General features: G+C 41.7%; 3 protein-coding genes across 3 annotated transcripts; all 3 read left to right on the top strand.

Annotated features, from left to right (window-relative positions):
* Positions 1-339: 339 nt before the first annotated feature.
* Positions 340-10,486, top strand: ska1 (spindle and kinetochore associated complex subunit 1). Its single transcript, XM_060908217.1, has 7 exons — positions 340-467; positions 2,062-2,153; positions 2,243-2,367; positions 2,608-2,708; positions 3,686-3,826; positions 8,964-9,133; positions 10,085-10,486. The coding sequence occupies exons 2-7, from the start codon at positions 2,066-2,068 to the stop codon at positions 10,231-10,233; spliced, it is 774 nt and encodes a 257-aa protein (XP_060764200.1). The 5' UTR covers positions 340-467; positions 2,062-2,065; the 3' UTR covers positions 10,234-10,486.
* Positions 10,487-18,064: 7,578 nt separating this feature from the next.
* slc2a11l (solute carrier family 2 member 11, like) lies at positions 18,065-75,336 on the top strand. Its single transcript, XM_060909502.1, has 12 exons — positions 18,065-18,312; positions 18,405-18,503; positions 31,389-31,549; positions 63,041-63,165; positions 64,825-64,954; positions 65,279-65,427; positions 65,587-65,777; positions 65,964-66,074; positions 68,691-68,792; positions 68,879-68,954; positions 69,128-69,255; positions 75,017-75,336. Exons 1-12 carry the CDS (start codon positions 18,292-18,294, stop codon positions 75,233-75,235), a joined length of 1,512 nt encoding a protein of 503 aa, XP_060765485.1. The 5' UTR covers positions 18,065-18,291; the 3' UTR covers positions 75,236-75,336.
* Positions 75,337-83,130: 7,794 nt separating this feature from the next.
* On the top strand, positions 83,131-114,432 carry nt5c2l1 (5'-nucleotidase, cytosolic II, like 1). The gene is given in 19 exon segments (XM_060908294.1): positions 83,131-83,293; positions 87,218-87,291; positions 87,863-87,980; positions 89,724-89,819; positions 91,767-91,858; positions 95,107-95,164; positions 96,982-97,075; positions 103,833-103,886; positions 104,304-104,387; positions 104,532-104,573; positions 107,517-107,618; positions 107,717-107,783; positions 109,439-109,609; positions 111,642-111,693; positions 111,831-111,885; positions 112,074-112,250; positions 113,838-113,924; positions 114,156-114,206; positions 114,209-114,432. Coding segments are annotated over 19 exon segments (1,569 nt in total). The 5' UTR covers positions 83,131-83,231; the 3' UTR covers positions 114,242-114,432.
* Positions 114,433-144,179: the final 29,747 nt, after the last annotated feature.

The raw sequence follows: 144,179 nt of genomic DNA on the forward strand, positions 1-144,179 counted from the left end.
TACAAAATGAAAAAGGGAGCTCTCATAGTATTGCCAAACCTCAATTCTATATCAGTACTGTATTTACTACTGAACTAATAAATAATAATTAAAAAAAAAATTCAAGTGCAAGACTGCATACACTGTGGCGAATGTGTCACACTCGATCGCAAGTGCAAACGTCTGTTTTAAACACTTTAAAAAAAAAAATAATTGTTTAACTACAACTGATTTGTAACAGTTATGATAGTTCTACATATGTCTTGATTATTATTGTTATTAAATACAACACAAAATTCTTATGAAAGGAGAAGGCGTACTCGGCGTGGCGAAACTGCTGCACCTGATCACAAAGTATTTCCAGGCCATTGTGACTGGTTTGAACTTTGGCGCGAGCTGAGTAAACAGATACAAGGATTATATCATAATAATAAAAAGATTTATTATAACTAACAGGTTTTGTGTCCAGGAGCAGTCATAATAAGAGCGTAAGTGATATATGCTGTTTTAATAGTAATGATATTACGTTGTTTTTCCGAGATAAAGATTCTCTGTAATCTTTAGTGTCACAATGTACAGTAATAGTGTGCTGGAATGTAGTCAGTGTTAGTTATAATAATAATAATAATAATGTCGTCTTAGTAAGTTAACATTAATTTGACTTTTTATTTACAAAAACAATAGACTAGTTGGTTATTGGTGAGGTGAGAAATAACAAACGGTTCACTGCGTGTGACGTGAATGTGTCGGTTCATTTTTTTAAAACCCGGAAGCCATTTTGATTCAAAATCTTTATTTTTTTCTTCAATCAGGGAAGCTTATAGAAGTAACTTTAACCCGGCATGTCTGTTTTAAAAGCCTAGTCTGTCTCAATATGATAAATATTTTATATATACTGAACGTTATCTTGGTTAGAAATCGGATTAGATTCACGAGTCGACTCTTTTGATTCGAATCTTTTATTTGAACACCGAGAGTCGACTCTCTTTTATGTGAACATTGCTGTTTTTTTTTGTTTGTTTGTTTGTAGGCTGAAAGAAGCACAGACACAGTAGGCAGGGGTGCTTAATGCAACTCTCAGTGCAGTTTTGCTGATTTTACAGTTATTTAATGTAAAATAATACTTTTATTGTTCATTAGAAGGCAGAGTAAGAGGAAATGAAACTCACTCACTCCTTCCAGCTTGTCCCACTTATGTGTATGGGGTCACTGCTATGTGGACCCTATTGATCCACATTTCATGTTAATTTAAGCATAGTTTTACACCAGATGCCCTTCCTGCTGCAACCCTCACATTTCCGAGCTTGGGGAAACAACTATTCACACCTATGGACAATTTTAGAGTAGTCAGTTAACCTAACCGCATGTCTTTGGACCGAGGAGGAAACCCACAGAGACACGGGAAGAACATGCCAAACCCTCACATTTCCGAGCTTGGGAAGCAACCATTCACACCTATGGACAATTTTAGAGTAGTCAGTTAACCTAACCGCATGTCTTTGGACCGAGGAGGAAACCCACAGAGACATGGGAAGAACATGCAAACTCCACACAGAAAGGCCCCCTTGGCCTCTGGGCTCAAACCCAGAACCTTTTTGCTGTGAGGTGACAGTGCTCACTATTACACCAGTGTGCCACGCCAGTAAGATGAAATGAAACTGTTTCAGCAAAGGGTATCATAGATATTTAAAAATCTGTCTGGATTTGAAATAAAAAGTGGAAGTTGAAGTAATCTTGCCTAGGTTAGAACATGAGCTGGTTTATGCAAATTTCTGGGCATGAATTCATCATAAATAAATCATGACTGTTTTGAAACACTCCAGGATTTTGGAATTGGCCTGTTTTACCAACATCCTTTTTTTTGGGCATATGTGGGATTTGCATTTGAGACAACAGTTGTTTGAGGTACTGAACTCTCCTTTATCAACTGTGCCAAGATAAATCCAGATTTCCCTTCAGCGTCCCCTTTAATGCGTGCAAAACTCCCAATCCACAGACACCCCTACACTCGGGGTAAGAGAGAAATCGCGTGCATGTCGCTGTGCTTTAATGAGTCACTCTTGTATGTATTTTGCTTTTCAGACAAATGAGTCACTGTGAGCTGGAAGAGGTCACGAAACACATCAATGACAAGATTTCATTTATCAAGAGACTCTTAGAGCTGCGAGCAGTAGGTATGGCTCACCATATCAACTTTTCACACTTCTAATTTATTTGATTTTTTTTTAATGGTTTACTAAATGGCTTTTGATCATTTTCTCAGCAAAAGATCCAGATAAGCGGGCGTATCTGCTCAAAATCGAGCAGGATGTCAATGCAATAAACGGGTTCCTGGACCGCTTTGAGAAATATGTCACTCAGCAGAGGGACCTGCTAAAGCATCTACAGGTTTAATATTGTCACCTGTTCCATTTTAATACTTTAAAATAAAATATTAACACCGCACATACAATATGCAAGACTTCAGTATAATTCTACGTTATCAAATGTCCACTTTTATCAGAAAGGACACTAAGAGACCGAACAAAACTGCACCCTGCATTTATATAATATCTATCCGTGACTCATGCTTTTGTTCATACTGTAAATGTGAGCTGCACATGTTCTTCGTGATCTTCTCCACTGCAGGACCTGGACATGTTCTTCCAGGAGGATGAGCAGAACGCACAGCACCTGTTAGAGAACATCCCACCACACATGCCTCGTAAAGGATGGCAGCCGACAGCTCCGTAAGCTCACACACTCTTTTTAATGGAACACTGTTTGGATCTATGTACACTAGGGTGGTCCCAAAAAATTTTTTTTAGGATTTTGTTACGACCACCTTGCCTTTTTTTTTTTACATTGCCTGAAAGAAGTTATTGTGCGAAATTTGGTTAAGATTGAACAATGTTTAGAGGTGCCACAAAGCCATTAAAGTTTTCACTCAAGACACAATATAAAATAATGTGGCTTATTAACTGTTTCATATTAATACAAACAATACAGTAATATAACTTCCTGTGTTCAAAGTAACAATAGCTATTACTTGTCTGTGATTTTCTAAACCCTTCGGTATTCTGGTATCTTGTGGAGATAAAAGAACACACTAAGGACTTCCCTAGCAGAAGGAAGCTTTCTCCCAGACAGTTCCTTGGAAGTTGGACCAATTAACCAAACATAATTGTCCTTTCTGGTTTTGTGCTTTGCACCACCGGTACTACTTGTATTACTGTTGCTCGCCGTCTGAAAAACATAGAAAGAAAAACATTCACAACTTCATCAGCATATTACGATCAGTGCTCATTGTTTAAGAACCCCTTAGTGCATGCAAGTTAACCTTCTATCAGTCTATAAACTCTTCCTGCCTCTTCTTTTTCATAGAAGTGGCATATTCCCTCTAGAACTGTGACTTTTTGGGGGTTTGAGATCTTCTCTGCAACAGTCTACGCTCCAACTAATGTTAATGGCTTAACCTCGTGTGGCACCTCTAAATATTAACCAATTTTTCTGAAATTTTGCTTGTTGCCTTCTTTTAGCCTATGTAAAAAAAAATGGTAGGGTGGTCGGAATGTTTTGGTAAAAAAAAAATTTTCCCATACATTTCGTGACCACCCTAATGTACACATGCATATATAATGTACAATATCGTGACTAGTATGATGATAGTAGATAGAAAAGTGGAATATCAATACAGGTCTGTCGAGTAACCTGGTTGTTTTCTCAGAGGAGCACAGACGGCGGCTCCCAGCATGCAGGCAAACGGGAATTCGGCCCCCCAGGAACAGGAACAGCCCAGGAAGCCCCAACGGAGAGAGATTAAAGAGATGGAGTTCATCACAGTGCAGGAGTTCGACAGCATCCCGCAGTGAGTCTCAGACGAGCATCTGAACCTACACTAATCTAATCTAATCTAATCAGCACTGCTTGGTAGTTAATTTAAATGCAAAGTATACATAAACACATCCTGGCTGAGTGCGTTTCCGTTACGAGAACTGTGCAGATGCACCCTGGAGTTTATCACATGGTCACTGGAAAGGTACAAGCAATAAATCAATACGAGAAAGTTTTAAAAAATTTGAAATGAAAATGATTTGACCTTAAAATGTCATGAGACGACGAGTTTGTTTTATTGGCAGTGCACAAATATAACCAGCAGTGTCAAAAAATACAGAGACGTGAGAAAGGAGTTCTCCAGAGCTATGGGACTGTGAAGAACCATCTGTCTGATTTCATTCATTTATTTATTTACAGTGATGGAAATTACAACCTCAATCAGGGATGAGAGTTTTCGGTGGATTTCCGCTTTTTCTGAGCGAAAATCGATATTATGCCAAATCCGTTGAGATTTTTTTTTCATTGGGGGGGGTTGGGGTATGTTCCTTCGTGATATTCAAGCGTATGCGATGTTACATGTTTACATTTTCGCCATCTTTAGTCTCACTAAGTCTCGCGGTAGAATACGTGTTATCTACAATGTAATTGGCCAAAACATCGCTGGCGAGAGCATGATAGCCAATCATAACAGTTCTTACAAGAGTGTGGGAGAGAACAAAAGCCAATCATAACAGTTCTTACAAAAGTACCCGCATCTGTTCTATTTTATCGAAACTTGCACATGTTCATCGTCGCTGCGCTTCAAAAATACGTTTCTCTTTCGTATCGGCTTTTTTACTCAAAATGCCGAATACAATTGACAAGCGAGACGAAGCGAAGGTACGTGAAATTGATGCTGGTATAAAAAACAGAGAGACAAGCTGACAAGCTTTTGTCTTTGGCCAAAAGGCTGAAGAAGTCGTCGAAATGATTAAATGAAAATGAGAAGTGACTGTGAACTATAAATAACTGTATAAAGTGTACATAGACATTATCCCATAAACTTAGCATTCGTTTGATTTAAGACATCGAACATGTATATGATGGTCAGTAAATCTGAATTAATGCTGACCGTTTTGAAAACTTAAATATTTCAAAAGACTTTGAAATCATATGCAACTAATGAGGACATAGGGTGACTGACCTTTTCTCCCTAAGAAATGTTATTTAATATATGAACATTTTGATAATTAATAAAACTTGCGTTTAATGTGAATTTAGTTTGTCATTTTTGTTGATCATAAATTATAACCATACCCTTGAATGTAGAATGTGATTTTATTTTGAATTCAAGCAATACTCCTATTGATTTGAATAGAGATGCACCGATACCACATTTGTGAAAACCGATACGAGTATGAGTACTATCATTTCAGTACTTGCCGATACCGAGTACTACCGATACCGATACTGTTGTTATTAAAATATAATTTTTCAAAAATTGCAGCATTTGAATATGTAATAGGCCTACTTTATCTATTTCCCGTGAATGTTGTTTTCTAACTGGAGTGATCATGCACACGGGTTCACATTGACAATCTCCGCTGCTCCAGAAGCGCAGAGTAGCCTTGAGTCCACGTCACACAGCCAGACAGCGCCTCTTCACGGTAGCGCTTATCTTTTGCAACATTGTTACAATAATGTTGCAAAACCTAAGCGCTGCTGCGCTAGGCTACTAGGCCTACATAACAATGTTGCAAAAGAAGCGCTACCGTGAAATGAAGAGGCGCTGTCTGCTGGCAGTGTAACGTGGACTACAAGGCTATCTGCGCTTCCGTGTGCAACCTCTCTCGATTGTCGCGCAACATTCACTCCCAGAAAACTACACTCATTGCAAATAGCCTACACAAAGAATTAAATATTTAGCTGCTGCAATTTCTGAAAAAGGCTGCTATTTATTTGGATTACCGTAAATCCTCTAATATAGGCCGGGGCCTTTATTTCACTCAAGTGCATCTTGGTCCAGGCCATTATTGGAAGGAGGCCAGAATTCGAGGCAGGCCTCTATTTCTATTTGAGCAAAACAGACTACCAGTGGAATGAATAAAAACGAGATTTTGTGTCTATTTGTCAAGTTGATGCTTGGTTGCCTGGTTACCACCAGACCTACCGGTAATCACAATCAGGGGCGCCTGCAGGGTTGAACTGTAAGGCTGCTGGGCCATAGAAGGTTCACGCTGCACGCTACACGCTACATGTTCACGTGAAGAACCGGACCCTGGGCCATTAAACTTCATGCTTGGATGTTCACGTGTTGCGTCTGTTCTACTTTGATCGAGTAACCAACAATATGGACTCTTCGGATGACGACGATTGCCTCATTCTGCTTTTACTGAGACAGAGGAAGAGAAAAAGGAACAGAATTTGGAGCCGAGAACACTTCCTTCTGAGAGAAACCCGTGGTGAATTTCACCGAACATTCTATAATCTGCTTGACAATCCCGATGAAGAACTATTTTTCAATTATACCATTCAATTATATTTTTTCTGAAGTTTTCCCCTGAAAGCATAGAGTTATCTCCCTAGACCCGTTCTGATTGGCTGGCGCGGCGGTGACCGCATGCATTGACTGGAATTTCCATCTTCACGCCTAGAAAAAAGTGTGCATGTTCATTTCTCGCTTCACGCGTGAAGTGTGCAGCGTGCAACGTGAACGCCGTTCTATGGCCCAGAGCAAGTCATGCTACGTTTGTCCACTTTTCTTTACACGCGTGTAGCGTGTAGTGTGCAGCATGCAGCGTGCAGCGTGAACCTTCTATGGCCCAGCAGCCTAAGGTACGCACTAGCGGTGTAATCTCCCCCCCCCCCCCCCCCCAAAAAAAAAACCGCTTGCGTGCTGCAGTTTCTATGAAGAGTCGATCTATAGGCTTATACACAAAACAACGATAGAACTTTAACTTGAAATTGAACAATAGCCTTCCATGAACACAGGCTGATATTTGAACAACATATGTGAACTACACACGACAATAAACAATAAACTCTTTATAGCCTCGATTAGAATCTAGTGAACTTGCTCAGCACTACCGCACGCACGACTCTGACACACACTGTAGCGCAACGTGGGGTACATAGACTCGCTGAAAAACTCCTCGGGTATTTTTCTGAGTTTACCGAAAATCAGAGTAGAAGGAGCCACCCACCCTCTGTCTGGTTTGAAGCGGTTCTGTAGGACATTGAGCTTTACAGAGTCCGGTGCACATTTTAAGGCATCTGGTTGAAGTTTACCTATGTCTGATAAATCTGATGTCAGTGATAGCGGGCTGACTCGTGGCTCATTAGTAAAGCTATCTGATGGCTCATTTGTCAGCAAGGTGGAGCAACCATCTACTTCTGATCGTAAGGGACATGGGGAGATGTAGGTGTTCTTATATGAAATTCACTGGATGTATGGCTAGTTTCAAACTCAGAGGTAGATGAAGGCAATTCCCTCAAAGGAACTGAGCTAGCATCCAGCTGCAGCGTACTGCTGCTCGGTTGCGGAGGAGTGGAAGCTGCCGGTGCCGTGTTACTAGCTGATACTGGAGAGGACTGGCAAGCAGATGACACCCCTGGATCACTGCTTTTGGACTTTTTCGTAAAAGTCTGAAACAAGCTCGTTTGTTTCAGGGTTCGTTTACTCATTTTTGACTCGCTTCTCAATAAATTCTCGCACAAGCTCTGACTACTGACGATTGTCTGTCTACGTTTCTCAAAACTGGAGAGAATCTCAGTGGTGCAAGAAAAGTATATCTGCATTGACCAATGAGCTTTCTTGGTCACGCACACCCCGCCCACTCCTGAAGCACACAAATGCGCCGGCACACACACGTCTCTCTCTCTCTCTTTCTCAAATTATGTTGCATTGCCAAAGCATTCAGGTAACAATTATAATTAAAAAAAAATATCTCTCTCCCCAAGGTACGCCTAGTGCGTACGGCCATACGCCTGGCGGCGCCACTGATCACAATTGTCTTTCAGATCGGAACGATTGTGTAAGGCCACTATGATCTCAGAAACATCGTTGGTTATAGCCCCGGCCTGTATTAGAGTCCGGCCATTATTTACCTCCTCCGACAGCGAGACCGGCCAATATTAGAGTCCCGGCCAGTAATGGAATACAGGCCAGTATTAGAGGATTTACTGTATATTAGTGGAGTATCGGGGCCGATGCCGATGCCAGTATCGGTATCGGTGCATGCTTAGATTTGAAACGTGAATGACACAGTTTTGTTAACGTATGTTGCCGCCGTATACCTCTTCTTCCATTCAAAAGGTTGAAAATGGATACGAGTTCCCCTGCAAGTGACGTAATGTGAAAAAGGCGAATTGTTCAAGGTGGTTATGGCCTGTGGGAAAAAACTGTTTTTGAGTCTGTTGGTCGTTGCTTTGATGCACCTGTAACGCCTGCCTGAGGGCAGCAAGTCAAAGAACTCAGAGACAGGGTGGGAGCTGTCCTTGATGATGTTGTTAGCTCTGCTGAGCTCTGCTCTCTGTTTAGCTACTGTTTGTTCATTCATTCAGTTGTTCATTATTCATTTGTTCATTCATTTGTTCATTCATTCTGAATTGAATTTTGCATTTTTATGTGTTGGTGTGTCTAAGGTTTGCGCTGCGATAAACCTTTAAAATGAAAACCTACTTGTGCTTGTGCCCCCATTTTTTCCCCTGTGCTCCTAAAATTTTTAACTTAGGAGCACATGTGCTCCTGAAAAAAAAAGTTAGTGTAGAGCCCTGGTCCTGGGGCGTCGTGGCTCAAGTGGATAAGGCGCCAGACCATAAATCCGGGGATCCGGGTTCGATTCCGACCCGAGGTAATTTCCTGATCCCTCCCCGTCTCTCTCTCTCCTGCTCATTTCCTGTCTCTACACTGTCCTATCCAATAAAGGTGAAAAAAGCCCAAAAAAAATCTTAAAAAGAAAAAAGCGTCCTGTATGTATAATAATCACTGATATTCACATCACCTTCGGCGAGCAATTGTTAATTAGCATCTACCCATAACCTGTTCGTCACCTCTGCTGCTTCCTCTTGTATCTTGTACTTGTAAAGCAAAATAAGCATGTTGGTAATTTTCTCTAAACAGACCGAACAGAGAGTATTTGTGTCTTAGTTTTAAGTGATGCTTTTCTGATAACTTCACACCATGACAGGTACATGAAGGGACGAGTGACGTATGAGCAGCTGAACTCTGCTGTAAAAAGCATCAACACAGCCGTCATTGCAAAATATAAAATCCTTCATCAGCCCGTCAAGAACCTGAATAACACAGCCCGGAAGCTTCATCAGTGCTTTAAAGACCAGGAGACCAAGGACACTAAAGGTACTGTTAATGATCACGTACACCGACTCCTCTGAAGTCTGATGAGTGTTATTAGTGTAAATGCTGTAAACCTAATACAGATTGTGCCGTATCACTGTGGGCTCAGGAGTCAGATCGGCCTGTTTGACCACCATACATTTTCATTTCCTGTGAAAGAAAAACCATAGATGTGTGAAAGGGTGTAATTGATCTCGTAAAGGTCGTTAATCCCAATTCATGCCTTAACAAGCTCTAAAGGTGATGATACACGGGGCAACTTTTTAGGCAATGTTGCCGAGCAATGTTGCTGGCAACGGGCAACTAGGTGAGACACAGGGCAACTTTTCAGGGCAACTAACAATGGGCAACAACACTTAGCAACGGCAGTTTACAGTTAGCTAAAAAAAATCGATGTCTTAATTTTTGCTGTGACCATTTAATCAAGCTGTCTGTTGTTTTTTAGAGCTTTGGTGAGGTAAATTCCTCCATATAGAATATTAAAATAACTTACTGGCGTAAAAACAGATGAGGAGTCTCTCCATCTCTTCACTCCACTGACACTGAGCGGCCGCCATATTTGTTTGAAATTTCTGATCCGAACCTCACCAGAGGTCACATGACTCGATACTCGCGTTCTGATTGGCTTATCTCAAAAAGTTGCCAGAGATTATCAAAACCATTCAGAAAGAAACAATGTTGCCCAATCTCAATAGAAAAGAGTCAAAACGCAATTGCCCAGCAACATTGCTCGGCAACATTGCCCAAAAAGTTGCCCCGTGTATCATCACCATAAGTGGTGATCCGTCATGCCTTGTTTTGTTTTCTTATAAAAAAAAAATGGCACTGCAATTACACTTTGCAATTTTACATTTTGCAAAATTACATTTTGCAATTACTGCAAAATACACTGTTTTGTAATGACAAAGCTCCATAAGATGCGACATTCTCCATCCTTTGCCTCTCCTCCGTCAGGTCAGTTCTTCGTTGTGGAGGAGGACCTGCGTGAACTGGCTCAGCTGAAGGTGGATAAGCGTTTTGTGGGTATGTTGAACATGCTGAGACACTGCCAGAGACTAAAGGAGCTGCGTGGAGGTGGTCTGACACGCTACATGCTGCTGTGATCCTCTAAAAGGGTGTCGGGACACCAGTGAATGTCCATGTGCAGAAAGAACTGCTGCTCAAACACATGCTGGTGTTCTTGAGTTCTCCTAAAGCTCATCAGCTGTACCTCCTGAGCATCTCATGAGATGCACTTCTTCTTCTGAACGTCCTTCCAAAGTCGTTCATATCCCAACTGCTGTCAGAGTGCATCATTTTTTCATGTTTTGTCACATTTTAATGTTGTCATTTTGTAAATAAATTTATAAACACAAATTTGTCTTCTATTGTTTTCTCCCAGTTTCTTTCTTACTAATTACCATTTCATCTTGGTGCTCATGCTGCACCACAGGCCAGGGTGTAACACACTCAGCAGAAAGGGCTACCTGCCCTCGTCCTCATCCATGAGGTTACAGATGCCCATGTTTGGCTAGTGTTGCTATGACAGCATAACTAAAAGGGCACCATGGGATATATGAGCATGGCATTAGGGCACCTGATCAGAGACCAGTAGCGAGCCATTTACCACTTTAACCAGCGCTGTCTCTGTGCCCTAATCCTAACTTTCTGAGTGTTTTCTACATTTTTCTTCAGCTCTGGGAACAGACACAGTCTCAACAGAGTGGAACCAGAGTGGCAACTCAAGGCAGCTAGCAGACGGACAGTTTAGCCTGCTTGTCTGCTCTCTGGCCTTGGCTTTGTATTGTCACAGGTTAACTAGGCCTGTTCTGAGACTATGACCTATGCTGCAAGAAATGAGCACAGCACCTTCCCGAGTGGGATGAATACAGTCCCACCCTAACAGGCCAGCCTTGCCCTCAAACTACTCCAATTATCAGTGAAGCCCATACTGTTTTCCGAGCACCACCTGGACATCCAGCAGTTCAGCGACCATAAACTGCTCTATGCTACAACACCAGTATTTATAATGATTATCTAGGTGTAACACACAAACCTGGTTATAAATTTAATACATTTGAAGTTCTTCATACTAATATAATGTATGTAGCCTCGAAAACTAAGTCTACCCAGTTAATTCCGTTACTTATTATTTACAGGCCCCCGGGGCCATATTCTGAGTTTCTTTCTGAATTTGCAGATTTTATCTCAGACCTGGTTATTTCCTTAGACAAAGCTTTAGTTGTCGGAGATTTTAATATTCCCTTCGATCACCCAGAAGACCCTTTGAAAACAGCGTTTGTGTCCATTTTAGATTCAGTACGGGTTAATCAGAATGTCATAGGACCAAGTAGTGTTCGGGAATCAGACACAGTCTCAGCGTTTAAGTCTCGGCTGAAAACATATCTGTTTAGTCAAGCCTTTTGTTAAGGGGGTTTATGAGGTAAAGGTGTAGATCTGGAGGATCCTCAGACATAATGTGTTTTGGTAAACTGGGATGTATGGATGCTGTCAGTCCCCACTCGCTTGCTCACTCGAGTTTGTTGACGGTGTAGTGGCTGGTTGCTTTATGTCCCGGGGCTCCCTCATGCCTGTGTTACCTTCTGGCTCTCCCCTCTTAGTTAAGCTGTCATAGTTAGTTTTGCCGGAGTCCTTGCTTGTACTCAGTGCGATATGTATACTGTTCCTACTCATCAGGTGACACTGGGCATACCTAACAACTTGTCCCCCCCCCAAAAAAAAAAAAAAAATCTGTCCCTCTGAGTTACATGTCAATCCTGAGATCGAGATGCTGACCTCTTTTGCTCCTCAGACCTGCCTGATCCATCCTGGTGCCCTGTGTCTGGTTGGAGTCTCATCACATCGCTCCTGTGGAGGACGGCCCCATGTGGACAGTTGAAAGTCACACTTGGAAGACGCTCTGGACTCTTACAGTAATGCTTTTATGGCTGAGGACTACAGTTGACTTGCTAACTTTAGGACTGCGGTTGTCATGAACAGTTTTTGCACTCAAGTTTCCATTAATGAAGAGTTTATAACATCAACAAAACTTACCACTGTCCATAAAGAACTATCTTTGAAAACCTATACTTACCTCAGACCGTAAGATTACCTGATATAACCGGTGTCCTGACTCCCGGTATACACCTAATTAAAGCTGCTAGGGCCCCTGAAGGCTCTAATACTGGAGCTGGGGAATTGCTAACTCTGCCTAAGGCATTCAGAGTACTTTCCCTGACAGAAATAACGCTGCTATCCTCCTCAATTATTTGTATGTTTGTTTGGGACATACCAGCGCTCTGTGTGGCGGTGCTTCTGTGTTCGCTTTGTGGATCCATGGCATGGTGTTTACATTTACATTACAGGCATTTAGCAGACGCGATTATCCAGAGCTACGTACAACATACCCAGAGCAGTTGGGGCTTACTGTAGGTGCCTTGCTCAGGGGCACTTTGTCCCTTTCTGTTGGTCCAGAGAATTGAACCGGTGACCTTTTGGTCCTAAAGGTGGCGTCGTGGCGGTTGTGCAGGCAGTGTGGGATTTAACTGGTGCTTAACTGTTTAAGCACGAATCACCAAAGCAAATTCCTTGAATGTGAGAACGTACTTGGCTATAAACTTGATTCTGATTCTGACTTCCCTTCATGCACCTTTTGGAGGGATTGTGGGCAACTATGCCACTGAAATTATGCCCTGACCCTCTTTCGGTGGACTTTTTTGTAATCATAAAGCAACCTTGGGTGTGAGAAAGGTGCTTGTTATTATTTATTATTCTGTGCATTTATGATTTTTTTTTATTTATAATTAATTCTATAATTGTAAATAATTTATTTATAATTATTGGTTTTTATTATTATGTATTAATAATAATTATTATTAGAAATTATTATTTTTTATGTGCATCTCTAATGCAATGCTGCAATTAATACAGAATAGTACAACCCCGATTCCAAAAAAGTTGGGACAAAGTACAAATTGTAAATAAAAACGGAATGCAATAATTTACAAATCTCAAAAACTGATATTGTATTCACAATAGAACATAGACAACATATCAAATGTCGAAAGTGAGACATTTTGAAATTTCATGCCAAATATTGGCTCATTTGAAATTTCATGACAGCAACGCATCTCAAAAAAGTTGGGACAGGGGCAATAATAGGCTGGAAAAGTTAAAGGTACAAAAAAGGAACAGCTGGAGGACCAAATTGCAACTCATTAGGTCAATTGGCAATAGGTCATTAACATGACTGGGTATAAAAAGAGCATCTTGGAGTGGCAGCGGCTCTCAGAAGTAAAGATGGGAAGAGGATCACCAATCCCCCTAATTCTGCACCGACAAATAGTGGAGCAATATCAGAAAGGAGTTCGACAGTGTAAAATTGCAAAGAGTTTGAACATATCATCATCTACAGTGCATAATATCATCAAAAGATTCAGAGAATCTGGAAGAATCTCTGTGCGTAAGGGTCAAGGCCGGAAAACCATACTGGGTGCCCGTGATGTTCGGGCCCTTAGACGGCACTGCATCACATACAGGCATGCTTCTGTATTGGAAATCACAAAATGGGCTCAGGAATATTTCCAGAGAACATTATCTGTAAACACAATTCACCATGCCATCTGCCATTGCCAGCTAAAACTCTATAGTTCAAAGAAGAAGCCGTATCTAAACATGATCCAGAAGTGCAGACGTCTTCTCTGGGCCAAGGCTCATTTAAAATGGACTGTGGCAAAGTGGAAAACTGTTCTGTGGTCAGACGAATCAAAATTTGAAGTTCTTTATGGAAATCAGGGACGCCGTGTCATTCGGACTAAAGAGGAGAAGGACGACCCAAGTTGTTATCAGCGCTCAGTTCAGAAGCCTGCATCTCTGATGGTATGGGGTTGCATTAGTGCATGTGGCATGGGCAGCTTACACATCTGGAAAGACACCATCAATGCTGAAAGGTATATCCAGGTTCTAGAGCAACATATGCTCCCATCCAGACGGCGTCTCTTTCAGGGAAGACCTTGCATTTTCCAACATGACAATGCCAAACCACATACTGCATCAATTACAGCATCATGGCTGTGTAGAAGAAGGGTCCGGGTACTGAACTGGCCAGTCTGCAGTCCAGATCTTTCACCCATAGAAAACATTTGGCGCATCATAAAACGGAAGATACGACAAAAAAGACCTAAGACAGTTGAGCAACTAGAATCCTACATTAGACAAGAATGGGTTAGCATTCCTATCCCTAAACTTGAGCAACTTGTCTCCTTAGTCCTCAGACGTTTACAGACTGTTGTAAAGAGAAAAGGGGATGTTTCACAGTGGTAAACATGGGTGTCACTGCTATGCAGATGATACCCAAATTTATTTTGCTCTATCACCTAATGATTATGCCCCCCTTGAATGTCTCTACCAGTGTATCGACCAAATCAACAACTGGATGTCACAAAATTTTCTCCAGCTGAACACAGATAAAACAGAAGTAATTCATTCATTCATTCATTCATTATCTCTAGCCGCTTTATCCTTCTACAGGGTCGCAGGCAAGCTGGAGCCTATCCCAGCTGACTATGGGCGAAAGGCGGGGTACACCCTGGACAAGTCGCCAGGTCATCACAGGGCTGACACATAGACACAGACAACCATTCACACTCACATTCACACCTACGGTCAATTTAGAGTCACCAGTTAACCTAACCTGCATGTCTTTGGACTGTGGGGGAAACCGGAGCACCCGGAGGAAACCCACGCGGACACGGGGAGAACATGCAAACTCCACACAGAAAGGCCCTCGCCGGCCCCGGGGCTCGAACCCAGGACCTTCTTGCTGTGAGGCGACAGCGCTAACCACTACACCACCGTGCCGCCCAGAAGTAATTCTATTTGGGAAAAAAGATGAAAGACTCAGGATTACCACTATTCTTGACACAAAGGGGATTAAAACAAAAGATATGGTTAAAAATCTTGGTGTTTTCATTGACAGCGAGCTAAACTTTGACAGTCACATGAAAGCAATCACTAAATCAGCATTTTATCACCTAAAAAACATTTCCAAACTAAGAGGACTTATGTCAAAAAATGATCTGGAAAAACTAATACATGCCTTCATCTCTAGTAGGGTTGATTACTGCAATGGCCTTTTCACAGGCCTGCCAAAAAAGACCATCAAACGACTTCAGCTGGTTCAAAATGCAGCGGCTAGGGTTCTCACACGGACAAAAAGAACAGAGCACATTACTCCAATTCTAAGGTCCCTTCACTGGCTTCCAGTAAGCTACAGAATTGACTTTAAAGTATTGCTGCTGGTGTACAAATCTCTAAATGGTACAGGGCCCAATTACCTCTCTGATATGTTGCAGCGGCCTAACCCAATCAGATCTACCAGATCAAAACAGAAAAATTTACTGGTAAAACCAGTTGTTAAAACAAAGTGTGGTGAAGCAGCTTTTAGCTACTATGCAGTACAGCTATGGAACCAACTGCCAGAGGACATCAAAAATGCTCCTGCTGTTGGCAGCAGGGGCGTAGCACCAAATTCTGGGCCCTATGCACAAGCAGTGGCCATGCCCCCCCCCCCAAAAAAAAAAAAAAAAGCTCAGCAGTTAACAATGCTGAAAGTATCTAACAACAAGGGCGTACTACCAGTCCAGTCAGTTATGTAGCCACACATTAATCTAACAACTCTTAAATGAATAAAAAACCCTAATCACACAATAGGGGAGAGCGGGGTAAGATGAGCCAGAGGGTAAGATGAGCCACCCCCTGTTTCTAAGAAACAGTAAACAAATGTGACCATGTGACCACATTCAAAGGGGGGCGGGACCATTTACTTACACTTGTGGAGAGGAGCACCACATGTCAAACTAGGTGAGGGAGATATTTATAAAAATGTGTTTTTGTGCTTTCTAAGTCAATTCCATGTTTGTCCACAGTGAAGATGATTTAGAGAAGACAAAAGTAGAATAATATTTAGACACATTAGGGTTAAGTTAGTGGCTTTCTAAGCTATGATATGAATGCTAATAAAAATAATTTTGATTAGCCTAATCCCCTTTATTAGCATTTTTCTACAAAATGGTGGCCACGGGGTAAGACGAGCCATTAGATGTGGGGCAAGTTGAGCCACTGGCTCAACTTACCCCATTGGTGGCTGAGCTTACCCAATATGGATGACACTTAAGTTTTCACATTTACTGGTCATATATGACAACAACATATATATATGACATCAGATGAGGAAGACCAGTTGTTAGATGTGGGGGATTATGTTGTGGCAAAATTCACGGGGAAGAAGAAAGTGCATTTCTTCATTGGCCAGATAATCAAATTGGATGTCTTCGAAATAGAGGCAAGATTTGTCAAAAGAAGCCGGTCATGCCATGGCTCTGCAAGAAAGCCGACCTTTGTCTTCAAAGAGAAAGATAAGGCTGTCCTGTCAAGACAGGATATTGTGAAAAAATTGCCCCACCCCTTTACTGTTGGGGGTGACAGCACGGAGGGAGAGGCAAATGGTGTTCCCTTGCAATTTGAACGCTTGGAACATTGAATAATGATGAAATGATTGATGGAATGATTGCTGCATGTTTTAGCAATGTTTTAACCTACTGAAAGAAATAAGATTTTTTGGCACTGCTCTACTGTTTTAGTAATTTCTATAATATAGTATATCTCTCATTCTCTCTCTAACCATCCCTCTTTCTATCTATCTATGCATATCTCTCTCTCTATCCATCTATCTATCCCTCCCTATCTATCCCTATCTATCCCTCGTTCTATCACCTCTCTCTTCATCTCCCTTTCTCTATGCAACGGCCCTATCCCCCACTTGATTGACTTGACTTGATTCACTGATTGCATTTCTAATAATAAAAGTTGTTTACTTTGTTAACCTAACATGTTTTGTGTTGGCTCAATTTACCCCACACAGTGGCTCATCTTACCCCGTGCATGGGGTAAGTTGAGCCACTTGACATTTTTTTTTCAAGAGGTAATATCACTCTAACCATAAGAGCTTATCAATTATTTTTGCTCAGATAGTAACAGTACACTTTGAAATTTGGTATGGTGTGTAGACTGGAAGCAAAAATGGCTTTAACATGTAGTTATGATGAAAAATGTAAAAAGTGGCTCATCTTACCCCACTCTCCCCTACTATATGCAGGACAGACACTATATGTAGGCTAGGACACACAATTCAATCCATTAATCGAACGATTTATTTACCCAAAACATTACATTTACATTAGTTAGCAACATATATTGTGATCTTTAAATGGTATTGATATTTAAAGGAAAATAAAATTACAGACTCCTCAAGGGCCCTCCCCCCTCTTGGGGCCCTGGTAACTCAGTCCCCCTTTTCTCCCCACTATGACGCCCCTGGTTGGCAGCTTCAAATCTAGACTAAAGACCAGGCTGTTTTCAGATGCTTTCTGATAACTGATAAATATCATCATCTTTACACGTTTTAAACTTTACCTTATAGTCTTTGCATGTCTTAAACTTTACTTAACTTTTATTCCATTTTATTCTGCTGTTTTTACTGAACTTTCTCTCTTCTTCCCCCTTTATTTTATGTAATTTTTTCTATTGTTTACTGTTTTGCTTTTTTGCTGTAAAGCACATTGAACTGCCACTGTGTATGAAATGCGCTATATAAATAAACTTGCCTTGCCTTGCCTAAGCATGGCCTTGTCCCAACTTTTTTGAGATGTGTTGTCATGAAATTTAAAAATCACCTAATTTTTCTCTTTAATATTATACAATTTCTCAGTTTAAACATTTGATGTGTCATCTATGTTCTATTCTGAATAAAATTTGGACTTTTGAAACTTCCACATCATTGCATTCCGTTTTTATTTACAATTTGTACTTTGTCCCAACTTTTTTGGAATCGGGGTTGTACAAAATTACTGTTGACAAAATGGTCCAGTTTAACTGGTCAAATCTGTTTGCATTGATGTTTTCTTGGTCTCTATATAAGTGGATGAACATTTCACTGTATCTTAGCATGTTCAAGTGTTTCATCAGCCTTGCCTAATTTTTCACCAAATGTCCATGAGGAGTTACATTTCAACAAGGTCAGTTAGAAATTCACAGATTTGCTGTGTCAGAATTGTCTTGCTGTTCATCGAGGAGCCCAAAACAGAGGAGTTTGGAGATTTGTGGGAGAACTCCACAGTGCCAGGATGCACGCTTTATCATTACTGGTAAGTTTTTTGGTATTGTTTTCATACTGCCATACTTTGTTCCCTAAGCTTGAATCCTGTGGCTTCAGGTGTGTTTTCTTGTTTGTGCTCAGCTGAAGAGTCCTGTGCTTGTTGCAGTCGTTTTGGTCGCCGGTATTGGGGGAATGTTCCTGTACGGCTTCAGCGTTTCTGTCCTCACTGCACCATCAGTCGTGAGTTGCAGTGTGTTCTTGTTTTGGAGCCAAGAACAAATGCACTGTTTGTGCTCATCAGTTAGTTATAAGGGAAAAGCTCCAGGATCTGTTCTAGGTCAATCAAGCATTCTTAAAATCTACTGCTGCTTTGAGCGTTTTCTTTTCATTAGCATTCTTTTCTTAAAATGAAATTTAGTGTATTTATTTAATGATTGTACTTATTTATACTTATTTTATAGTTATTTTTCCTGTTCAGTGCTTTTCTCAGTACTCAACAACTACAGGCTCATATCCAATTTGCCATTCGTTGGTAAAATAATTGAAAAAATTGTTTTTAATCAATTAACTGCCTTCCTGACATTAAACGGATGTTTTGATAAGTTTCAGTCAGGTTTTCGTGCCAATCATAGCACTGAAACAGCTCTTACTAAAGTCATGAATGACCTACGTCTTAATTCTGATGCTGGTAAAACATCAGTCTTGGTGTTTTAGACTTAAGTGCTGCATTTGACACGGTAGATCATTCCATACTGTTACATCGACTGGAGCATTGGGTTGGATTTACTGGTATAGTAATCAACTGGTTAAAATCTTACCTACAACAAAGATTTTTTTTTATGTGGCCATTGGAGGCCACAGTTCATCACCCGTGTCCTTGAACTGTGGGGTTCCCCAGGGCTCAATCCTGGGACCATTACTATTCAACCTTTATATGCTCCCACTTGGACAAATTATTAAGAATAACTCAATAAACTTCCATAGCTATGCAGATGACACTCAGCTTTACTTAGCTATGTCACCTAATGACTATGCCCCTCTTGAGTCTCTTCATAGATGCATTGACCAAATTAACAAATGGATGTCTCTCAATTTTCTTCAGCTGAACGCAGATAAAACTGAAGCAATTATATTTGGCAAAAAGGAGGAAATGCTTAGGATTGCCACTGTTCTTGAAACTAAGGGGCTTAAAGCAAAGGATACTGTCAAAAACCTTGGTGTCCTTATTGACAGCGAACTTAACTTCAACAGTCATATGAAAGTGGTAAAAAACTCTGCATTCTATCACCTAAAAAACATTTCTAAACTCAGGGGTCTCATGTCAAAGCATGATCTAGAAAAACTTATTCATGCTTTCATCTCCAGTAGGGTTGATTACTGCAATAGCCTTTTTACAGGTCTTCCAAAAAAGACCATCAAAGAGCTTCAACTAATCCAAAATGCAGCAGCAAGGGTTCTTACAAGAACAAAAAGGGTAGTTCATATCACTCCAATCCTAAGGTCTCTGCACTGGCTCCCAGTGAGCTATAGAATTGACTTTAAAGCACTACTTCTTCTATTTAAAACATTAAATGGGATGGGACCCAGCTACCTACTGGATATGTTTCAATTATATGCACCAACTAGGTCTCTAAGATCACAGGAGAAAAACTTGCTAGTAATACCAGCTGTCAAAACGAAGTGTGGTGAAGCAGCCTTTAGTTGCTATGCTGCTAAGCTTTGGAACCAACTTCCAGATGATATCAAAAATGCTCCTACTGTTGTTAGTTTTAAATCCAGGCTCAAGACAAAGCTGTTTTCAGATGCTTTCACTTGATTAATTTTTACCTAAGTAATTAATTTCCTTTAACATAATTTCTTTTAATTTTGATTTTAATGATTTTACTTTATTTTAATTTCTTTTTAATCTTGGATTTTAATGATTTTACTTTAATTCTTTGTTACTGTGATCCTCGTAGATTTTGTCTGCGGGATGATTTTTGGTGATCCTCGTAGATTTTGTCTGCGGGACGATTTTATTTGGTGATCCTCGTAGATTGTGTCTGCGGGACGATTTTTGGTGATCCTCGTGGAAGAGCCACGGGAAGAGCGCGCTTTATGAGTTAAACCCATAATAATAATTAATCTCGAGGCTGATTAACTTTTTCATTTTATTAATTTAATTTCTACTATTGTTTAATTCTTATTATTTTTCTTCCCCAATTATTTTATGTAATTTTATTTTCTATTGTTTACTGTTCTGCTTTTACTTCTGTAAAGCACATTGAACTGCCACTGTGTATGAAATGTGCTATATAAATAAACTTGCCTTGCCTTCTGTTCTCTTATATAAAGTATTTTTGGATGTATTTTTTTTAATGTGCTTTTTATTATAAAATGGTTTAAAATTTTAAAATGACCTGATCAAGTCTCCGAGTCCACATAAGTTAACATTAAAGGTGCAATTTGTTATGTTAAAACGCATTTAGAGACGATTACTAAAACACGGGACGGGACGTATTCTCACTCACGGTCCCTTCATGGACCGGAATAATTGTCACGGATATATTATCGCTCACAGACATTGAACTCTTGTCCCGTCCCAGGGGATCTTATAGGGGCGCAGATAGGATTTTTGAACTGGGGGGGACTGAGCTGTCAGCAAATGATTCCATTTTGTGTGTATGTGTATATATATATATAATCAGCTGGATAGTACAGTGGTAACGCTCACTGACTACGACGCAGGAGATCGGGGTTCGAATCCCGGTCGGGGCAAAACATCATCCAGTAAGGGTTCTTAGGCAAGACCCCTCATGATATATCAGCCTACCTCAGGAATGAGTGAAGACATAACTGATAGAGTCATACCGGCTCAGACGTCGCCCGGGTCAACAAGGTCTGCGTCAGTTGCTAGGGAACCAGGGCAAACTGATGAGAAATGGGCTACTGGAACAAGACATCGATGGACGAGGACAGAAAATATGGATTTGCTACTATACAAGCAATCCCAGAGAGAGGGGATACATGCAGCGAATGTGGGACCATTGGATACTTCGAAACCCACAATCAAGGCTAACAAAGAAACAGCTATTAGCCCAGTGTTCCAACATCCGTAATCGAAATCTACTATCACAACTAGAGATTAATGAAATACAACAACGATGCTAGGTCAACGATGCTAGGTCAGCGGGGAGATGTCATCATCCCCACAACCAGAGATTGGGTACCAAGCCCCAACAACTAACAGCCTCAACACAAGAGCTGCTGACCTGAGAAGGAAGATCGTGACCCAACTGGAAACCTGGAGCCCCTGACGAATACCGAAGCTGAGTTGCCAAGTACCTTCAGAAGATCTACTAGTAGATGTGAATGCTGCTCTGAAGACAATCTCCACAAGAACCATCACTGAGACCAACAAGCTGATACACAGTACAGCAACAGTAATCATGGAGATGCTTGGACACAAGGTGGGCTCAGGACATAACAAACAGTATCCACCATGGAAGAGACGATTAGAGGCCAAGATAAAGGCAGCACGGAGAGAAGTTAGCCAGCTAGCTGAACTACAGAAAGGGAACATGGTGAATAAAGGGGCACCCAGGAAGTACAACTCACTCTCCATACCAGAGGCACTCGAAACTGCCAAACAGCGACTAACAGCTCTGGCCACCCGGTTGAAGAGATACACCAAGGAGGGAGAGGCCAGGAGAATAAACAAGCTGTTCTCTACTGAACCAGCCAAAAATACTGGAAAGACATATGGGAAAGAAAGGCATCACACAACACCGATGCCCAATGGTTAGTGGACCTAAGAGCTGACCACAGCAACCTCCCAGAACAAGAACCAGTAACCATCTCAATGGCAGACGTCCAAGAAAGAGTGTCAAAGATGAAGAGGACAGCACCAGGCCCCGATATGATCCATACGTACTGGCTGAAGAAGCTAACTGCACTCCATGAACGCCTAGCAGCACAGATGAACCAGCTGCTGAGGGATGGAACCCACCCAGAATGGCTAACCCAAGGCAGGACAGTCCTAATCATGAAGGACCCCCAGAAGGGACCCATCCCATCCAACTACCGGCCAATTACCTGTCTCTGCACAACATGGAAAGCCCTGTCAGGCATCATTGTGGCAAAAATGAGTAAGCATGTGGCTCAGTACATGAGCGAGGCACAGAAAGGAATTGGCAGTAACACCAGAGGAGCCAAGCACCAGCTACTGGTCGATAGAACAGTCGCCCGAGACTGTAAGAAGAGACAGACCAACCTGTGCACTGCCTGGATTGACTACAAGAAAGCCTACGACTCAATGCCACACACATGGATACTGGAATGTCTGGAACTGTATAAGATCAACAGGAACCTAAGGACCTTCATCCAGAACTCAATGGAAATGTGGAAGACAACCCTAGAGGCCAACTCAAAACCCATTGCCCAAGTCAACATCAAGTGCGGCATATACCAAGGAGATGCGCTATCACCACTGCTGTTCTGCATAGGCCTGAACCCCCTCAGTCAGATCATCACGAAGAGCGGCTACGGGTACCGATTCTGTAGTGGGGCAACAATCAGCCACCTGCTCTACATGGATGACATCAAGCTGTATGCCAGGAACGAGCGAGAAATAGACTCGCTGATCCACACCACCCGGATCTACAGCGATGACATAGGGATGTCATTCGGATTGGACAAGTGTGGCCGGATGGTCTTAAAGAGAGGCAAGATCATCCGGACTGAGGGGATTGACCTACCAGAGGGCAACATAGGTGATATCCAAGACAGCTACAAGTACCTTGGCATTCCACAGGCTAATGGAAACCATGAAGAGGCCACAAGGAAGTCAACCACAGCCAAATACCTCCAGAGAGTAAGGCAGGTCCTGAAAAGTCAGCTGAATGGTAAGAACAAGGTCCGAGCCATCAACATGTATGCACTACCAGTCATCAGATACCCCGCTGGTATCATAAACTGGCCAAAGGAGGAGATAGAAGCCACAGATATCAAGACTAGAAAGCTCCTCACCATGCATGGAGGGTTCCACCCCAAGTCCAACACCCTGAGACTATACACTAAGCGGAAAGAGGGAGGCCGAGGGCTAGTGAGCGTCAAGACCACAGTCCAGGATGAAACATCGAAAATCCGAGAATACATCAGAAAGATGGCCCCAAAGGATGAACTGCTAAGTGAATGTCTCAGGCAGCAGAACCCTGATGAGAGTGCAGAGGAGGAGGAGGAACAGACAACCTGGAGAGACAAACCCCTACATGGCATGTACCACCGTCAGATAGAGGAAGTGGCTGATATCAAGAAATCCTACCAGTGGCTGGATAATGCAGGACTGACAGACAGCACAGAGGCACTAATCATGGCAGCACAAGAACAGGCCATAAGCACAAGAGCCATAGAGGCCAGGATCTACCAGAGTAGATCAGACCCAAGATGCAGACTGTGCAAAGAAGCCCCTGAAACAGTCCAGCACATAGTAGCAGGATGCAAGATGCTAGCTGGATCAGCGTACATGGAGAGGCACAACCAAGTGGCTGGGATAGTATACAGGAACATCTGCAACCAGTATGGAATAGAAGTACCCAAGTCCCAATGGGCCATACCACAGAAGGTGGCTGAGAACAACAGGGCCAAGGTTCTGTGGGACTTCAGCTTCCAGACTGACAAACAGATCCTGGCTAACCAACCGGACATAGTGGTGGTGGACAAAGAGCAGAAGAGGGTGGTGGTGATAGATGTGGCGATCCCAGCTGACGCCAACATCAAGAAGAAGGAACATGAGAAACTTGAGAAGTATCAAGGGTTGAAAGAGCAGCTGGAACAGATGTGGAAGGTCAAGGGTTGCGTGGTCCCCGTGGTAGTGGGGGCACTTGGGGCAGTAACCCCCAAACTGGGAGAGTGGCTCCAGCAAATCCCAGGAACAACATCTGAAGCCTCAGTCCAGAAGAGTGCAGTACTAGGAACGTCGAAGATACTGCGCAGAACCCTCAAACTCCCAGGCCTCTGGTAGAGGACCCGAGCTTGAAGATGACATGGATACCACCCCCCCCCGGGGGTGAGAAGGAGATTTTTTTTAGTGTGTGTGTGTGTATATATATATATATATATATATATATATATATATATATATATATATATATATATACATACATATACACACACTACCGTTCAAAAGTTTGGGGTCACTTTGAAATGTCCTTATTTTTGAAAGAAAAGCACTGTTCTTTTCAATGAAGATCACTTTAAACTAATCAGAAATCCACTCTATACATTGCTAATGTGGTAAATGACTATTCTAGCTGCAAATGTCTGGTTTTTGGTGCAATATCTCCATAGGTGTATAGAGGCCCATTTCCAGCAACTCTCACTCCAGTGTTCTAATGGTACAATGTGTTTGCTCATTGCCTCAGAAGGCTAATGGATGATTAGAAAACCCTTGTACAATCATGTTAGCACAGCTGAAAACAGTTTAGCTCTTTAGAGAAGCTATAAAACTGACCTTCCTTTGAGCAGATTGAGTTTCTGGAGCATCACATTTGTGGGGTCAATTAAATGCTCAAAATGGCCAGAAAAATGTCTTGACTATATTTTCTATTCATTTTACAACTTCTGGTGGTAAATAAAAGTGTGACTTTTCATGGAAAACACAAAATTGTCTGGGTGACCCCAAACTTTTGAACGGTAGTGTGTATACATGTTATTTTCACCTCCCTCACTGCCATCACCAGGAACTACCTGCAGGCCAGGACAATGATAACCTTTTAACATAGCCTATGGAAATCCAAAGTTTACACATTATCATCACGCACAGAAATTGCAAAACTGCAAAACTAGTTTTAAAACCGCTAAGTTCCAACTGTTAAACATAGCGAGAGGCTGGGCTACGCGTGTGTGTGTAAAGTGTAAACCAGTGCATCCTGACTTTCTAACTATGCCTGTGTGTTGTGTGAGCGGCAGTCAGTCAACAACTCTTCGCAAAGTTTCCTTATGAAACAATATGCTCGCTGAAATTATGGCAGGGAACGCCAGATTAAACATTAAAACTGCCTTCTGAGCACTGTATCTACAGGCTGCCACCGAAAGAAGGAGGCTAGCAGAAAGGCATCTCTACTCCGTACGATTTTACTTTCACTACGACATTACTTTGAACAGACTATCAAAAAATTGCAAGGTGATATGATAAAGTAAGGCACAGTTTACTTACAGTCGTTTTTTTTTTTTTTTTAAAAACGATGCAATCGTTTTCTGCCTTTTGGCACCCTTCATCATGCCGTGTTGGGGTCCTGAACTAGGAGGCGCTGTCCCTGATATGCCTGTCAAACTTGTGGGTAACCATAGCAACCAAGCTCGAGCTTGCAACCTGTGCAGTCTGCGCAGTTGCAGCTATGTCTGTACTGCTGTGCACCTCAATAAACCGAATGGTAATTAGTCTTTTGATTTTTCCGTGAGGTTTGCCTTATGCAAAGAAAGACAGCATAGACATTTTTTCCTCCCTATGAGTGGGGGGGACCGAACGAGGTGAATTTAAATCTGGGTGGGGCGAATCCCCCCCGTCCCCCCCTCTATCTGCGCCCGTGTGATCTTACCTAATCTGTCCTGTCCCGTTCCGGGGGATCTTACCTTAACTGTCCTGTCAGGTGTCACGGTATAGCTTGGATAATGTACTATAATTTTCATTGTCACGGTATAGTTTGGATAACATACTCTAGTTAGTTAAGAATAATCAAAAGAAAGAAGTAACAAACAAATTAGTGTGTATGTGTTAATATTTATTTCTTCTTTGGTCTTCACGTGCTGGTATTACAGTGGCAGGATGCCTCATAGATTACATGACTATGACATGAGAAGAAGAAATGATAAGTCTCATCTCATTATCTGTAGCCGCTTTATCCTGTTCTACAGGGTCACAGGCAAGCTGGAGCCTATCCCAGCTGACTACGGGCGAAAGGCGGGGTACACCCTGGACAAGTCGCCAGGTCATCACAGGGCTGACACATAGACACAGACAACCATTCACACTCACATTCACACCTACGCTCAATTTAGAGTCACCAGTTAACCTAACCTGCATGTCTTTGGACTGTGGGGGAAACCGGAGCACCCGGAGGAAACCCACGTGGACACGGGGAGAACATGCAAACTCCGCACAGAAAGGCCCTCGCCGGCCATGGGGCTCGAACCCGGACCTTCTTGCTGTGAGGCGACAGCGCTAACCACTACACCACCGTGCCGCCCGAAATGATAAGTCAATACAAGAAATTTTCAATGAATTATTTATTAATTCACAAATTATATCCCATCACGGACAATAGGTAGGCGTCCCGTCCTGTATGTCATGGGTCCGTCCTGTCCTGTCTTGTATCGCGGGGAGGTCACTGCCCAACCGATAATACGTCACATCCTGTTCCGTGTCACGGGTTTTAGCAACAACCGTCAGTGTTTCCCACAGAAATTTTGGAGACTATGGGGGCAGCCCATGGGTGTGTGTGTGTGTGTGGCGCGCGTGTCCAGTTGAATTGCAGGGGTGCACGGGGGTTGTTTAGCCTACTAATACTACTAAACTAAGACTAACAAAGAACAAATTCGTTGGTACTGGTTATGCACCTTGCAGTGTTTCCCACAGACCAGGTAGCAATTTGTGGTGCTCCACTGTGCCGATGAGGGAATCGTGTGCGGTGGTGTCGTGGCGGTCGGTGGAGTCGGTCATTGGGGTGTATGCAAAGTGTTTACAGCGGGCGGTGTTCAAACACACAGTATTTTTCTTCAGAGTCACCTGCTGGGACTATTTTAAAGCTACAAGAAGCATTTGAGATTATTCAGTTCAATCTAAATTCTTTTAAGTTCTTTCAGAGAAGACAGCTAAAACAATTTTTACCAGAACCCTGCCTGGTTTCATTCCTTGACCCAACTTTACATTACAGGGCAGGCCATTAGTTTGCTGGGCTTGATGTTAGTGGAAAACCTGTCTTTTAAATTTATGAAAATTACTCACCAAAATTGAAGTTAAAGTTTAGTTTTTACTAGAGATGCACCGATTGCAATTTTTTGGGCCGATTCCGATTTCCGATTTTCCATGGAGTGTGACCTGCCGATACCGATTTTGGCCGATTCCGATTTCATTTTTTCAAACCACTTCACAGCACACACAAAGACTATTTTCTTTTTATCTTTTCTTTAATAGAACATTCCGCCAGATTTTCAGTAATAAATTTTCAACACCTCAGAGGTTGAAAACAAACAAAAAGACATTGTTCTTTGTAAAATCTTTCTTCATGTTTGGTATTAACATATTAATTCCTGAAATAGGAAATTCACACAAACATTTTTTTCTTTTCCCATCCAATATCTGGCACAAAAACAACTTCCCCCTCAAATATTATTTGCCTACTGCTATGGAACACACTTTCATAAGCCTATTTAGATCTGAAAACTTATGCCTGATAGAACAACCCATTTCTTCATTCAATATCAAAATACAAAAATAATTTCCAGTCATACTTATACCATAGCCATTCTATCATCTTTGTCAAATGTGTATTTGTAGAGTAATTTCCAATGGAATCAAGTGCAACCAGGGTCGTAAAACAAACAAAAAGACATTTCTTTCTCTCTCTCTTTGTACAAATCTAACTAGATGTTTGGTAATAGGCTAACGCAGGGCTTTTCAAAGTGTGGGAGAGTCAGCCCCCCCTCAGAGAGCAAATAAACAACAGCCCCCCCCCCCAATTTTTGTTGTTGCTATACTTAATGTTCCATTCGTATTAAAAAAAAATGGTTGTTGTACACATTTTTATTTTTTTTTTACACATTTTAAACATCTGTGCTTTTTGAAAACATCTTTTTTTTACACGTTTAAAACATATGAGCTTTATTAAAACATCTTTTTTTTTTTACACATTTTAAACATCTGTGCTTTTTAAAAAAAAAAAAAAAAACATCTTTAAACATCTCATAGCATCGTTAGCTAGCACCTCTTGGCAGACAACACACTGTGGCAGTGGAGCATCTTCAGATCCAGTCCATGAAAATCCAAACTTTAAATAATCGTGGTCATACTTCCTTCTTTTTTCAGTCCCCCCAGGATTCCGTGGGCCTTTTTTGTGATTGTTGCGGGCTAAAATGTCTGATGTTGCGGGGGTTTTTCCAAAAAATTGCGATGAAAGTTGTGGTGTTTTTTAGGTTTTTGTTGCGATTACATTGCGGGAGGAAGTGAAAATTGCGAGAAATTGTTGCGATTTTCTCTTTGTGATTAAAATTACTGAAAAACTATTGATTAAAAAAAACCAGACACTGAGAAATGGTCCTATAAACAACTTTACCAATATAAAAGATTACCAGGACTACAAAAATGCAGAAAAATAGGCTTTACTTATCCAAATGCACCTGTTGGTTCAAAAGTTAAAGTGCATAGAACCTCACACCACAACATGAAGTTACCTTAAAATATAAGATAAATGCCTCAGCTTTCATGTAAGAAAAAAACTATTAATACTAGTACTGTGTGCAGGCAGTCTCTCCTGAAGACTAAATTACACAATAATTATAAACTAATAAAATAAATGGCTCAGGCTTCATAGAAGAAAAAAAACAATTTGAACAGAATCTCACAGTATGATGCTGAAGCTGCCTAAACAATGGAAAATAAAATACCATTTTGGCAAAAATGTTGGCATCCATTAATTTCTTGTATTAAGTAAAAAAATAATGTAAAGTGCACACAGTCCTTCACTGTAAACATAACACACTTTCAGTAACAGAATTTAAGCCTACATAAACACTGACTCGCACACAGTGTTGCCAGATACTGCTGATGTTTTCCAGTCCAAAATATGTTCAAAACCCACCAAAATGCACTTGAAACCGCCCAATCTGGCAACACTGCGCGCATGCTGCTTCTCTTAAACATATACACGGAAGTAAGGCGGAAGGTAGTTTGTCGATGTCACCTTAAGACGACGCCAACGATTGGTCAAATTTGCGGGAAAGTTGCGGTGATTGGATAGAATTGCAACACCGCGCTGAATTCGTGGGGATTGGTTGAATTTGCGTTGAATTTGCAAATCGCAACATCCTGGAGGCTCTGTTTTTTTGCTTGGCCCAGACTCTGTCTCCTCACTCACTGTAGCTTTAGGTACTAAAAATCGATCCATTTTGTGTCCGGTAAAGGCTAGCTGAAGTTCGCTAAATGTCCGCAATAGTAACTTATTCTGGTTTATTTTCCTCACGTTGCGCCCCCCTGAAGAACCCTGGTGCGCCCCACACTTTGAAAAGCCCTGGCTTGATGCATAAAATCATGCAGATACAAATCAAGAGCTTCAGTTAATGTTCAAACATCAGAATGGGAAAAGTTGCGATCTCAATTTTTGTGTGACTTTGTTTCACTGTGGCATGGATGTTGGTTTGAGTCAGACGGACTGATGGTTTGAATATTTCAGAAACTACTGATCTGATCTCCTGGGGTTTTCACACACAACAGTCTCTCGAGTTTACACAGACAGAATGGTGCGAAAAACAAAAAACATCGAGTGAGTGAGTAAGCGATAGTTCTGTGGGTGGAAACAAACGCCTTGTTGATAAGAGAGGGTCAGAGGAAAATGGCCAGATTGGTTCGAGCTTTTTTGCCAGGAAGGATATCGTAACTCGTATAATCAGTCTTTACAGCCGTGGTAAGCAGAAGAGCATCTCAGCATGCAACACACTGGGTTCCACTTCTGCAGCCAAGAGCAGGAATCTTAGGCTACGTTCACACTGCAGGCTGAAGTGACTCAAATCCGATCTTTTCGCCCATATGTGACCTGTATCCGATCTTTTATTGACAATATGAACGACACAGATCCGATTTTTTCAAATCCGACCCAGGCCGTTTGGATATGTGGTGCTAATTCCGATTCCTATCTGCTCTTTTCATATGCGACTTCAGTCTGAACCGCCAGGTCGCATTCATCCGACTTACACATCATCAACAAGCCACAAACGTCACTATTCTGCGCTGAAGTAGGCGGCGGGTCTCTCAAAAAAAGTTACAACAACATGGCGCATAATCACGGGCGCAGATAGAGGGTGGGACGAGTCATATTTAAATTCACCTCGTTCGGTCCCCCCTACTTATAGGGAGGAAAAAACGTCTATGCTGTCTTTCTTTGCATAAGGCAAACCTCACGGAAAAATCAAAAGACTAATTACCATTCGGTTTATTGAGGTGCACAGCAGTGTATACATAGTTGCAACAACTCACATAAAACAAAACAAAGACTGATATTCGGTTGGTTGAGCTGCGCAGACTGCACAGGTTGCGAGCTCGAGCTTGGTTGCTATGGTTACTAACAACAAGTTTGACAGGCATATCGGGGTTGGGGTTGGTTTGCTGGCAGCTTTGTCCCCCCCCAGTTTTTTGTCCCCCCCAGTTAAAAAAACGTATCTGCGCGCCTGCGCATGACATCAATGCGAGGGACGCTTCGGGCTGTGAAGGTTCTGAATCTTCTCAATGGAAGGACGCAGAGGTTAGGGAGCTGATTTCCATTTGGGGGGATACAGCTATTCAAGCTAGATTGGATGAGTCATACCGCAACCGGGCGGTTTTACTTCCGTAAACACTGGCCATGCTCACTGCGTGTGACGTCGTCGTATCCTGCAGTGCGCATGCGGAACACTTTTAGGTCGCTTTTCGTTCATACTGAGGATCACATACAAGTCGTATATATTTGTTAATGTGAACGACCTCACAAAAAAATCGGATTTCACAAAAAAATCGGAATTGAGCATTAAGCCTTGCAGTGTGAACGTAGCGTTAGAATCAAGAACAAGTTCCTATTAAAGTGGCCAGTGAGTGTATAACAATATCATTTTAAAATATATCTTCGGGAAGAACGTTTGTTTATCTATTTTATTATTCTAGATTGGAAACTATCCAATTTTGGCTCCCAGTCTAAACAAAGCTGCCTCTTTTATCTAAAATGCCACACACACACAGCACAAGTTCATAAGGGTCATTTGTTTCCGTTGCAGTTTCTATTCATCAGGCAGCAGAGGGCGCTAAACATTAAAAACAGCCCCTTTAAGTTTGTGTCAAAACTATACAGTGACTGTCGTTCAGGATTTGGCTGCTCTAATTAATCATTCTGCTTGTGTTGTCAGTACATTAAAGAGCTTGTGAACAGCACGTGCGTGCAGAGATATGGCCTTTCTCTGGAGGACTGGCAGCTCTCACTCATTTGGTCCTTCATCATCTCCATATACTGCATCGGGGGTCTGTTAGGCAGCCTGTGTGCCGGGCGCATCGCTGCAACCTATGGCAGGTAAAAATATACTGTTACAACCTCAAGACTGGATATGCACTGGTTCACAATCACTTTTTGGTTAAAAAAAAAAATGTTGTGAGATAACATCTGGAGCAGGAGTGTGATGGAGATATGGGTCTGTCTCAGAAACTGAGTACTGTGGGGGAACCCCACTAAATATACTCACAGTCAATAAACTATACGGTTTTGAATGGTGATGGTTTTAATTTGAAATAAAATGATGACAGAAATAATACAGATAAAACTAAATCTTTGATGTGAATACTCTTCAGAATTTGGCAAAAATTCTGCAAATTTGTGGAAAAATGGCGGCTTGATCTGGGACATGATAAATGGTTGACTACATCGCATTCCCTTAAAAAGGTTGTAGTCCACTGAAAAGTCTACAGTTATCACTAATTGTATTTTAAGTTGTAACTTTATACACCTAAGGATTGGTGCGCTCACAGAATAATCATAACCGTAATAAAACATCATGCAAAATATTTGATCACCGTTGTAACTCCGTTTTCCGCAAACCCAAAACCAATACGGTCGTGTGTTTTGATCTAAACGGAAAGCCTCAGGGTCGAGGTCACTACCTCACCAAAAGTAGGAACTTAAAATCACTACGCCATAAAAAATTTAGTTATAAATCTGCGATTTTGTTTTTTAAAGCGAAAGCTGAAAGTTAGGTATAGAATATGTTTCTTACAGAATATGTTACGATGGTAGCTGGTCTTGTATGAATTTCTGAGCTATAAAATGAGTTGTGGTCTATTTTTTACCGTAGCGTGTTATTTGTGTGCGGGGAAGGACACACATTAACAGTTTGCATGTGTAGAATCCCCTCCTAGAACTGCCACCTTATTGTGGTGGAGGGGTTTGTGTGCTTGAATGATCCTAGGAGCTATGTTGTCGGGGGCATTATGCCCCTGTTAGGGTTTCCCAAGGCAGACAGGTCCTAGGTGACAGGCCAGACCAAGAGCAGTTCACCAAAAAACCCCTATGGAGAAAAAATCCAGGACCGTGACGTCGCCCGGTAGGACGCAGCCGGGGCCCCACCCTGGAGCCAGGCCCGGGGTTGGGGCTCGTATGCGAGCGCTTGGTGGCCGGGCCTTTGCCCATGGGGCCCGGCCGGGCTCAGCCCGAAGAGGTGACATGGGCCCGACCTCCTGTGGGTTCACCACCCACAGAGGTAGCAGTAGGGGTTTGGTGCAGTGTGGATTGGGTGGCAGTCGAAGGCAGGGGCCTCGACGACCTGATCCCCGGACACAGCGGCTGGCTGTTGGGACATGGAATGTCACTTCGCTGGGGGGGAAGGAGCCTGAGCTTGTGCAGGAGGTTGAGAGGTACCGGCTAGTAAAGCTATAGCAGTAAAGGCTATGCAAAACTGCATTTCAGACATCAGGAAATGGATGCTTCAAGACAGATTAAAGTTAAACGATGACAAGACTGAGTTCATCATCATTGGCACCAGACAACAACTCGCCAAAGTCAGTATAGACTCCTTGCAGGTTGGGGAGTGTACTACTACACCGTCTAACAAAGTGAAAAACCTGGGCTGCTGGTTTGACGGTCAGTTTAAGATGGATACTCACATTAACAATATCTGTAAATCGGCATTTTTTTTATCTTTACAATATAAGAAGGATAAGAAAATACTTAGATTATGACTCAACACAGATATTAGTTAATGCTTTTGTCACTAGTAGACTAGATTTTTGTAATAGCCTACTTTATGGGTTGCCTAGTAACCAACTGCAAAAGCTCCAGCGGGTTCAAAATGCCGCCGCTCGTGTCATCCGGAAAATTAGCCGCTATGATCACATTACTCCTTTTTTATTTAGACTTCACTGGCTTCCGATTAGTTATCGCATCCAGTTTAAGATTTTACTACTAGTTTACAAAATTGTGAATGGTCTTTCTCCTTTGTATTTATCTGAACTTATAGAATTTAAGACAATTACTAGATCTAATTTGAGATCTACTTCAGATACGCTTCTGTTAAAGCAACCTAGTTTTAAAAGTCTGAAAACTCTAGGTGACCGCACATTTATAATTGCGGCACCAAAACTTTGGAACACTCTTCCAACAGAAATAAGAGCTACAGACAATTTAAATACATTTAAACGCCTCCTGAAAACCCATCTATTTAAAGAGGCGTATAACTGCTAAGCGATAGAATATTATAGAGCTTTTGTCTTCATTTAGGTTTTTAAATTATAATGAGTTATTTTGTGTTTTATTATCAAATATAGTGATGATTTTGTAATTTATTATCAGTTAGGTATTGTTCACTAAGAATGTAAGATTTATAAATATTCATAGAATGTAATTAGACTTTCATACTTGACAATTTTTCGATATTGTAATGCGCCTTTGAGCATTTTTTATGTAACAGGCGCAATATAAGTAGTTAAATTATTATTATTATTATTATTTATATGGAAATCAATTTTACAAAAGCATTTGAATTGTAAACAAAATAATTTTCCCCAGTGGAGGCCAGATAAAGCAAGATACTATCTTTATTCTTATGAAACATGAGAATATAATCTCATTCTTATGAATGAGAGCAGGCTGAGAGGCTGCGCGGGAACACGCTGAGAGCGAGAGCAGGCTGAGAGGCTGCGCGAGAACACGCTGAGAGCGAGAGCGGGCTGAGAGGCTGCGCGGGAACACGCTGAGAGCGAGAGCAGGCTGAGAGGCTGCGCGAGAACACGCTGAGAGCGAGAGCGGGCTGAGAGGCTGCGCGAGAACACGCTGAGAGCGAGAGCGGGCTGAGAGGCTGCGCGGGAACACGCTGAGAGCGAGAGCGGGCTGAGAGGCTGCGCGAGAACACGCTGAGAGCGAGAGCGGGCTGAGAGGCTGCGCGAGAACACGCTGAGAGCGAGAGCGGGCTGAGAGGCTGCGCGAGAACACGCTGAGAGCGAGAGCGGGCTGAGAGGCTGCGCGGGAACACGCTGAGAGCGAGAGCGGGCTGAGAGGCTGCGCGGGAACACGCTGAGAGCGAAAGCGGGCTGATAGGCTGCGCGAGAACACGCTGAGAGCGAGAGCGGGCTGAGAGGCTGCGCGGGAACACGCTGAGAGGCTGCGCGGGAACACGCTGAGAGCGAGAGCGGGCTGAGAGGCTGCGTGGGAACACGCTGAGAGCGAGAGCTGGCTGAGAGGCTGCGCGGGAACACGCTGAGAGCGAGAGCGGGCTGAGAGGCTGCGCGGGAACACGCTGAGAGCGAGAGCGGGCTGAGAGCGAGAGCGGGCTGAGAGGCTGCGCGGGAACACGCTGAGAGCGAGAGCGGGCTGAGAGGCTGCGCGGGAACACGCTGAGAGCGAGAGCGGGCTGAGAGGCTGCGCGGGAACACGCTGAGAGCGAGAGCGGGCTGAGAGGCTGCTCGGGAACACGCTGAGAGCGAGAGCGGGCTGAGAGGCTGCGCGGGAACACGCTGAGAGCGAGAGCGGGCTGAGAGGCTGCGCGGGAACACGCTGAGAGCGAGAGCGGGCTGAGAGGCTGCGCGAGAACACGCTGAGAGGCTGCGCGAGAACACGCTGAGAGGCTGCGCGGGAACACGCTGAGAGGCTGCGTGGGAACACGCTGAGAGCAAGAGCGGGTTAAGAGGCTGCGCGGGAACACGCTGAGAGTGAGAGCGGGCTGAGAGGCTGCGCGAGAACACGCTGAGAGCGAGAGCGGGCTGAGAGGCTGCGCGAGAACACGCTGAGAGGCTGCGCGGGAACACGCTGAGAGGCTGCGTGGGAACACGCTGAGAGCAAGAGCGGGTTAAGAGGCTGCGCGGGAACACGCTGAGAGCGAGAGCGGCCAGAGAGGCTTCGCGGGAACACGCTGAGAGCGAGAGCGGGCTGAGAGGCTGCGCGAGAACACTCTGAGAGCGAGAGCGGGCTGAGAGGCTGCGCGGGAACACGCTGAGAGCGAGAGCGGGCTGAGAGGCTGCGCGGGAACACGCTGAGAGCGAGAGCGGGCTGAGAGGCTGCGCGGGAACACGCTGAGAGCGAGAGCGGGCTGAGAGGCTGCTCGGGAACACGCTGAGAGCGAGAGCGGGCTGAGAGGCTGCGCAGGAACACGCTGAGAGCGAGAGCGGGCTGAGAGGCTGCGCGAGAACACGCTGAGAGGCTGCGCGAGAACACGCTGAGAGGCTGCGCGGGAACACGCTGAGAGGCTGCGTGCGAACACGCTGAGAGCAAGAGCAGGTTAAGAGGCTGCGCGGGAACACGCTGAGAGTGAGAGCGGGCTGAGAGGCTGCGCGAGAACACGCTGAGAGCGAGAGCGGGCTGAGAGGCTGCGCGAGAACACGCTGAGAGGCTGCGCGAGAACACGCTGAGAGGCTGCGCGGGAACACGCTGAGAGGCTGCGTGGGAACACGCTGAGAGCAAGAGCGGGTTAAGAGGCTGCGCGGGAACACGCTGAGAGTGAGAGCGGGCTGAGAGGCTGCGCGAGAACACGCTGAGAGCGAGAGCGGTCTGAGAGGCTGCGCGAGAACACTCTGAGAGCGAGAGCGGGCTGAGAGGCTGCTCGGGAACACGCTGAGAGCGAGAGCGGGCTGAGAGGCTGCGCAGGAACACGCTGAGAGCGAGAGCGGGCTGAGAGGCTGCGCGGGAACACGCTGAGAGCGAGAGCGGGCTGAGAGGCTGCGCGGGAACACGCTGAGAGCGAGAGCGGGCTGAGAGTCTGCGCGGGAACACGCTGAGAGCGAGAGCGGGCTGAGAGGCTGCGCGAGAACACGCTGAGAGCGAGAGCGGGCTGAGAGGCTGCGCGGGAACACGCTGAGAGCGAGAGCGGGCTGAGAGGCTGCGCGGGAACACGCTGAGAGCGAGAGCGGGCTGAGAGGCTGCGCGGGAACACGCTGAGAGCGAGAGCGGGCTGAGAGGCTGCGCGGGAACACGCTGAGAGCGAGAGCGGGCTGAGAGGCTGCTCGGGAACACGCTGAGAGCGAGAGCGGGCTGAGAGGCTGCGCGGGAACACGCTGAGAGCGAGAGCGGGCTGAGAGGCTGCGCGGGAACACGCTGAGAGGCTGCGCGGGAACACGCTGAGAGGCTGCGCGGGAACACGCTGAGAGCGAGAGCGGGCTGAGAGGCTGCGCGGGAACACGCTGAGAGCGAGAGCGGGCTGAGAGGCTGCGCGGGAACACGCTGAGAGCGAGAGCGGGCTGAGAGGCTGCGCGGGAACACGCTGAGAGCGAGAGCGGGCTGAGAGGCTGCGCGAGAACACGCTGAGAGCGAGAGCGGGCTGAGAGGCTGCGCGGGAACACGCTGAGAGCGAGAGCGGGCTGAGAGGCTGCGCGGGAACACGCTGAGAGCGAAAGCGGGCTGATAGGCTGCGCGAGAACACGCTGAGAGCGAGAGCGGGCTGAGAGGCTGCGCGGGAACACGCTGAGAGGCTGCGCGGGAACACGCTGAGAGCGAGAGCGGGCTGAGAGGCTGCGTGGGAACACGCTGAGAGCGAGAGCTGGCTGAGAGGCTGCGCGGGAACACGCTGAGAGCGAGAGCGGGCTGAGAGGCTGCGCGGGAACACGCTGAGAGCGAGAGCGGGCTGAGAGCGAGAGCGGGCTGAGAGGCTGCGCGGGAACACGCTGAGAGCGAGAGCGGGCTGAGAGGCTGCGCGGGAACACGCTGAGAGCGAGAGCGGGCTGAGAGGCTGCGCGGGAACACGCTGAGAGCGAGAGCGGGCTGAGAGGCTGCTCGGGAACACGCTGAGAGCGAGAGCGGGCTGAGAGGCTGCGCGGGAACACGCTGAGAGCGAGAGCGGGCTGAGAGGCTGCGCGGGAACACGCTGAGAGCGAGAGCGGGCTGAGAGGCTGCGCGAGAACACGCTGAGAGGCTGCGCGAGAACACGCTGAGAGGCTGCGCGGGAACACGCTGAGAGGCTGCGTGGGAACACGCTGAGAGCAAGAGCGGGTTAAGAGGCTGCGCGGGAACACGCTGAGAGTGAGAGCGGGCTGAGAGGCTGCGCGAGAACACGCTGAGAGCGAGAGCGGGCTGAGAGGCTGCGCGAGAACACGCTGAGAGGCTGCGCGGGAACACGCTGAGAGGCTGCGTGGGAACACGCTGAGAGCAAGAGCGGGTTAAGAGGCTGCGCGGGAACACGCTGAGAGCGAGAGCGGCCAGAGAGGCTTCGCGGGAACACGCTGAGAGCGAGAGCGGGCTGAGAGGCTGCGCGAGAACACTCTGAGAGCGAGAGCGGGCTGAGAGGCTGCGCGGGAACACGCTGAGAGCGAGAGCGGGCTGAGAGGCTGCGCGGGAACACGCTGAGAGCGAGAGCGGGCTGAGAGGCTGCGCGGGAACACGCTGAGAGCGAGAGCGGGCTGAGAGGCTGCTCGGGAACACGCTGAGAGCGAGAGCGGGCTGAGAGGCTGCGCAGGAACACGCTGAGAGCGAGAGCGGGCTGAGAGGCTGCGCGAGAACACGCTGAGAGGCTGCGCGAGAACACGCTGAGAGGCTGCGCGGGAACACGCTGAGAGGCTGCGTGCGAACACGCTGAGAGCAAGAGCAGGTTAAGAGGCTGCGCGGGAACACGCTGAGAGTGAGAGCGGGCTGAGAGGCTGCGCGAGAACACGCTGAGAGCGAGAGCGGGCTGAGAGGCTGCGCGAGAACACGCTGAGAGGCTGCGCGAGAACACGCTGAGAGGCTGCGCGGGAACACGCTGAGAGGCTGCGTGGGAACACGCTGAGAGCAAGAGCGGGTTAAGAGGCTGCGCGGGAACACGCTGAGAGTGAGAGCGGGCTGAGAGGCTGCGCGAGAACACGCTGAGAGCGAGAGCGGTCTGAGAGGCTGCGCGAGAACACTCTGAGAGCGAGAGCGGGCTGAGAGGCTGCTCGGGAACACGCTGAGAGCGAGAGCGGGCTGAGAGGCTGCGCAGGAACACGCTGAGAGCGAGAGCGGGCTGAGAGGCTGCGCGGGAACACGCTGAGAGCGAGAGCGGGCTGAGAGGCTGCGCGGGAACACGCTGAGAGCGAGAGCGGGCTGAGAGTCTGCGCGGGAACACGCTGAGAGCGAGAGCGGGCTGAGAGGCTGCGCGAGAACACGCTGAGAGCGAGAGCGGGCTGAGAGGCTGCGCGGGAACACGCTGAGAGCGAGAGCGGGCTGAGAGGCTGCGCGGGAACACGCTGAGAGCGAGAGCGGGCTGAGAGGCTGCGCGGGAACACGCTGAGAGCGAGAGCGGGCTGAGAGGCTGCGCGGGAACACGCTGAGAGCGAGAGCGGGCTGAGAGGCTGCTCGGGAACACGCTGAGAGCGAGAGCGGGCTGAGAGGCTGCGCGGGAACACGCTGAGAGCGAGAGCGGGCTGAGAGGCTGCGCGGGAACACGCTGAGAGGCTGCGCGGGAACACGCTGAGAGGCTGCGCGGGAACACGCTGAGAGCGAGAGCGGGCTGAGAGGCTGCGCGGGAACACGCTGAGAGCGAGAGCGGGCTGAGAGGCTGCGCGGGAACACGCTGAGAGCGAGAGCGGGCTGAGAGGCTGCGCGGGAACACGCTGAGAGCGAGAGCGGGCTGAGAGGCTGCGCGGGAACACGCTGAGAGCGAGAGCGGGCTGAGAGGCTGCGCGGGAACACGCTGAGAGCGAGAGCGGGCTGAGAGGCTGCGCGGGAACACGCTGAGAGCGAGAGCGGGCTGAGAGGCTGCGCGAGAACACGCTGAGAGCGAGAGCGGGCTGAGAGGCTGCGCGGGAACACGCTGAGAGCGAGAGCGGGCTGAGAGCGAGAGCGGGCTGAGAGGCTGCGCGGGAACACGCTGAGAGCGAGAGCGGGCTGAGAGGCTGCGCGGGAACACGCTGAGAGCGAGAGCGGGCTGAGAGGCTGCGCGGGAACACGCTGAGAGCGAGAGCGGGCTGAGAGGCTGCGCGGGAACACGCTGAGAGCGAGAGCGGGCTGAGAGGCTGCGCGAGAACACGCTGAGAGCGAGAGCGGGCTGAGAGGCTGCGGGGGAACACGCTGAGAGCGGGCTGAGATCGGGCCCGGGCCGCGGCTGAAGCCTCAGATTTTCCTGCCGCGCTGCTGCCGCCCCGCTTGTTCTTCCTGCACTTCATTCCTCGCGTCGCGACATGCCACCAAAAAAGAATACAGCACAGGTTGAGGAGGTCGACGATATTAAAAGATCGCTCGACATGTTGACGCAGGAGGTTTCTGCTGTTAGACAACAGCAGAAAACCGTCATGAGCCTGGTGGAGGAAGTTAAAGCCTTGAGGCTACAAATCACCGAGAAGGACAAGCGGATTAACTTGCTGGAGAACCGGGTGGCCGATCTGGAGCAATATACCAGAATGAACGACATCATAATCACCGGCTTGGAAGTGAAACCTCGTTCACATGCACGGGCAGTGACGATGCGGAACGGAGAGGAGCCGAGCGAGGAGGACGCGCCATCGGTGGAGCAACAGGTGGCGGCGTTTCTCCGCTCAAAGGGAGTTGAGTTAGACAGGGAGAACATCGAGGCCTGTCACCCGCTCCCAAGGAGAAACGAGAAGACAAAACCGGCAATAATAGTTCGGTTTACAAATAGAAAACACAAAAACGAACTGCTGAAACAGGGAAGACGGCTGAAGGGATCAGACGTTTACATCAATGAGCACCTGACAAAGAAAAATGCAGACATTGCCAGAATGGCCCGTTTACTCAGAAAACAGAAGAAAATACAATCAACATGGACTTCAAACTGCAAAATATGCATCAAGTTAAATGGAACACCAGAACAAGCCAAAGTACTAGTCATCCGGGAGCTGGAGGAGCTGAGCAAATATTAACGAAACGTACAACAACAAGGTATCCTTAAACTACAGCCATGACAACTCCTGATAATAAACACACATTAGGACTAGAAAACTTTGTATATACAGAACATAAAATACAGGACATAGAACATGATATTGATCCGGATAACAATTTACTCAATGATATCGAAAACAGCTGCAGTTATTACACAGATGAGCACTACAACGCAACTTTCCAATCAAAGCATATCAATCATCCACTTCAATAGCAGAAGCCTACACGGAGTGCAGAATTATTAGGCCAGTTGTATTTTTGAGGATTAGTTTTATTATTGAACAACAACTATGTTCTCAATCAAACAAAAAGACTCATAAATATCAAAGCTGAATATGTATGGAAGTTAGAGTGGGGTGTTTTTAGTTTTGGCCATTTTAGGAGAATTTGTATGTGTTCAGGTAACTTTCACTGTGCAGAATTATTAGGCAACTTAATAAAAACCAAATATGTAGCCATTTTACTTATTTATTTTCACCAGGTACACGGATATGACAACTCCAGATTTGCAAATAAACATATCTGACATTCAAACACAAAACAAAAACAAATCAGTGACCAATATAGCCACCCTTCTTCATGAGGACGCTCAAAAGCCTTCCATCCATAGATTCTGTCAATTTCTTTATCTGTTCACGACCAACATTGTGTGCAGCAGCAACCACGGCCTCCCAGACGCTGTTCAGAGAGGTGTACTGTTTTCCCTCTTTGTAGACCTCACGTTTTATAATGGACCACAGGTTCTCTATGGGGTTTAGGTCAGGTGAACAAGGGGGCCATGTCATTATTTTTTCACTTTTCAGACCTTTACTGGCTAGCCACGCAGTGGAGTATTTGGACGCATGAGATGGAGCGTTATCCTGCATGAAAATCATGTTCTTCTTGAAAGATGCTGACTTTTTCCTATACCACTGCTTGAAGGTTTCTTCCAGGAACTGGCAGTAGGTCTGGGAGTTGAGTTCGAGTCCATCCCCAACTCGAAAAGGTCCAACAAGCTCGTCTTTGATGATACCAGCCCATAGCAGTACTCCACCTCCACCTTGCTGGCGTCCGAGTCAGAGTGGAGCTCTGTGCCCATTACTGATCCAGCCACAGGCCCATCCATCTGGCCCATCAAGAGTCACTCTCATCTCATCAGACCACAGCACCCTAGAAAAATCAGTCTTAAGATATTTCTTGGCCCAGTCTTGACGTTTTATCTTGTGTGCTTTACTCAGTGGTGGTCGTTTTTCAGCCTTCCTTACCTTGGCCATGTCCCTCAGTATTGCACACCTTGTACTCTTTGACACTCCAGGAATGTTGCAACTCTGGAATATGGCAGAACTGGATGCTAATGGCTGCTTGTTAGCTTCACGCTTGATTTTCCGCAGATCATGTGCAGTTATTTTGCGCCTTTTTTTTCCCCACACGCTTCTTTCGACCCTGTTGACTATTTGCAATGAAACGCTTGATTGTTCGGTGATCACGTTTCAACATCTTCGCAATTTCAAGAGTGCTGCATCTGTCTGCAAGACATCTCACAATTTTATACTTTTCAAAGTCTGTCAGATCTCTCTTCTGACCCATTTTGCCAGAGGAAAAGAGGTTGCCTAATAATTATGCACACCTGATATAGGGTGTTGATGTCATTAGACCACACCCCCTCTCATTACACAGATGCACAGCACCTGATATACTTAATTGGTAGTAGGCTTTCAAGCCTAAACAGCTTGGAGTGGGACAACATGCATTAAAAGGATGTTGTGGTCAAAATACTCACTTGCCTAATAATTCTGCACTCAGTGTATATGCCAACTTCCACAGTATTAAAGAATATTTGAAACAGTTTAAGAACCCATTCAACATCATAGCAATTTCAGAGACATGGATCAGCACTGACAGAGATGTGGACTTTGAGATGGAGGGTTATGATCTAAATCATATAAGCAGAGTGAAAAAGAGAGGAGGAGGTGTGGCAATATATGTGGACAAAGGACTGAAGTATAAGGTGGTGGAGAGTATGACGGCAGCTGTTGATAATCTGGTGGACTGTATCACAGTGGAAATTTGTATGGAAAAAGTAAAAAGTATAATTGTGAGCTGTTTGTACAGAACTCCAGCATCAAGTATCGATATATTTGAAAACTGGATGGAAAACATGTTTTCTAACTCGGTGCAGAAGACTGTGTTTATCTGTGGGGATTATAATATTGATCTGTTAAATCCAAAAAAGCATAAAATGACAGAAGATTTCATAAATACAATGTACAGTATGGGTTTATACCCCCAAATCACCAAACCTAGTAGAATTACTTCTCATTGTGTCACATTAATAGATAATATATTTACAAACAGTATGGAAAATAATACAGAAAGTGGGCTTTTATATAACGACATCAGTGACCATTTGCCTGTATTTATTGTCTATCACTGTAATTACTGGAAACCTAAGGATATGAATCAGCTGAAATACAAACGGATAAGAACCGAAGAAAACACAAGGATACTTAAGAGTAAATTACTTAAACAGAACTGGAGTCATATATGAGGAAGAAGATATTGACAAAGCATACAGTGGATTCCTAAATATCTTTAAAACACTATATGATAAAATCTGTCCTGTAAGGAAATACAATGATGGACAAAAACACGCAAATGGTCCATGGATCACCAAAGGATTAAAAAATGCCTGTAAAAAAAAGAACACGCTGTATAGACAATTCATAAAAAAAAGAACTTTGGAGGCAGAAATTAAATATAAAAAATACAAGAATAAATTAACCAGCATTATGAGGACATGTAAGAAGGAATATTATAATAAATTATTAGATAGTAATAAAAATAATATGAAGGGGCTATGGAATGTACTGAATAGTATTATTAGGAATAGAGCTAAAAACAAAAACACAAGCTACCCTGATCATTATATTGAGAATGACAGATCAATAAATAATATGGAGGAAGTGGTAAATGGTTTTAATAGATTCTTTGTAAATGTGGGATCAGATTTGGCAGAAAAGATTCAAGATACAGACACACCTGGAGGGGCGGAGGCTGCTCGATGGGAGAGAAATCCTAAATCTATATTCCTTGGTGCAGTTGGCATAAAAGAGGTCATAGACATTGTAAGGAGAAGTGAAAGTAAAACCTCCACTGACTGGAATGATATTGATATGAGTTTAATAAAAAAAGTTATTGAAGAAATTGCAGAACCATTTACTCACATATGTAATATGTCTTTTCAATCTGGTGAATTTCCAAACAACATGAAAATAGCTAAAGTTATACCTTTATATAAATGTGGAGATAGACACCATTACACAAATTACTTTACTCTACAAATTACTTTACAAATTACTTTACTTTTCACAAGTTTCTTTACTCTCTCAGTTCTCCAAGATCCTCGAAAAACTGTTCACAGCAAAACTAGGCAACTTCATTGAAAAATATAAACTTTTAGCTGACAGTCAATACGGATTCCGGAAAGACAGATCAACAACCCTGGCATTAATGGAACTTATCGAGAAAATCACAAATGGTATAGACAATAAAAAACATGTTATGGGAATTTTCATAGATCTAAAGAAAGCATTTGATACAATAAATCACGACATTCTATTCAAAAAATTAGAGAGGTATGGTATCAGAGGGGTTGGTTTGGACTGGGTGAGGAGCTACTTAAGTAACAGGCAACAATTTGTAAAAATTGGAGATCACACATCTGATTATTTGCCCATAACATGTGGAGTACCGCAAGGGTCTGTCTTAGGTCCTAAACTGTTTATATTGTACATTAATGATTTATGTAATGTATCAAGTATAATGAAATGCATTTTATTTGCTGATGATACAAACATCTTTTGCGCCGGGGACAATGCACAGCAGCTTATGGAAACAATCACAACCAAAATGAATAAATTAAAAAGGTGGTTTAACGTAAACAAATTGTCATTGAATTTGAGTAAAACAAAGATTATGTTATTTGGAAAATATAAGTCGAACCCTCAAGTTGAATTGAAAATTGACAACATAACCATAGAAAGAGTTTATGAAATAAAATTTCTGGGTGTGATTGTTGATCATAAAGTCTGCTGGAAACCGCATATTAATCATGTTAAAGCAAAAATAGCAAAGATTACTGCAATTTTGGGGAAATCAAGACACATTCTGGACTATAAATCACTACATACTCTGTATAATGCACTCATACTTCCATATCTGAGCTACTGTGCGGAGATATGGGGTAATACCTACAAATCTAACCTGCAGCCGTTATGCACATTACAAAAAAGAGCAATAAGAATCGTCAATAATACGGGATATCTTGAGCATACAAACGCATTATTCGTAAAAGCACACACTCTGAAATTCACTGATCTGGTTAAACACAAGACTGCACAAATTATGTATAAAGCAAGACATAACCTTCTTCCGGGTGAGGTACAAAATACGTTTATGGAAAGGCAGGGTGGGTATAACCTGAGAGGGGAAATGAATTTTAAGAGAGTAAATGTTAGAACAACTATGTAAAGTATGTGCATAACAGTCTGTGGGGTGAAATTGTGGAATGGTCTGGAAAATGAACTCAAAAATAGCACCAACATAAAACTGTTTAAAAAATTATATAAAAACATGTTAATAAAAATATATGAGAATGAGGACAGGCAGACTATATACAGTGGTGCTTGAAAGTTTGTGAACCCTTTAGAATTTTCTATATTTCTACAGAAATATGACCTAAAACATCACCAGATTTTCACACAAGTCCTAAAAGTAGATAAAGAGAACAAGATAAAGAGAACAGTTAAACAAATGAGACAAAAATATTATACTTGCTCATTTATTTATTGAGGTAAATGATCCAATATTACATATCTGTGAGTGGCAAAAGTATGTGAACCTTTGCTTTCAGTATCTGGTGTGACCCCCTTGTGCAGCAATAACTGCAACTAAACGTTTGCGGTAACTGTTGATCAGTCCTGCACACCGGCTTGGAGGAATCTTAGCCCATTCTTCCGTACAGAACAGCTTCAACTCTGGGATGTTGGTGGGTTTCCTCACATGAACTGCTCGCTTCAGGTCCTTCCACAACATTTCCATTGGATTAAGGTCAGGACTTTGATTTGGCCATTCCAAAACATTAACTTTATTATTCTTTAACCATTTTTTGGTAGAACAGCTTGTGTGCTTAGGGTCGTTGTCTTGCTGCATGACCCACCTTCTCTTGAGATTCAATTCATGGACAGATGTCCTGACAATTTCCTTTAGAATTCACTGGTATAATTCAGAATTCATTGTTCCATCAATGATGGCAAGCCGTCCTGGCCCAGATGCAGCAAAACAGGCCCAAACCATGAAACTACCACCACCATGTTTCACAGATGGGATAAGGTTCTTATGCTGGAATGCAGTGTTTTCCTTTCTCCAAACATAACGTTTCTCATTTAAACCAAAAAGTTCTATTTTGGTCTTATCCGTCCACAAAACATTTTTCCAATAGCCTTCTGGCTTGTCCACGTGATCTTTAGCAAACTGCAGACGAGCAGCAATGTTCTTTTTGGTGAGTAGTGGCTTTCTCCTTGCAACCCTGCCATGCACACCATTGTTGTTCAGTGTTCTCCTGATGGTGGACTCATGAACATTAACATTAGCCAGTGTGAGAGAGGCCTTCAGTTGCTTAGAAGTTACCCTGGGGTCCTTTGTGACCTCACTGACTATTACACGCCTTGCTCTTGGAGTGATCTTTGTTGGTCGACCACTCCTGGGGAGGGTAACAATGGTCTTGAATTTCCTCCATTTGTACACAATCTGTCTGACTGTGGATTGGTGGAGTCCAAACTCTTTAGAGATGGTTTAGTAACCTTTTCCAGCCTGATGAGCATCAACAACGTTTTTTCTGAGGTCCTCAGAAATCTCCTTTGTTCATTCCATGATACACTTCCATAAACATGTGTTGTGAAGATCAGACTTTGATAGATCCCTGTTCTTTAAATAAAACAGGGTGCCCACTCACACCTGATTGTCATCCCATTGATTGAAAACACCTGACTCTAATTTCACCTTCAAATTAACTGCTAATCCTAGAGGTTCACATACTTTTGCCACTCACAGATATGTAATATTGGATCATTTTCCTCAATAAATAAATGACCAAGTATAATATTTTTGTCTCATTTGTTTAACTGGGTTCTCTTTATCTACTTTTAGGACTTGTGTGAAAATCTGATGATGTTTTAGGTCATATTTATGCAGAAATATAGAAAATTCTAAAGGGTTCACAAACTTTCAAGCACCACTGTAGGTGATGATGAAATTGAGAGTAAGTCTGTGACTGGTCATCTTGTATTTAGTGCATAGTTATAGGTATGTGTATATGTATGTACTGTATATATGTATTGTATGTGTGTCTATATGCATAAGTATCTGTATATATGATTTGATTTGGTCGATATTATACCATGTCGGTATGTTGGTATGTTTTCTTTTTTGTTTATTGCTTTTGTTTTCTTTTGTATATATAGTTTATTATAGTGGAAAGTGACATTTGATTAGCGGTGGTATAGAGGGTTAGGATTGGATAAGTTATTACTTCTTCCTAATCCTTTCTGAACATTGTTATGTTATTGCCTTGTGGCTACGCTATTCTGTTTGTTTATGATGATGTTTTGATTATTGTATTTTTTATTTAAATTTTTATTTTTATATCTTCTTTATTGTTCAGAATAAAGTAATCAATCAATCAATCAATCAATCAAAAACATGACAAAAGAAACATGGAGTGTTAGGTAAATGCAAAAAAAAATAGTAAAATTAGAAAATGTATTTTTTGACCATAATGTCCCAAATGAGAGAGCAGTTTCTGAGACGGACCCGGATATGTTTGGCTTGCTTGAAACTGGAGCAGGCTGTTCTGATTGTGATGTGTTTTGTTTAGTTACATCCTTGAGATTTAGCTTCGCTTGCACATTCTACTCTCTGCTTATTGAAGGATATGTTGACCAGTAATGTCTGTCTACTTTTCATAAGATTATGATCCTGACAGGTGATGGAATGGTACATAATGTCTCTCTTCTCTCATACACTAGTGTAGTCTAAACCAGTGATGTAATGCTTCATCATTACATCTCACCATTTTCGTTACTCTGTCATTTTTTTTTCTCTCCGTGCTCTCACGGAAGGCGGTCGCATCTCTGCTCTCCTCTCCTCTCCTTTTTTTTCCTGCTTGTGATCTTTGTTTCGTCTCGTCTGCCTATCCTTTTTTTTTTTGAGAGACTCTTTCCGCATTGAATTTCTAAACTAAAAAAGCATGGATTTGATAAACTGGTCTCCTAACGGAATTGACACAGTTTCTGGGTTCGGGGGAACCCACCTGTCCTGCCGGAACATCTGTGGAGGACATTGAAGATATCTACCTATTCGGAACCATGATTACAGGACTTTTGCTGATTGGATTAGGTATTGCCCTGGTATATCGAGGAAATCAGACAACGGTGACAGCTGTTCAAAGCCCCACAAAGCTGCCCGATATGATTGGAGTGGTGGGCAAAGCTGTCGGCACGCAGACTGTGGACATTCAGAACTTTAACCACAAAATGGTTATCATCTCGGAGCAGCTTTCAGCTTTGCAAGGAATACGTATTTCGGAGACCAAATGGAATTGAATTGAACAGAATGGACGAAATGGACAGATATGGACGAGTGGTGTGGACGTGTAAAGACTGCGTCTGTTCGAAAGACCAAACAATCTCTATCTTATCGACATTCGGCTCCCTGAACAGCACCGGCCTTGATCAAGGACGTTGCTGGGGCAACATTTCCCCCAGAAGGTCACTGCTGGGAGACACTCTTGCATTCTTAGCATTCCTTCCCCAATTTTCTGCGGTCGCCGTTTTTCACCCCCAGTGTGACAAGCGGGTGCGTGACCAGCGCCGCTTGCATGGCTGCAGGAGCGGACGGCTGCTTGCTTGCGCTGGGTTACCTCTACCTCCTCCCCTCCCCTCCTACCCCCTTACCCCTTCCCCCCCACCCCTGATTGCCCCCTCCTTCCCCCTCCCCTCCAAGTCCCATGTTTTAAAGTGTACTTGTGCTATTGTGTGCTTGTGTGGAGGTTTTTAAATGCTCCCACACTGTACTCCTGATAGGAGCATAGTGGGGGGGGTGTTCTTTTTTCCTCATCTTTCCTCATGTTACTTCTGTGTTTCTTTTTCTTTTATCCCTGTCTTCCTGTCCTGTTCCCCCTCTGTAAGGACAGGTTGATGGTCAATTTCACTGGTAACAGTGACAATAAAGGGTTCATTCATTCATACATAGATAATTTACCTTCGTCAGTCACATCATCATCATCATCATCCAATTACAGTACATAGCTGGAACACATCCTTAAATGTGTCTGTGAAGATACTCAGTCATCCAGGTACATAGTAATCTGTGGTTGGTAGAAGAGAGCAACTGGACTTGCTTGAAAAGTCTTGAAGACGTTTCGCCTCTCATCCGAAAGGCATCCTCAGTTCTGTCTGTCTAGTCGAAGGGAACTCATCCCAAAGTGCGTTTCGGATGAGAGGCGAAACGTCTTCAAGACTTTTCAAGCAAGTCCAGTTGCTCTCTTCTACCAACCACAGATCCTTAAATGTGAATATTTAAGTTATTCCATTAAATTGAGTCGTACATGAGCTGATAGCTGACGAGGCGCGTAGCACCGAGTTGTCTATAATCCATGTATGACGAGATTGAGTGGAATAACTGTTTTATTCTCTCCACATTCACTGGATTTTGAGAAACAGAACATTTAAATTTTTTTTTTGCAAATTCAATAAATTAAAAACTTTATACAACACATATAAAAAATAATTTCTGCATAGAATGTAAGGCAAGGCAAGTTTATTTATATAGCACATTTCATACACAGTGGCAGTTCAATGTGCTTTACAGAGGTAAAAGCAAAACAGTAAACAATAAAAAATAAAATTACATAAAATAAATGGGGAAGAAAATTAATAAGAATTAAACAATAGTAGAAATAAAATAATAAAATGAGATAAAAGTTCAATTAAAAAAACAGTTTGTAAACAAACTGGCGAAATGACAGGAGCAATTTGTGAAAAATGCTATAATAATAATAATAATTATTGAAAAATAAACAAAAAAAGATACGTTCTTACCATCAAATACTTTTATTCCATATTTTGTTGCTTTTTTTTGTGTGTATTTTTTGTGCATCTCCCATTACCCAGTATGGAACAGAATGGGACGGAACAGTACAGACACGTATTTTCTTATATTTGCCTTCCAGGTTTTTATATGCTGTTCCGTCCCATGTACAACAAGTGTTCTGTCCCGCAGTACCATGTTTGTGATATTTATTTACATAATGTATCAAATCAATCAAAGTTCTTCCCACGCCATGTGGCGCATAGGGCGGCGCCGATCTCTGTTTCCGTAGCCCTCGGCACTTTCGCCTATTACATAGCTAGGGTTACAGTGGGGGGCGTGTCCTCTGGTAACCACAAGAGTTTGACTCCCCACTCGCATCTGTATTGCAGCGTGCCTTGCCAGACGGCAGTAGGTACCATTTTTATGATGGTCTTTGGTATGACCCGACCGTGAGTAGACCTCGCGATCTCCAGATCGAGAGACAGACACGCTCACCACTAGGCCAACTCGTGGTATTTACATAATGTATAATCCTACCTTTTTTGTTCCAGTTTCACAGAGACATCAGTCACGTCCACCATTTTATTAATCGGTACTTACATTAGTCATCCCGCCTTTATAGATGAACCCGTCCCGTCACATATGATAAATAAAGTTAGAAGAAAAACAAAATATATTGTTTAGTTGTTTTATTGTCAGAACATATAACTTACCTACTATTTATTCATCTATTTTACAATTTCTTGCCTCTACCTCTACCTTTTTGTTTCTTCAGCTGACATTGTATACATTTCAAGTTCTTATCTTTTTTGACCTGTGCTTCTGTTTTATGACCCACGTGTTCACAATCAGTGTGAAACTACATTTTACTCGAGATGGCGCTCGTTCCGCGACACGGGATTTCTTTGTGACGTCACGCCGAGGTGTATTCCGTAATTGGAGTTCCGGGCTTTCAGATCAATTTCGATTAAATATAACTGTAGCGGTTTGGATGGGTGGGTGGAGCACAGAAGGACGGCAGGCCAGAACTGAGTTCACAAAACCCGTTTATTTTAGCTTTTCAGCCTTAACTATACACACATATACACACACACTCCAGTCGTCTGGTTGGGGAGAGAGCCCGCTCTGCTCTCGCTCTCTTCCTTAAATAGGGCGCGGTCACTGGGGAAGACACACAAACACATTAATCAACCTCAGGTGCAGTGATTCTGCCACTTACCTTCCCTGACTCCGCCCTCCAGTCACAGACTGACGCTTGACCACGCCCCCACTGCCACAATAACGTTAATACAATGTGACGGGATATAATAATACTGGATAATCAAAGAATACATGACAGTGATGCGTGTGAGTACAAGATGTTAAGTATGAAACCCCTGAATATTTAGAAAACGTAACGTTATTGTAATGTACCGTCCCGTTCCGGTTCATACTTTTCGTACTGGGTTATAGGAGACACCTATTATTTGGGGTTTTGTTTTCGAGTAAAGTTTTTATTTTATTTTGTCGGTTGATTCAGCAACACGCTCCGCCATTTTTGTTTTTCTCTACTCACAGTATATGAGCTGATATCCTAGTAGTAGAATAGCCAATCAGAGCGTGCGATTGCTCATATCCAGTGAATGTGGATAGAATAAATACTCATGTTTGTCCTTCAATAAACTCAGAAACATCTCTGAGCAGCTGGGTGACTGTTTGCTCCCAGATCGATCCGTGACACGGAATCTCTTAGGCACCAGAGCTCTACATTCCTAGATCATACTTTGTCCATTCAGCCTCCTTCAGTACAGACAGATCAAAACCTATCAGAGCGTAAATAATGCATGCAGTTCAGTCCATACAGAAGCGAAATAAAGGAAAGTCAGGAATTAAGTCTGGGAATGGATAAATGATGAATTAATTACCTGGCTCACTAAAGCTCCAACAATTAAATGTGTAATTTATCTAACAAAACTTAAAAGTATGACAAGCTAATTATGTGCATTAATTCAGACTATAGATACAGTGGTGCTTGAAAGTTTGTGAACCCTTTAGAATTGTCTATATTTCTGCATAAATATGACCTAAAACATCATCAGATTTTCACACAAGTCCTAAAAGTAGATAAAGAGAACCCAGTAAAACAAATGAGACAAAAATATTATACTTGGTTATGTATTTATTGAGGAAAATGATCCAATATTACATTTCTGTGAGTGGCAAAAGTATGTGAACCTCTCGGATTAGCAGTTAATTTGAAGGTGAAATTAGAGTCAGGTGTTTTCAATCAATGGGATGACAATCAGGTGTGAGTGGGCACCCTGTTTTATTTAAAGAACAGGGATCTATCAAAGTCTGATCTTCACAACACATGTTTGTGGAAGTGTATCATGGCATGAACAAAGGAGATTTCTGAGGTCCTCAGAAAACGCGTTGTTGATGCTCATCAGGCTGGAAAAGGTTACAAAACCATCTCTAAAGAGTTTGGACTCCACCAATCCACAGTCAGACAGATTGTGTACAAATGGAGGAAATTCAAGACCATTGTTACCCTCCCTGGGAGTGGTCGACCAACAAAGATCACTCCAAGAGCAAGGCGTGTAATAGTCGACGAGGTCACGAAGGACCCCAGGGTAACTTCTAAGCAACTGAAGGCCTCTCTCACATTGGCTAATGTTAATGTTCATGAGTCCACCATCAGGAGAACACGGAACAACAATGGTGTGCATGGCAGGGTTGCAAGGAGAAAGCCACTGCTCTCCAAAAAGAACATTGCTGCTCGTCTGCAGTTTGCTAAAGATCACGTGGACAAGCCAGAAGGCTATTGGAAAAATGTTTTGTGGCTGGATGAGACCAAAATGGAACTTTTTGGTTTAAATGAAAAGCGTTATGTTTGGAGAAAGGAAATCACTGCATTCCAGCATAAGAACCTTATCCCATCTGTGAAACATGGTGGTGGTGGTATCATGGTTTGGGCCCGTTTTGCTGCATCTGGGCCAGGACGGCTTGCTGTCATTGATGGAACAATGAATTCTGAATTATTCCGGCGAATTCTAAAGGAAATTGTCAGGACATCTGTCCATGAACTGAATCTCAAGAGAAGGTGGGTCATGCAGCAAGACAACGACCCTTAGCACACAAGTCGTTCTACCAAAGAATGGTTAAAGAAGAATAAAGTTAATGTTTTGGAATGGCCAAGTCAAAGTCCTGACCTTAATCCAATGGAAATGTTGTGGAAGGACCTGAAGCGAGCAGTTCATGTGAGGAAACCCACCAACATCCCAGAGTTGAAGCTGTTCTGTACGGAAGAATGGGCTCAGATTCCTCCAAGCCGGTGTGCAGGACTGATCAACAGTTACCAGAAACGTTTAGTTGCAGTTATTGCTGCACAAGGGGGTCACACCAGATACTGAAAGCAAAGGTTCACATACTTTTGCCACTCACAGATATGTAATATTGGATCATTTTCCTCAATAACTAAATGACCATGTATAATATTTTTTGTCTAATTTGTTTAACTGGGTTCTCTTTATCTACTTTTAGGACTTGTGTGAAAATCTGATGATGTTTTAGGTTATATTTATGCAGAAATATAGAAAATTCTAAAGGGTTCACAAACTTTCAAGCACCACTGTATAAGCAAGTACTTGGTCTCTCCTGGGGTCTGCTGGTTCGATTCCCGGGACCAGCAGGAGGAAAATACGAGGGGAGTCGAGTGAGTGAATGAACAGCGCTTTTCCCTCCCTCTGTATCATGGCCCTTGAGCAAGGCACCGAACCCCCAGCTGCTCCCCGGGTGCTGTAGCATAGCTGCTCACTGCTCTGGGAATGTGTGTGCGCTCATTGCTCACTTGTGTGTGTTTTCACGGCTTCAGATGGGTTAAATGCAGAGGAGGAATTTCACTGTGCATGAGTGTACATGTGACAGACAAATGCTTCTTCTTCTTCTAAAACTAAAGCCTCTGGTGGAGAAGAATATCATGTTTGCCGGAAAGGTTTCGCCTAATAAAAGTTTTGCCTAATGCTGTGCTGTGATGCTTCTTGTGAAGGTTCTTTCTTCACACACAACTCTTGTTACTCTGGTTAATGTCTTCATTTTGGACGAGCTTAAATGCGACATAGTTGGATGTTTATGTGCTGTATTTTGCTGCCGTGATTGAGCTGCGTGCTACGATTGTTCTACTACAGCTCCGCATTCGTAAACACAGAAATTCAAAGTCCAGTGGTGTGTCGAAATGAAAAGTGTTGTGAAAGGTAGTAGAGTTTTATTTTTTCTGTTAATTGGACAGATTAAGTTAAAAAAAAAATTCTGGTGACACATTAATATTGGGGGCAGCACGGTGGTGTAGTGGTTAGCGCTGTCTCCTCACAGCAAGAAGGTCCGGGTTCGAGCCCCGTGGCCGACGAGGGCCTTTCTGTGTGGAGTTTGCATGTTCTCCCCGTGTCTGCATGGGTTTCCTCCGGGTGCTCCGGTTTCCCCCACAGTCCAAAGACATGCAGGTTGGGTTAACCGGCAACTCTAAGTTGGCCGTAGGTGTGAATGTGAGTGTGAATGGTTGTCTGTGTCTATGTGTCAGCCCTGTGATGACCTGGCGACTTGTCCAGGGTGTACCCCGCCTTTCGCCCGTAGTCAGCTGGGATAGGCTCCAGCTTGCCTGCGACCCTGTAGAACAGGATAAAGCGGCTACAGACAATGAGATGAGATGAGACATTAATAGACATTAATATCGATCTGAACCTGAACTGAATAAAAGCTGCATCCCCCCCAGCCAAAAAATAAATTTTGAAATTGAATTTTGGCTTCTGGTGCATTCTCAGCTAATAAATTACTCATCATTTCCTTGTAAAATACTTGCAAAATATGTATGAAATTTCCCTGCAGATGTGTGTGTTTTGCCTTTCTCAGTTCCCCTCTGTAGTACGCTGCCTGGCTCTGTAACATAACTACATGGTGAGATTATTTGGTGCGTGTGTAATGTACTTGATGTGCTTCTGGTGTGCAAGTCAACTTTAGTCCTCAGTCATAAAAGCATTACTGTAAGAGTCCAGAGCGTCCTCCAGGTGTAACCCTCAACTGTCCTCATGGGACCGTCCTCCACAGGAGCGATGCGATAAGACTCCAACCAGACACAGGGCACCAGGATGGATCAGGCAGGTCCGAGGGGCAGAAGAGGCCAGCATCTCGATCCCAGGACCAACATGTAACTCAGAGGGACAGATTGGGGGGGGGGGGGGAGAAAACACAGGTTGTTAGGTATGCCCTAAAAATGACACAAGTATTAAGTCTGTGTGGTAGGCTCGCAGAGACGAGAGTCTTGACGTCAGGCATAATACACAACAATGAATAGAATAGAACAGAATGCCTTTATTGTCACTATACACATGTACAATGAGATTAAAGCATCTCCAATAACAGTGCAAACAGCGTGTAGAGTGAGAGAGAGAGAGAGAGAGGAAGGGGGGGAGAAAAAAAAAGGGGGTGGGTGTGTGTGTAAGGGTAAGGTGCATAGTCCTGAGGTGTACATGTTGTGTTACACATTATGGAGTGAGGTATTGCACATATAAATTATTGCACAGAGAGAGTCACATTATAAATTATTGCACGAGAGATTCACATTATAAAATAAAATATTACACATTTATGAAGTATTGCAAGGTAAGGTAGGTGCACAGACTTGAGGTGTGTGTAAGGTGCACAGTCCTGAGGTGTATGTGTTGTGTGTAAGGTGCACAGTCCTGAGGTGAGGTGAATGTGTTGTGTTTCACATTATGGAGTGAGGTACTGCACATTGTAAAAGTATTGCACAGAGAGAGTCCCTTATAAAGTACTGCACATTATAAATTATTGCACGAGGAGAGTCACATAGTAAAATAAATAGACTATAAAGTCAGAGCATATCCAAGTTCAGGGCGGTTATGGCTTTTGGAAAGAAGCTGTTTTTGAATTGGTTTGTCTTTGTCCTGATGCACCTGTAGCGCCTCCCTGAGGGCAACAGGTCGAATAGATCAAAGCTAGGGTGGGAGCTGTCCTTGATAATGTTTTTAGCTCTGCTAAGGCAGCGGGAGGTGTAAATGTCCATCAGGGAGGGGAGAGGGCAGCTAATGATCTTCTGTGCTGCCTTAACTACCCTCTGGAGCCTCTCCCTGTCTACAGCAGTGCAGCTGCCGTACCATACTGTAATGCAGTACGTCAGCAGGCTCTCGATGGATGAGCGGTAGGTCAGCAGCAGGTTGGAGTTTAGGTTGTACTTCCTGAGGACTCTCAGGAAGTGTAGCCGCTGCTGAGCCTTCTTAATAATTGCTGTGATGTTTACTGACCAGGAAATGTCGGCGGAGATGAGGACGCCGAGAAACCGGAAGGTGTGGAACCCTCTCCACATACACGTTGTTGATGTAGAGGGGGGCTAGGTCGGTGCTGTGCTTCCTGAAGTCAACAATGAGCTCTTTGGTTTTCTTGGTGTTCAGAGCGAGGTTATTTTCTGAACACCAGGCTGCCAACTTCAGGACCTCCTCTCTGTAGGCTGCCTCGTCTCCCTTTGAGATGAGTCCGACCACTGCGGTGTCGTCAGCAAACTTGACGACAAGGTTGTTGTTGTGGGTCGAACTACAGTCATGGGTGTAGAGGCACTACAGGAGGGGGCTCAGCACACAGTCCTGTGGAGAGCCGGTGCTCAACGTTGCGGGTGGAGGAGAAGTGGGGGCCAAGTCTCACAGTCTGGGGCCGGTTAGTAAGAAAGTCCTTTAACCAGACACATGTGAGGGGGGGAGGCCGAGAGTGTCCAGTTTCCTAATAAGGATGTCCGGGATTATTGTATTAAAAGCTGAACTGTAATCCACAAAGAGTATGCGGACGTAGCTCTGCTGCTGCTCCAAAGGGCCAACCTGCACAATTCATAGTTAAAATATGATGAGTGTGCACTAGACCTGATCATTCTGGAACACCACAATTAAAATACATTGTACATAACAATGGCATGTTAATATGGTTAAAAATATCATGACCTGCTCTGGCTAATGGTTAAATATATCACACAATGGAACACCATTTCAGACGTTTTATGTTTTTTTTTTGTACTCTTTTTGTCAATACTTGCTGAGTGATAGTTGATGTTTTATCTGTATTGTTTTTATTTGTATTCTTCATGTCAACACTTGCTGAGTGATTTTATCTGTGCCATTAAGTAGGGACTGCAGATGTAAATTAGCCTAAGGCTAACTCTGGTGCAATGCATCAAATGGCAACATTTTTTTAATTGCACATGGTCCCTTTCAAATGAAATGAAATGAAATGAAAAATAATAGTTGTGTAACCATGTACAACCCCGATTCCAAAAAAGTTGGGACAAAGTACAAATTGTAAATAAAAATGGAATGCAATAATTTACAAATCTCAAAAGCTGATATTGTATTCACAATAGAACATATACAACATATCAAATGTCGAAAGTGAGACATTTTGAAATTTCACGCCAAATATTGGCTCATTTGAAATTTCATGACAGCAACACATCTCAAAAAAGTTGGGACAGGGGCAATAAGAGGCTGGAAAAGTTAAAGGTACAAAAAAGGAACAGCTGGAGGACCAAATTGCAACTCATTAGGTCAGTTGGCAATAGGTCATTAACATGACTGGGTATAAAAAGAGCATCTTGGAGTGGCAGCGGCTCTCAGAAGTAAAGATGGGAAGAGGATCACCAATCCCCCTAATTCTGCGCCGACAAATAGTGGAGCAATATCAGAAAGGAGTTCGACAGTGTAAAATTGCAAAGAGTTTGAACATATCATCATCTACAGTGCATAATATCATCAAAAGATTCAGAGAATCTGGAAGAATCTCTGTGCATAAGGGTCAAGGCCGGAAAACCATACTGGGGGCCCGTGATCTTCAGGCCCTTAGACGGCACTGCATCACATACAGGCATGCTTCTGTATTGGAAATCACAAAATGGGCTTAGGAATATTTCCAGAGAACATTATCTGTGAACACAATTCACCGTGCCATCCGCCATTGCCAGCTAAAACTCTATAGTTCAAAGAAGAAGCCGTATCTAAACATGATCCAGAAGCGCAGACGTCTTCTCTGGGCCAAGGCTCATTTAAAATGGACTGTGGCAAAGTGGAAAACTGTTCTGTGGTCAGACGAATCAAAATTTGAAGTTCTTTATGGAAATCAGGGACACCGTGTCATTCGGACTAAAGAGGAGAAGGACGACCCAAGTTGTTATCAGCGCTCAGTTCAGAAGCCTGCATCTCTGATGGTATGGGGTTGCATTAGTGCGTGTGGCATGGGCAGCTTACACATCTGGAAAGACACCATCAATGCTGAAAGGTATATCCAGGTTCTAGAGCAACATATGCTCCCATCCAGATGACATCTCTTTCAGGGAAGACCTTGCATTTTCCAACATGACAATGCCAAACCACATACTGCATCAATTACAGCATCATGGCTGCGTAGAAGAAGGGTCCGGGTACTGAACTGGCCAGCCTGCAGTCCAGATCTTTCACCCATAGAAAACATTTGGCGCATCATAAAACAGAAGATACAACAACAAAGCCCTAAGACGGTTGAGCAACTAGAATCCTACATTAGACAAGAATGGGTTAACATTCCTATCCCTAAACTTGAACAACTTGTCTCCTCAGTCCCCAGACGTTTACAGACTGTTGTAAAGAGAAAAGGGGATGTCTCACAGTGGTAAACATGGCCTTGTCCCAACTTTTTTGAGATGTGTTGTTGTCATGAAATTTAAAATCACCTAATTTTTCTCTTTAAATGATACATTTTCTCAGTTTAAACATTTGATATGTCATCTATGTTCTATTCTGAATTAAATATGGAATTTTGAAACTTCCACATCATTGCATTCCGTTTTTATTTACAATTTGTACTTTGTCCCAACTTTTTTGGAATCGGGGTTGTAATGTACAATGTATTTTAATTGTGGTGTTCCAGAACGATCAGGTCTAGTGCACACTCATTATATTTTAACTATGAATTGTGCAGGTTCGGCCCTTCGGTGTTCAAACAGTGCAATTACATTGGATGCATAATTAATAGAAGGCAGGTACTGTCTTTCCTATGATGCAACAACATGTATCATTACACCTGCAGTTTATGCTTGTCCCAGGGCTTTGACTACTGATCAGCCCACAGGTGAGAAAAGAAACGGTGTTACTGAGTGTGAGATTATTTCGATGTGCAGTTTGTGCGCTGCTAAACTGTCGACTATAACTACAAATAAAGAAGCTGACATCAGACACCAACCACATTCCTGCCTGAACTGCATTCAGGATAACTTTCATTTTTAGCTGAACTGCTCATTTAAATGTCAGGGGAATTGAAGAATTATGATGGTGGCAGGGGTTTATGATTAAAATACCACTCCTGGGTTTTAATCAGAGGTACCAGCGTATCAGAATGAATCATGAGCATTACAACCATCAATTTTTTTTTCCTCAAACGGATAATGCATGTGGAAGATATAGTAGCAGAATAAATCTGGAAGCTCAGAGCGTGTGTGTGGTGAGGGAGGGTCACAGCCACATTGATAAGTTACAGACGTAGGGTGTGAAAGAGGAAGACTGAGTAATAATTAAGCTGACATGTTAATCTGTGAATCTCTCTGATGCTTGAAAGTGGCTTAGTTGTAGATTTTAGCTGCACCAAATTTTCTCAAAGTTTGAGAGAAAGATTCACATCAGGAGAAACACCATGACATCTAATTGCAGTTATACGTACTCTATGGACGTACTATGGAACTTTTAAACTCTAAAATTCCTGTCAGTTTTCCTAAACTGCATTTTTCACAACTGCATTGGAGAAAATCCTTGAATGGCACCTACATGCACATGCTCTGGAGGGTACTTAACATCAGCTAAAGAGACCATATCACCAATTCGGAGCTGTACGGTGACACCTCCGTATTTTGGACAAGATTGGCTACAGGAGGCTTTGCCTTGTTGGTCATTGCTATCACCACCCTGACCTTCCTGCAAGTCAGCTGGTGCTGTGGCGCCCAACCCATGGTCATCTGAGGAAGGGCCGCCCTCCAGCCACCTTTCTAGACACACTAATGAGGGACACTGGGGTTCAGAATCTCTCTGAACTAACATCGTGCATCAGCAATTGTGATGACTAGGCCACCACGCGTATAGCTCGGCTGAGGCCGCATTGATGATGATGATGATGATCAGAAAGTTTCTCCAATCACATAACGTCTACCATCACATACTTCCTTTGAGGTACGTGACGCTAGCTGACCGCATCTTTTTGAACTGCTGTTTGGGCATCCTTAGGGAGTGGTATTGTAACACACTCTGAGGAAAGCGCTATCCGCCGACATGAGCTCATAGATGCGCATGATTGGCTAGCATCGCTGTAACTGACAGAAGAGAGAGAGAAAAGGTCACTCCTCCCTCCCTGAGACCACAGGCTCTCTTAGGCTCCCGGCTACAGATGGCTGTGGCATCATTTGGATTCGAACTCACGATCTGTGGGTGAAAGAAGATCCAGGCTTTTGTCAACAGATGCCTACGTAGGATGCTAAGGATATGGAGGCCAGAAAAGATAACCAGTGAAGTGTTGCTGACAAGAACAAAAGAAACACCCATGGTAACCCAAATACAGCGAAGAAAACGGGGGGTGGATTGGCCATACCCTACGGAAACCTAGGAATAACATCACAAGACAGGCATTACAGTGGAACCCCCGGGGGAAAGAAAGAGAGGTCGCCCCTGGAATACCTGGAGACGAAACACAACAACAGAGATCCAGACAGCTGGCTACACCTGGAAGCAGTTGGAGAAAGAAGCACAGAACAAGACAGAGTGGAGGAAGGTTGTCAATGGTCTATGTTCCTCTTTGTAACCGCAGGCTTAAGAAGAAGAAGAAAGATCTCTGGGTGCCTCTTTTTTAAGCCAGTGGTCCCTAATAACTAGAGCTGTGCAATATATCGTATTTTTATCGCGATATCGATATTGGTGTCAAACGATATCAAAATTCATAATATCGATATGAAACGATTTTTTGTCATTTGTCGAAAGGGACGTGCACAATATTTCTACAATGGCAATAAAACAACAATAACATTGACGTGACAGTAAGGTAAAACGAACCCTTCTGTCCCCTAAGGCACACCGTAGCCTTGCATACGTCATCCATTCTACTCCCGCGATATCTCCGCAACAGTAAAAAATCAATTCTTCTGTTTTCATACGTGTCGGGTGATTTGATATATTGATTTCTTAATATGTTGTTTGATTTGCTTGCTAATAGTTATAATAATACAATTAACATATTTACGTCATATTTTTGGATGTGGGACTGGGTAATGTAAAAATGGCATCTACGGAAGAAAACAAGCACAACAATATTAGCACATATCCAGCTTGCTAGCTGTGTTAGATGTGTTAAACCGTGTGGATTTAAGTGGAATAATTGCGCGTCGTCCTGTGGTCAAGGCAGCGTTTTAAGGTAAGGCAATTTGGTTATTAATGTTGCCCGCCGCGGCATGTTTACTTCGGTTCATTTGATTTTGACTTGTGCATCTGCAGCTCGCATCATGCTTTGAAGTAGGTTCTGCTAAGGACGGGTTTATTGCGCGATGTAGACGGACTCAGATGTAATTACATTGTTTTTAAAATTCCGTGCGCTTAAAACGGTGTCCCCCTGCTAATCATGTAGCCCTAATCATGTGTTGCTTTTACTTTTCTTAATGGCGAGTGAAATATCTCTGCAAATGGTATTTCAATGCTGACATGCCAAAAAGATAGCGGAGTCCACATTTGGAAGATGAAGGAAGAGAAGCCTGATGCTTGAAAATAGATCGCTTAATCCACAACGCATATCTGTATTTGAGACATAACCTGCAACTAGTGGGGATGTTTTGGAATGACTGTGCGTGGGGTGTTTTTGGCCACAGAACACTAACCCACAGTAGTAGGAGGACTACTGGGTTCGTGGATTTTGTCTGTTGACTGAGCGAAGCATGGTGTTTGCCTTGTGCCATTTCACGTAGCATCTAGCCGCAGTGCCACCTACACTTTCAGGGAATGTTTACATGCCGCTGAGCTATTTTCATGCATGTTAATTCTTAAGGACTTGTCTCTATATTGTGCGTGTTCACACACGGACTGGCCATCGGGAGTAGCGGGAGTTTTCCCGGTGGTTCAGCGTGGGCCGGCGGAGAAAAAAACAAAACAGTTGCGCGCTGGCCTTTAATATGATAAGCAATGTTAACAGTTTCTTTAACAAACTGTTAACATTGCTTATTACAGTTGCGCGCTGGCCAGCGCGCAACTTTTTTTTTTTCTCCGCCGGCCCACAAACTCCCGCTACTCCCAATGGCCAGTCCGTGTGTGTGCGTGTTTTAATGTTGGTGTCTTAACAACACACAAGCTTACGTTGTAGTGTGTGTGAGAGAGAGATTTTATCCTTGGCTGGCTATGAGCCAGTGTGGACGTTACGCAGTAATCACTGGTAATAGCAGCGCTGGCTCCATCCTCTGTGATCGGAAATGTTGAGTGAGGAGAACGTGAGCCTTGTGCAGGCGATAGGACCTATGCAAAGTACGCGCTTGCACAGTAAATAGTTTAAGTAAAAGGCGTTTCAGGGTACAACGGGAAGGGTTGACAGGTAGCCTATGAGGCCTGTACTATAAAAATGTGGCCCGGTGCCTCAGGTGTTGATGATCAGGGCTTTAAAAAAAGGTGTATAAATATCGTTTTAAAAATCGCGATATCGATATTTACTGAAAAAATCGCGATATTGATTTTTTCCAATATCGAGCAGCCCTACTAATAACAGTCCTACTGTTAACAGTTTCCCTTCTTAACTCATATGACTATGCTGCCGGACCTCCGACTAGGGAAAATCCAAAGAAAATGCCCCTCAACTCGGAATTCCTACTTGGAAATTTGGAGAAGCGCTCCTCAACCCCAAGTCAAATCAACATGGCTGCTCTGAACATCAACAGCAAATATAGTAGCACTTCTTTCCTTTTCAGTGTCGAGGCATTATTTTATTGAGGTATTTCTTTAATAAATAAGATTATAAGATCTTAAGAGAAGGACAAAAAAGCCAAAGTGTGATTGATTTACCGCTGATCTACACTCAGTGGCCAGTTTCTCAGGATTACTTATAATATACGTGTATAATTACTGAATACATTTTGTTTCTAATATATGGGTAGGGCGGCACGGTGGTGTAGTGGTTAGCGCTGTCGCCTCACAGCAAGAAGGTCCTGGGTTCGAGCCCCGGGGCCGGCGAGGGCCTTTCTGTGTGGAGTTTGCATGTTCTCCCCGTGTCCGCGTGGGTTTCCTCCGGGTGCTCCGGTTTCCCCCACAGTCCAAAGACATGCAGGTTAGGTTAACTGGTGACTCTAAATTGACCGTAGGTGTGAATGTGAGTGTGAATGGTTGTCTGTGTCTATGTGTCAGCCCTGTGATGACCTGGCGACTTGTCCAGGGTGTACCCCGCCTTTCGCCCGTAGTCAGCTGGGATAGGCTCCAGCTTGCCTGCGACCCTGTAGAAGGATAAAGCGGCTAGAGATAATGAGATGAGATGAGATATATGGGTATTTTTTACGTTGTTTCTAATCAGCTTCTCATCCTGTTGTTCTGTAATCAGGAAGACGTCCCTCATGCTGAACAACGTGGTGGTTATCTGTGGAGCCGTGCTGATGGTGCTGAGCAAAACGGCACACTCGTTCGAGATGATCCTGGTGGGACGTCTCCTCTATGGCATCAGCTCAGGTTCGTTGCTGCAACACAATTCCAATAACCTAATCCAGTAATATTATATTGTGATATTTAAGGTGTGAAATCTCGTCACTCCCACTATGTTCAAGCAGCGTTAGGCTTCTGAGACTTAGCCAGCTATCTGTGAATGTGAAATATAGTTACAAAATTCAGATTTGTCTAGTTTAGATACAATATCATGAGGTATGAGGATGCGTTAGTGCACATGACATGGGTAGCTTGTACATCTGGGAAGGCATAATTAATGCTGAATAATATATACAGGTTTCAGAGCAATATGCTGCCATCCAGACCAAATCTTTTTCAGGGAAGGCCTTCCTTCTTTCAGCAAGACAACGCCAAACCGCTTTCTGCACATATTAAAACTGCATGGCTCTGTAGTAAAAGAGTCCAGGTGCTAAACTGGCCTGCCTGCAGTCCAGACCTGTCTCCCATTTAAAACATTTGGCGCATTATGAAGTGCAAAATACGACACAGGAGACCCCAAACTGTTGAGCAACTGAAATCGTATATCAGGCAAGAATGGGACAACATTTCTCTGTCAACTTACTACAGCAGTCGGTCTCCTCAGTTCCCAAACGTTTACAGAGTGTTGTTAAAAGTAGAGATGATGAGACACAGTGCCCCTGTTCCAACTTTTTTTGAAACGTGTTGCTGATATCAAATTCAAAATGAGCATATATTTTTCAAAAAACAATAAAATTTCTCAGTTTCAACATTTGGGCGGCACGGTGGTGTAGTGGTTAGCGCTGTCACCTCACAGCAAGAAGGTCCGGGTTTGAGCCCCGTGGCCGGCGAGGGCCTTTCTGTGCGGAGTTTGCATGTTCTCCCCGTGTCCACGTGGGTTTCCTCCGGGTGCTCCGGTTTCCCCCACAGTCCAAAGACATGCAGGTTAGGTTAACTGGTGACTCTAAATTGACCGTAGGTGTGAATGTGAGTGTGAATGGTTGTCTGTGTCTATGTGTCAGCCCTGTGATGACCTGGCGACTTGTCCAGGGTGTACCCCGCCTTTCGCCCGTAGTCAGCTGGGATAGGCTCCAGCTTGCCTGCGACCCTGTAGAACAGGATAAAGCGGCTAGAGATAATGAGAATGAGGGATGAGTTTCAACATTTGATCTGTTGTCTTTATACTGTTTTCAATGAAATATCGGGTGTCCATGATTTGCAAATTATCGCATTCTGTTTTTATTTACAGTTTACACAGCGTCCCAACTTTTTTTGGAATTGGGGTTGTATATACATGTACATGCAGTGTTCATGAAAATTGAGAAATGATTGTATCGTATAAGATTTGATAGCTTATTTCAACTACAAATAAGCATTTGATGAGAATTTTGTACTAACAATTCTGCGCAAAGCCACAAAGAAGACTATTCAATTAAAAGTAATGGCACCCTATACAAAGATGACGCATGAGTTTGCGTCTATGTAGCTGATGTGCTGCAGCGACTGGAAAATTTAATACGTACCAGACTTAAGATGCACTATTTCACCATTTAGTCGCCATTTTTATTGTTTTCATCTCTCTTTCATCACTTTGCCTTTTATGGAGTTTTATGAGCGGAGCTGAACTGTTAATCAGCTCTGTTGTGAGTGTGCTTGATGCATGCATGAGTGCAAAAAAATTTCCGTTCAGTTACGTCTATGTTGCAGGTGTTGTTGTAACGATCCACCCCATGTACGTGCTGGACTGCGCCCCCAAAAATTTAAGAGGGATGGTCGGTTCTTCTGTGGCCATGTTTACCTCGCTGGGGAAGTTTTTTGGCCAGCTGCTCAGCATCAGGTGAGTCATGTGATGTCACTGATGCGATTTTGACATCATCTACTGGAGTAAGCATGATCTATTTATGCATAGTGATCTGAGGATAAATAACAACAATGAAAAATGGGTTGAAAAGCTTTCATTTCACAGCCAAACATTAATGATGTAGTGCAGCTAAAGCTAACCATAACATGTGACTAGTCTTAGTTTAGTTTCTTATGCATCATTAGGTATTCTTAACATCAAAGAATTGTAATGTGGCAAAATCATGTCAGCATTAAGGTTCATGTGAATGATGTATTGCTCACCTCATGTCTGTGTGTGTGTGTGTGTGTGTGTGTGTAGTGAGATATTGGGAACAGAAGATCTGTGGCCGTTCTTGCTGGCCTTTTGTGCCTTGACTTCTATTCTACAGCTTGTCCTTCTGTACTTCCTGCCTGAGTCTCCATGCTACCTGCTCTTACAACGGGAAGACAAACCTGCCTGCGAGAAGGGTGACTCTCTCTCTCTCTCTCTCTCTCTCTCACACACACACACACACACACAGAGTTTCATTACGATAGTTTGGTGAAGCAATTCCGAGCTTGTTCAAAACTGACCTCTGTGTGTGTGTGTGTGTGTGTGTGTGTGTGTGTGTGTGTGTGTGTGTGTAGCTCTGCAGCAGCTGCGAGGTTCTCATGCTGACTTCACATCAGAGGTGGAGGAGATGCTGAGAGAGTCTGTGGCCATACGGGGTGTGAAGAACCACAGTGTGCTGGAGCTCCTGCTTGCCCGCTCCATCCGCTGGCAGCTACTCACCATCATCATCAACTTCATTACACTGCAGCTGTGTGGCATCAACGCTGTGAGTCTCTCTCATACACACACACACACACACACACACACACACACACACACACACACACACACACAGCCATGATGACAGTGTTACTGGTTGGCTATAAAAAATGTAATCTAAGTAAATAATACATTTCTCAAATAACAGATGAGCTTATTCAAATCAATCCTAAGCTGGTGTTTCTTTCTCCAGGTTTATCTGTATGCGACTGATGTGTTCCGCATAGCAGGAATCCCAGAACACAACTTGTGCTATGTGATTTTGGGAACAGGATTGTGTGACTTCTCCACTGTACTCATCTGTGTAAACATTCAAGCTCATACACACTCATACAGTACTTGTAGTTCAGGTGCAAGTCATAAAATTATTAGTGAGTAAAAGCTGCAAGGCTTTCCCAGTTCCCTGTTTTCCCAGTCCTGTGTTTTCCCAGTCCCATGTTTCCCAGGCTTCCCAGTCCCATGTTTCCCAGGCTTCCCAGTCCCATGTTTCCCAGGCTTCCCAGTCCCATGTTTCCCACTCCCATGTTTCCCACTCCCATGTTTTCCAGTCCCAGGTTTCCCAGTCCCATGTTTCCAAGGTTTCCCACTCCCATGTTTTCCAGTCCCATGTTTCCCACTCCCATGTTTTCCAGTCCCAGGTTTCCCAGTCCCATGTTTCCCAGTTCCCTGTTTCCTAGGTTACCCATGTTTCCCAGTCGCATATTTCCCAGGTTTTCCAGTCCCATGTTTCCCAGTCCCAGGTTTTCCAGTCCCACGTTTCCCATGTTTCCCAGTCCCATGTTTCCCAAGTTTCCCAGTCCCAGGTTTCCCAGTTCCCTGTTTCCTAGGTTTCCCATGTTTCCCAGTCCCATATTTCCCAGGTTTCCCGGTCCCAGGTTTCCCAGTCCCATGTTTCCCAGGTTTCCCAGTCCCATGTTTCCCAGTTCCCTGTTTCCTAGATTTCCCAGGTTTCCCAGTCCCATGTTTCCCAAGTTTCCCAGTCCCATTTTTCCCAGGTTTCCCAGTCCCATGTTTCCCAAGTTTCCCAGTCCCATGTTTCTCAGATTTCCCATTCCCAGGTCTCCCAGTCCCATGTTTCCCACTCCCATGTTTCCCACTCCCAGGTTTCCCAGTCCCATGTTTCCAAGGTTTCCCACTCCCATGTTTCCCAGTCCCATGTTTCCCACTCCCATGTTTTCCAGTCCCAGGTTTCCCAGTCCCATGTTTCCCAGTTCCCTGTTTCCTAGGTTACCCATGTTTCCCAGTCACATATTTCCCAGGTTTTCCAGTCCCATGTTTCCCAGTCCCAGGTTTTCCAGTCCCATGTTTCCCATGTTTCCCAGTCCCATGTTTCCCAGTCCCATGTTTCCCAAGTTTCCCAGTCCCAGGTTTCCCAGTTCCCTGTTTCCTAGGTTTCCCATGTTTCCCAGTCCCATATTTCCCAGGTTTCCCGGTCCCAGGTTTCCCAGTCCCATGTTTCCCAGTCCCATGTTTCCCAGTTCCCTGTTTCCTAGATTTCCCAGGTTTCCCAGTCCCATGTTTTCCAAGTTTCCCAGTCCCATGTTTCCCAGGTTTCCCAGTCCCATGTTTCCCAAGTTTCCCAGTCCCATGTTTCCCAGGTTTCCCAGTCCCATGTTTCTCAGATTTCCCATTCCCAGGTCTCCCAGTCCCATGTTTCCCAGTCCTGTGCTTCCCATTCCCAGGTCTCCCAGTCCCATGTTTCCCACTCCCATGTTTCCCACTCCCAGGTTTCCCAGTCCCATGTTTCCAAGGTTTCCCACTCCCATGTTTCCCAGTCCCATGTTTCCCACTCCCATGTTTTCCAGTCCCAGGTTTCCCAGTCCCATGTTTCCCAGTTCCCTGTTTCCTAGGTTACCCATGTTTCCCAGTCACATATTTCCCAGGTTTTCCAGTCCCATGTTTCCCAGTCCCAGGTTTTCCAGTCCCATGTTTCCCATGTTTCCCAGTCCCATGTTTCCCAGTCCCATGTTTCCCAAGTTTCCCAGTCCCAGGTTTCCCAGTTCCCTGTTTCCTAGGTTTCCCATGTTTCCCAGTCCCATATTTCCCAGGTTTCCCGGTCCCAGGTTTCCCAGTCCCATGTTTCCCAGTCCCATGTTTCCCAGTTCCCTGTTTCCTAGATTTCCCAGGTTTCCCAGTCCCATGTTTTCCAAGTTTCCCAGTCCCATGTTTCCCAGGTTTCCCAGTCCCATGTTTCCCAAGTTTCCCAGTCCCATGTTTCCCAGGTTTCCCAGTCCCATGTTTCTCAGATTTCCCATTCCCAGGTCTCCCAGTCCCATGTTTCCCAGTCCTGTGCTTCCCAGTCCCAGGTTTCCCAGTCCCATGTTTCCTAGGTTTCCCGTGTTTCCCAGTCCCATGTTTCCCAGGTTTCCCAGTCCCATGTTTCCCAGTCCCATGTTTCCCAGGTTTCCCAGTCCCATGTTTTGGTTGTCCAGAAACCTCCTTGACTAAGCTAAAACCTGGTAGCTAATGTAATGTAAGTAAAGTCACCAAAAATTCAGCAATATGAGTTGTGATGTTTTCTAATTGCATCACATATAAAACATTATTTGATGTATTTATTGTGTCATGATAGAGTTTTTACATACCTGTGTATTCCATGTATGCTGATTAATTAATTAAAAAAACATTCCTCGATTGATGTGTGTAGTGCAGCAGGTGATAGGATTCAGAAAGAGTCCTGTAGCTTGTGTTTTAGTTACAGCATCGAGTTGTGTTTCATCATGATGAAGTGTGTTAAGCTTCCAATAGACAGAAAAAGAGAGCCACAAAGGAGTAGGGCTTCTTTTCTTTCTCTGGTTGTTGAACGTTGTTATTTATACGCTGGATAACAAATACACATAAAAATACGGAGGTTTGACTGTAACTGAGTGAGCTTGGCGAGGATAAATGAATTTCATTCATAATGTGTGTTTTGTTTTAGAGTCTGGTGATTGAGCACACAGGGAAGAAGGTACTGATAGTTTGGGGTTATGTGTGCATGTCTGTTGCAATGCTCCTCCTGACGCTCACGCTGTACCTACAGGTCTGTTACACCTATCTCACCTCACCTCACTTCTCCTCTCCTCTCATTGTAAATGAAAGGATCACACTGTGACTCTGATGTTGAAGGTGCATGTGTCATGGATGTCATACTGCAGCATGGTGCTCATCTTCATCTGCATCATCTCCTTCTGCAGCGGACCAAGTACGGACTAAGTGCATTTACACGATCGTTAGTGTGCAATGCATTTGGAATTGTGACCCTCAGTGTCCAGTCTAGTACATCATATCGATATTAATAGTGCACTACGTGTCATTTAGTCTCTCAGAATCTTGTGTGTTTATCGCTTCACCTTTCTCCATCTCTGTGTGAAACAGGTTGTGTAGCAATCCCTCTGCCTGGTGAGCTCTTCACCCACTCCTTCCAGTCAGCAGCTTTCACTGTGGCCTCCACTCTCAACTGGATAGGGCTCTTCTTCGTGGGAATGGTCTTTCCTTTATTAGCAGTGAGTTTAGAAACTCTTACACTGACCAAACTTGCAGAATTACTATGTGACACTATATACACACACTCACTGGATATGAGCAATCACGTGCTCTGATTGGCTACTTTACTACTAGGCTATCAGCTCATATACCGTGAGTAGAGAAAAACAAAATGGCAGAGCATGTTGCTGAACCAACCGGGGACGAAATAAAAACTCTACTTGAAAACAACCCCCCCCCCAAAAAAAAGGCGACAAAATAAGGAATAAAAATGTTTGATGGGAAGAACGTATCTTTTTAATTTTTCAAGAATTATTATTGCATTTTTCACAAATTACTCCTGTCATTTCACCAGTTTGTTTGCATTCTAAGCAGAAGTGATTTTGTTGGACATTTTGTATAAAGCTTTTATTATCGAATTTGCAAAAAAATAAAAACGCTCTGTTTCTCAAAATCCAGTGAATGTGGATAGAATAAAACAGTTATTCCACTCAATCTTGTCAAACATGGATAATAGACAACTCGGTGCTACGCGCCTCGTCGGTAGGGTTGCCAACTCCCTGAACCCCAAAAGAGGGACACTTTCAACCCAAATGCAGGACTTTTTTTTCCCAGGCCTATCCGCACTGCCCCACGACGGAAATCATAACGTTTCCTTATCCAGACCACAATCCTACTAATTTCAGTATAATTTTGGTAAATTAATACTGCACGAGCAAAACTATATTGTGTTTAAAGGGCTGATGACACGAACATGACTCTATGCAATTTCTTAAATAAACTATACAACATGGCAAACATGTTAGATTTCTGTTATAATTACGTGAAAAGAAGCTGTTGTTACGCGAATATCCAACTTTTAATTGCACAGCGCAAGAAAACTGGGTCCGTGGCTCGCGGCCATGCTGTGACGTCAGCGGAAGAACACGCTGCGGTTCACTGGCTGTTCTACTCAATGGAAATGGCGCATGAAAACGCCGGTGAACTCTCTAGTGCTAGCTCTTCCTCTGAACAAAAGAACAACCAAATACTGGTACTTTAAGCAGTGATCATGATGGCATGATTTTATCTGATTTTAAATAAATGAGATTGATAATAATGTGAATGTTCACAACTAGTACATACAAACTCTGCAGCTTCTTTTTTTTGACGTTTATTTTTTATTAAGGCATGTATATTTTTGCATTACAGTAAGAAATTCTCATCTTATTGCCTAAGGTTACGTACATTTTGATTTTGGCAATTAAAGAAGATGTAAAAAAGAAAACACACAAAGAAAAAAAGATAAGGAACAATATGAACATGGGGAGTTTACACTTAGCATTCCATTACACAATATGGGTTGGTAGCAGAAAAAAAAAAACAGAGGATAAGAGAGAATAAACCTTCTGCTAACAGAGATCCGCTCTTATATGTTGAATATAAGCAGTCCACTTGTTCCAAATTCTGGAAAATGTTTCTGTCTGAAATCTTAATGAGTATGTCATTTTTTCCATCACATATGTGTCATGAATCACATCTAGCCAATCAGATATTTTAGGGGGATTCTGATTCAGCAGCTGCGTCATACTCCGCAAAAACATCAGCAAGAACCTACAATATAAATGGAAATGCAATACACTAAGCTCAAATGACTTTTGGAAAGTATAATTTCTAAATTTTTTCTACATATTCTTGAAGTCGGTCATCGGGGTACTTGCTACCGTTCCCTAACAACGCATGGCAAAGGGTAAAGTGTAGTGTTGCTACGAGTACTTGCTAAAGCCTCCGGTGGAAGATCCTCGATGTGCTGATAAGACATACAGTTCTATATAACACACAAGTGTCACGATAATCACAAAACAGATGCAAATTGTTAAAATACCTAATTTTTAAGCAATCATGCGTTGATCTCTTCCGAATAGAATCTATGATAGCCTACCCTCTTTACCCTTTGCCTCTCGTTGCTAGGCGGCAGTTACATGAAAGCCGCAAGCTTTCACAAGCAAATACATGACTGATATCACGCCGACTTTATGATTACATTTATGATTATCATGAATGTGTACTCTATGATGTGTACTCTATGAGCGCTCTGGAGCGAGTCACTTCCAAGATGGCCGCGCAGACCGCATGGTTACTGTTTTTAGCATCATGTTGGAGCACTCTATAGCTCGACGTACCTTTATCTTATGTCGTTTCTCAACACATGTTCTGACAGGAGGACTGTCTTTGGAGGAGTCGCCTTGTCCCAGGCGACTGCTGGATCCGGCATAGCTACTAGTAGACCCCCTCCGGAATACTGTAGGCACTGCTGATGGTAGTAACACACGTTTGTGCTGAACTGAACACCCAAGAGATTCTTTTAAGCTGGGAAGGGTGTCAAAACAATCCAAATCGAAGTGTTCAGAGCACAGGATGGATGTTGGTGAGGGCTCCCACTTGTCACGAGTGCGCCTGACTTGCTTCACCCACTTCGCATGCAGCTCGGGATCTCTGGGAAACTTGAATAAACTTACCCCATCCTTGCGGGTTTTGGAGCAAAAGCCGGCAACACAACGCGAAGGCATAATAACTATATATATATATGTATAATAATGTATAATAATAATAATACTAATAATGATAAACTGAACACCTGTCGCATCAACAACAAACTGGTAAGTGAGGAGGAAGATTCTTTCGCTGACGTCATATAGCTCCTCCTCCTCATTCGTCTCCTGGGTGCTGCAGCCCTGTCAAATTTGCCTAAATAGCCGCGTTTTTTATCATAACTTGTAAAATAGGCGCCTTCGTGAATTAATATATGGATCATCGGGAATTACTTTTTATGTTATAAAACATCGCCAAAGATGTCAAAAACGTGTCATCAGACCTTTAAGTAATAGTCAAAACAATAATTAGGCCTACAAGTGTCTCTCAAATTTCTCAAACTCTGAAAAGCTTTACACACATACTGGAAACATTTTCCTATTTCCCTTGTTCGAGGCATCGCTAGCAAGTGAAAAATAAATTGGCTCACCATCATCTGGAGAAAGGTCAGACACTATTTTCCCCACAGTGCTTGGTCCCAAGACATTCATGGTTATCATCTCCGCTTTGGTTCTTCCCAATTGCATCTTCTTAGCAACACTTGAGTCTTGAAATAAGGTCCCATTTAATTTCACTGTACAGTCCGCGCTGTTATAGCTATGGCCGTGCTTGATGGTGTGATACACATAGGCTACCTCGCTTGCAGAAATTTTGTCGATTTCAGAAGTAGATGCGGTGAAGAATGTACTGATGTTGCTAGCTCCTTTCGATAGCACAGCCCTTTTGTGCGAGTCTGTGTCTTCATGGCGGGATAAGTCGTGCTCGCCACCATGGCCAATAGATATCTCTCGGCGGCATAATGTACAAAATGCTCTCTTAGCGTCTGTGGTGGCTTTAACCCACGACCTTTTTGCTTCCCATTCCTTGTTGTAGCTGCAAAGACTCTTTTTCTTAGCAGGTTCATCCATTTTCACTGACTTGTTCACGAGCAGAGAACCACTGACTGAACTGAACTCAACAACCGTCTCCCACAGCAACGTTTGCATGAGTTTTGGCGCCTTATCACAGTAGCCTATCAAAGATCCCTGTTCAGAATGTGTTATCAATCACCAGTCTGGTACTATTGGACAAAATATTTCATCCATATTTCATCAAAAACTGCGACTGTGATTGGAATACGGGACGGGAGCTGTTCCTTGCGGGACAAATTAAATTCACCTAAAATTCGGGACGTCCCGGGCAAATCGGGACGGTTGGCAACCCTACTCGTCGGGTATCAGCTCATGTACGACTCGATTTTGTGGAATAACAAATATTAACTCGTTTATATGATAGCAAACAGGAAGAGATAAGTTTGTGCTCATAAAATCATTAACCTCAGTGGAAAAGAGTACGGATCTCTGAGAGATGAAGTTACAGGGAGGGGTGTGTGTGTGTAAATCAGGGTTCTTCAAAAAATCTGAAGTAGCTAGCTTAAAAAAAAGTAGTAGGGGGCTCTGGAAGGGTGATCTAGGGGACAAAATATGAAAATATTAATTATGATTTATATCTACAAACCGGGCGGCACGGTGGTGTAGTGGTTAGCGCTGTCGCCTCACAGCAAGAAGTTGCGGGTTCGAGTTTGCATGTGCGGAGTTTGCATGTTCTCCCCGTGTCCGCGTGGGTTTCCTCCGGGTGCTCCGGTTTCCCCCACAGTCCAAAGACATGCAGGTTAGGTTAACTGGTGACTCTAAATTGAGCGTAGGTGTGAATGTGAGTGTGAATGGTTGTCTGTGTCTATGTGTCAGCCCTGTGATGACCTGGCGACTTGTCCAGGGTGTACCCCGCCTTTCGCCCGTAGTCAGCTGGGATAGGCTCCAGCTTGCCTGCGACCCTGTAGAACAGGATAAAGCGGCTACAGATAATGAGATGAGATGAGATGTACAAACCTGCAGAAAACATGGACTTTATATTTATTTGGCTCACAGAAGGCTTTAGTTTCTTTTTGATGGGGTTTTGTGAAAACCAAGTGAAATCATCTGCGACAACCACCAACTGCGTTTTTACCATCGTCTGCTACGGTATGGTCACATGGTCCGGCTCAGCCAATCAGAGCATGAGACTCAATCAACAAATATGACATAACTTCCAGTCACGCTAGACCTGAATCGAAGACAATTTTGTGGTGAAATAATTGGATTTGCAGCAAATTATGGGCAGTGAAAATGATATAAATTGCTTGAGCATTGAAAGGCAAGTTTTAATTTATTTTCCTTTTTTTTTTTATTTCAGAAACCCCAAAATAAATTAACCTAACCAAATTCTTGTTTTGTTTTTTTTTTCCTGTGAACGATATCTGTTGTACAATCATTCTTCCACAGAAAAAGAACAGGGGTGGGTTTTCCAAAAGCCTCTTAATGCTAAGAGCATCTTAACTAGGAGAGAGAGTGTTTGTTGTGCTGCTTGCGCTACCATTTAACGATGATCTTTGTGCTGCAATGCTTTTGGGAAACTCAGGCCAGTTCAAAGAAATCAGTGAAAGCCCAATGACATTCATGTCCATGATGAGTGTATGAAACTTCATTTTACGTAACATCCATCTATCCATCCATTATCAAAGTAGCCGTCGTTTATCTGTCAGGGTCATGGGGAAGCTGGAGCCATTCCCAGCTGACTTCAGGCAAGAGGCGGGGTTCACCCTGGCCAAATTATCACAAGGCTAACACAGAGACGAACAACCATTCACACTTTAGAGTAGTCAGTTGACCTGTGGGAGGAAACTGAAATGCAGTGCAGGCATGAGGAGAGCATGCAAACTCTACACAGTCGGCTGTGAGGTTTGAAGCCAGAACCTTCTTGCTGTGAGGCGACAGTGCTTACCACTGCACCACTGCACTGCCCCCATACACAGTAATCAGCGTGAAATTATTTGATTTGCATGTTATATGCTCAGCTTTGTACTAATTTCCTTGGTAGATTATAAACCAAGCTATCTGTATGAGCTACGTTACTGTACATACACTCACCAGAGGCACCAGTCTCTGCTTCTTCATAGATCATAGACGGACTCACTAAGATCATTTTAGCATCAGTTCCAGAGCCCGTGACGTTTAACTTTATTAGTAGAAATGACAGGGAATTGGTTTCTGCTTCCCGGACGCTGCAAGGAATACAAATCATCTGTGATTAGAACAGAATCGGGCAGTATTTTGATCAGACACTTTAAAAAGTGATTATTTTCATAGTCTTTGTTCCACGTTTCAATTTTTCCCCAATCTCCCCCCTCCACAGGAGCAGTTAGACTATTTCTGCTTCCTCATCTTCTTCGTGTTCTGCTTTTCCACCGCTCTGTTCATGTGGTACAACGTACCCGAGACGAAGAACAAATCCATAACGGAGATCACCGCCGAGTTCGACAGGATGCACAGCAAAGCAAAACACTCGGAGACCAAACTCAAAGCTCAGCAACCTGAAGAACCCACAGAGATTGAACAGTCCACCAAACTCTGATTTCTCAACTGATTTACTCTAAGTGTAGTATGTGGGCATCACATTTCTGTTTCTGTTTCATCAATCAGTTCTGCTCTGGCGAAAGAAAAGCTGGAAAAAATAAAGCCAAGTTCTAGAAATGTGTTTTCTAGAATGACATTGCGACTCAACAGCACAAGCAAATGTAGATTTTTTTTTTCTTGAAGTAGTTTGTATTTTAGGAGATATTTCTTTGAGTTACAGCTCCAGTTGAAAATTTTTACAGCTCAAGAATTTATCTCAGGGGGACTTAGGACGGTTTGTATTCCCATAAATGAATTTCAACCAGTCAGGTTTTAGATTCGATCAGAAGTTAAATGTTGCCCCTTAGAGTAATCAATTTCCTTTGGAGCCACGAAGCTGGACATTGCAGTAAGCAGAGGTGGACAAAGTACCCAACTTCATTACTTAAGTTAAAGTACAGATCCCACTGGTTAAATGTTACTCCGATACAAGTGAAAGTTGTCCAGTCAAATTTCTACGTAAGTTAAAGTACTTGTACTTGCTTTTAAAAATACTTAAGTGTTAAAAGTACATTTTCTGTCAGTGCATCGTTGTACAGTAGACCCCGAAGCCGTTTGTTTTCAGGATAATGGCTGGCTGATGAAATTATTGGCTGGCTAGCTGACTCAGCCAAAACCTTAATGGCTGCTGCAGCCACCAAAATGTTTATGGCTACAAATGGCTGATACTGGACGTCACTGTGTGGCATATATCCGGGCGAACGGATCAAACAAATGGGGGGAATAAATAGCAAATTACCACAGGTCCCCTGGTCTCTTACTTCATTGTAAATATAAATCTAGCAAGATTGTAGTTCAATGCTAATAATAAGCTAATCTGGATTGTTCGAGGAAGGCATCTAGCTATCTACTCTCACTAGCAATGACCAGTGAAGGACTGGCAGCTATCTTACTATGATGAAAGTAGAGTGGTGGAGTACTTTTTTTTTATCAATCTCGAAGTATGTGAAACAAACAAACAAACAAACAAACAAAAATACCTTTACACTTTCCCTCAGCAGCGGCAAAGAATGCAGCCATCTCGTCGATATCGGAGTCGATTGATGCTCTGGGTGGGTTCCCGGGTTCCCCAGTGTATCGTGGTAACGGTGTGAGGGGCGGGAAGCCAGACAGGTAGTCACAACGGCAAGCTTGTGGTGGCTCTCTGTGCTGTGATATCAGTTCTAAATCTCTACAGTGTATGCCTATACGTCTCTATTGTGTTACTACTAGTGTGTACAGTTGATCATGTTTGTGTCACTTTTCTTGTAGCTCATGATGTGGATAAACCCATTATTTGATGTACACAGTTCTTAGTGGCTCAGCCAAATTTTATTAGATAGCGGCTCAAATTGGCTTACAAAATTATTGGCTGGCGGCGGCTCAAATTCTAAATGGCGGTTTTAGCAGCGCCTGGCGGCGGCTTCGGGGTCTATTGTACAGTATTATTGCCACAACGCTTACAAAACCTCATGCTGTTACCAAAGACAGAAATGTGAATTCACAAAATTAACACATGCTGTGGAATCATGGTGGTTTAACGCTAAGCTAGCTAGTCAGTGAAGCTCCACCTGACATGCTAGCAAACTCTTTTCAAACTCGAAATCATATTGAGTAGCTAACGCTACTAGAAAAGAAAGATTTCTACATTCTGTTTATTTGGCAAGATTATGCTAAAACATTTCTGAAAGGATTTCAGATAAGTTAACATTATTCATGTTAGCATAACTGTTTTTACACGCTAACTAACAGTGTCCAAGTTAACTAGCTATGTGTTAACGTTAGCCGTGGACAAGGCGACGGCAACTTGGTGGGCAAATCCATAGAAAGTCATTTGACTAACCAGACTGCATAGCTATTGCAACGTTATCGCTAGCTCTAAAAGCACAGACAGCTTCATTGCAAGCTTTCTCTTGGAATAAAACGTTTATATACCTCACTATGCTTCCGCAGGTTGGACGGTGAGTTTTTGTAGGCCGTGATGTGGTTCATTTTCGGCAAACATTTAAAACAAAACGACTCTTTATTCGTTTCAGAAAGCTGAAACATGGGTCATCATGTTATCGGTTTTTTTTTCTTGTGGTTTACAAATATAAAATTGTTTAAATTTGTTGTTAAAAATGTGGGCATGTCCCTGCATGAAGATTTAATGGTTCTGCCTGCAGAGTTGAATTCTGTGCAAAAATGTTCCATTTCAAAAGCTGTTGGAGTTTCGAGATGTTTCGCTGCTACACACACTGTGCATCCAGTGTGTAAATGTTTTGCCGAGATAAAAAGCGTCCCGCGTTTTTTGATTCCGGAGGTCGCCGAAGCAAGTAAGCAACAATATCACGTGACCACCGTGGGGCGTGTTTGACCTACTTTCAACCAAAACAAGTCGGCATGGGCAAACATGGCGGACTCAGCTCTCCCTTATGGAATCAATTTTGTGCCAAAATGTTCATACAATACTTTTGAAATATCAAACAAAAACGACAAATCAAAATACAAAAAAAAAAGTCAATTTTTTTAGACTGGCAAACAAATTATTCGTGTAATCGTGCAAAATATCAGCCTGCATAATGTGTACTACTGCAACACATACAACACATTTGTCCCATACTTACACTTTGTTGAATTAATTCAATATCATAGTCGCCACTGAAGTCCACTCGATCCTTGTGTACCGTCAATGGATCGGTCAGTCGTCAAACAGTCCGCCAGAATCCGAGTAGGAAATGGCCGTAACAGCCTCCGGGGGAATCGCTGAGCATTGCTGTCAGTCAAACACAAGTTAGCCAATGGGAATGCATTCCTGGACAGCCCACCCACACGGGAAGTTTGTGCCAAAACTGCAAGCAAAAAGTCAGGGAGCGCAAACGAGAAAGCTGGAATCGCAACCAAAATAAATTACGTCAAACAAAACTGAGAAAGACACGGAACAAAAATAAAAGGTTTCTGAAGAGTAATAGACTGATATTTTGCACGATTACACGAATAATTTGTTTGCCAGTCTAAAAAAATTGACTTTTTTTTTTTGTATTTTGATTTGTCGTTTTTGTTTGATATTTCAAAAGTATTGTATGAACATTTTGGCACAAAATTGATTCCATACTCCCTCCAGTGGAAAACAAAAGGAAAATATGAAAGCGAATCAGCTAGAAAGTGCATCAGAAAAGTGATGGAAACCAAAAGGCAAGGATTTTCGTGAAGGGACAGCTCGACCACTGGAATCGACTGAAGTATGAAACAGACGCGAAACCTGACGAAGAATTTGCAGTGCTTGTTTTGGATTGATGAGTCGGAGTATGGAGTTATACACCTAATGTTTTGATCTTACAGAAAAAGAAATAACACAAAAGCAGTAATGGAGAAAAGATAGATTCGTCTTTTGTTTCACGAATCCATTCGCGAATGTCAACCACAAATTACATCCCTGCGACTCGAAACTCTCCGAGGTCGATGGAGAAAATGGAGAAAAGTGACCCTCAGGACATCAAAATGATCACGTCTCGTCCACATGATATTGTTCTTGTGGGACATAGGAAAATGCCATGCACAATTTAAAAAGAAAAAGATCCGATAACTTTGCAGTCTCATCTCATCTCATTATCTCTAGCCGCTTTATCCTGTTCTACAGGGTCGCAGGCGAGTTGGAGCCTATCCCAGCTGACTACGGGTGAAAGGCGGGGTACACCCTGGACAAGTCGCCACGTCATCACAGGGCTGACACATATGGCCCTTTTCCACTACCCTTTTTCAGCTCGCTTCAGCTCACTTCAGCCCGACACGGCTCGCGTTTCGACTACCAAAAACCAGCACGACTCAGCTCGCTTCAGCCCTGCTTAGCCCCTAAAACTCGCACGGTTTTGGAGTGGGGCTGAAGCGAGCCAAAGCGAGCCGAGTGAGGCTGGGGGCGTGAGCAGACACTCGCCTGTGCACTGATTGGTGAGGAGGAGTGTCCTCACATGCCCACACACGCCCCGCGAGCGCGCTGGGATCTGTAAACACCGTAAACCCGGAAGGAGAATAATTACGAATTACGAGAATTTCTGAAGCCTTATGCGCCTCGCCTCATCTATATGCTCTTGCCAGTATCTGTCCGCGTTGTCGGTGACAACAAGCCACAGCACCAAGACCAGCAACACTAACGACTCCATGTCCTCCATGTTTATTGTTTACTATTCGGGTCGTGAGACTACCGCTTAAAAGCTCACTGATGTCACTGTTTGCGCTGCTTAACGACATCACCTGACGTCCACCCACTTTCGCTAACTCCACCCAATGTGTCCACCCACTTCCAGCCAGCACGGTTCAGCGCGGTTGTAGTCGAAATGCAACTCCAACAGCCCCGCTCAGCCCGACTCAGCACGGCACGGCTCAGCCCAACTCAGCCGCGTTTGTAGTGGAAAAGCGGCAATAGACACAGACAACCATTCACACTCGCATTCACACCTACGGTCAATTTAGAGTCACCAGTTAACCTAACCTGCATGTCTTTGGACTGTGGGGAAAACCGGAGCACCCGAAGGAAACCCATGTGGACACGGGGAGAACATGCAAACTCCGCACAGAAAGGCCCTCGCCGGCCACGGGGCTCGAACCCAGACCTTCTTGCTGTGAGGCGACAGCGCTAACCACTACACCACCATGCCGCCAACTTTGCAGTCAACACCTTTAATCTCATTTCATTCCTTCTTGATAATGGAGCGGTTTTGTCGAGTCAGGTTTTGGGTAAACTGACATTCTTCTACCACTGTACCAGCATTGTGTGTTCATATGTTACAGTTCATATGGGACAAGTTTTGATAATAAATAACAAATTTTATTATTATTTATAGAAGCAGGAAAACCTGGATGAAACCCATATTGACAAGGGGAGAACATGTGAAACTCCAGACAGTGTAATATACTCTAGTCTTAGAAAAGAAAATATTCATGTATACAGATTGCACTTTGGTAGTTCATGATAAGACCACTAGGTGGCAGTGAAACAAAAATGACTGGTATTTTTGTTTTATTCCCTACTTATATACTGTTGTATATTGGAGTCGTATTTGAATCATAAACCACAGCTATCCAAATCCAGTACTGATCAGAAGTTTGGTGATTCAAGACCCAGCACCACCAAACTGCTACTGTTGGGCCCTTTGAGCAAGGCCCTTAACCCTCCCTCTCTGCTTTAGGGGTGCCGTATCATAGCTGACCTTGCACTCTGACTCTATAAAGAAGAGTTTTACTGTGCTGTAGTGTATATGTGATAAATAAAGACTCCGTCTTCTACCCCGTCTGCTAACACATCTGGACCTGGACGCGTTGGGTCCATAATGAACATGATATTGGTGTGAATGTCACTGCTGGGTTGAGAATAGTATGTTCTTGCTGTGCTTTCCAGATAACACAATCTACACGTACAAAACGTGCACTCTGCCCAAATTGCACTCTCGCACCCACGCCCACACTGATAGTACACATCCACTACAGCAAGTAACTTCAGCTCGACAGTGACACGACACTGGTAATTATTCCAAAATGAAAAAGGAGGTGTGATTAGTGTATGACCAGTTTGTTATTAGACCACAGTGTTGCTGAAGTCTTGAATCTGATTGGTCAGAAAGTGATTCATTTGTAATAACCGCAGCTCAGACCGTAGTGTTAGCTGTAATTCAAATCACAGGTTTGTTTACAGTGGTGCTTGAAAGTTTGTGAACCCTTTAGAATTTTCTATATTTCTGCATAAATATGACCTAAAACATCATCAGATTTTCACACAAGTCCTGAAAGTAGACAAAGAGAACCCAGTTAAACAAATAAGATAAAAATATTATACTCTGTCATTTATTTATTGAGGAAAATGATCCAATATTACATATCTGCGAGTGGCAAAAGTATGTGAACCTCTAGGATTAGCAGTTAATTTGAAGGTGAAATTAGAGTCAGGTGTTTTCAATCAATGGGATGACAATCAGGTGTGAGTGGGCACCCTGTTTTATTTAAAGAACAGGGATCTATCAAAGTCTGATCTTCACAACACATGTTTGTGGAAGTGTATCATGGCACGAACAAAGGAGATTTCTGAGGACCTCAGAAAAAGCGTTGTTGATGCTCATCAGGCTGGAAAAGGTTACAAAACCATCTCGAAAGAGTTTGGACTCCACCAATCCACAGTCAGACAGATTGTGTACAAATGGAGGAAATTCAAGACCATTGTTACCCTCCCCAGGAGTGGTTGACCAACAAAGATCACTCCAAGAGCAAGGCATGTAATAGTCGGTGAGGTCACAAAGGACCCCAGGGTAACTTCTAAGCAACTGAAGGCCTCTCTCACATTAATTAATGTTAATGTACATGAGTCCACCATCAGGAGAACACTGAACAACAATGGTGTGCATGGCAGGGTTGCAAGGAGAAGGCCACTGCTCTCCACAAAGAACATTGCTGCTCGTCTGCAGTTTGCTAAAGATCACGTGGACAAGCCAGAAGGCTATTGGAAAAATGTTTTGTGGACGGATGACACCAAAATAGAACTTTTTGGTTTAAATGAGAAGCGTTATGTTTGGAGAAAGGAAAAACACTGCATTCCAGCATAAGAACCTTATCCCATCTGTGAAACATGGTGGTGGTAGTATCATGGTTTGGGCCTGTTTTGCTGCATCTGGGCCAGGACGGCTTGTCATCATCGATGGAACAATGAACTCTGAATTATATCAGCGAATTCTAAAGGAAAATGTCAGGGCGTCTGTCCATGAATTGAATCTCAAGAGAAGGTGGGTCATGCAGCAAGACAGCGACCCTTAGCACACAAGTCGTTCTACCAAAGAATGGTTAAAGAAGAATAAAGTGAATGTTTTGGAATGGCCAAGTCAAAGTCCTGACCTTAATCCAATCGAAATGTTGTGGAAGGACCTGAAGCGAGCAGTTCATGTGAGGAAACCCACCAACATCCCAGAGTTGAAGCTGTTCTGTACGGAGGAACGGGCTAGAATTCCTCCAAGCCGGTGTGCAGGACTGATCAACAGTTACCGCAAACGTTTAGTTGCAGTTATTGCTGCACAAGGGGGTTACACCAGATACTGAAAGCAAAGGTTCACATACTTTTGCCACTCACAGATATGCAATATTGGATAATTTTCCTCAATAAATAAATGACCAAGTATAATATTTTTGTCTCATTTGTTTAACTGGGTTCCCTTTATATACTTTTAGGACTTGTGTGAAAATCTGATGATGTTTTAGGTCATATTTATGCAGAAATATAGAAAATTCTAAAGGGTTCACAAACTTTCAAGCACCACTGTATGGTCTGAAGGTGCCACATTCTTTCTCTTTTGATCTGTAGGTCTTTGATAGTTTTTCAAATTCTTTCACAGAAACATTTCTATCTGTAGATACTGTTATCTCAAACAACAGGCAAGTTTTTCCTTTATGGTTCTTAACTATGATGTCTGGTCTATTTGCTTGTATGGTTCCATCAGTGTTTTTGCTCAAATCCCATAAAATAGGAGCTTGCTCATTTTCTACGACTGGTGGGGGTTTGTGCTTGTACCATTATCAGCTGATGGAAGGCTATAGTGTTGGCATATTTCCAGTGAAGGTATTGTCCAATTCTGCTATGTGTATTCATGCATTCATTGGGTGTGAGAACTGAGCAACCGGATACCAGCTATTATTATTATTATTATTATTATTATTATTATTATTATTATTACTGACCCCTGGAGAGGAGTTTATCACTATTTCTCTGAAATGTTATGATGATGATGAGGAGGAGGAGGAGGAGGGTGGGATTCCGTTATAGTACACACGCTCATTCCTGCGTGACGCCATGCCAGTGGGTGTGGCCCGGGGCTCGTCGCGTGCTCAGGGGCCCCTTCACGCAGACGCTCGTGCGCACCGCAAGCACTCAGATGGGCGTGATGTAAACGGGAAGCTTCGGTTTAACTCGTGGAGCTGAGGGGGACAGAGACACACCGGAGACACACCGGAGACACTGCGGCATGGATGGACACGGGGGCGAGCGCGAGGACGCGCACGCGGGGAAAGGAGAACTACAGTACAGGTGAGGAAGAGACCAGGTGTCTGTCTGTCTGTCTGTCTGTGCACGCATCATGGTGTGAGTTAATTGGAGAGGGGAAAATGACAGGGAGATAAACATATCTACCCCACTCATCTTTATTATACCTTACAATTTTATTATTATTATTATTATTATTATTATTATTTATAGCTCTGGACTGAACTGTTTCTCACCCAATAGTGTATTTTAGGAATTCTGTAGTTGTTGTCTGTCTTATTTTTTCTTTGATTTTGTTTTGCATGCTATTTAAAACATCTTTTATTTATTAGTATTGATTTTTATTTATTTTATTTATTATATAGTATCAATTTTTTAAATATTAATTATTAATATTGATTCTTTTATTTATTGATTTTTTTTTCTGAACTCTTATTAAATTTTGATTTTTGCACACCCTGTAAGATTCAGCCATGATTCAATAAAATGTACTGTAAACACACTATTAGAACAACAAAAAGGCTGGATCTAGAACCCTGATGTATTCTCCATTTTGTGAATCCTTAAAAGTTTTATGTAGAACCCTACAACAGAAAGGTGTGTGTGTGTGTGTATGTATATATAACACATACATACACACACACACACACACACACACACACACAGGGGGCTGCAAAAGTAGGTATACAGTAAGGATTATTCCAGTATTCCCAGTATTATAATAGTGGTGCTAGGTTTCATTTAATACTACCGTTTTGTGCAAATGTTTTATTTTTCATTACTGTATACCTGCTTTTGCAGCCCTATGTGTGTGTGTGTGTGTGTATATATATATATATATATATATGGCTGCAAAAGTAGGTATACAGTAATGAAAAACAAAACATTTGCACAAAACGGTAGTATTAAATGAAACCTGGCACTACTGTTTTTTATATGTGTGTGTGTAAATAAAATATTTTTTCAAATGTTATTAGTCATATTGTTTTATGATGTGCTTACAATATCCTTAGGAAATGGCAGCAATGTACAGCATGCGATTCGTTACACTTTTGTTAGTATTTATTGCATTTTTTATCTCTAATGTTTTAATATTTATTCATGAATAATATAGTGCTTAATGCCGATCACAGTTAAACAGTCATGTAGTGTGAATATGAAGAATTTTCCACTACACATTCAAGAAGGTTATTAACATTACTCAGAATGTAAGGAAGTAAAACGTTCAACTCTGGGAATCGATTTTTCTTTGATATGATGCATGTTGAGACATTTTCATATGATTTGCCTGCATTCTCCGTTTTCATTTTTTCATCCTGGCTCACGCCTCAGTTGCCTCAGTTTGGGATTTAGTGATGTTCTGACCCAGTCTGGTAGTTCATCTGGAATAAGCACAAAATGTGTCCAGTGGTCAAAACAGTGTCTTGGCAAAACTGTGAATAATTGATAATGGTGTTTATGGTACTAGGAAGGCGTTTCATCTTCATTACACTGGCACTAGGTGTGGTACAGGGTAAAATTTCCTGCTGGCATCCAGAAGGTTGTAAATTCAAATCCAAGGAGTGTTCGGAGCCACTGTTGGGTTTTTGTGCTTGGATGAGGTTCAAACTCAGCTATAATGTAGGATCTGAACCTGAGCATGAGAAATAGATTTGCCTCTGCAAATTTGTGCAAGCAACAGTGTGCAGCCCGATTGAGTTTGCCAGGTTGACGACACTGGAGCTGTGTGGTAAAATATTAACTGTAACTCTATATGCTATGAACTGAGCCAAAGCTGTGAGTCCGCCATCTTTAACTCCAGTCTAACAGAGATGCTCTAATTGCTAATATCATAAAACATACTCACTTTTTTTATCTTGAGAAACAGCCATGCATAAAAGTTAATCAGAACTTGGTGAATCTCTGTCTGGGATGCCAAACCCAAACCCGTCTGCGTAGTTCTGCTTCTGAATTTCAGTCACGCGATTGGTCAAATGGACTAATGATGCACTGTAGATGAAGTAATGCTGTTGCTTGTGTATGAGCTCGTGAAGCGACGTGCTCCTCCAGAGATGACGCAGTTGCTTAAACACTCATCTCACGCGAGCTGTCATGACGTCACCATGTGCGTGGCTGCTGATAAGTACCACATGGCTGTAACGTTCTGATACCGTATGACGCACATTAACGAGAGCAGAATGAGCTTGATGTGTCAGCCTTTGCAGAATCAGTGTAAACAGTTGTGGAATCTTTTTCATTAAATATTTATCGCTATGTATAATAGGAGTGAGGAAATGTTTTGGAGCGACAGTTGATCCCAGTGATTATGTAGTATGATATTTTGGAAACTGACAGTACATATTCTGGTGGATATACAAAAAGGAACTTTTTTTAACCAATAGATGACATTGGTCAGGTTTAATGCTAGTTTCAGTTGTATATTAATACAATCACAATGTTTTGAATAGTTTTCCTAGGTATGTATCTGTGTGAAGATAATGTTCAACTAATTACCTTATTTTACTTCAACAAATTAGTAATAGTTTCAGTATTCAGCCTGGCACTGAGATTACACAGCTAGTCAGTGAGAAATGATAGCGTTTATTTGTTAGCATGCACTGTTTTGATGTTAATGAACTTGGCTACTCTTCTCCGTCTGACCTCTAAATTTCACATCTTATCTTGTGCTTTGGGCGGCGCGGTGGTGTAGTGGTTAGCGCTGTCGCCTCACAGCAAGAAGGTCCGGGTTCGAGCCCCGTGGCCGGCGAGGGCCTTTCTGTGCGGAGTTTGCATGTTCTCCCCGTGTCCGCGTGGGTTTCCTCCGGGTGCTCCGGTTTCCCCCACAGTCCAAAGACATGCAGGTTAGGTTAACTGGTGACTCTAAATTGAGCGTAGGTGTGAATGTGAGTGTGAATGGTTGTCTGTGTCTGTGTCAGCCCTGTGATGACCTGGCGACTTGTCCGGGGTGTACCCCGCCTTTCGCCCGTAGTCAGCTGGGATAGGCTCCAGCTTGCCTGCGACCCTGTAGAACAGGATAAAGCGGCTTGAGATAATGAGATGAGATGAGAAAACAATAAGTTTTTGGTTTGTTTTCTAAACCATAGTTTTTAAATGCTCTGTGAAACAGCTAGCTAGCTAAACACACAGCTGAGTCAGTTAGCTGATTTAGCTAGTTATCTATAAGCTAAAGACATTTCACAAGTGAGAGACTTCCTTTTCCTGCTTTTTTTTTTTTTTGGACATACACTACCGTTCAAAAGTTTGGGGTCACCCAGAAAATTTTGTGTTTTCCATGAAAAGTCACACTTTTATTTACCACCATAAGTTGTAAAATGAATAGAAAATATAGTCAAGACATTTTTCTGGCCATTTTGAGCATTTAATCGACCCCACAAATGTGATGCTCCAGAAACTCAATCTGCTCAAAGGAAGGTCAGTTTTATAGCTTCTCTAAAGAGCTCAACAGTTTTCAGCTGTGCTAACATGATTGTACAAGGGTTTTCTAATCATCCATTAGCCTTCTGAGGCAATGAGCAAACACATTGTACCATTAGAACACTGGAGTGAGAGTTGCTGGAAATGGGCCTCTATACACCTATGGAGATATTGCACCAAAAACCAGACATTTGCAGCTAGAATAGTCATTTACCACATTAGCAATGTATAGAGTGGATTTCTGATTAGTTTGAAGTGATCTTCATTGAAAAGAACAGTGCTTTTCTTTCAAAAATAAGGACATTTCAAAATGACCCCAAACTTTTGAACGGTAGTGTATATTTTATCTAATCATATCCACTATTTGATACACACAGAGTTTTTTTTTTCTTTCAAAAATGACATTTACAACATTTATATCTATCTTTGGTTTATTTGCACTGTTACACCACCCACTGCTAATATAAAACATTACTTAATGTAACTCTAAATATTTTATTCTTTAAAAAAAAAAGCTTGGGCCACAGACTTCCTTTGTTTCTGATTTAATTCCAGGGTGTTTGTTAACAAGAGTGTGAATCTGGAGAAAATCAAGTGCTATGGCTTCGACATGGACTACACTCTTGCTGGTGAGTGTGCTCTTTAAGGGTTTCAATCATTCAGTTCCTGATTCCTAAGATGTTCCACAGCCCTCAGGAAGGTGAGCTTAGGTGAGGAAGTGGTGCAAAAGAAAAGCATTTGCTCTATGATTATTGGGAGATTGCAAGATCAAATCTTGACAGTGCCACAGCCATCCGTCGCTGGGAGCCATGAGGGAAATCGGTCATGCTTTCTGGGTCGGATGGATGGCGTGGTCTAGCCTTTCTCCCCTGTCAATCACGGTGTCGTTAGCCAATCGTGTGCCTTTGTGAGGTCATGTAAAGTATGTAGAAGAGGGTAGATAGCACTTTTCACTGAGTGTGTTACGCTGCCCTGTGATGCAGCACGAGCAGCAGTTTGAAAACATGTATTGTAGGAGGCAGTTGCTAATCTTCAGCCTGGTGGGAATTTTAGAGCTAAAACATGCATGTTTACAAGCTTGAATTAAAAGCACCTCCTGAATGAATATGTGAATGTCAGTGTTTGATCCTGTGCCAGATGGTATGGTATGGGATTGTCATTGCCCTGACTGACTCCACTCTTTTTTTTTTTCTCCTGCAGAATACAAATCTCCTGAATATGAAGGACTGGGTTTTGAGATGCTCAGAGACAGACTGGTGTCCATCGGCTATCCACACGAGCTGCTGCGTTACACGTACGACCCCACGTTCCCCACACGGTCAGTACTGCGAGATCTCTGTTTGACATTTTATAGTCACATGTACACAACTGCTATTAGGCAAACTAGTCATTGCCTTGACTGCTGAAAGTAGCTGTTTGGTGAAAAAAATGATAATCTGTTTTTGGATCCTCTCCTGCATGGACTACTGCAACTCTCTCCTTGCTGGCCTTCCAGCAGCTCATCCAGAATGCTGCAGCTTGCCTGGTATTCAGCCTCCCTCGTTCTTCCCATGTCACCCCTCTGCTTGCTGCCCTTCACTGGCTACCTGTTGCAGCTCGTATCAAATTTAAGACACTGGTGCTAGCTTACCATGCTGTCAAGGGGTTAGGTCCAGCATACCTCCAGAGACTGATCCGACCCGCCACGCCAGCCAGATCCTTACGATCCGCTACTACCGGTTGCCTGGCCCCTCTTCCTGTCCGCTCTTACCCAGCCCGCTCAAGACTGCTGTCTGTCCTGGCTCCCTGTTGGTGGAATGACCTTCCCATTGAGGTTAGAACTGTCGACTCCCTGACCACCTTCAAGCACAGACTGTAGCCTCACCTCTTCAGGCTGCACCTCTCCCCTGCTTCCCTGCCCACCTGCTTCCCAACTGCATTGGTATTGTCTTGACCAATCCAGGCTGTATTCTGTCTAGCCTGGGGTTAGCTGTTTGAGTTCTGTATTTAGCTGTACCTTGTGTGGTTGGTTGGTTTGTTTCCTTGGCTGTTTGCTGAGTGTTGGTACTTCAACAGAATATTACACTAAGTATTATTCTGTCACTTGTTCAGTTGGCACTAGAACTTTCTTGTCTAGAAGTTCAGCACTTTTGCACTCGTTGTACATCGGTCTGGATAAGATCGTCTACTAAATGCTATGTCATGTAAAGTAATGTAATGGATCTAACTAGGGTTCTTCTTTCTTAAATGTTCATGTGCAGATGCCTGTTTGAAGAATAACGTGACCATCAATGACAGCATAGCCCCATCTAGTCCAGAAGGAACTATCTAAAGTGGACCATCTTGTGCAATAAATGTTGCAAGCTATATATATATATATAAAATATAAAGCTATATCCACCCTAGGAATACTGAACTATTTGCCAGAAAGAATTCAAAATGGCGACGAATTGACCGAGAAGAAGCAATTTTTGTTGAACTGCTCATTAATTAGTCCATAACTTCATTAATAATTGTAATTAAGCAAATCTGGGTAGAAGTTATATGCACCCTAGGTCCCCCTACCTTCATGCCAGAAAGAATCAAAATTGGTGAAGAATTGAGGGAGAAGAAGCGATTTGTGTGGAAACTGCTCATTTGGGCTTAATTACTCCATATCTTCATTATTAAGTGCAATTGTGCAAATTGGGTAGAAGCTATATGCACCCCAGGCAGACCTACCTTCCTGCCAAAAAGAATCAAAATTGGTGAAGAATTGAGAGAGAAGAAGCGATCTTTGTGAAATGTGGACAACGCTGGACGGCTGGATGAGCTAACAAATAAAAAAAACAAATTAAAAAAACCCACGCAAAACCAGACTTAAATATCATCACACTGACAGAATAATGATGTTAAATAAAAAAAATAAAAAAAAACAAGGAAGGTTTAGTACAGGCCTTTATTCCGGGTAAAATCTGTACATCCAGTTAATGTCTTGCATCAGTGTGTGTCTTTTTCATTTTAGTATTTTATCTATTTAGTTTATCATCTGTCTCTCTTTCCATTCTCCTTCACGTTCATTGTGTTTCCTGTCGTTCTACAGAGGTTTAGTGTTTGACACGACCTACGGGAATCTGCTCAAGGTGGACTCGCATGGAAACGTCCTGGTGTGCACACACGGCTTTGTTTATCTGAAAGGGTGAGTGAGAGCCGAGTGTGTGCTGAATGAACATGGGATGAGTAACAGCTCTGATACCTCATGATAAAAAAATATCCCCATCAGTCTTTAGTACTGAGCTCGTGGGAAAACCTGATCTAAAGAAAGTTCTTCAGTGATATACGGAGCAGTAAAATGGAGTTGTGTTAATCCACAACTCGGGGAAGGAATGTAGACGCGCCATTCAGTTTATTTCTAGCGTGAATTTATTTCTGTGTGTGTGTGTGTGTGTGTCTTTGTGCTATATTTCCCCATATGTATTCTTTACTGCATCGTTAAAGCACATACTGCCATGTGGAAAAGATCTCCTCAGATTAAGGGTCCGGTCCCACAACACCGATAACTCTGACTCTCCCTCTGCCTGAATTTAGTTCCAGTCTGGAGCAGAAACACCACAACTATAATCCCCACTATAACATCGCCTGGTCCTGACACTCAGGGAAATAAATGCTGCAACTTAGGAATAGTCAGTCATGGAAGTTTTTTTCCATGTAGTAGCACATTATTCCGGGTCATACTGTACAGCTTGGACTTCAAAACAACCCATGCACACACTCCAGTGGCCGATATAATACGGATAGGTCACGGATTACGGAAATATAATAAAAAAGGAAACAAAATATGGAGTGGTTACGGATTTTAATACGGATGCAAATAATTTACGGATCCATCACGGACGGTTACTGATTTCACACGGATGATGCATCACGGATAAAAAAGTTAAGAAGTCTAAAACAATTAAATGTTTGGACTGCCGAAGTTCATAATTAAAATGTCTTAGCTGCATTTATATGTTTATTTTATTCATTTAATATTGATATTTCACGTAAAATAATCACATATCCGTGAATAACAGATCCACACTTTTGTATTATATATATTTTTTAAATTTTCCGTGAATCCGTATTCCGTGACTTCATGATGCAACAAGGATGTACAAAGACGCCCGGGGAAAAATAGCACATGCTCAGACAATGTCACAAGTAAACAATTACCTGATTGGTCAGATGTTTTATCGGGTCAGGTCTAGGCCTGGAAAAATGGCTCCAGAAGCAATCTCGCCAATACGGATAAATCCAGGCCTGGGCTATAGGGATCGTTATCAGTCTGGTGTGAGCACCGACCACATAAACTGCAGGGGACCCATTTATTTCTAGTTATTGTTAGTTATCGGTATTGTGGGACCGGGCCTTAAACCTGGAACAAAGCGCTATAAGCAGTTGTTAAGCTTCAGACTGGTTTATTATCACCATGAACACATGCTAGTGTTTGAAGTTGTCCAGCTGCTCTGTTTTTACATCATATAATCCTCTCTGCGTCAGATCAGATGCGACTGAATGTTAAGAAACGTTAGACGAGTTTCCGTGCAGGAGCCAATGAGCTGCTCAGGGATTTGTGCGTGCGTGTGTGTGTGATATTATTGAAATGATTAATTATGATTCGAATTAGAAACTTGAATCTTATCATGTTGGAGTATTTTTGTGTTAATTTTAAGTCTTAGTTCAGGTGTAGATGTTGAGCTTTTTAATATTCAAGCCCGTATTCTGATTTTCTTTAACACTGGGATAGGAATGCAGCTGTAAACATGACTTATACAGAACATTACACTGTATACAGCCATGAATAAAAATCTTGATTTTGGTCTCTGTGGTAAATGTATCTTGAATGGCATCATCAGCAGTACATTTTGTTTAGCGGTACAGACAGAATTAGCCGACAAATGACTCATAAATTAGTAAAGAGAAATCAGCTGCCCGCTAACTACAATCAGCAGGGTGTTCTGGAAAATCAGCCTTTATGGTTAAGAGTCTGGAATGAAGAAACGTTGGACTGAACCAGACATATCGGAGGAATATTGTGTAGATATATATTATATACAATATACAGAACTTCATGCTTGGGTTTTTAATGACGCGTGTGTATGTGCAGGTTGGAGATTCAGGAATACTACCCCAACGGATTCATCCAGAGAGATGATACACAGCGATTCTACATCCTCAACACACTCTTTAACCTCTCGGGTACCAACAACCTTTTGTATGTAGTGAAATGAGCACTAATGTATATAAAATATTCTATCCACATTCACCGGATATGAGCAATCACATGCTCTGATTGGCTACTCTGCTACGAGGATATCAGCTCATATACCGTGAGTAGAGAAAAACAAAATGGCGGAGCGTGTTGCTGAATCAACCGAGGATGAAATTAAAAACTTTATTGGAAAACAAAACCCCAAAAATTGTTAGTTATCGAGTATTTTAAAAGAAACGGAAAAAAAAGTGTCCCCCCATCTCCTGTTCCACACTCCAGCCCATTTGGTGGCGGTAATGCACTTTTAAGTTGGTTTGCCAACCGCCAAAAAACCCTGAAGAAGTAAAACCCAAAAAAAGCAACAAAATATGGAATAAAATTATTTGATGGTAAGAACATTTTTTCCCCCCCAAGAATTATTATTGCATTTTTCACAAATTGCTCCTGTCGTTTTACCGGTTTGTTTACATTCTAAGCGGAAATGATTTTGTCGGACGTTTTGTATAAAGTTTTTATCGAATTTGCAAAAAGTAAAAATGCTCTGTTTCTCAAAATCCAGTGAATGTGGATAGAATAAAACAGTTGTTCCACTCAGTCTCGTCGTACATGGCTTATAGCCAACTCGGTGCTACGCGCCTCATCAGCTCATGTACGACTTGATTTTGTGGAATAACTGATATAAAATATATATATATATATATATAAAATATTAATATTATAGACATGCACACCTAGTGCCTAGTTTATTATATTTACTTACCAGAATAGGACCACAGCTGAACAGATATTCTGGTGTTGGATCTCAGCAAATAAATGATACTGTACACTCACTGACCACTTTATTAGGAACACTCATCCACCTGCAGCGATTTGATGCAGTTCTCTAATCAGCCAGTCCCTTAACAGCAGCAGCAGCACAATGCATCAAATCGTGCAGATACAAATCAAGAGCTTCAGTTAATGTTCACAATGTTCAAACATCAGAATGGGAAAAAAATTGTGATCTCAATTTTTGTGTGATTTTCTTTCACTGTCGCATGGGTGTTGGTTCGAGTCAGATGGACTGCTGGTTTGAGTATTTCAGAAACTGCTGATCTGATCTCCTGGGGTTTTCACACACAACAATCTCGAGAGTTTACACAAACAGAATGGTGCGAAAAACAAAAAAAACATTGAGTGAGTGAGGGACAGTTCTGTGGGTGGAAACAAACGCCTTGTTGATGATAGAAGTCAGATGAAAATAGACAGATTGAGCAGTTCGAGCTGCCAGGAAGGATATAGTAACTCATATCACTCTTTACAACTGTGGTAAGCAGAAAAGCATCTCAGCATGCAACAGAAAAACACATTGGGTTCCACTCCTACAAAGAACAGGACTCTTAGACTCAAGAACAAGTTCCTATTAAAGTGGCCGGTGAGGGTATATTAGTGTGTGTGGTGCTGGTATGAGTGAGTGTGGTATACACACTACCATGTGCCACCTGAATACATCTGGTGGTCTTATGACGGTCTGATTGTTTTGAATAAACCGATTACTAAATTTAGGAACATTTTTACAGTGGCATGCAAAAGTTTGGGCACCCTTACTGAAAATGTCTGTTACTGTGAATAGTTAAGTGAGCAGAAGATGAACTGATCACCAAAAGGCATAAAGGTAAAGACGACATTTCTTTTCAGCGTTTTCTGCAATATTTGTGTATTATTTTTGTTTTGTACAATTGGAGAGTGAAAAAAGAAAAGGAACACCATGCGAAAGTTTGGGCACCCCAATACATTTGAGTTCTCAGGTAACTTGTACCAAGGTTCCAGACCTTAATTAGCTTATTGAGCTTTGGCTTGTTCAAATTCTTCGTTAGGAAAGGTCAGACGATGCAGATTTCAAAGCTGTATAAATTCAATTCTGACTCCTCAGATTTGTCCCTAAAATCAACAGCCATGGGCTCCTCTAAGCAACTCCCTCGCATTCTGAAAAATAAAATAATTGATGCTCACAAAGCAGGAGAAGGCTACAAGAACGTAGCAAAGTGTTTTCAGGTGGCTGTTTCCTCAGATTGTAATGTTATTAAGAAATGGCAGTTAACAGAAACGGTGGAGATCAAGGTGAGGTCTGGAAGATGAAGAAAACTTTCAGAAAGAACTGCTCATTGGATTGCTAGAAAGGCAAATAAAAACCCCTGTTTGACTGCAAAAGACCTTCAGAAAGATTTAGCAGACCCTGGAGTGGTGGTGCACTGTTCTACTATGCAGCGACACCTGAACAAATATGACCTTCATGGGAGAGTCATCAAAAGAAAACCTTTCCTGCGTCCTAGCCACAAAATTCAGCATCTGAAGTTTGCAAATGAACATCTAAATAAGCCTGATGCATTTTGGAAACAAGTCCTGTGGACTGATGAAATCAAAATAGAACTTTTTGGCCACAATGTGCAAAGGTAGGTTTGGAGAAAAAAGGGTGTGAAATTCCAGGAAAAGAACACCTCTCCGACTCTGAAGCATGGGTGTGGATCGATCATGCTCTGGGGTTGTGTTGCAGCCAGTGGCACAGGGCACATTTCATTGGTCGAGGGAAGCATGGATTCGAATAAATACCAGCAAACTCTGGAAGCAAACATCACATCTGTAAAAAAGTTGAAGTTAAAAAGAGGATGGGTCCTACAATAAGACAGTGATCCAAAACACACCTCAGAATCTACAATGGAATACCTCAAGAAGCCCAAGCTGAAGGTTTTGCCCTGGCCCTCACAGTCCCCTGACCTAAACATCATTGAAAATCTGTGGATAGATCTCAAAAGAGCAGTGCATGCAAGACAGCCCAGGAAACTTGTAGAACTGGAAGCCTTTTGCAAGGACAAATGTGTGAAAATCCCCCAGGTAAGAACTGAAAGATTATTAGCTGGCTACAAAAAGTGTTTACAAGCTGTGATACTTGCCAAAGGGGGTGTTACTAGGTACTAACCATGCAGGGTGCACAAACTTTTTTGCTTCGGGCCCTTTTCCTTTTTTGTAATTTTGAAAATATAAAAGATGAAAATAATTTTTTTTTGCTTAAAATATAAAGGGAATGAGTCATCTTTAACTTTATGCCTTTTGGAGTTCATTTCATCTTCAACTTGCTGAACTGTTCACAGTAACAGAAATTTTGACTAGGGGTGCCCAAACTTTTGCATATCACTGTAGTTATTATTTTAAAAAAAAAAGTCTGTCTTCTCACTGTATAAATCCTTTCTCCGAACAGAGACGTACCTGTACGCATGCCTCGTGGACTTCTTTACCAACACCACCAGATACCAGAAGTGAGTGAAGGATGCTTGAGTAGGACAGAAAACACCTTTTGCACCAATTCCAGCATTTCTCTCAAACATCTTAGTTTCCAGAGATCATTGAAAACACTTAAATTAATATGTAGGATTAATTCAAGGTGTATTTTTAATTTGATGTTTTCTATAACATCTAGAACCATAAGCTGTCTTTCTCTAACTACAGTGGTGCTTGAAAGTTTGTGAACCCTTTAGAATTTTCTATATTTCTGCATAAATATGACCTAAAACATCATCAGATTTTCACACAAGTCCTCAAAGTAGATAAAGAGAACCCAGTTAAACAAATGACAAAATATTATACTCTGTCATTTACTTATTGAGGAAAATGATCCAATATTACATATCTGCGAGTGGCAAAAGTATGTGAACCTCTAGGATTAGCAGTTAATTTGAAGGTGAAATTAGAGTCAGGTGTTTTCAATCAATGGGATGACAATCAGGTGTGAGTGGGCGCCCTGTTTTATTTAAAGAACAGGGATCTATCAAAGTCTGATCTTCACAACACGTTTGTGGAAGTGTATCATGGCACGAACAAAGGAGATTTCTGAGGACCTCAGAAAAAGCGTTGTTGATGCGCATCAGGCTGGAAAAGGTTACAAAACCATCTCTAAAGAGTTTGGACTCCACCAATCCACAGTCAGACAGATTGTGTACAAATGGAGGAAATTCAAGACCATTGTTACCCTCCCCAGGAGTGGTCGACCAACAAAGATCACTCCAAGAGCAAGGTGTGTAATAGTCGGCGAGGTCACAAAGGACCCCAGGGTAACTTCTAAGCAACTGAAGGCCTCTCTCACATTAATTAATGTTAATGTACATGAGTCCACCATCAGGAGAACACTGAACAACAATGGTGTGCATGGCAGGGTTGCAAGGAGAAAGCCACTGCTCTCCACAAAGAACATTGCTGCTCGTCTGCAGTTTGCTAAAGATCACGTGGACAAGCCAGAAGGCTATTGGAAAAATGTTTTGTGGACGGATGAGACCAAAATAGAACTTTTTGGTTTAAATGAGAAGCGTTATGTTTGGAGAAAGGAAAACACTGCATTCCAGCATAAGAACCTTATCCCGTCTGTGAAACATGGTGGTGGTAGTATCATGGTTTGGGCCTGTTTTGCTGCATCTGGGCCAGGACGGCTTGCCATCATCGATGGAACAATGAATTCTCAATTATACCAGCGAATTCTAAAGGAAAATGTCAGGACGTCTGTCCATGAACTGAATCTCAAGAGAAGGTGGGTCATGCAGCAAGACAGCGACCCTTAGCACACAAGTCGTTCTACCAAAGAATGGTTAAAGAAGAATAAAGTTAAATGTTTTGGAATGGCCAAGTCAAAGTCCTGACCTTAATCCAATGGAAATGTTGTGGAAGGACCTGAAGCGAGCAGTTCATGTGAGGAAACCCACCAACATCCCAGAGTTGAAGCTGTTCTGTACGGAGGAACGGGCTAAAATTCCTCCAAGCCGGTGTGCAGGACTGATCAACAGTTACCGCAAACGTTTAGTTGCAGTTATTGCTGCACAAGGGGGTCACACCAGATACTGAAAGCAAAGGTTCACATACTTTTGCCACTCACAGATATGTAATATTGGATAATTTTCCTCAATAAATAAATGACCAAGTATAATATTTTTGTCTCATTTGTTTAACTGGGTTCTCTTTATCTACTTTTAGGACTTGTGTGAAAATCTGATGATGTTTTAGGTCATATTTATGCAGAAATATAGAAAATTCTAAAGTTCACAAACTTTCAAGCACCACTGTAACTGTCTGTCTGTCCTCTCTGCAGCTGCCAGGAGGGATTTCAGCACGGTGACCTTTTCATGTCATTCAGAAGTATGTTTCAGGATGTACGAGACGCAATGAATTATATCCATGACACGGTGAGATTGATTGATTACACTCCCATTCAAACAAATTCCCAATCACACACAAGTGCACGCTTATTAATGACATACAGGCAGAGGGCAGCCCTGTGGCTCTGTTGGTTAAAGGAATAATTTGGTCAAAAAGAAAATATCCCTTTAACGTAAATGTAGTCAATTTGTCGAGACGTGCTTGGTGTCTGTCATTTGCAATCCTGTGCATCCAGTTAAAAAAAAAAAAAAAGTCCTGAGCATCCAGTCCAGTGTTGACCTAGATTTTGGATCAGGATGGCAAGACCAATAGGAAATGAGATCAGGAAATAGGGTTGGAAATACGGCTGGGCGATATGAAAGAAATATGTGTTATTTACCAGCTGGGAGGTCCGTATGGTGAAATACCGTGACCGAGGTCTTGAAAGTACTGAGCGAGGCCCTCTGGGTCGAGGTCAGTATTCAAGGCCGAGGTCACGGTATTTCACCATACGGGCCGACCTTAAGCTGGTAAATAATATATTAATTTTTTTCTTTACCAAATTCTAACAGAAAACGAGAGCGCCCGAAAGGGAAAACCGAGCCGGGCCGCCATTTTGAATCCTCATTCACGGCTGTAATGCAAATGGCTTCCTCCTCAGTATACAAGTGCACTTCCATGGCAGGAAAAAAACCCCTACATTTTGCCACCTATGTAGTCCCCTATTTATACAAAACTGAGTCATTCAGCCATGGTTTTGCTCGGCGTTAGCAACAGTTACAGGTTTTTAGCTTTCTCCTGAAATGTTTTCTTTTATTTCTTCTTCCTCAGGGTAGTAAAAGTCGCTTTCGCTGTGAACACTGTCGTTATCGCTATCCATGCTGTAAAATTAATGCTATTCTCCTGAGAAATGCAAAAATAAATGTTGACAAAAATTGCTACTATGTTGTTTGTTGTTGTGAACGAGCGATTCACCAGAGGTCCGTAACCAGGGTCCGTATCGTAGGATACGGACCCGGTCGCCAGCCAATCAGAGCGCAGAATTTGATGGAAACTGACCTCATTCTCATTATTTCTAGCCGCTTTATCCTGTTCTACAGGGTCACAGGCAAGCTGGAGCCTATCCCAGCTGACTACGGGTGAAAGGCGGGGTACACCCTGGACAAGTCGCCAGGTCATCACAGGGCTGACACATAGACACAGACAGCCATTCACACTCACATTCACACCTACGCTCAATTTAGAGTCACCAGTTAACCTAACCTGTATGTCTTTGGACTGTGGGGGAAACCGGAGCACCCGGAGGAAACCCACGCGGACACGGGGAGAACATGCAAACTCCGCACAGAAAGGCCCTCGCCGGCCACGGGGCTCGAACTTGGACCTTCTTGCTGTGAGGCGACAGCGCCAACCACTACACCACTGTGCCGCCTTGATGGAGAACACACAAGTTGTGTGGCTTCTCAAACCACACCTTTTGATGGAAACTGCACTGTGAAAAAGATAATTAACAGTTATTCCATGAAATCGAGTCATACATGAGCTGATGAGGTGCCTAGCACCGACTTGGCTGTAATCCATGTACGACGAGATTGAGTGGAATAACTGTTTTATTCTATCCACATTCACTGGATTTTGAGAAATCCAGTGAATGTGGAGCATTTTTATTTTTTGCAAATAAAACTTTATACAAAACGTCCGACAAAATAATTTCCGCTTCGGATGCAAACAAGCCAGCGAAATGACAGGAGCAATTTGTGAAAAATGCAATTATAATAATTCTTGAAAAATGAAAAGATATGTTCTTACCATCAAATACTTTCATTCCATATTGTTTCTTTCTCTCTCTTTTTTGTGTGTTCGAGTAGAGTTTTTATTTCGTCCTCGGTTGGTTCACCAACACGCTCCGCCATTTTTGTTTTTTCTCTCCTCATGGTATAGATGACTTGCAACCATGTGATCAAAATGTTCTATGTCATGAGTATCCGCCATGATGGTGGATATACAAAGCAACTAGGACGGCAGCTGCGGATAGCGTGTCTGTAAACAGTGTTGAATTTTTTCAGTATTACCTCGATTTGAACGATCGAGCGAAGATTTGATACAAAGAGAAGGTAGATGTGTGTGTGGTTTTGACCTATGTTATTTAAAAAGTGTCAGGTTTTTCTGAAGACGCTTCTACTGACCATCGAGTACGAATACAGGTCGTTTCGTCCAACGATCATTTCGTCCAATAGTTAAGACATTTTGTCCAAAGCCTTTTTCATACACACTGTCAATTATTTTATATTTCAGGTATTTGTTTGTTCAAAAAAGGAGGAAATCTCAATGGAATTTAACTGAAGTAAAACACATTTTTGTAAAGCAAATGAGTGCCATAGTACGTGCGCTTCAACGCTACTAACGGGGGTAACCACGTCAGCCCGTGCCATTAGTGTTGCTTTCGTCAACGAAAATTTTGACTAAATATTGTCGTCAACGAACCTTTATCATGTGACAAAAACGAGACGAGACTAGACGTAAATGTTGGTCTTGTGATGATAACTATAATTAAATATATAATGCAATATAGATGACGAATAAAAACGAGACGAAATGTGGCTTAAGAAATAAAAACGTTGCTAAAACGTCTTAGTTTTTGTTGACAAAAATGAAATGAGACGTTATTTCATCTCTTTTAGGCGCGTTATTTTTTGCTGTAGGCGTGCTTGTATAGTTAGGGACTGTAGATACAGGTTTACTCATCCCCCTCGCGGCATTATTTAAAACTATGCAGAGATGACCATCCAGCCGGGGACCTTTGGACGAAAGAGAAGAGAAGACATTTGGGCAAACTTTCTGTACAATGAAGTGGAGAACAAGACCGAATGTGTGGTAGACAAAGACGGGCAGAAATGCGGTCACAAAATCGCTGGAAAAAACACTACGAATTTAAAAAGACATCTAAAAGCATTCCACAATGAAATTCAGGTAAGCCACGAACACATTACTCTCTAAACTATTTAAGAAAGCGTAGCCTATGCTTGTTTGTTTGTATGTTTCACAAGAATCCGTTATTTTCTTCGGGATGAATAATGTCTACCCTAAAGGTTAATGTAAGGTGTTGGCTAAATTTAGACATTAGCTTTACAAGTTAACATGCTGCCTGTTTGCTACTCGTCTAAGGTAGGCTGTAGCTTGCGAATGCCTCTATCTACAACTCGATAGTCTCCCCTTTATCCACTATCTTATCAGAATCACATTTCTTAGATGCCTGAGTGTCCATGCGTATTCAATATTATTTCTCCAAAACGAAATATATCTAGCTCCACGACGTAATGTAACTCGGGCAACGTGTTAACTTGTTCGCGTTACGTCGTGGGCTAGAGACGTGGGGCGCTTTGGAGAAATAATATTACTTATGCATGGATACTTGGCGATCTTTGCAAAAATCCTGTCCGATAACATGGCGTTGGTGGATAAATGCTCAAACTTTGAAGGTGCGAAGCGTTTGGTATGAAGGCAGTTTAGATGGTTAGCAAACAGAGAACAGGTCGTTTGTAATATTCGTCTAGAGTGATCTTGAATGCATCGTGGCGGTCTATGCTTCCAAGCTTTCATTACAACTGAGCATGTGTGTACTGCACTACATGCGCGCGCGCACACACACACACCTCACAGTTTGACAAATGTGGGTTTTATTGCAAGAGACGCCCTATCTGTGCCATGCACCAGTAAAAAGAAAATCTTATGTCATAAATATAGCCATGGAGTAATGTATACTGGATAGTTTTTTTTCTTTTGTTGTTGCTGCTGTTTGTATTAAGTAGTCTTTAAATAACACATCCAGGTCAAAAAAGTCAAAGTCCTTCCCACGCCTTACAGTACCTGGTATTCCTAGGCAGTCTCCCACTCAAGTACTAACCAGGCCCAACCTGTATGTGGCGCATCGGGCGGCGCCGATCTCCATTTCCATAGCCCTCGGCCTCTCGCCTATTACATAGCTAGGGTTACAGTGGGGGGCTAGTCCTCTGGTAACCACGAGAGTTTAACTCCCCATGCACATCTGTATTGCAGCGTGCTTTGCCAGATGGCGGTAGGTACCATTTTTATGATGGTCTTTGGTATGACCCGACCGTGAATAGAACTCACGATCTCCCGATCGAGAGGCGGACACGCTACCACTAGGCCACTAGTCGGTCAACACATCCAGGTGGTTACCGTTTATGTTGATGCTGTTGAGACTGCTGGTTATTAGGTTCGGTCTGATCCATTTTGTCAACAAATGCTTCTTTACCATCCCATTTTATCTCCACAAGGCACAAAATGGTGTTAAATCGTTCAATAGTTTTTATGATACAAAGTCTGCTTAAGCTTACATGCAGCACAAGTCACACACTTTTTTTTTTCCATTTTATTTTATTTGCACTTTTTTACTATGTCATTGTAGCCCAACCATTCAGGCACCTTGTTTTTTTTTTTTTACATTTTCATGTGATATTTTATTTAAATGTGTGTGTACTTGGTGTGTTTCATTGGCAAATTAAATACGTTATACATTCAAATCAGTGTGTGCCATGTCTGGAATGAATGTACAGTACTTTTGAGTTTATACGGTGACAATAAAAACCTTTTTTACATTGTGAAATGGCTATGACTGAAAGGAAATGCTGGTTTTCTTTGTACTATTAGCTACTTGTACTATATTGACTAGATTAAATAGAATTGCATTACTAAAAAGGAACAAAAATACAATTTTCATTGACTGAAATTAGACTAAAATGACAATTTTCATTGACTAAAACTAAACGAAAATACTCATGGATAACTCAGACTAAAATAAGACTAAAATGCTCAGACTTTTTGTCGACTAAAACTTGACTAGACTAAAAAGGGTATGGACGTGACTAAAACTAATAAAAACTAAAATGACAGCTTGATACAAAGACTAGACTAAAACTAAAATTAAAACAGGCCGCCAAAAACAACACTACGTGCCATTTGTTGACCCTGAGATGAGTTTAACTCCCTTGTCATTGCAGGCTGCTCGCTTGTATGTCTATTGTTTCCGACTGGATCATATTAAATCTTCAGGCGCAGAGCAGCATTCTTGTGGGGCTTCGTTCATAAATCCCAGGCTGAGGCATGATCCTACCAACCCAAGACTGTGCTCTTTCGAAGGGGGAGGCTTAGAGGGCGGTGCCTGTAAAATTTGGCTCCACCGTGAGCGCCGTTGGCCAAGTTATTAATTTTTAAACCTGGCTGGATCGTGTTAAATCTTTAGGTGCCAAGCAGCGCTCTCACAGGGGCTTCGTTTGCGAATCCCAGGGCGAGGCGCGGTCCTACTGACCCGAGACCATACTCTGTCGAAGGGGGAGGCTTAGAGGGCGGTGCCTGTAAAATTTGGCTTCGCTGTGAGCTCCAGTGGCAGAGTTATTCATTTTTAAACCTGGCTGGATCATGTTAAATCTTTAGGCACGGAGCAGTGCTCTCGCAGGGCTTTCGTTCGCGAACACCGGAATACCTGAAATATAAAATAATTGTTCGTGCATCTGAAAAAGGCTTTGGACGAAATGTCTCTTAACTATTGGACGAAATGGTCATTGGATGAAGTGTCCTGATCCCCTCCTCTCTGTACTAAGGCCAAGTTTACATTAGACCGTATCTGTCTCGTTTTCTTCGCAGATGCACTGTCTGTTTACATTAAACCGCCTGGAAATGCCGGGAAACGGGAATCCGCCAGGGTCCACGTATTCAATCCAGATCGTGTATGGTCCGGTGCTGTGTAAACATTGAGAATACGCGGATACGCTGTGCTGAGCTCTAGCTGGCGTCATCATTGGACAATGTCACTGTGACATCCACCTTCCTGATTCGCTGGCGTTGGTCATGTGACGCGACTGCTGAAAAACGGCGCGGACTTCCGCCTTGTATCACCTTTCATTAAAAAGAGTATAAAAGTATGAAAATACTGCAAATACTGCCCATTGTGTAGTTATGATTGTCTTTAGGCTTGCCATCCTTCCACTTGCAAGTGGTAAGTGATATGCACTGAGATCACACACACAGCGGCTCAGTCCCAAATCACTGCTTGTGCACTTCACTCGCGCGCTCTGTGAGCTGCGCAGGGCCGGAGTGCGCACCCTCCAGAGGGCACTCGCTGTTCAGGGCGGAGTGATTTGGAGCGCAGGATGCCTGCGGAGCCGAGCGTATCCGTGTATTGGTGTTGCTGTGTGCAGGCGAATCGTGTATTGGTGTTGCTGTGTGCACGTTAATCGTTTTAAAAACGTTAATCTGATGATCTGCTGATACGGTCTAATGTAAACCCCACCTAAGCCTCAGACTTTCCTCACCCTCTTTCTGAACTCTAAAAAAATCGGAACATGCCACGGTCACGAGTACTGTTCTGACCACAACCAGATACGGCATCGCTAAAAGAACACTTAAAACAGTGGAAAAACAAAGACAGTTGCGCATACGTGACTGTTTTGTATGGAACGTTGCTTGACCTCACGTTTCTATCTCCACCAACATGGCCGACATCCGGGTTTCTATTTTGCGTTGATGACACAAGTCAAGGATGTGAGCTGATATCCTGGTCGTAGAGTAGCCAATCAGAGCGCGCGATCGCTCATATCCTGTGAATAGAATAAACTGTAATATCAGGAAATTCGCATGCATTCATACATATGTACGACCTTTTTAGAGTTTGCTAACAAACATACAGTAAAGTGTACTGTGATACGTTGCTAAAACTGATGTTTCAAACTCACTGGGCTAAAAAAAAGGTGTTTTTTTTTTTTCTCCCATCTTTCTGAACTCCAGGGCTCTCTGAAGGAGAGAACGCTCCAGGATCTGGAAAAATATGTAATCAAGGATGTAAGTGATGATTTCTCAAGTGTGCTTAATGAGGTGCAAACGTTAACTGATGATCTTGGTATTGCCATGGGTCACACGCTGAATCAGGGATCATTAATCTTGGTGTAATTATTCTTCCTGTTTAGCTTTAAGTATTTAATTAAAGCCAATTTCTAAGGAATTCTCTCTCTCCCTCCCCCTCTCTCCCTTCTCCTCTTTGTCTCCCCTCTCTCTCTCTCTTTCTCCCCTCTCTCTACCTGGCATTATCTCCTCTACTTCTTTCTCCCTCCCCCCTTCTTTATCTTCCCCTCTCTCACCTTGCTCTCTCTACCTGGCATTCTCCTCTCTCCTTCTCTCTCTCCTTCTCTCTACCTCCCCTTCTCTCTCCTCACTCTCTCTGGCATTATCTCCTCTCTCGTATGCACGCCCCCGATTCAGCCTCGGCTTCCTATCCTGCTGACTCGCATAAAGGAGGTTGCAAAGGTGTTCCTGGCCACCAACAGCGACTATAACTACACCGAGGTAAATGGTTAGGATTAATTATAAAAAAGGAAACTGATCTGGGATCAGCTTTTTACTATCCATATAACTAATTCAGCTCCTTTACGCAGACATTTTGTCTAAAACCCATTAAATAAGGTCATGTCTTTTTTCTTTTATAACCAGGCCATCATGAAGTATTTGCTAGAGTCTCCACCTGATTCGAAGGTGTGTAAACACTTTTTTATTTGCACCATTTCATTAAACGTGAATGCCTCTGATAATACATTTTATTACTTTTGCGTCATGTTTGCATTTATTCATCTGGCAGAATCCAAGGATAATGCAGCTCATCCAATCTGTCAATCATACAGATATTAAAAAATACTAAACAGTAATCAGTAAGCCATAATAAATGAAACAAAGTCAATATTTGATGTGAGACGACGACAAAAAAAAAAATTTTTATATATATATATATATATATATATATATATATATATATATATATATATATATATATAGTAGTCTGAGGTCCAGTGAGTGCAGTTTTATGCGGAAATGATCTGTAGGTTTTACTGAGCATCTTCCAGAACCAGCCACAGTTCTTCTGGACACTTTGACCATCACACTCACTTCTTCATTTTGCACCAAAACCCAGTAGCCTTCATTATGTTTTCTTTTTTAATCTGAAAAGTGCTCTCTTATGGAATACGCTGCTCAGATACAAAACTTTTTTTTTCTGTAGCATTTAATTTTGTGCTGGAAAAAACTGAACGTTTCAAACTCTAAAATGTTTTTGTAATGTTTTGACTTGATAATGTACAGTAGAAGTCATAAAATAGAAATCTATAGCAAAGCTTGTATGAGGGGGAATAAAAATAATCAGGTGCCTAAGACTAACAGTAATACACCGTGTAACATGGACACACATCCCCTCACATTTAACCAGGGCTGGGAACACACGACTGAGAATTATTAAACTGAACATTTAAATAACTGCTAGTTTTAAATGTACTCAGGTTTTTAACTGGTGGGATTACACTAATATCAGGTTTTGCCTGAAAACCTGATTCAGCCTGTGTAACTTTGCAGTGGTTACCGTTGGGTACAGTAGTTGTCAGCTACTGGAACTGGTGCTAGTCCAACCTGGTATTAGCAAAGTAAACAGCATAGCTTGGTTAAATATACGTAGACAGTCAATGTTGGCAAATTGGTGAAAAAAAATTCTTTAAAAAAAAAAAAAAAGAGGGCCTAAGACTTTTGCATAGTACTGTGCATGCATATATACAGGGCGTTTCAAAAAATGTGATCTTATTTGAGATGTAAATATCCCAAAAACTACATAGTCTAGGCAAATGAAACTGAACAGGCTTAATGGTGAGCACTATAAGATCTATTCCTCCAAATTTGAATGAGAAATTCAAAAAGGTATGTGGATTCCATGAATGATTTCACAAATTTTCAGCATTTGTGAACCCACTCGACCGTCTCTTCCGATGCTGGTGGTCGTCCAGATCCTTTTGCCCTGCACACACAGACGGTCTTCCTCTTTGAACGTTTTGTGCTGGCGGCACGGTGGTGTAGTGGTTAGCGCTGTCGCCTCACAGCAAGAAGGTCCGGGTTCGAGCCCCGTGGCCGGCAAGGGCCTTTCTGTGCGGAGTTTGCATGTTCTCCCCGTGTCCGCGTGGGTTTCCTCCGGGTGCTCCGGTTTCCCCCACAGTCCAAAGACATGCAGGTTAGGTTAACTGGTGGCTCTAAATTGACCGTAGGTGTGAATGGTTGTCTGTGTCTATGTGTCAGCCCTGTGATGATCTGGTGACTTGTCCAGGGTGTACCCCGCTTTTCGCCCGTAGTCAGCTGGGATAGGCTCCAGCTTGCCTGCGACCCTGTAGAACAGGATAAAGCGGCTACAGATAATGAGACGTTTTGTGCCGTGTCCAAACCTGCATTGCAGTTGGGGTATTTTTAGAGAATTCTCTCATAAATGCACGCTGCACAGTCTTGTTCGACTGTGTTCGAGCGTCCTCCAACACACAAAACGCCTTTTCTTTTCCAGCGAATGGCATTTCTATACCTAAAAAGATGATAAAAACATTAAACATAAAATTGATTGTTTCCATGCCTGCCGTTAAAATTTGAGGTCAATTGAATGAGAATTGGCAAAATTATTAGATTGTGAAATATCAGATTTCTTGAAAGCACCCTGTTTAAAAATAAATAAATAAATTTTGCTGAAAGCAATTTGGTATCAATCAGAACAAGATTGTATGCATTACTGTTGGGAATTCTGGCTCTTTTCAGTGAATCAGATCATTTGACTCAGCTCAAACAATAAGACTCGACTCTTTTTGCTCAAATCTTTTGGCTCATTGTCATCATCGTTTTTCTAAACAGACACACTGACCAGTGAATAAATATAACGTAGGGGAGCTTAGGTACACGACCGTACAGTTTTTCTAAGGAAAGAGGTTATTCCAGGTTTCTTGCAGAACCCCGAGTTCTTCTTCTGTCTCTGTAGGTAAAATCTCCGTTTCCCAAAAGCATCATAGTGCAAAGATAATCGTTAAATGGTAGCGCAAGCATCACAGTGAACGCACTCTCTTCTAGTTAAGATGCTCTTAGCGTTAAGAGGCTTTTGGGAAACCCACCTCAGCCTTGATGATGAACTGCAGTTCTTGACTTAATCTAATTTATTACGTCACACTGTACAAACTGTCATATTTTTAAAAATTATTTTTGGAAAATATTTTTCTTTTCTATTGAATCACTACTGCATTGTGCTTAAAACTTGTATAAAAACTGGAGCTTTATAAAAGACTTTCACACTGTTGCATCTATTCAAATATTTGCGGAGTAAAATTTGGAGGAAGTGTCCAAGTTTAACAAAAGAAAAACACCTCGGGTGAATCCGTGTTTACAACAGTCAGCAAGAGCCAAGTCACTAGAAGCATCACTGCTGAGGTAGTGTATATAAAAACTTTTAAACCCTCACTAATAAAATGAAACAACTAGAGTTCTTGAGCAACTATTTGGAAAAGAAAAACATCAGCGTAAAAATGCATGGCGTATCTAATATCCTCAGAAAATAGCGACACTTATTTATAATGTTCTCTTTATATATTAACCTAATGGATTTGGTGACTATTGGGCTGTATATGTTTCTTGTAGCACCTCGAAAAGCCATGGCAGAGGTTTTTTGACCTGGTGGTGGTGGACACGCGGAAGCCGCTGTTTTTTGCTGGGGGCACGGTGCTGAGACAGGTGGACACGGTATGACTTCTCTTCCAGACCCAGTTTGTATGCTATGTTTAAAATGGAAGCCGTGGGAAATTAGCCTTTAATAAAACGTGTGTGTGTGTCTGTCTCAGAACATGGGGAAGCTGAAGATAGGAACGTACACAGGAGCCCTGCACCACGGCACTGTTTACTCTGGAGGTAGGAAAAGTTCATTTTTGAGTTTCAATAACTAGTGTTAAAGTAGATATGCAGAACCTTTATTTTCAAATACATTGAGTGGATAGTATCTCCATCCTTGACTCTTGTATGCTGCATAATTGGGAATAAAAAAAATAAAAATACATTTTGGGGAGTTAAAATCGACCGCAAAGTTGGCATTCGAGCTGCCCTGCCGAGTGCGCGACATCACAGTGGGAACCAGTGCTATAGACCAAAGCTAGACTTGGCAGGCAAGAGTGGTTGCAATGGCCTCTTCGTTTGGATTTATTGGAGATTCTTCGGATTCCTCAGATAGTTATACATCTGACTGCGATAGTCCTAAAATTGGAGTGTGTACACCTGCTACTGCTATACACGTAGAACCGTATCAGTTCAAACCATCGGAAAGTGAATCCGATAGTAACACGTCGGCCACGGAGGCCCCCACCTTACGAAATAAAGCCAGAGAACAAAGCCGTCTAGAGAATTGGATGGAATTGAACTGACCATCTCATGTGACTCATTAAAACAGGATGGGTGTTATAACTTATGCAACATACATGTACATGCATGCATTTTCACTGATAAAATGTAAAAGGCAAATTAAATAAATCAGATGAACTGAGACAATCACATTCTGAAGCAAATTCAATAATCTTATACCGCTAACTTACACAATACAAGTTACATGTATTAATTTAAATGCAGGTAAACAAGAAGTGGTGGTGTTTTTGTTGTTTTGTATCCAAATGAGAGTCGGAGCTTATCCGTCTGTGTTCTCGCTTCTTGAAGGCCGACCTTGTGGCCGATTGTTTTGAAACAATCTGACTTTCAGTTCTTCGTTCATTCGCTTTTTCCACGTAAGGGCGAGATACTGCTGCTGAGGCAAGTGTATCCAGTGGAGAAATCTGGGCCACTCATTCTTCATACTGAGTACTCCGCCATTACTGCTCAGCTCACACTCCAGGAGAACTGGTGCAACTGAACTTAGTTTTCTTTTCCTTTAATTGTTGGTACTGCACCCTCTTTCAATACGGGCTTATAGCCAACACTCCTCAACAGATCAGAGGTCTCGTACGAGTCCTCGGTAAAATGTGCAGAGCAGAGGAGAGACCACTTTGTAGGCGCCCAATCTGTGAATTTCTAACAAAATGCGTCCAAATCTTTGCAGTTTGAACATTCTTGGGCCATGAATGCACCGTAAATCCACCTTCTGTCGTGTTGCTGCACCCGCCAAAAACATCTGCGTGGCATGGCGATAAATTAGCTCAAAATGGAGGATCGAAGAAGTTGCAGTCAGCTGTGTTTTAGTATAGCGGAAATGACTATGAGACCGATAGCCTTCCTGCTGTGACATCACAGATGTCAAGGTCATTCACTCAGACCGCTACCTATATGAATCACTTTAATCACAAAAATTACGATATTAGATTTATTGTTAACACTTAAAACTATTCCTGTGGCATTTATAAACGAAAGTGAGGCCATGGTTCTGCGTATCTCCTTTAGGGCTCATAGGGTTGCCAGATTTGCACAATTAAAGCATTCCTGGAAACGTACTAATACTAAAACTCCAACACCATAACTTGCATCTCTTTGCAAATAACGGTTTAAAAAAAAAAAAAAAAAAATCATACGTGATGTTCCTATGTCAGGTTCCTCAGATGTCATCTGTGACTTGCTGAATGTGAAAGGGAAAGACATCCTCTACGTGGGAGACCACATATTCGGGGACATCCTAAAATCTAAGAAGCGTCAGGGTTGGAAAACCTTCCTGGTGGTGCCTGAGCTGACCAAGGAGCTCCAGGTGTGGAACGACAAACACGGTGAGTGCTAATGTAGTCCACAGATGGAGAGTTCATACAGTTAGTTTCACTAAATATTAGAAATGCTAGCATGGCAGGAAAGCACTGCATTAATTACAACTGAACTACTTTTAAATTTATAAGCCCAAAAAAAAAAAACTGGAAGGGGGGGGGGAGAGATGTTGTCACAGGAAAACCGCTCAGTGTTAGGTCACAACATTGAATTTCCAACAACAGCATGTCGTAAAGTGATTTTTTTTTTTTCTTCCCTCACTCAACTATTCCAACATTTACCACATTTATTTATTTATTTAATAACAAAATACTTCTCTTTATAGTCATATGTAATTTTTGTTAAAATGTCATCACTTGCAGCTATAAACAGACCATCACTGCCTCCCTGTCTTGAGTCCTAAAGTCCCGAAGACTTTCCCCATGTTGGAAAAACTTAATTTACAGGTTTACCTCTGATTGGGCGGCACGGTGGTGTAGTGGTTAGTACGGTTGCCTCACAGCAAGAAGGTTCTGGGTTCGAGCCCAGTGGCCGGCGAGGGCCTTTCTGTGTGGAGTTTGCATGTTCTCCCCGTGTCCGCGTGGGTTTCCTCCAGGTGCTCCGGTTTCCCCCACAGTCCAAAGACATGCGGTTAGGTTGACGTGGGGCGGCCTTGGGCTGAAGTGCCCTTGAGCGAGGTACCGAACCCCTGACTGCTCCCCGGGCGCTCTAGTGTGGCTGCTCACTGCTCTGTATGTGTGTGTGCGCGTGTGTTCACTGCTTCAGATGGGTTAAATGCAGAGGATGAATTTCACTGTGCTTGAAGTGTGCATGTGACAAAGGTTTCTTCTTCTTCTGATTGTAACTGACACCGGAGACTCCTTCCATAAAGGTCACCTTACAGAAAGCCTGTTTTAAATCTTTATTTTTTTTTTTTAAATACCAATCCTGGTCAGTGAGTTGTTTCTATAGTAACAATACCACATTAGAACGAGTGCATTAATACAAACCCACTTACCTGCTTACTGGCACCAGCAAATGGATCACATCGCTCCAGGTTCAGCATCTCTTCACTCGCTCCCTGTCCAGCACAGGATCCACGTGAAGGTTCTTTTATTTGTTTTTAAAGCTCTTAATGAGAAATCCCTCTCCTACACAGTGGACCTGCTCTGTCCATACTCGTACTCCATCCGCTTCTCGGTCTCTGAGCTCGTCTGATCAGTCACTCTTGGCTCTTCCACCTTCTCATTTGAGACTAAAGCATGGCTTTTGCAGTCACTGGATTGTTATTTTTATAATCAAAACTAAAAACATCTTATCATGGTTGCATTTTGATCCCCCCCCCCCCATTTATGATTTGCTATTTGGCATCACTATATATTTATTGTGCCCTGTCTGTACTTTGTTTTATTCCTATGCAGCACTTTGAGCAAGTATTGTTGTACATGTGCATTATACATAAAACATGCTTCCTTCCTTACCTACCTCCTTACATACCTAATTACCTACCTACTTAAGAACCGACTGACTTATGTGCCTATTTAATCACCTACCTACTCACTTGACAACCTACTTAATTACCTATTTACTTACCCACTTATTTACTTATTAATTGATTATCAGGGTTGTTCTTATAATCAACACTTTCTGACCAGGCTGGTATAATCTGATATTAACAGATCTGTTTATCATACGACATTAAATAATAAAACGGACAGGACAGAAACAGGTGGAAAGGCAGCATCAATGATTGGGACTTTTTTTTTTGTCATTTTTAATTAAATTATCTTTCGTCTGAGCTATGAGGTTGAAGTATCCAGCTAATATTTTACTACTTTTACATCACACCAGTTGAGGCATGTGTGTTTAATCTTTATGTATTAATTAAATGATCCTCCTAATGTTAGTGCAAACCTAAAAACAGAAACCACACACGATACTGTCCATCACGCTGAAATGGTCTGGAGGAGGAAAGCTGTGTATTTGATTGTACAGAGATTGTGATCCGTGCGTGCATGTGATCGTACAGAGTTATAACTGAACGGTGTCTGCTCTGTGCAGGAATGTTTGAGGAGCTCAGGCAGCTTGATATTTCCCTCGCTGAACTGCATAAGTGAGTATGACTGGGTCAATGTGTTTCCTTCCAAACCAGATCATCTAACAGTATGAAGTGTTGATACATGACCTGACCAACAGATGGCAGGAAAGTCCAACACACACAGACTCATCTCTTCCTTACTGTCATTCCAGGAATTTAGACTTCGGAAATGAACCAGATGTTAATCACATCCATAGCAAGATGAAGGTGAGTGCTGCATCGTAATACAAAGCTCGTTAAATGGTAGAGCGAGCAGCACAAACTGTTTTTTCCCCCTCTCTCTCTCTCTTAGTTAAGATGCTCTTAGCGTTGAGAGGCTTTTGGGAAACCCACTACAACTTAGTGTGGATGGTTTCAGATTTTCAGCCTGTATGATGCTCTCTGCGTGTCTACAGATGGTGACCAATAGGATGGAGCTGTATTATGGAAAGATGGGAAGTCTGCTACGCAGCGGCTCCACAAAAACCCTGTTTGCCAGCCAGCTGCTGCGATACGCTGATCTCTACGCTGCATCCTGCCTCAACCTGCTGTACTACCCCCTCACCTACCTGTTCAGAGCATCGTTCGTCCTGGTAATTATAATAATAAATAAAAAGAAGCTAATGCTGTTCTGGTTTATTCTCATATGGACAAACAGTCAATTGTAAATATGATCTATTTTATTAAATGCATCATTGGTGCTAGTGCATGTCAAGAGAAGAATCTTTAGACCACCTACATCATACATGATTTTCAGTAGGGCTTTGGAAAAATAAATATAAACGAACATAATGATAAAAAATAAAAAAATTCCCACACTTATAAAGGAACTTTTCACCACTGTCAACTAAAATTTAAGAGCGATGAAGTGTATAATTTATGTAAATTTTATAACATTTGACAATACAAGGATTAAATAAAAATGGAATATAATGACCTTGATGGCAAAGAGAACAAATAACAGGGTTAAAAAAAAAAAAAAAGCAGCATTAAATGAAGGGCAAAAATACAGGTTTGCATATAAACTAGAGCTACCTTCATTCATTAAATTAAATTTGTTTAGAAAAATTTTCAAAAAGCTGTTTTGTTTCATACAGGATTAAATTTTTTTTTGTAACAGTGTTGTGAAAGTAAGTGTTTGCATTTAGCTTTCAAATTCAAGAAATAAAATTCAGTACTAATGATTCTGTACAGATCAGGATCGATCATTCATTCATGACGATGTTTATCGAAGAGGCTCTCATCACCACGGTGTTTTTCAGAGAGGTCCTGCACACGTCTAAAATATGAATAAGAATTATACAAGTAGAGACTAAGACTGAAATATTTCTAAAATAATAACATAGTAAAAAAAAAAAAAGCCTTAAACGATTCTAAATCATGCCTTTGGTCATCCAAGAAGTGTTCCAAGGACCCCATTAGTTTATATTCAATAGTTGAGAAACACTTTTCTTAAATAAAGGAATAAAATTTTTTATTGGGGGCAAAAACCTACCACGCAGTAGTATAGATTGTATGACCAAAAGTTTGTGGACGCCCAACCATCACACCTATATATACACACACACACGCTTGTTCAACATCCCAATCCAAAATTATTCCTCCTTTCCACTCTTCTCAGAAGGCATCCCACAAGATTTTGGGGCGTGGCTGGAGGGATTTGTGATCATTCAGCATTACAGAAGAAGAAGAGTATTCGTGAGATCAGGCGCTGATGTTGGTTGAGGAGGTCTGGGACTGAATTTAGTCTGGGCTCTTCAATTCAAGTTCTTCCACTCCGACAGGTTCAAGCCCCTTTAGTTCCGGTGAAGAGAAATTGTAAAGCTAGAACATACAAAAGCATTCTACACAGTAGTTCTTCCAACCACGTATGGGTATGATGGTCAAGTGTCCACATACTTTTGGCTACACAGTGTAAACTTTTACCAGAAAGTATTTGTGAACACACAGCATAAACAAAAACCCTTTCAAATCTTCACGCAAAATCTCCTTTCCTAGCAAACCAGTGCTTCATTTGCATATTGAACATGATTGGCTCACATTTTATTACACCTGCCTGTTGAGTGTTCAAATCCCTTGCTTCGCAAAAGAATCTCTTAACACTGCCTCAAAAACAAATTTAGAATGAATTTTACATTACAACAATGTTCAGATTGCATACGCTGATTCTTCTCTTTCAGATGCCCCATGAGTTGGCTGTGGACCTCCACGCCAGAGACCTATCTGCCCCGGATCTCTCAGCCATGCTCCGAAACGTATCCATCAAGGTTGGACCCACTACATTACTACAAATATGATTATACACCATCAAATTAACAACCCTAAACAGTGCACCATTTTGACACGATGATTCAGCCGGTGGAATTCACGATGCAGAGATTAAACTCGAGTTTCTTACAAATAAACCAAATAATGTCAAATTAGCAATCTGAGGTTTAGAATTAAATTCTCTGATCCAGTTACAAACGCATTAATCTGCTCTTTTTCTTCCTGAACAGCGCCGGTGTCAATGTGATGGTGATACCTGTGGGCTGGAGAACTGCGAACAGAACCGGAGAACGCAGCCGTAACCATGGAGACGTGAGCGTCGGTGAACAGTGCGTTTTTCAGCTGGTTTGGAATTGACTTAACTCCAGAGACCCCATGCAATAAACTGCACTTTCCCACCTTATAGGAGTAACTTGTATAAAAATGCTAATTTTTTTTTATTAATTATTAGGAGGAATTGAATAACACCGTTGGACATTATTAAATGATAAGCAGTGCTAGATCAGATCAACTAGTCCTTTGTTGCTCTTTAAATAATTGTACAGTCTGCTTGGATGTTTAGATTTTAACCTTTTCATGAGCAAAGCATTTCAAAATGTCACAGACAAGTCACATTGTCAATCAGTTTATTTTCCTATAATAGTGATTTACCAGTGCTAATTGTTAACATTTTTTGCATTAAAAACTAGAATGGTACACCATAAAGCACATATCTCTGCCAAGCTACATCCTATAAACATCAAAATCAAATATCATTTGAACATCGGAAAATACTAGAGCCGTCCACCAAATTTCATCCAAATCCATTCACTACTTTGAGTTATGTTGGGAACAGGCAATCAATAAATAAAATCCTGGATCCACATATCCAGATTTGCATCAAAATCTAAAATCAATTGTTCCTTGGCCCATGGATCACCTTTTCTCCAAATTTCATCAAAAGCCGTTCACTACTTTTTGAGTTACGTCGGGAACAGAAACAAACGGACGCAAACAGAGGTTAAAAAAAAAATTGTTACATTAAAAGCTAGACGGCCTTTCAGATTTTTCAACTGTAGGTCATAAGAAGGGAAATGTGAATGCAGAGCGTTAGCTTGCTAATGAGTGAAGCTGAACAACATTTCCCTCAGATTTGTTGATCATAAATTTATGAAGAGACTGTGTGTGATTAGAATTACAGATCACATCAACCTCTACGTTGAGAAATGTCACAGTCGTGTCAGAATTTCACCACCATTGGGGATTTAGCTTGTAGTAAAGTGCCATGGACTTGGGGGGGGGGGGGGGGGGGGGGGAAGGGCACTATTCCTGATTGCTGGATTGGTACCATCAGCAATACACAAGATGATGCCATGACGGACTATTTTGTCCGAGGAACGTATTAAACGTTCCCATGTTACTCTATGCTCTGATCATCCTGATTGATTCTAGAGTTTTACATGATGATCTGACAAAAACAAAATCAGTCTGATAAAAATAATCCTGCATTATTTACATCAACACTTCGTACAATAATATTCCCATTATATATATTTAAAATAAAAAAAAAAATTAAAAAAACCCTAACAAAGCCACAATAAATCAATATAACAGTCAGTATTTGGTGCAAGACAACCTTTTGCTTTAAAAAAAAAAAAAAAGGCGGCGTCTCAGGTACAATGAATGCAATCCAGCCGCTGGGGGTGCACAAGCATACTCTTGGCGCCAGTCCCAAGCCCTGATAAATTGGAGAGGGTTGCGTCAGGAAGGGCATCCGGCATAAAAAACTGCGCCAAATCTAACATGCGGATTGTAAAGAGAAATACCATACCGGATCGGTCGGGGCCCGGGTTAACAATGACCGCCTCCGGTACTGTTGGTCAACAGGGTGCCGGTGGAAAGTGTGCTACTGTTGCATCAAAACGAAGAGAGGGGGGAGGTGTGTTAGGAGACAGCGTGAAAGATGGAAGGGAAGGAGTTTAGAATTGAGGGTAGGAACACTGAATGTGGGAACACTGACTGGCAGAGTGAGAGTTTTAGCAGGTATGATGGAAAGAATGAAGCTGGACATTGTGTGTGTTCAGGAGACGAGGTGGAAAAGAAGCGAGGCCAAGAACAGTGGAGGTGGATGCAAGTTGTTTTATTATGGAGTCGATGGAAAGAGAAATGGTGTTGGTATTGTTGAGTTGGTCAACAGTGTGATTGGTGTGAAGAGGGTGTCAGATAGAGTGATGATAGGCATGAAGTTGGAGATTCAAGGAGTGGTAAATCAATGTTGTGTGCGTACGCCCCACAGGTTGGATGTGAGAATGAAAAAGTCTTTCTGGGAAAAGATGGATGAAGTGGTAGAAAGTATACCGAAGGAGGAGCGCGTGCTGATAGGAGCAGATTTTAATGGACATGTTGGCGAGGGAAACAGAGGTGGTGAGGACGTGATGGGCAGATATGGTGTAAGAGAGAGAAATGTGGAAGGGCAAATGGTTGTTGATTTTTCAAAGAGGATGAGTTTGGCAATAGTCAATACAGACTTCGAGAAGAAAGAGCAGCACAAGGTGACGTTTAAGAGTGGAGGAAGATCTACGCAGGTGAACTACATACTGTACTCTGCAGAAGGGGTAACCTGAAGGAGATTGGAGACTGTAAAGTGATGGCAGGGGAGAGTGTAGCTAGACAACATCGAGTGGTCGTGTGCAGGATGAGCTTGAAAGTGAAAAAGAGGAAGCGTGAAATCGTGGAGCCGAAGATTAAGTGGTGGAAACTAAAAGAGGTTGAACATCAGGAGTAGTTTAGGGAAGAAATGAGACGAGCATTGAGTGGTCATGGAAGTCTGCCAGAAAATTGGAATACTACTGCTGTACTATTAAGAGAGGCAGCAAGGAAGGTGCTAGGGTGGTCATCGGGAAGGAAGACAAGGAGACATGGGGGGTGGAGCAAAGAAGAATTGGGACGAGCAGAGAGACGAGGAAAGCAGGCGGTTATACAGAGAGACAAGACCGAAGGCAAAAGCAGATGCATACCAGGAGTTGTACGAAAGACTGGAGACCAAAGAAGGAGAGAAAGACCTGTACAGACTAGCTAGGCAGAAAAACAGGGAAGCAAGGGATGTACAGCAGGTAAGAGTGATGAAAGATGTAAATGGAAAATGTACTGACAGTGTATTAAGAAGGTGGAAAGAGTACTTTGAGGATTTATTAAATGAGAATCCAAGAGAGAGAAGGTCAGATTCGTTGGAGACAGCAAATCAGGAAGCAGAGTTGGTTAGTAAGGATGAGGTGAGGGCAGCCATGAAAAGAATGAAGACTGGGAAAGCAGTCGGACCGGATGGTATCCCGATTGAGGCTTGGAGATGTTTGGGTGAGACGGCTGTGGAGTTCCTAACGGGACTGTTGAATAAGATCTTAGAGAAGGAGAAAATGCCGAATGAATGGAGAAAGTGTGCGCTAGTCCCAATATACAAGAATAAGGGAGATCTAAGGAGCTGCAGTAATTACAGAGGGATAAAATTGATGAGCCACACCATGAAGTTATGGGAAAGGGTATTGGAGGCGAGATTGAGAAGAGGGGTAGCAATCTGTGAACAGCAGTACGGGTTTATGCCAAGGAAGAGCACGTTGGATGCAATTTTTGCTTTAAGAATGTTAACGGAGAAGTACAGGGAAGGCCAGAGAAAGCTACATTGTGTGTTTGTAGACCTGGAGAAGGCATACGATAGAGTGCCGAGAGAGGAGTTATGGTATTGTATGAGAAAGAGTGGAGTGAATGAGAAGTATATCAGAGCGGTGCAAGACATGTATGAGAACAGTGAAACAGCAGTGAGGTGTGCAGTTGGAACGACTGAATGATTCAAGGTGAAGGTGGGACTCCATCAAGGATCTGCTTTGAGTCCTTTCCTGTTTGCCATAGTGATGGATAGCTTGACGGACGAAGTGAGGCAAGAGTCACCATGGAACATGATGTTTGCGGATGATATTGTGACATGTGGTGAAAGTAGAAAGGAGGTTGAGTTGGGTTTGGAGAGATGGAGGGATGCATTGGAACAAAGAGGAATGAAGGTGAGCAGGAGCAAAACAGAATGCATGTGTGTCAATGAGAATGGGGATGAGAGTGTAGTGAAGATGCAAGGAGTAGACGTAAAGAAAGTTGGTGAATTCAAGTTCCTGGGGTCAACTGTGCAGGAAAATGGGGGCTGCAATAGTGAGGAGAGAGAGAGAGAGAAGGCAGGGTGGAGCAGTTGGAGAAGGATTTCGGGAGTCGTGTGATCGGAAAGTCCCAGCAAAAGTGAAAGGTAAGATGTATAAAGACAGTCCCCCCCCAGGATTCCGCGGGCCTTTTTTGTGATTGCTGCGGGCTAAAATGTCTGATGTTGCGGGGGGTTTTCCAAAAAATTGCGATGAAAGTTGCGGTGTTTTTTAGGTTTTTGTTGCGATTACATTGCGGGAGGAAGTGAAAGTTGCAAGAAATTGTTGCGATTTTCTCTTTTTGTGATTAAAATTGAGTGATAAATGTTAAATATTAAGTTTATTACTGAAAAACTATTGATTTAAAAAAAAAAAAAAAAAGACACTGAGAAATGGTCCTATAAACATCTTTACCAATATAAAAGATTACCAGGCCTACAAAAATGCAGAAAAATAGGCTTTACTTATCCAAATGCACCTGTTGGTTCAGAAGTTAAAGTGCACAGAACCTCACAGCACAACATGAAGTTACCTTAAAATATAATATAAATGTCCGAGGTCGGACTGATTCTTCGGCAGCTGAACCAGATATCTGGGTGCTCTATGGTCAGTAGCAGTGTCTTATCTTCAGAAAAGTCTGACTTTTTTTTAAACAACATGGGTCAAAACCACACATCTTTTTGTATTGAATCTTCGCTCAAACGTTCAAATCGTGGTAATGCTGAGAAAATTCAGCATTGTTTACAGACGCTGTTTCAGTGGCTGCCGTCTGAGCTGCTTTGTAAATCCACCATCATGGCAGACACTCATGATGGAACACATTTTGATCACATGGTTGCAAGTCAGGGCGGCACAGTGGTGTAGTGGTTAGCGCTGTCGCCTCACAGCAAGAAGGTCCGGGTTCGAGCCCTGTGGCCGGCGAGGGCCTTTCTGTGCGGAGTTTGCATGGTGTCCGCGTGGGTTTCCTCCGGGTGCTCCGGTTTCCCCCACAGTCCAAAGACATGCAGGTTAGGTTAACTGGTGACTCTAAATTGAGCGTAGGTGTGAATGTGAGTGTGAATGGTTGTCTGTGTCTATGTGTCAGCCCTGTGATGACCTGGCGACTTGTCCAGGGTGTACCCCGCCTTTCGCCCATAGTCAGCTGGGATAGGCTCCAGCTTGCCCGCAACCCTGTAGAAGGATAAAGCGGCTAGAGATAATGAGATGAGATGAATGAGGTTGCAAGTCATCTATATATAATCGATTCCTTTAAAAGGATATACAGACTCAAAGACTCACCCAGATTCTTATCCATAGGCTTTAAGACACACCCAGCTGCTCTTAACCACGTATAGAGGTTCAGAGACACGCCCACATTCCTCAAGCTACGCCTTTTATGGGGTAAAATTAGAAAAGTGATAATGTCTTTGAAAGGCATTATATACATGAATTATTTATTAATTACTACTACTACATTACAGGCATTTAGCAGATGCTCTTATCCAGAGCGATGTACAACATACCCAGAGCAGCAGCTGGGGGTTAGGTGCCCTGCTCAAGGGCACTTCAGCCATTCCTGCTGGTCCAGGGAATCAAACCAGCAACCTTTTGGTCCCAAAGCTGCTTCTCTAACCAGCAGGCCATGGCTTCCCCATAATAATAATAATAATAATAGAGGCTCAGGATTTTTTTTTTCAGGCATCATGTGTTTTAATACACAAGCTCAACGTTACGACTATCAAAATCAACTCCTCATTTGTGTGTTTTTCCAGCCTGTGCTCCCTCTTAAAGGTTTTTTTTCTGAAAATTCTCATTTATTAGAATTTAATAAAAACATCTTTCGATCCTAATAGATTTATTTCACGTCGTACATCTTGATTCTACATTTTTTTCAGTACAGATCTGGAGGCTCTAACAGCAGAGAGTACTTATGTTAATTTACTTAAAATAAGATTAAAACAATATGAAAAAGAAACTTAATTTTAATATCAGTATACCAATGTTAAACAAACAAAAAAAAAAGACAAATCTTATTTACATTTATAAAATGTACAGTATTTGAAATGTTACGACTCAAAGGGCCAAAATTACAAACACACGCAGTATGTATTTTTTTTTATGTGTTCAGATCTCACATTCACTTATACTGTATTCTGTTGCCTCTTTCAGGATTATTTTAAAATCCATTTTATTTATAAGCTGTTGATTAATTATTGGTCTCATTCAGATGAATTTCTGCAAGAAGCAAGTTTTATTCTCAACCTCGCTCGTGTGTTTAGAAACCTATTCACAGGAACTACATTTTTAATTAATTTACATCAACCTGCAGTGATCATTTAATATTTACTTTTGTTTACATTATAGTACGACCTGATCATGCTGCATAATTCATGAAAAACGTAGATATTTGCAGTAATTGTTTTCTCTCCCACTTTCGATCCGATCAGGTCCTGATTTATTCGAATTATATTTTGATGAATTAATCAGTATTTATTTATTTATTTTTAAATCTTGCATGCAATGCACAAGATTTAGGAAATGTAAAAATATCAAACTGTAAATGAATCCTCAAACCAGATATTTATTCAAGATAAACAGGATATTTAATATTTTAAATAAGGTAAGCATTTTTTAACACTTCTTCAAAAAGTTAAAAATCGTTCCAAGATATAAAAGTAGTAAACAAACCCAGAGGAGCAGTCTGTCAGTTTTGCTGAAGCGTTTGATTATTCCGCGATTATTTTCCTAAACGCTTTCACACTGGACATTATAACACACCAGAATGCTGATCAGGATCACCAGGCAGTGTGGTGGTTTTTTCCTTTTTAAAAAAAAAAAAAGGGTGTCCTACCCAAGAGGTTCTTTTACACACACACACACACACACACACACACACACACACACACACACACACACACCCATTCCTTACATTCCACAATTTCCCAGCAGCCATTTCAAACACGCCCCAACAAGCTGCATTCTTTCCCAAAGTGGCCGAGTGTGCTGCGTTCCCTCCCTCCCTCCGTCCGTCCATCCCTCCTATAGATAAACCGAGTTAACGTTTAACCTCCCTCCCTCCCAAACACACACACACCTTGCTGCTCTACAATCCTGTTCACAGTTACACAAAATGTCCTGATCCAATTACTGTTTAGGATCGTAAAGAATTTGAATTTCAGCTCCATGATTTGAACGATTTTTTTTTTTAAAACACACACACGTACGTTTTTGAATGATGAGGGCAAGCCAAATGAAAACCTTTAACGTGCAACCTGAATTGGAGAAACAATTTTTAAAGAAAGTAAATACCAGCCCGTTGTTCTCTAAAGCACTTTCTACTCAAAACACTGACATTTTTTGTAATAAAACAATGCAAAAATTTGCTTCTTTTTTTTATAAATATATAAAAAGGTTTTCATTATTTGACTCGATCATATAAATCTATTCCCTTAATTATTACATCCACAACTTTGGAAGAGTCAGCTGTACTCCAACAATAACGGAAAACAGACAGAGAAATGCTTCTTAAACCTTGATTTGAAGATCATTTATTTAACCGTACAGTATTTTCTCCAAATTCAGACGCCTCGTCCACAACACAGGATTTTGTCCAGCATCACAGCATGTGTTAAATGTTTTTGTGAGAGGAAAAAAAAAAAAAAGGGTCAAGTCACATTACATAACTCTGCTATGTAACCTTAAACCTAATATGCGAATGAGATTTTACGCATCAGTATGAGGAACTAAAAATATTTTTTATTAGTTATACATTTTTTTTTTTGAATGTCCAGCTGTACATTACCTTTTCACCTAAACGTCTCCTTTGGATTTTGATAGAAATCATGAGCGCTCTGGTTGTGTACGCATTCTGTTTTTCCAGCTCCAACACACATACAGAACCAGTCAAAAGTTTGTACACCCTTAATCACTCGTAGGTTGTTCTGTGTTTTGTATTTTCCACATTGTGGAACAAAAGTGAAGACATCAAAACTACAAAACGCATGGAGCACATCTGGAATTACGTGGTAAACAAAAAAAAAAATTTTTTAAAGATTCATATTTTAGATTCTTCAGCGTATCCAGCGTTTACTGTACCTTGACACTTTGCACACTATTTTCACACACATTAGCTTCATGACGGAGTCACTTGGAACACTTTTCAATCAACATGTGTCTCGTCAAAAGTTAATTAGTGGACGAGTTTCTTGCGTCCTTAATGCGTTTGAGATCAAACAGTAAACAATAATACAAATAAATAAAATAGCCCTATTCCATCCACAACTATAGTAATCCATATAACATCAAGAAACGCTCGACTAAAGAGAAACGACATCCATCATTACTTTAAGACATGAAGAAGCCTCTTTTACTTAATAAAAAGAACACCGAATTAGAATTGAGTATAAATTTATTTGCTGTTGTATGTCAATTAATCATGCTGAAGAACAACATTCCTAACAAACCACTCCTTTGTTTTTTTTTTTTTTAATGCACGCCAATAAAAATAAAAACCAATAGGATGTGTGTGCAAGCAGAATGACTTCACGAGTCATACAGAACGCCCTGTAACACAGTCGAACAATACACGAGTCGGTGATGCTATAGCGCCGGGGTTTAACTGTGATTACAATGAAAAGGTCGGATGACTGATCTTCGGCTTGGAGTTCGAGCATGTGAGACAAAAGTGACTAATGATTAACTCTTCAGATGATAAGATGAAATGATGAGACGCTTCAGTTGCTGAGGTTTGATCAAAAACCAAACTTCCCACAGTTAAGGGGACGAGGCATGTACAGACCTGACGCACTGCTTTACAGTTACAGCACCTCTAGCATGCACTCGTTCCCTCTCTTCAGGGCATATAGCTTAAGCAGACTGCAACGCATGGAGCTATTTGGCAGTCCCGGGCTGGGCTGCGTCCTCATCCAATCCCCTCCCCCATCGCCTCACACAAGTGGACTTCTCTAACCACATTCCTCTGAAAACACTCACCCTTCCCACCACCTCAACACAACCACATCTCTCTCCACTCCTACTTCTGCACTTCTTCGGGTTTACCTAAACACCAGGCGTCGTCACATGACCCATGACATCACACAGCTCTCAAAACAAACACCGAACACAAATTACAGGATCATCAATCTCTCCCTAAACAGATTTTTTTCCCCAAACCGTGGCTGATCAGACTGCTTACCGATCACCAGGACATGCTTCGTTTGTGCTCCCTTAAATAAAAGAAGGGCGGAGACTCAAATTAAAACCGATTGCTCACTTTTATTAGAGGAAAAACGTCACGGCTGTGCTCCGAGACGTCCTGCAGGCCGTCAGCCGAACGCAGCCGGAGGTTAAATGCTATGACAATACTATTGCACTGCTAGAACGGACGGTACAGTAGTGCAACATCGTCAGAGCAGCTGACCTCAGCACATCAGCAGCACGTGCACGCGGGGGGACGGCCATCTTACCCAAGCACACTTCCCAAATTTGTCACTACAGGGTTCCCCCCCACTCACTCCAACACACAGATAGATACTTGATTCAGCACACAAGTATGCGTACGTACACACAAACCAACCAGGAATGCAACGCAGGAATCTCACACAAGTCAGAGTATCAGTAGATTTGAGTTTAGAGAACAAACAAAAACTTACATCCATGCCATTACTGTATTTTAAATAAATAAAAACAGAAAACCCACACAAAAACACCAGCATCATAAATCATTTTTTTTAACTTTACTTCTTAAATATTAGTTCGTAAAGTGTGCTTTTTAAAACATCTTGTAGCTTTAACACCGCTTGCTTCTTTAACAGTCCGAAATAAAGATCTTTAAATGTTATAATGAAAAACGGAGCAAATATTAACATTAGCAACGAATAAAAATCCGTCTAAATTAAGATTAAACTCCAGTGAAGTTTGAGGAGCTTCGTGATCCTCACACAAGCAAAGCGTTCGATATTCGAATCATGAAATGCACAATACGTAAACGAATAAATTAATGAACGAATGAGGCTGTAATCTAATCCGGCACAGACGCTTTTCCTTTTGTGTGAGGTTCACTTTATAGATGACGGATAAATCAAGTTTAATCTCCAGTAAACTTTCACAAGACAGCACTTTCATGTCCTCATTTCAGTCTCGAAAACGCTGAGGTTTGTTTTGAATTAAAAAAAAAAAATTTTTTTTAAATAGTTCAATAAAACTGAAGAAAAAAAAAAAAAAGTGTCAATTTAAACACGTTTAATTCAGTGCGTCCAAAAGTCAGGAACATTTACACCAAACCGATTACGATGTTCTTCTCTCATGTTCAGTCCACTTTATAGATTATTAATTAAAGGAGTTACGATTAAACATTTGCGCTTTTCTCGGAAACAAGCTCCGAGTCTTTAAATCCTGGAAAATTAATAAGCAAATAAAACGAACCAAAAGTTTCAGCAGAAAAGATTTTTTCCTTTTCCATCAAGTCCTTTTCATAGGATTATAGACTAGAAATTAAATTAAGGAGTTTGACTCTTAAGCAAGCACTTACAATCTAAATACAGAAATAAAAGTTAACTAACCAATTTAATACATCTTTAGTATAATAATCATCGATATAAACTCTCTCTCTCTCTCAAGTCCACTTTAATATAAAGTTAAGATTAAACTCTTGTAAACTTCCTCACTCAAACAATTCTTAAATTATTTTGTGATAAACATTTTGACTTAACTGAATAAAAACCTCTTCCTTTCATGTCAAAGGCACTTTACAGAATTTAAAGCAAATCAAAGATTAAACTGCAGTAAACATGGAGTTTAATCTTTTTTGCTCTTTTCACCCAAACACTTCAATATTCAGACAGAAAGAAATTATTCGGCTGAATTAAGTTTAACTTTAGGTACGCTGATCAAACAGGCATTACAGATTTTCTCCGTCAAATCCATTTTGTAGATTTAAAAAAAAAAAAACGAATTAAAGTTATGATTAAATTCCAGCGAACATTAAGGATGTTAGTCATTTTCTCCCAATCGAGTTTAATATTCAAATGATGATGATTAACAAATTAATTAATTAAAAGCTCGAATCCATTTGGTGTTTTATCTCGTCCTGAATCAACTTTACAGATTATAGTTTATAAATTACGACTACAATACAGCAAACTTTTTTTCCACCCAGACAAGCTAACATTAAAAAATAATTTATATCTAATTATTTGATTGAAAGATGCACTAATCCATTTGCTATACACATCAAGTCCTCTTTATAGATAAAATACTTACAATTAAATTTCATTAAACTTCAGAGTTTTGCACTTTTCCCCCAACCCAATCACTCGATACTCAAATGACGGTACATTATTCAAACCTTCAGCTACACTGACCTATTTAAAAAAAAACAAACAAAAAAAAAAACTTGTCCTCCACTTCATAGATTACAGATTATAAATTTAAATTCAGATTAAGATTAAACTCCAGCAAACTTTGAGAAATTATCTAAAAGACAAATCATTTCCACCCAATCAAGCACTTGATATTCAAATGACGTTGAATAAATCAAAGGATTTAGAGCGACGTTTCCATTTCCTTACGCATCAACTGATGATTAAATTATAAAGGATTCAAGTCGAAACTCTGGTCAACTTTCAGTCCTTCGATATTCAAAACACTAACCACGGAACTGATATTCATTACTAAACGTATTAACGTGAGGAAAGACTTTCAGCACAAGGCTCGAGTGCGAGAGCTCGTGATCTGACAGGTGCCCCATCTCCCCTCATATCCCCCCCCATACCATATCTACACCCACACACCCTTCATCCTCTCGTCCCTCACTGTACTTTCACGTGCTCGAGTGCGTCAAAGCGTTTCACGGAGGTGAAAGGTCACGGCAACATGGAGGACTCGGAGGTCTCTGATCTTCCAGCCAATGCCCTTTTAATATTGCACTGCTCTTCTGGACGCTCACAGTAGTACAACAGAAAAAGGGCAACGGATGAAGACAGGGCTCGTGCTTCGGGGCCCCCGCCGTTTCTCCAGCCAATCCTGTAACTCCATGCTGCTGCCAGCCAATGGGCTCGCAGCGGTTTACATTCCTGAGCAACTCTGAGGAGGAGGAGGAGGATAAGCAGGAGGAGTCAAGAGGCACAAACCAAAGTGCTGTAATGTTATAACATTTCAGCTCAATACATACAACATGCAAATATAAAACTTGTGTTAAACCATGTGCACTTTTTTTTTAAATAAACCGTGCACAGTGGAATAAAACTCTAGATTAATTATTAAACATTACAGAATTAAAAACCCTTTCAAGTAAATTTTTCAGCACACTTTGGTGTCTCCTCTCCTCTTCCTCATCAATCCATCAACTTTATATATAAAAAAAAAATTGTAATTGACATTTTTTAAACTCAAACTCCAGAACAACATGAAGGAGAAGAAGAGTCCACCAACACAAGCCTTGAAAACTATCTACAATGTCTGGCGTTAATTTTAGAGAGTTGAGCAACACTTTCACATCCTCCTCCCTCCCTCCCTCCCTCCTTCCCTCCCTCTCTCTCTCTCTCCCTCCCTCTAACCTTCACTGACTTTAAAAACACATTTAAATAAAAATAAATGAAGGTGTTCATGTTACACAATGCAGACTGATTGAATGAAAGATTTACAACAAACTGGAATCAATTCTTATTAAAAAAAAAAAGTTGTGTTTTGGTTCCACCACTTTTTTTTTGTTTTTAAAGATTTTGAAAATCTAGATTAGATTAGATTAGATTGAACTTTATTGATCCCTTTGGAAGGGTTCCCTCAGGGAAATTAAGATTCCAGCAGCATCATTACAGGATGAATAGAAAATAGAGAAAAAACTTCTAGATAAATTAGAATTAAATATTTACATATACAAATATAAAAAGAATAAAGATATGGGGAAGAGAGCAAGAGGGAGGGGCCTGCAGGAGAGAGATATATACACACACATATCGCACTTTATATATTGCACACTGTCCAGTATTGCTTATTGTTAGGCTAGGCTACTGCTCCTTTAAGGTTTAAAGATATTTAATGTTGTGTTGAAAGAATGCATTTCAATCAAGCATGCATGGGAATGAAAATGTGAATTTGCATTTATAAACATTTTTCCTCCTTTTCTTTTCTGTCTGTCTGTCTTTTTCACATTTGCATGGAATAATTAATGACCTGAGGTTGTGGTCTGTAATTAAATAAATTAGATAGAAGGTATTATTATTATTATTTATACTACAAATGCTCTAATTCCAGCAAATAGACTCAGTAAAGTCCATGTGCATGCTGACTAATCTGATTATAGTTTAATTTCTCTCTTTTTTTTTTAATAAAACACATATCGACCCAAATCAAACCGATTAAGTAAATAAAGCTCTAATGTGAATCCTTTTGAAGATGATGGCTGTGATCTGAGAGAAAGCCTTACCTGATCACATCTACAAACACAACGCTTTCTCGTCCCCTCGGTTTTTCTCAACGTGAAACCCGCATCAAAACAAAACCCTCGCGTTTTAAATCCCCCCTCTCTCTCTCTCTCTCTCTCTCTCCTCGGAGTGACCGCTTTATCAGCACATTTCTGATTCGGACCCAGTGTTTGGGAGCGTGGTTCCGCCGTTCCCCTCCAAAAACGTGCACCCTGTTCACACAAACAGGGCCAAGTGCCTGTGAGTCCTCCCTCCTGCTCTGGGTCATGAATGGTAGGTAGGCTGCCTATCTAGGGAGGAACCCGACCGCGGCTCCGTCCGAAACCGCACACGCTTCCTACAGGGACTGAAAAGAAACGACGCGAAAGAAAACCGAGAGCGCCTCCAAACCCGTGTAGGTTCACAGAGTACACCTGAAACAACTGCGCTTTTGATAAGGCTGTGATTTAGGACACGGCCTCTTTATCAGCTGGAGAAGAAGAAGAACTAAGCAGCGAAGAAGAAGAACGAAGAAAAGTTAACCAAAACCCCTCGAGCGTCTCTAGGCCTGTTTGTTCCTCTTTTCTCAACCGCATACATATATATATATATATTACATAAATAAAACAATTATTTCCGTGTCGCTATGAAAAAATGTTCTCTACACAAATCGACCCGGAAAGCATGTTTAAAAACAAAAAAAGAAAACTGTCGTAAAATCTGTCTTTCTGTCTGTGCGCGCGCGCTGCACGGCCTTTCCCAAAAAGCGTTCCGACTCCATCTTTGACTAGTTGACATTCAGATCCCTGCCCGAACGAATTCCTCATCATTTGCATACCGCACACTGATTGGTCATTTCTTGCGCTAGTCTTCACCACCCGACCACCCTATTGGCTACATTCTCATCTCCTTGGCGTGCCAGGAATGAATCACGTGACCTGACAAGCACCACTGCGCGCTTTAATTGGACGACACGTACAAACGAAGCCGAGTGTTTCATTCACAAATTTTTTTTGTTCCCCCCCGAACAGCGGCCATATCGGCGGTGTGATTTGACTTCCGGTTGTTCTGAGAAAAACACTCAGTGCTGTTTGTGGTTATTGTTGTAATTGAAGTCGGGTTAAGGTTCTTTTGCTCCGTTTTAGACACTCAATGCAAACGAAATTAGTTTAGTGATCACATTAAACAATTATATTCTAATGATAATTTGTGTTTTATTTATAAACATAATTTAATAGTGTTATTTATGATGAAAACAGTGCAGGCTGCTTTCCACCTGGGTATTCTGCAATTGTATGTGTTTCATTTGTTTTTACTTCTGATACTCAAATTATTAAAAATTATTTATAATCACATTTTTAATTGGTTTAGAAATTTCAAATGTAAATTTGGTACTTATCAAGAATTTAATATGATTGTCTGTCTGTCTGTCTGTCTGTCTGTCTGTGAGATCATTTTCCCTATTCTAAAAACAATTAATTTTAATTTTAAGCACTAGAATATAATCCAATCTGGATAATGACAATAATAAGAATAATAAATGTTATTTGTTTGTGTCATTACACCATTCTTCCCAAGCAGATGAGCCCTGATGAATCTGTAGCACGGTTATATATGTCATTGTGCTCTGATTTCAGTGTGTGTGTGTGATTAAAGGGATCTCAGCGGAGGGTGCGGTCTGGTCCACTCGAGCAGGGGTTTATGGAGCTTCAGGGTGGGCCGAAGTAAAGAGGGTGGTGCCTGAACCCCCTCATTGTGCTTTGACTGACAGCTGGAGGAGGGTATTGGGCTGTGAAATCTAGCATTCCTGGCCAAGGGAGCTGAAATAATGGCATTGTCTGGTGGGAAAGGGCCCACATTCCCCCATCCCTCTTTTCCTCCCTTCATCTGAAGGGATCTGATTGTGCAGTTAATCAGGAAAAAAAAAGTGTTTGATGTGAGACTGGTGCAGGAATTCAATAGGCTGTTCAGAAAAAGAGGAGGGATGAGTCTCTCTCTCTCTCTCCCTCTCTCTCTCAGATCAGACTTTATAGTAAATAAATACATAAGAAGCATCAGTGAAATCGGAAACAGATTGCTGTATCTTTACAGGTACATCTGACCGATAAAGAAAAACAATTTTCATTATTTTTAGTCACTTGTGTAGTAACAAAACTGCTGTCAAACAGGACAACCCTGAAATAGATAGATAGATAGATAGATAGATAGATAGATAGATAGATAGATAGATAGATAGATAGATAGATCAATTTCAACTCAAATCAAATCAAAAGCAATACATTTGTGGTGTTTCTCTGTATCAGCTTACAAGATGATTAAATATCACTTATCTATCTATCTATCTATCTATCTATCTATCTATCTATCTATCTATCTATCTATCTATCTATCTATCTATTTTAGCTTTACTTAAAATATTAAGTAAAGATTTGTTTAAGTGCTTCACTCTCAGCATATCTGAGTTTTAGAAGCTTCCAATGCAAATCAGGGTCCTAATATAATTTATATATATTTTTTTCTTTTCAAGTTTTAAACAGAAATTAAAAACCCATTGTGCTTAGAAATCTTTTTGTGATTTTGCTACATATACATGTATAGTCTCTCTCTCTCACACACACACACAGCTATGGAGTGAATAAACCACAGCTCTTCTATTTATATTGCTCTCATATAGATATGATGTTAATGATGTCATAATGATTAATGATATGCCAATAAGCAGTTATGCGATAAATCGTGATATTCAACACAATAATGAAACTGAGGCCATTTCATAAAGGCTCTATGTAAAGATACTTCCCAAGTTCATCAGCCTCTCGGAGCGTTTGTGCTCCTGTGATGAGAAAATCCCATAATTCTGTTCACCAACTTAAAAGTTACATTGAGTTTAAATTGATTAACACAATTATTATTATTATTATTATTATTATTATTATTAATAATAATAATAATAATAAATAAATAAATAAACTGTCATGAAATGTTAGTTATCATGAAATTAAACATCTCACCACTCATCATACATCAGAAATCAGCCTGAATATCCCTAAAATCGAAGGATTTTCCTGATGAAATATTTCGTTGTGGATTTCTTGCCTTGCTGGTATTAATTGTGAGTTTTTAGGTTTATCGAGTCTCTGTGGCATTTGAAAGCATAACATTTTCATCAAATCCACACAGAACGTTTTATTAACATCAACACACATCATAATATGTTGTTATTATTAATTGTGAAATACTCAAAAAAGAAATCCATCTCAGTACAATTGGGAATTTATGGATTTGTACATTTACACTACAAGGTGGCTGATGTTGAGATTTACAACTTGAGAATTATAAAATAATAATAATAATAATAATAATAATTACATGAGACAAATAATCTGATGAAAGAACTCAGGAGGACTGTGCGTCATGAAGATATAAATCTTTAAAGCCTATTTTAAATGTAATAAATTAAGTTTAGAGTGCTTATTTTAATTTTCTAACTTTTTAAAATTATTTATATTGCGAGTTTGATTTCTAGTTAAAACTAAAGAGGTGTAATGACATTGAATTCGGTTGAAATTTCCATAACAGAAAACATGAAAAATTTTCTTTTCATCTCTGTTTTGCTTACTGAAATAAAAGGGGAAATAAATACGTAGGAGCTTTTACACACATAATTATTTTTCTACAAATGTTCTTGTGTAAATTTATTGGATATTAATCTGCATGATTTAAATCATTATTTATACGCTTATAAGTGAATACTAAGCATCGTTATGATCTGTTAATTTACTGAAATTGAGAGAGAATTAAATCTGTTCTTTTCTTTGTAAATAATTATTGCTGAAAGGATTTTAATGATAATGACTGAACTGTAAGCGATTGCATTAAACTGAACAGAATATTACAACTAAAACTGTCAGCATTTTAGACATCGAAACATTTCTGAAGGAAGTTTGATCCTGAAAATGAAGTGTAAACTATTTACAGTTTAATCCAACGCATTTTACAAAGGAAGGCAGGGGAATACTGTTAAAGAAGAAATTGTGTTTAATTTGTCTATCTGTTCATTCATTCATTCATTCATTCATTCATTCATTCAAATTGTATTTAATTATTTGGTTGAAACATAGTAGTAGTAGGATTAGAATAAATAAACAAACAACAAGCAGCTAAAAAAAACAAAGTGCATCATTTTAGCACATATTTTGTTCAGTGAATTTATGAAGGAACCTTCAATAAGGAAAAGAAAAGATTTTAAATAAAATCATTAAACTGCAATTTGGTTTGGAAAATCTGAACAAAAATGGCTTTCTGATATTCAATGTTAAATATTATCTACGGCATCACATAATGCCTTTATTTAGTAAATACAGTACATTTTTAATTTTTTTTTCTGGTTAAAATCTGCAAAACGCCCAACGTCATTTAACGTTGTTCCTCCAAGTGAAAGATTTTCCTCTTTAGATTTTGATGACTCTGAGAAATTATTTCGTAACAATCAAGGAACCTGAACGATGAAACGTTTCTGAAGAGAATTTCAACTTAATCATAAAACAAGAACCAACAGGGGAAAAAACAACATCACTGTGAGCATTCACTCTTGTGAAGTGAGAAGATCACTTCAGAGTAACTTTTTCCTGAATCCAGACATTGATTCTCTGAGATGAAGTGAAACAGCTTTAGCTTTTTCAATCCTACTCCTTATCAATCCTACATGTGTGTCCTGAAGGAGACCTTTTGAGTCTTGGGTGGTTTGCCTTTTGTTATTACCCCAACCTAATTCCATCCCTTCCTCCAAAAATGTTCCTCCCTTCTTCCTGTGCCCTTTGACCTCCCCACTCCCTTCCCTCCAGCGTCGCCTCGGTCTTCAGGTTTCTCGCTTATCAATAGCACCAGGCTTGTCATTGATCATTTCCCTATATGGTAACCAGAGCAGTGGATTTCTTTTTTCTTTTTTCCTGGAGATTGCTAGTAACACTCCTGCATGAGATCATCTCATTGGGAAGTACACTCTTGAACCCTACTTTATATTTGGAACACCACCTCCAGTACTTTTTTTTTCTTTTACTACTGAGCACATGCTCCAAATTCCTCGCATGGGGGATGGAGAGGGTTGTCGAGGTGGGAAGAGAATTTCGCAACAGGATCGTGACTGAACGTGCAATGTCGTAACCCAGACACAACCGTGTGAAGCTCCACGCTGCTGGACGACTGAACGAATATATAAGGCAAACAGGATCTAAATAAAGAAAGATATTATGCCACAACGTAGTCTAAGTATTTATAAAGATGAACGTGAATCAAAAATCAAAGCGAAACGGTCTAGACATGACACTCGACCTACCTTGTGCATTATTACCCACTTAAAATGTTACTAATTTGCATATTAAATGATATAATCCTTTAATTTTTTGGATTAAAAAGTTCTAATCTGGAAGTGATGTTTAAAAAAAAAAACGCAACACGTTTACTGTTGTTGTACAAATCCAGATTACAGGAACACGATAAACAAGATATCCAGGTGTTCATGTTATATTCATGCATGTCATAGATTCATTTGCATATCGGAAACTGATAGGCTCGTATATTTTATGATGAAACAACTCAGGCGTTACATTAAACGCTGTTATTTTTTCTCCACACTGAGACTTTTGTTGAACTGTTTTGTAAAAGAATTAGACTTTCCAAACTTGACGGTTGTTGACTTTGATTCAAACAAACTGCTTTGAAAGGTTTTAAGAATAAATAATATTCGATAGTTTCATTCATAAAGTGACTTTAGAAATACACTCAGAAGAACCTTTAACAATCTTTCCCCCCCCCCCCCCCCCCCATGTGTTTATTAGAACAAACTACTGGCTTGAATTGATTTCACGAATGTCTTACGAAGACAACAATCACATTAAGACCTAAAAAGTGATAACTGTGACATTATAAACTCAAACCTGAGTGTCGACAAAACATGCAAGTTCACTGTGCACATTCTTTTCACACGACCTGAGCCCCCATAGCATGATTTGCAAATTATTTACTGGAAATGTCATGCTGAAGTTGTGCCATGACTTTCCTAAGCTGTGTGTCCTGTTCAGGTCCAAATAACTCCCATATGTACATATGTTCTAGAGTAAAAGTGTAATTCTACTAAAACTAATCCCACAAAGAAAGATTTAAATGATCATGTCGGTTTCTCTTCTGAACAGTTTTTTTTTTTTAAATCATCTTTATATGATATTAATTTAGCTTACGGAGATCATATCCAAAACCATTTTAAGTTCAGACTTTGTTATAGATTTCTATTTTATAACCGACTTCTACATTATTGAGTCAAAACAATTACAAAAACATTTTAGATTCCAAATGTTCGTTTTTTTTTTTTTTTCCAGCACAAAATTAAGTGTTACAGGGAAAAAAAATGTTTGTACCTGAGCAGCGTATTCTATAAGAGAGCGCTTTTCAGATTAAAAAAGAAAACATAATGAAGGCTACTGGTGCAAAATGAAGAAGTGAGTGTGACAGTCAAAGTGTCCAGAAGAACTGTGGCTGGTTCTGGAAGATACTCAGTAAAACCTACAGCTCATTTCCTTATCAAACTGCACTCACTGGACCTCAGACTACTATTTTTTTTTCAAAGCAAAGGGTCGTCTCACACTGACCTTATTTCATTTATTATGGCTTAGTGATTACTGTTCATAGTATTTTTTTTTTTAAGTTAAAACATTTAATTTCACCATTTTTAAGCCATTTTTGGTCAACAGCATTTCTTTACATGTGCCTAAGACTTTTGTACCCTACAGGGGCGGTTCTAGCCATTTTGGGGCCCTAGGCGAAATACAGACATGGGGCCCTCAAAAGTCAGTCTTGAAACACACATACAGAATAATGGTCATCCCTACTTGGCACATGCCATATCTCCTTGCTGTAAATTCAGAAAAAAAGATAGCAAACTGCCACTCTAACAATGTGCCCCAAATAAGCTCCACAGTGAAACAGGTTTGAGATTACTCCAGCATTTGCCAAAATTCTGACAGTGTTTATTGCTCAGATCAAACCAGAAAGAGAGAGAGCGACAAGGCAAACAACAGAAGAAGAAACAGTAGAGAGAGAGAGAGAGAGAGAGAGAGAATTTTAAGAGTCAATCTCCATATTTTAATAAAACAAGGATATCTGAAATCCAATTATTATTTTTACTCCACAGATAACATATTAGTATCTGTAGCAGACTCAGGCGATTTGAAAAATGTAGTTAGTTTCAGAAGTGCAGCTGCATTCTTTTTGCTTTGTGCCCTTTTTTTTCGTTTAGCGCAACCACTCTCATAACTGCGCTTCATCTTGTTTACAGTTCCCTCTGCTTTGGTTTGAATTTCCGTCACGCACCTGTCTACGCCGTCAGATCATGGACTAGTCCAATGTAAAACAACCAGGGTGTGTGTGTGTGCTGGGACAAATACTATATACACATGAATTCGATATTCTGATGCTATTTTGGTGTGTTTTTCCATTTATATCGTTGACTACTTAATATCAGAGACAAATTAAGATTACATATATATTGTTTGGTGTTTACCATGACGGGGCTGACTGTTAGGGGCCCCCAAATTTTGGGGGCCCTAGGCAACCGCCTTGGTTTGCCTAATGGTAAGTCCGCCCCAGTACCCTACTGTAGATATATACACCATGAACCAATTAACCAATGGCAACACCAATTACACCATTAAGATAAATCACAGAGTGAGGAAAGGGTTACAGTGTTGAAGTTGTTTATTCATATCAGGATTAATCTGTCTAAGATAAAAAAAGGCTTTTTAAGTTTGAGGTCAAATGATGTTTTAGCAGAATCTAAGATAGTGAAGCAAGCAGGCGTGTACTGATTTTTACATTAAGAAAACTGGGAAAGATGTTTTAAAACACGGGAGTTTTTCATCAGACACCGTGTGCTCTTTTATCCTAGTTGATTGGTTAATTGGTGTTGTAATTGGTTTATGGTGTGTATATTTATTTATTCATTCATTCATTCATTCTATCCACATTCACTGGATATGAGCAATCATGCGCTCTGATTGGCTACTCTACTACTAGGATATCAGCTCATATACTGTGAGTAGAGAAAAACAACATGGCGGAGCGCGTTGCTGAACCAACCGAGGACGAAATGAAAACTATTCGAAAACAAAACCCCAAAAATACAAAAAAAGCACAACAAAATATGGAATGAAAGTATTTGATGGTAAGAACATGGTCTTTTTTTAAAATTTATTGTTCAAGAATTATTATCATCGCATTTTTCACAAATTGCTCCTGTCATTTCGCCGGTTTGTTCACGTTCGAAGCGGAAATTATTTTGTCGGAAGTTTTGTATAAAGTTTTTATTGATCGAATTGGCAAAAAATAAAAATGCTCAGTTTCTCAAAATCCAGTGAATGTGGATAGAATAAAACAGTTATTCCACTCAATCTCACCGTACATGGCTCATAGCCTACTCGGTGCTACACGCCTCGTCGACTATCAGCTCATGTACGACTCAATTTCATGGAATAATCGTTAATTATATTGTCATGTGATCCAAGACTTGTCATTCGCCATTAAACTGAAGATGGCATAAGGTATGGCAAAACATGTCCTTAAAAAGTTGTTTCCTGTGTTTTTTTTTAATTTATTTTAATTTTATTGCTATCACAATCAGATGGAAATATAACTGAAATGGTAATGTTCATGGATATCTATGAGGGTTTTGGAGCTCAAGTTCCAATAATATTGTTTGCATTGGTTGTAGTGAAGATAAAGAGACAATATATTTGTTGATTTGACAATAATTATGATTTATATTATGCTATAAAATCTAAAGACACAGACATCAATAAGTGTTAAACTCACGGGTGCATGATCTTCATAGGAGTGAATATCTAGTGCCTCAAGAAAGAGAATAAATTATTCTGTAATACAAAAACATCCCATTTTCCTTTTAATTTTATTTTATTTTGGACCACCAATAAACAGGGCGGTGGCTGGAGTGTGATCCTGAGTTCTGTTGACTGTCCGTATGGAATTTCCTTCCTTCCCAAAGTCAGGCCAGTTGGTTGATTGGCTGGACACTAAACTAAACACCTCTAGATGGGAATGAGCGCAACGGTGACACATCATCCAGGATGTGTTCTCACATGGCGTTTCCAGGATATCCTCTGAATCCACACAGTGTTTACTCATTTGCTAATTACACTCACCCACCTGCTGCTTGATGCAGATCTCAAATCAGCCAATCCCTTGACCGCAGCAGCACGATGCATCAAATCACGCAGATACAAATCAGGAGCTTTAGTTAATGTTCACAATGTTCAAACATCAGAATGGAAAAAAATTGTGATCTCAAATTTTGTGTGATTTTCTTTCACTGTGGCATGAGTGTTGGTTTGAGCCAGATGGACTGGTGGTTTGAATATTTCAGAAACTGCTGATCTGATCTCCTGAGGTTTTCACACACAACAGTCTCGAGAGTTTACACAGAATGGTGCGAAAACCAAAAAACATCAAGTGACAGTTCCGTGGGTGGAAATAAACGCCTTGTTGATAAGAGAGGTCAGAGGAAAATAGACAGATTGAGCAGTTCGAGCTGCCAGGATGGATATAGTAACTCATATAATCACGCTTTACAACCGTGGTGAGCAGAAAAGCATCTCAGCAACAGAAAAGCAACAGCAGAACAACACATTGGGTTCCAGTCCTGCGAAGAACAGGAATCTTAGAATCAAGAAAAAGTTCCTATTAAAGCGGCCGGTGAGTGTATTTAACTGGTTACTTCACAAAGTATATTCAGTGAGATGATGAAGTTTGCAGTAAGGAGATGTTTATTCATCAATTTGGTAAGGAGTCTCCAGCGTCAGCGCTTTCTAAAAGTCACAGGTAAAGCGCTTCCTTAAAACCCTTTGTATTTTTCAAGAAAGTTGGATGAGGAAAGATTTCCAGCTGCTTCTAGCCTCTTTAAGCTGTTTTATAATCATAAGAGGAGTCACGACAATAAATCTAACTCCAGGGTGTCTGAAAAAAAGTCAAGAACCAATGAGAATGAACCTATCTATACTTAATTGATCTAAATATTTATCCTTACGCACTATGTGTTTTCTGAGCCTTCGTATAATCGCATCATTTTGCACATATTTGCTCAGTATTTAAATTTTTTTGCAGAAGGTGAAGCGAATATCGGTGAATAATCACTGAGACGAAGTTGAGGTTATTATTCACTGATATTCACTGAGCCTGAGGAGGATAACTGTTTTAGTAGAAACACACAGGTGATTATTTAAAAAACAAAAATGATATCAAACTCCAAAAGCGGCAAGCAAATGTAATGTAATAATGGTGTGGCACAGACTTGCGTCACTTATCTACGCCGAGTCACATAAAATACTTTGTTTTGAAATTGAGAAAATAAATCACAACTAGAGAGAGACTGTGGCTAAAGTCACAGTAATTTGCGCTAGCCGACCTTTGTCAGTTGAAGGTCAAGGAAAAGTTGCACCCTGCTGCCCTGAGGGAAATTTTTAAAAAATAATTGAAAAAAAATCATGAAAATTGAAAGAGTTAACTTAAGTGATCGGGGAAAAAAAATCATGTTTTTCATGGATCATTCCAGTTCAGTGATCCAGATCAGCACCAAAAGTCATAGCAATGTAATTCAGCCCAGAGGGATTCTTCATGTGAAATTTGGTGATGATTGGTTGAAAACTGAGAGAGAAATTGCGTCCTAAAACAACAACAACAACAACGTTAGGAGAATAATAATAATAAGGAGGATTATAAGTAGAAAGATCCTGAGTGAGAGTAACAATTTGCACCAGCACTGCTAGCACAAATTAATTCCACCTTACCTTTGAATAGTTTTAGACCAAACTTCGTAGCATCTTTAGTGCTTTTAGGAACAGCATTTTCTTTCATCATTTGTAATTCTTCCTCACTTACGGTGACGAAGCGATCGGCTGCCATTTTGACGAGTCGCTCGAGGTGATTATCACAAAATAGTTTGAATTTCGACAAATCAGCGCACGCAATTTTCTATAATCACCTCCATATTTATACTAAACAGTATTCCTATTGGTTACTGACTTTTGGGCACAGTGTACAATTAAAAAAAACCCCAGTGTCATTCTTTATGAAGCAAAACTGTAATTGTTTGGCAATTTGTTGTGTTATAAAAGGAATAACACACTTCAGGGCATAATAATATTGGTAAATAATCAACTTCATGTTGGTAAGAGGAACTCATCGCACCATCCCGTTATGGATTATTTTCCTATAAAAGCACACCCTTAAGAAAGAACCAATCACAAAGCTATAAAGTTAATACAGATAGATTTAAGAACTCGTTCTTTAATAGAATCATATTTAATTATGAATTAGTTGTTTAATTATCGGCATATAGAATTTGCCAAACGTTTCTTTGATTCTTGGCATCTATGAATTTTTAGTGTTTATTATATATTTTTTATCTTCCGCTTTGCCATGTAAAATAAGGTATGTATATTTAGCTTATTTAAAGGAGAACTGAAGGCAAATTTTTTATTATCAAAATTCTATTTCTCATTTTATTAAATATCGGAATGCATTTTTGATCTCTATTTTGTCGCTGTTATAGCAAGTTCTGAGTGTTTGAAATATGCTCTGTAATATATCAGTCCACATGTCAAAGCAACGGCCGTAAACGAGATTCGTTGAGTCCTGTGCAAGACGTCGTAGGACGGAAGTAAAACGTACAGCGGAAATCAAAGTGACCGACATCTGACAACGTTGTCAAAAGACGCGCGCGCCCTCTTTCGAATGCTGATGTAATCAAGCCGGAAGTTGTGTTTGTTTTGATAGCAATCAGGAAAGTTTGAAAAAAGTAGGCAGTAATCGTCATTTAAACTCGCTTTTGTGCAACATTTCGTTTGGAAAACAGTTTTCAAAATGGCGGCACTGACACCTGGCTGACACTTCACGTTTCGAAGTCTCGCACAAATCTCGTGAAGATCGTGTGGATAAGCGATGCCTGCCGTGGAGCAAACGAACTAAATTCAACACGGCTAAAAACCGAATAGGCCGATAAGTATAATATTTAATTGCAATTAGTTGTCAATACGAGTCACGATATAAGGTTACTAAAACCGAAAACATAATTTAATAACACGTTAAGAAATAAAGCAAGTTTAAAAATGACTTCAGTTCTCCTTTAATTAAAAGACCTTTGATTGATTGATTGATTGATTGATTGACACCCTGAGGGGTTTTACTCGGAAATTTTCGTAAAGAGAAACCGTCGAAGCGTGGAAGACTTCTGCATCGAATCTTTCAGGATTTTCCTTGTTGAAGCATTGTCAGAATGAAAAGGTCATCTGATGTTCGTTTTGGTAAAGATCCTTTAAGGTGTTCCACAAGAATAAATACTTGGTTCTCGTCTGTTTTCCTGGTACATGCTGCCTTCGAGACAGATTATTATTATAGTATATATAGTGATTAGCACAGTATTTGCATTCTTGCTCATGAGATCTGGTAAACGTGATCAGAGTTAGGGTTCATGTTCCAGTCGTGCACAAAACTGGCCAGTCAGTGAGAAAATGTATGCAGAATTCCTCTTATAATCTGTTTATGACACCAATCTACTGACGTTATAACCCAAACAGAGCGTCCATTCAGATCATAAGTCAAGGTATCTCTTGGTGACATTTTAATCCAAACCCGTCTTCTGGGGGGGAAAAAAAAAACAGCCCATAAGTAGACTTCAGAGGAATTCCTCACTTCACCTCACACCCTACTCATGGAATGTTCACGGGGTCAAAGGGCAACAGCCTCGAGGGGAAAACCAATCTTGTGCCATGGTGATGGAGTCTTATTCAAACAATCCAAGAGAGAAAAAGACACAGCGCTGGAAAAGACAAACCTGTAATTAACACATTCATCAGGTTTTCCTGCTCATTTGCTCTTGTGATGGCTTTAAGATTCAATGACTGTTACATGCTTTTTTTTCTTTTCTTCCTTTTATAAATATATCCAACTAATTTAACAACCTGGACCAGTTTTACACTCCTTTCTTAATTTTTCTATAAAATGAACAGCATTCAAGGATTCTCACAATTCACTCTTTGGACATAATGCATCCTTTTTGTTGTTTTTAGCTTCAGAGTGGATTATAAAAGTATATCTCATGGACAGTAAAGAAACTTTTGTTGTTTTTGTGTGCTTATAACTATAATTTGCAAAATTCTACTCTCCTACAGGTGTGCGTGTGAGACATTTGTTAAAGCTATAAACATGAAGACAATTTAATGTCGTCTATGAAAAGGCTGAGCTAATAAGGAGTCAAAAAGAAAACAAAACGACGCTTTAATTGTTTAAACGAAACAATACCCAGAATCTTTAGAACAAACCCTTTTTTTTTCTTTAAATGACTGCACAGTAACTGGACTACAGCATGACTTGTATTAAATGCTATAATTTCTACTTTATTTAACTGTATTCTACTTTAAATCCTTAAATAATTTTATCTATACACGCACACACACGTATGCAAATACTGTGGTCACGCTTCTCTTTCGCACCGTTTTCTGCATCACAGATCATGCCAGATGATACTGTATTATTTCTCTAACGGTCTTAAAATGATTTGCATCATATTTGCGTATGTGGAATAACAAAACGTTATAAAAGTACAAAGAGAACAGGTTTTAGTGTGCGGCTTCTCTTACAACTTCATTCATGAAATGAATAGTGTTGCAGGTTACAGTTCAGAGATCATGACAGAATGACAATATGTACAAAAAGATGTAATATTCAAGAAGAAATAATTGTATTTGTACATGAGGGAAAATTATTTTTCTTCTATCCACATTCACTGGATATGAGCAATCGCACGCTCTGATTGGCTACTCTACTACTAGGATATCAGATCATATACTGTGAGTAGAGAAAAACAAAATGGTGGAGCGTGTTGCTGAACCAACCGAGGACGAAATAAAAACGACTCGAAAACAAAACCCCCCAAAATAAAAAAAAGCAACAAAATATGGAATGAAAGTATTTGATGGTAAGAATGCATCTTTTATTTATTTTTCATTCAAGAATTATTATTATCGCATTTTTCACAAATTGCTCCGGTCATTTCGCCGGTTTGTTTCCATTCTTCACCTTTAAGCATTAAAAATTCAACAAAATTTTTTTAGACTGGTTCAAAAGTTCACAAAAGTTTGAAAATTACAGAACTGAAATGTCCAAGGAATAATTAAATAAATGTCTAAAGCTCTTCTATACCGCCGCACGACAACAAGACAGCACTTTCTACAAAAAAACAACAACACTAAAGTCAATTCATGCAGCCATCGGTAGGTTTTTAAGAAGTCCATCTTCAGTTCTGACTTTTCAGAAGCAAATGATGTCCTTGACGCTTTCGTAAAAGACTTGAGAAAAACAGGAAAAATTGCAAGAGTTGTACACAAGAATATTTTTCTACGCATGTTTGCAATTAGTCACGTGTCCGCTAAGGGGAATTTTTTTTGTCGGACGTTTTGTATAAAGTTTTTATTTATCGAATTTGCAAAAAATAAAAATGTTCTGTTTCTCAAACTCCAGTGAATGTGGATAGAATAAAACAGTTATTCCACTCAATCTCGTTGTACTCTGTGCTACGCGCCTCGTCGGCTATCAGCTCATGTACGACTCGATTTCGTGGAATAACTTAAATTACAGCATGAAGATAAACTCGATTAGTAACTAGTAATTCCTGCTTGCTTGCTACAAACTCATCAGCTAGTAAACATTATTATAGCTGTGGCTCTGATTTAGACTTCATATGAATACGAACTATTATTTTATTCTATGTTTTAGCTGTCGATCATTAGTTATGTGTGATATAGTTGCTGGAATTGTATGAGGAAACCGTGTTTGCTGCTTGCAAATAAATAAATAAATAAATAAATAAATATTTTTTTAAACAAAGCTATAAAAAAAAGCAAAATTGAGAACCTTCGGGGTTTTTCTATTTAAATGCCCCTGCATAAACCTACAAGTGCTTACTTTTCACAGAAGGCTATAGATTAGAGATGATTCCAAATCTTCTGTAAGAAAGTGCAAACTGGACAGAAAACAACTTCCGGAAATCAAATGAAGTTCAAAGTTCATGTTTTATTAAAAAGAAAAATATTTAACTGAGAAATGAGGATTTAGGAGCTAAAAACATACTTATTATCTGATCATTAATCATTTAAACCAAATTATTTGAGGGTTATTTGTTTCCTCACATTATCACTGTGTGTGATATATATATATATATATATATATATATATATATATATATATATATATATATATATATATATACATACACACACTAGTGCATCTCAAAAAATTTGAATATTGTGAAAAAGTTCAATATTTTCCATCAGTTATTTAAGAAAGTGAAAATGTTATATATTATAGACTCATTACACAAACTAAAATGTTTCAAGCATTTTTCGATTTTAATTTTAATCAGTATGGCATACAGTACAAAAACATAAAAAAAAACCATCTCAAAATATTAGAATTTTTCATTTCAAGTTTGAGTAAAACAGTATGAACACAGTGTATCTCTCGGTCTAGTTCAGTACACACAACCACAATCATGGGGAAGACTGCTGACTTGACTGTTGTCCAGAAGATGATCACTGACGCCCTCCACAAGGAGGGTAAGCCACAAAAGGTCATTGCTGAAAAGGCTGGCTGGAAAAGGTGCACAAGCAACAGGGATGGCCGCAGTCTTGAGAGGATTGTCAAGAAAAGTTGATTCAAGAACTTGGGAGAGCTTCACAAGAAGTGGACTGAGGCTGGTGTCAGTGTATCAAGACCCATCACGAACAGACATCTTCAAGAAAGGGGATACAACTTTCGCATTCCTAATATCAAGCTACTCCTGAGCCAGACACAATGTCAGAAGTGTCTTATCTGGGCTAAGGAGAGAAAGAAATGGACTGTTGCTCAGTGGTCCAAAGTCCTCTTTTCAGATGAAAGTACATTTTGCATTTCATTTGGAAATCACAGTTGTAGAGTCTGGAGGAAGAGTGGAGAGGCACAGAATCCAAGGTGTTTGAAGCCCAATGTGAAGTTTCCACAGTCTGTGATGATTTGGGGTGCCATGTCATCTGCTGGTGTTGGTCCACTGTATTTTATCAAGTCCAAAGTCAACACAGCCATCTACCAGGAGATTTTAGAGCACTTCATGCTTCCATCTGCTGATGAGCTTTTTGGAGATGCTGATTTCCTTTTCCAGCAGGACTTAGCACCTACCCACAGTGCCAAAACTACTACCAAATGGTTTGCTGACCATGATATTACTGTGTTTGATTGGCCAGCCAACTTGCCTGACCTGAACCCCATAAAGAATATATGGGGTATTGTCAAGAGGAAGATGAGAAACACCCGACCCAAAAATACAGATACGCTGAAGGCCACTATCAAAGCAACCTGGGCTTCAATAACACCTCAGCAGTGCCACAGACTGATCACCTCCATGCCACACCGTATTGACACAGTAATTCATGGTAAAGGAGCCCCAACCAAGTATTGAGTGTATAAATGAATATACTTTTCAGAAGTTGGACATTTCTGTATTTTAAATCCTTTTTTTGATTGATCTTAGGGAATATTCTAATAATTTGAGATACTAGATTTCTGACTTTCATGAGCTATAAGCCATAATCATCAAAATTAAACCAAAAAAGGCTTTAAATAT

This window comes from Neoarius graeffei, chromosome 25, assembly GCF_027579695.1.
Source record: "Neoarius graeffei isolate fNeoGra1 chromosome 25, fNeoGra1.pri, whole genome shotgun sequence".
Taxonomy (NCBI): domain Eukaryota; kingdom Metazoa; phylum Chordata; class Actinopteri; order Siluriformes; family Ariidae; genus Neoarius; species Neoarius graeffei.

Excerpts from the sequence above, each read along its gene's own strand:
- ska1 (XM_060908217.1), top strand. The coding sequence starts at position 2,066 with ATGAGTCACTGTGAGCTGGAAGAGGTCACGAAACACATCAATGACAAG. Across the intron at positions 2,368-2,607 it reads ACCTGCTAAAGCATCTACAG|GACCTGGACATGTTCTTCCA; the intron begins GTTTAATATTGT and ends TCTCCACTGCAG. Across the intron at positions 2,709-3,685 it reads GGATGGCAGCCGACAGCTCC|AGGAGCACAGACGGCGGCTC; the intron begins GTAAGCTCACAC and ends TTGTTTTCTCAG.
- slc2a11l (XM_060909502.1), top strand. The coding sequence starts at position 18,292 with ATGCACGCTTTATCATTACTG. Across the intron at positions 18,313-18,404 it reads TGCACGCTTTATCATTACTG|CTGAAGAGTCCTGTGCTTGT; the intron begins GTAAGTTTTTTG and ends GTTTGTGCTCAG. Across the intron at positions 18,504-31,388 it reads TCCTCACTGCACCATCAGTC|TACATTAAAGAGCTTGTGAA; the intron begins GTGAGTTGCAGT and ends TTGTGTTGTCAG.